Here is a 120,349-nt window from a genome sequence, read left to right as displayed (position 1 = left end):
AGATGTTTATATGTATCAACAGTCTTAATTTTTAAGTTCAGTACTTGTGAGGTTCTACAAAAAAAATTGGGAAAAAAAATCCTCCTTTTAGGGATCTTGTCTGTGTTCTTTGATTTTTACTTTTTTTGTCACCTTTTTTTTTTTGTAAATGTTTCATGACTGACTACATTTGTAAAAAGTTGGACTTTTCATTAAGTTTATTTAACATTCTTCTGCCTTTAATTTATCACCACAACTGCTAGTGAATTTCCATCACTGACAATATGAAATATGGATATGACATCATAACATATTATAAATGTAAAGAGGTTGTTTTATTTATCTGCATGTGGTTTCACATTTGTAAATAAAATGTATTGTTTTTGATGCGCTGAAAAATTGGGATATTTCATTTTCTTATGCAAAATATTAGGTAATTTACAAAGGCTTGCATCCCCTATTTTTCTTTCGGCTGTTTGCTGAAAAACTTTCAATAAACCAGCAGCAGATGATCGCAGCATTCTTGATGGCAAATAGTTGACAAGGGAGTTAGCAATGTAGCTTGGTCCTAGCCCATTAAGGGCTTTGTATATAAGGAGGAGGACCTTGAAATCAATCCTAAATGTTACAGGAAGCCAGTGCAGAGCAGCTAAAGCTGGTCTTATGTGCTCTCTCCTCTTGGTTCTGGTTAATAGGTGAGCTGCAGAGTTTTGAATGAGCTGAAGTCTCTCAGTGTTTTTTTTTTTGGGAGGCCAGTAAAAAAGTGCAGTACAGTAATCAAAGTCGGCTTGAAATAAAAGCATGAATCAGTTTCTCAGCATCGTTTTTATTTATAAATGGTCATACTTTTGCTATGTTCCTAAGGTGGAAAAAATTATGTTTTCATCACCTTTGTTAACATTGGACTTGAAGCTTAGATCAGAATCTAAGATAACACCAAGACTTGTAACCTCAGATTTAATCCAGGGAGTTAATTTCCCCCAGATTATTAAACAGAATCTCCCTTAATGGAAAATTTTCTTTTTTTTCCTGAGGGGGCTAAAAATTTGGCGAGGAACAGATTATTTTGTCACAGAACAAATGCATACTAGAAGCACATAGATTGGGATTACATATCTTTTGAATGTACATGAATGTGTGAAAAAGAGAAGCTTCCTGAGAGAGCTGTTTGCAATGACCCCAGACTGGGACAGAACAGGATTTTTTTCCCACACAACTTTTTGTTGTTTATAGCAAGCACTGAGAGAGAGAGAGAGAGAGAGAGAGAGAGAGAGAGAGAGAAACTGTGTCTTTTAGCCCAAGGAAATGTGTTGAGGAAAAATAGAAACTTTAATTATTTAAGCAAACTGCCTCTATTATAAAGTTAGGCTTTTTGTCCAGAATGATAAAAGCCAGAAAAAGCTGTGGGCTTTCTGATGTTATAGATTGGATGGAAGGTAGAAACAGATGAAGAAAATGGTTGTGTCCCTCATCCTATTGGACATGGAATTGAATTTGTAATATAGTTGAGAACTGTTTTTGAGCAAAACTGGTCTCTACTTTCTTCTAAAGGAAGACAAAAAACATCAAGTACAGTGTCAATTTTAATCGCAAACTTGGTCATATATGACCTATACATTTTTAATATTGCAGTTTTTCAGTATTTCGGGGCAAGTGAGACAACTGTTACATGCTACTGTATTTTTCCATACATTTTCCATCTATGGTTTAGAGTGAGGATGAAGATTTAAACTTCAGCATCTAGAATCTGCTTCCTGCATCTCACTGAAGGTTTGCACAAATGTCAGGTTTCTCCTACTCCATGGGGTTTGCACAAAGCACAAATAAATGATTTTCTGTGTTATATTCAACTGAGCTGTATTCCCAATTCATAAATGAAAGCTTACAATGCAAAATAAGATAACTTAATAATATTTCAATTCAATTTGTCAAGAGAATTTGTCACAAAACAGCTTTACAGAGATCCAAGGCCTAAACCCCCAAGTGGCAAACCTATGACAAAAATCCAACTCAAAGGGGGACCCCTTCTGCCTTTGACCAGCCACCAGGCAGCTCAAATAGCAGAGTGGAAGGGAGGGAAAACTCTGAGGAGGAGAGGATGGTCTCATCTTTGGGACCAGGCTGGACCAGTTGTGGCCAGGCAGGGGAGCAGGTGAGGCATCTGGAGCTGGTCCAAGGGAGCTGGGATGGGCTACTTGTATCTGAAGCTCCAGCAGGTATTCTGGAGTGAAATTAACATTGTTCATTTTCCTGCCTGAAAGTGTCAATGAATGAATGTCTCTTTTGCAGTGAGTCATGCATTACTTACACAGAAACAACTTGGCATATCACACCACTGCCTTGGGAAAAAAGAATGGGGATACATCACATCAGTATTAAATTTGGGGGGCTACTGAATATTTAAATAAAGGTATAAAAGCTTTTTGAAAGTTATTTGAAAAGGACATCCACACACATTAAACAATGCAAACATTTGAAATTGTCCTCTGTTTGTTCACCAGTCAATCAAAATGAGTTTATAGCAATTTCTAGAGGAATTAAATAAGGTCCCTGTCTAGAAGAAATTCCAATAACTCTTGTTTAAAGCATTTATATTTTCAGTTTGTTGTATTTTCTGTGGTGTCTACAGATGTAGAGTACAGTGTGACATAGCCCTCCTCTGGGTGGGGACAGATATACCAAAGCTCTCACCAGCCACCACACAGGAGGAGAAAAACTCTTTGCTCAGACTGGCACTGGAACAGGTATTCCCCAGGCACTCATTTTCCAAGTGCAGGGAGCATTGGCTTTCAAATGCATAATCCTAAAGGGACTTAATTTTGTGATATTGCCCTTGTATTATTAGATCTCTTTTACCATCATACTATTTTGGTGGGAAAAAGGTAGCATTTAAAACCATTTCCAGCAGAATTAAGACAAGCTTTTTTTGCAGAGGTGTATTTTTTGTTGGAAAGTAAGATTGGGCTATGCCAATAGGAATGAAGACCACCTGGGAAAAAAAGGAGAACAATTTTCAGAAATGTTTTTGGCTGGTAGCTCTTGAATGTCCTGGAGCTAAAGCTGCCATGAACTAAAATGCCTGAGCTTACCAAACAAATATATTGTACGAGAAGGGACGAAAGGACTTTTTTGCATAATGACCATGCCCCCCTATTACACTGAGATTTCTACAGTCCCACCCTTATCTGCAGCTTCTCCATTTAACACTCAGATGACCTGCATTAAAAGTCACAGTTCCCGGTTGTTTGGAGAAGGGTCATCCTCAACCTCACACAGAAGGAGGATAATATTGCATGGTATAACAATGACAGTCAGTAGAATGCTTAGGAGCCTGAGGTTTGCACACTACCTTGAAACTGCACATACACACTAACTGTGCCATATAGGTTTGCCACCTTTTCAACAAGCCAAAACTGGACACCCCTATGCAATAACACACTTAATGTCAATGACCCGACCACATGATTTTATTGCTTGTTTTTCTCCCCAGAGAGAACTTTGCAAAAACCGGACAAATGACAATCATAACTGGACACCCGGACATATAGCCTGGAAACCGGAGTGTCCGGGTTAAAACCGGACGGGTGGCAACCTTAGTGCTATTGCATGATGATTGTGCTGGAGATGTGAAGCTAATACTATGCTTTATATCCCATGAACAATGTTGCTGGTTAAAACTGTGGCTAAAGGGAACTCAGAAAGATTTCCACATCCCTTCCATAATGGAGCTGTCTGTGACTTAATGTGGGAGGCTATGGCCTTATCATGTGCATACATTGGTGCAACATTTAGGATACTCAGTCAATACTGTGCCTGACACTAATAGTGATTCCACTGATTCCATCTTAATATTGTGTGTGGGTAAATATAACAAAAATGCATTATAAAAACACTTATATTTTATACAGCATAAACATGCCTAGCCTAGCTCTCTGAACATGAACTGATTAAGCACCACATATAAATGGGAATAAGAAACTGAAAGCAAATCACACAACTTTTTCGTTTTAGCAGTCTCTTGAAAACAGGCCTAAAGCAGAAAATACCAATAAAACAGCAATGCAGGGCGACTCGTCATTGGACAGTTTACAGCCACCGACTAGCAACTGCGATTTCTGGCCAGTCGGACGCAACTAGTGCACGGGTGGACCTTGATTGGTTCATTTTAGGGGTCCTGCACACTATGATTGGTCACTGAACAGTCAGTTCATTGGTTGTTTTCCGTCTTTCCGCCTGCCCTTCGTTCGTTGTCGTATTTCATGTCACCAGGGTCAGCATTCGGCAATTTTCGGAATGTATGATTGGGGAACCACAAGCCCATTGGCCTACAGGCTCACAGACCCTCCGCCCATCTCAAAGGGATTCGCTTTGGATTGGCTGACACAAACTCCTCACGCCTGCAAGCGCGTGCACAGTTTCCGATTCTTATTGCAGTAACTTGGCGTAGATAGTAGCTAAACTGATGAACCAGGACGACATTTGTTCGTAGTTTACGTAAATGACGTTTTATAGTTAGAGTGACAAAGAGTACGAGCAGAGACAGACGGAGAAGGAATAAAAAAAGAAATTCAGAATTTCTGGAGTGGTGTTAGATTGTTGTTTCCTGCGGAAAGAGGTACATAAGGTAGTAAAACGTCTCACCGTCCGACTACAGGGAGCTTATTACTTCCGTGTTTATGGGGACGGACGAGTTGGGACCTCTGTGTAAAATATTTGATTTGAAATCGGGAAATCAGAAAATTTTCATTTGAATCGTTGGTCAGGTTGAGTAAGGGAGCCGCCATGGCTGGTGCTGTCGGAACATTGACTCCCTACCTAAGTAACGTTATATGAAGAATAATTACATTGTTCTAGCTGTATTAGGGAACGGAATTAATATTAGGAACCATATTAGTCTTTTCTTGTTATAGATCATGTATTAGATTGAAACCGATGTAAGACTTAAACATAGCTAACGTTAGCTAAGTAAGTGGTTTTAAAAATAGAACAAACTAGGAAAAGGACATTTTCATGAGACATTTTGCTACAGACGTTCCTCCGTTGAAGGTCTTTGACAAGTGACGAAGAAGAAGAGGAAGAAGATAGCTGGATCTCGAAAAGGATGATTTGAGAGAAAAGACAATATCGGTGCATAGGAGACATAGTAGTTAGCGCTACTTAGCTGTAAAAACAATTTGGGAAGGAACGGGCGGACGGTGGAGTTATTGGTCTGTTTTTTATTCGTTGACACTACTGATTGTAGCTACAATTACAGTCTTTGCCCGAAATACGCAAAACGAGCACCGCGAAGAATAGCCTTAAGCGAGAGACGGAGACGAGGAAAGGATTTGGAACAGGAATATGTCGGGTCGGCCTAGAACCACTTCCTTTGCTGAAAGCTGCAAACCTGTGCCGCAGCCTTCGGCGTTCGGTAGCATGAAAGTCAGCAGTAAGTATCATTTCAGATCATTTTACCGATTGTATGTTGCCCCAAATTAGCGCAACCTTGAATTCTGCCTGACGGCAAAATGCATTCGTCAACGGTCTGCTGAATTCATCATCTTTCACTGAGATATTGCAATCTGAAGTGCCATTTAATTTCATACAGGGATGTTAATGTGGTATATCATGCTTGAAGATGTTTAGCTCGCTGGCTAACTAACACAGGCCCTTCTTGATAGTATAACTAGTAAGCTTGTTTAACTGCTATGCAGCTATAATGCTAGTCATTGCTGCACCGTGTTCAGGAACTGATGCGCCCTAATGGTGACCAAGACGCAGCCAGCCAGGTAGCTCTCTCAAAAACATTTAGCTATCATAGGTAGCTAGTTACCGTACATTGACAAACAGGTAACCTAGCTATCTTAACTGCTGTATTAGCACGTTAGAGAGATACAAGTATTTCTACATTAGAAGACTTGCAACCTCGTGTCATAACTGGTCAACTGAAAGCACGGCCTTTTTTATCCTGTCAGCAGCAATCTTAGCGGGTAAGAGGCAGGCGTTGCCAGGACGGGAGGAGGCCTGTTAATTAACCACTGAAAAATTATTAAACCGACTTTACATAGAGGAAAAAAAACAACGACAGACGCTGTACCATTGTCGATGTTAGATCTAGCTGGCAAATACACTTGACTGTTTAGTTAGTAATAGGAGAAAACGGTTGGTCCAACCGTTAACGACCGAGCCAGCTAGCCTAGCAATGTCACTGGGTGTATGTGTCTTTAAGATAATGATATAGGTAGTTCGGTTAGCTAGCAGCTGACAAACTCGGATGTCAGTATCTAGCTTGCTACAAATGGCATGTGTCTGCTCTTCTTTGGGTTATTCCGATCGAACAGAATAGAATAATCTCGAATCGAAACGTCTTGTGCATAAACGAATGATAGCAAGCTAGCAATGCTGCGACTGGATATGAAGGCTGCCGTTGCTGGCATAACTAATGTTAGCTAGGTAGCTATTTAGCTATCTATCCACTTAGCACCGAGCAACGTATCTCTTACTTCATGTCGAACGGCCCCGCTCAGTACACGTTTCTAACATTGTATTCTATTGGTGGCATTGGAAGCACGCTAGCTAGATAGTCACAGGACTAGCAAGACATGATATATTGCTGGCTAGTCACAGAAGTAGTGAGCTAGCTGCTGAGGACGGAGCTATGGCTCGGCTCTGTGCCTGATTTGCGACGGGAATTAGCCAAGGGCCACAAAGCGGAAGAGCACTCTGCGATGTGCAACAACGAAATGAGTGTCGTTTTTAATATCTCAGAGGCTGCGACTGAGTCATTCCAACACCTGCATAGCTACTGTATGATGTGTAGTCTTGTTTCATGATCACGGGCAGTGCAATATGATTCAGGATTGATTTGCCAGCCCTTCTATCCTAGCGCTTTCTCCGGGGCAGAGTGCGATCGTGTCTACATATTTTAGAAGGAATATCCGCTGTGGGCGTGTACGCTGCTATATTTGGAGACCATTCAGTACTGCGGCTAGTGGGCAATAGCGGCGTTCCCGTCTGCATTGTACACAAATTATGTGAAGTAACGAAACGAGCACATACTTAAAGCAAAAGCCGAGTATAAAGTATATCGAGAAACCACTTTGCAGTATTTGAAAAGACAAGTCTGCCACATGTATAGGCAGCGGGGCAGCATAGAGATGGTGTTTGACACATTGCAGTGAAGTGACCCTCATAGCCTAGTGAGGTGTGTCACTCTGTGGAGCACTGGGACGTAATGGGATGGGGGTCACAGGGGCAGAACAGAGGAAAGTATGGCCTTAACACATTCATTTATTTCAGTCGAGATATTTAACACATGTGGCTGGGTTTGCCTAATTGATCTACACTTGGCTCAGCTCAATAATTTAATAATTAGTGGAGGTGCTTGCTCCTGCACTGCAGCACAATGACTCCATACCCCTGACAGTGTAGCAGTCAGTAAGCTGACTTCCCCACTACACCATCCAGTCATCCAGGCTGGACCATGTGCTGCATGACCAGACAATCCTCATGCTGCATTTTCCCTTTTATTTGATTTTTCTTGCACACTAGAATGAAAGGCCTGGAGAAGAAATACAAGCTTTTTGTAGAGGTGCTGAGGAAGCTGCAATAAGCATTGCACAGGGTCTTTGACAAGAACAGTCACTTTGGGGGGGGGGGGGGGGGGGGGGGCTTGTCTGCAGCCTGGCTTTGTCAACCAGCTGCTTCAAGTGTGATTTACAGAGGTGTGACTTTAATATTAGAACTGTTAAATTCCAATACTTTAGTGTTTTAAGTTTGTTAGTCAGTGAACCACATATGTAGTGTGAGGCATTGGGAGTGTTGATGCTTTGTGCCCATATGTGTGTCCCAGCATGCACTCTTGGATATGAATTTGTGTTAAAGAGTAGGGTCGGGTATTGTTTGAATTTGATCGATTCCGATTCCGATTCTGCTTATGGGTTCCGATCCTTATCAATTCCCCTTTTTGATTCCAAAATGGTAAAAAAAAAAAAACTGAACTGAACATTCACAAAGTAAATAGTATTTAGTAAATAGTAAATACATACAATAAAAACATATGATTCACAGACATGTGCATTAACAAAATCTTAAATAATAGATAAAGATCAATCTAGAGCAGTTAAACTAACTGCTAGTTGTTTTGGAGAGAGTGTTCTGGTGACAAACATGCATTTTTATTTGTCCTATATTTTACTAGTCAAGTACATTACACACTAGGGATGTAACGATACACTCATCTCACAGTTCGTTTTGATTCACGATACAATGTTCATGGTTCGATTCTTCCACGATATTTTTAAGAAAATCAATTGAACTGACACTGGAATGAAAACAATGGATTCATTTTTGATGCAACAATTAACAATTAATTAACAATGCTGAACTATTGTTGTCTTTTTGTACCATTAAAGTGATGACAGCTTGACCCATTTGCGACTAGAAATAGATCAGTGGCAGCGGGTGAGCTGGAAACAGGGGAAGCCCGAACACTACCTTTAAATCTATCATTACTTTCAACCTGTTCCCCTTTATCATCCTTGATTAACAATAAAACAAATAATTCACTGAATAATCAACACCAATGGCATAATTAGAATAAATGAATCCACAAAATGCCACAGATTGTCTGTAGTTTGTGTGCTTGCGAAAGCTACAATGTGAGATTGTTTAATTAACAAGGGTGGCTTTTATTGATTTAAGTTACGGTAAATGCTTACAGCACGTCACAGCTTTTGTGAGGTCTGTGTTCTAAACATTATTGTTCATTGCACTAAACCTAACCAAGAAGTTCTTTCTCAGTAATTTAAATCGATTTAACTAAATCTAGCTCCGTTTGGTAATTTGAATAATGTAACACAATAAAGCTATAATGTGAAAAATTTCAGAGAAAGCTTTGGGATTACTTGCCACTTATTTATTCAAATTGCCATCCTTGCTAATTAAACAATCTCATGCTGTAGTTTTCGTAATAGCACACAAACTACAGACAATCTGCAATGTTTCGTGAGCATAATCATTTTCCCCTGTTTCCAACTCGCCCACCGCCACTGATTTATTTCTAGTCACAAATGCGAGTGAAACACTTGCATTGTCGAGCCGTGGTATTTGGACATATCCACAATATCAACGAAAGAGTGGAAAGCAATATACAGGCAAGCAGAAAAGAGTACGAAGCAGATGTTTGTTTTCTTCCAGTTTCGCACCAGTTGCATGATAGAAACGTCATCAACACGCCCACTCACTCGCTGTGAGTTCTCCGGTCAATGACCTGCTCTATACACACATGGACTCAGTCGGACATTGCATGAACTTTGTACTAGGGAACTGGTGGGGTAAAGTCCGTTTAATGTCCGGTCCTACTGATTTGAACATTTGCGTTCTGACATACAGCTCTTCCAGGTAATGTCTAGATAAGTTCAGGGTTGCAGTGCATGTCTGAAAGGGGCTATTGTTGCAAATGGCAGATGATGGCAGCTGAAGTTTGTTTTTTGCGTAGCATAGAGAAAGTCCAGATCAAACATTTTTTTCTGTTATGCCATTGTTAACATGATAAACAAGCCATCACAATACAGTTTTTTTCAAAGAAACACAAATAACAAGCCCTTAATGTTATTTTTCCCCCAGCCCTTTCTTAGCATTTGCTCCCTCAGAACAACTTGTCAGTTCTGCAAGATAAGGAGCCGGTCTGAAAGGCCATTTAGATGTTTGTCTAAAATACAGGCTGCTTCCCTCAATCACAGCAAGTTTAAATGTTAGTATGAATGACTTCACACTAGGGTTATAGATAGGGGTGTCCAAAAATATCGTTTTTTTCGATTAATTGTTATATGGATCGATCTTTAGGCTAATATGCATTTTTTCTGGTTTTCTAGGTTCATTTTCGAAATGGTTAAACATAGCCAGAGAATTAAATAGACGGGCTCTGACATAGCCTAACTGTCGTATTAAAGGCAATTACTAGTCCCCCCTCATTAGATGTCGCGCTCTGCGACCTTTCAGTGTTCACCATGGCTAACCCTATGGTCACACGGACAACACAGGAGAGAGACAAAGCGACCAGCTGCCAGTCATTTTCAATAAGAGTTGGCGATTTACAGCGACAAGAGACAAGCGCCCTTTGGCTTTGTAACTAGGTGGGGTTAAAATAGACTAGACTCGAAGTCTGTTTTATACAAATACTGAGCGATGCGACATGGCAGCGTGACACACGTTGCTGAAACAAATGATCCAACATTCTGGTTCCAGTCAAACGTGGAGGAGAAGCTTATCGTGGCAGTGTCGGGTTTCCCCATACTCTACAATTTGTCTCTTGATACGTACAGAGATATAAATTAAAAAATGATGCGTGGAGAAGGGTGTCTGAAATCGTGGAGATGCCTGGTATACATATTCATATATATTTGCACTGCAGTCACAGCTTTTTAGCTTTAACTTTAATACAGTGCACAGCCACTACCTAGCTACCTAACTAGCTAGCTAGCTAAACTGAACAGCAACACTTGCTCACAAATGAAGTGTAATTTAGCGCAACTCAAGAGAAAGGTTGTTGTTCATGTTTGTTTGCTAGGTAGCTAGCTAGCTAGTTGTTCATATTAGGCTAGCAAGAAAACGTTGTTCACAATTGCAGCATTGCAACTGGGAGTCAGCTACATTTTGTCAGTCATTGTAGCTACCTTACAAATCAGCTTTCTCTGAGCTAACTAATGCAAATGCATTGCTGCTTCGTGTCATTAATATAGGCAATGATACACATTGGTTTTGTTTTTAAGGAACTATACCCATGTGTTCCTCAAATAAAAACATTTTGGTATACAGCCATGTGTCGCTTAACATCCACGATCTGTGAAATAGGACGTTATGTGATTTGGACGTTGTGCCAACACTATACTTAGCAAACTTATATGGAATAGGCACGGGCTTGGATGCTGCTGCTTACAAGTTGAAGCATACACTGTTATACGGTAAACTTTGTAATTGTAAGTATGCAAAGTTCACATTAAAACAACGATAGAAAGTACAGTACAGTACGTAGGCTACATAAGACATTAGCATAGGCGTTTATTATGACTCAAGACATATGTCTTATATGGTATACTATGTACTGTACCATTATATGCCTGGCAGCACAATCGCTTCATTTCGATGAGACATGAGATACACGTGTTGCGTGCGGGAAGTGTTGCCTTCACTATGTCCGATTACGTCTGCTACATCCTGTTCTGCGATCGGGATTTTTAAACTTTATTATAACCTTATGGGACTATGGACATATATGCGAACGGACATTGTCTGAATGGATGTTAAACGGCGCATGACTGTACAAGCATTTGGCCTTTTCTTTAGTGGTTTTCACAATTTGTTTCCAGTGACGCTGCATTTGTAAATTTGTGTTCCCTTTAGAGCTTTTTAAACATCTCTCCAAATATGGAAAGCGGCTGTAGTATTTCATATCTCATTCCTACCGAATCGATATCGAATTGGAATCGAATCGAATCGGGATCGAATTGAATCGGAGCATCTGTGCCAATACCCAGCCCTAGTTATGAGAGGGGAAAAGGTAATCTCTTTGTCAGCCAGTATCTGCAAGTTCAGCACTGCACAGCTGAAATGCCTCATAAGGAAGAGCAGCATTTCACAGTGTTGATCTGGCAGCCCTAGTCCCCCCCACCCCACCCCCGAAAATGGCGTTGCAGCTGACACGGCACGCTGGTTAGTACAGAAGTCTAATCATGCCCTTGGTTTGGCACTGTGGCTCTACAGGGTGAGGGGGGCACTGCCTCAGATGCAGGCTCTGCCTGATGTCTCAGACGCTGCCTCAGACTGCACAGTGTGAGTGGACAGATTTCAAGTGCCGAAAAGAGATTTCTCCTGCCTTGACATGTCCTTTTGCAGCAGGTGCAGTTCATCTACATGAACTGCAAATTCAAAAAATAACAACAAAAAAACAAAGCAAATCATCATTCTGAATGGAACTTGTGACTTTCATAACAAAGCTGTTTGTTATGTCCTTGTGTTGTAAGTGAAACCTTTTATGGTGTGGCGATGGTAATATTGCCTACTATTGTACTAAGTTACCAGCGTGAAGCCTTCCACATACCCTACATTTAAGGTGGATCATTAGGTCCTGGAAATGAACAATGGAGACAGAAAGCTGAGCTGTGATTCTCTGCTCTGTCTCTGGTGTGAAAGGTCCAGCCTACCCCTCTTCTAAACATATTATGTAGGTTAGTGGTTCCAGTGCAGAGCTGAACAGGTGTTCCAGGAGATGCACCATGTCCTTTTTTTAAACCTTGCCCTATTTGAGGGAATCACCTGCTGACTCAGTACAGTGCCATGGCAACCCGCGAGCATGCACTTGCAGGGGCGTGGTCCATTTGCAGAGGCGTGCCTCTTTACTGATGCTGGTTGCAGACACCATATGGTACCAGTCACAGGTTCGGACCTGCCTGGAAGCCCTCTGGCTGGAGGGGGTCTCCGATTGGGCGTGCTGTGAGGGTAACTGATGGAGTGACTGTGCTGGCCAAGCCAGCCTCTTTTGCAGAAGTGGGGCAAACCAGGCACATCACATCTAAAGCTAATAGCCCCCTCTGCTCCGCATGTAATGCAGACAGCTGCTCTTGTCTGAGCTTGTCGGACAAACAAGTCACTAGTAATTCTGTTTTTTGAGCTCGTTGTAGGGATGGTTTCAGGCCATGTGTTGACCTGAGTTTGCATAACATCCATGGAAGATGCTTGTCTTCAGGTGTTAACTTGTCTGACGCCTGCAGTCACCAGGCTTCCAGTCCATTTGCAGAAGCCAGCGGGAAGGGGGCGATAGGGGGTTTGGTGCTGGAGGCTCATGCAGGACCGTAAAGGGTAAAGGTGGAGGGTAAACCCACCCACAGCCGATGCTGTGACTCACAGTGGCACGTCAAGCTGAACGTGGAGGTAAAGGGAGGGGATATGAGCATTGTCAAGCTATGCGTTATTCAATGAGGACGTCAGACTCACCACTGTCTACCGCTCTCAGGTCATACTGGGTTTTTGCAGTATGCTTGGTTAAAAAAAAATACCATACTGGCCTTTACTGTAGATGTGTAATTCTCTCTGACTGTGTAATTTCTATATTGCAGTCATTAGTATTAAAGCCCGACCGATAAATCGGCTTGCCGATATGAGCTAAATGCAGACAAATTGGTATCTGCGTTTATAACGGCCGATAAATGACAATTAAAAAAGAAATGGAGAGACAGAAGACGGATCCTTCAACCGTGTTATGAGTTGTCGTTGCGTGGTTTGTCCACCAGAGGGCACACTGCAACTCCACTGTTGGCAACACATGTGTTTGGAACGCCACAACTCACAACAATAAGCTGACCCAAGCAGAGTTGTGCAGAGTAGCCCACGGCAGAGTGTTCAGTCATCTGTGTTCATGGTAAATTGATGATTAAATAATAATAAATATCCCCCATTACTTCTCCTCTTAGCCTAAATAAGCCTGACAACGTTCATGTCAGCCATGCCTGGTTTTGCTGCAGTAATGTGAAAGCCGGTACCGTCAGTCAAACATCAAAATTATGCTTAACCTTATGGTAGTTGACAAACTTGATTGTAGGTTTATTTATGAAACAGTGTGGCAATTCTAGCGAGTAAACAAACAACAGTCCTATCATTTCTCCCTCGTCACTTCTAAAAATTCTCTGGTAACATCGCTTACAGCAGCGTATAACGCTGTCCATTGCTAAATTAGGTTACCCACAAAGCTATCTAATGCCATGTTTATCAGTAGAAGACCACTAACGTTAATGAGCACTTATTCTGTCTAAATGAAGCAATGGTAAATGTATCTGAAACTTGCATGTCTGTAGTTACAGTCGGTGCATTGGAAATTATTAACCCTTTCGTGCGTACGGTCACACTGGTGTGATTAGCCGTTTAGCGTGTATGCTAAAACTGGTGCGATTAGAACACTAGATTGGAGAAATTCAAGCTGATTTTAGCTTTGAGGAAACAGCAATTTAACGTTAGCAAATACTAACTGAAAACTATGAGAAGCTTAATAACACTAATGAAAACATAACAAACCATGCGCATACCAACCATAAAAAATGTTATGTGTGAAAGGGTTAAACCAGAGGGGACACTGAACAAGTATCTAACATGGCTTGGTAGCCAAACGAAATTATCTAGCTTCTCTTTCAAACGTGTAGTGTGAAATCCCAAAATCACAAGTCCTCGTTGCAGACAGTCATGTAGTATCAGATGCATTCAACAGCAGCGTTTACTCTTGGTCACTATCAGTTTACTGCTTAGTTTAAGATGGCATGATATTTTTTTAAAACTTTTTTTTTGTATTTTTATACATTTGACTCTTATTTATCAAAACGTTAATATATTTTGTTGTACGTTTGTTCAAAGTACTATTTATGACAATAAAACAAGTTTATTTTAAAACTGCATTATGTCATGTTATCTTGGTGAGGACTCTTAAACAACTACACATAACAAATGTTCGGGAACATCTTTGTTTATGTTATGTTTCCGGAAAAAGAAAAGTATCAGCCGATATATCATTATCGGATCATTATCAGATATTGAAATCGGTATCGGTCTTAAAACTCCTATATCGGTTGGGCTCTAATTAGTATAACGTACAATTCTAATGTAAATGTTGTCAGAAATAGCCCTGTAGACTTAATGGCAGCTATTCAGTGCATTTTCCTTAGGTGTTTGTCTGAATATTAGATGGGAGAATGAAACCATCACTCTTGAAGTCCTGTGCATGAGTCCCTTCTCACCCTGTTAGTGTTGTTTTTTGAGGGTGATTTTGCTTTGGCCACTACTGGAGAGCAGTGCTTCAGCAAGTTTGCCTGTGGCCTTGTCTGTGCACAGGTGCTCCCAGGTCTAGTAAACTACAGGGGTCAGTGCATGGAAGGTCTGAAAAGTGGCTTGTTCAGCTATCTTACATTTTGCTCACATTTAAATTGTGTTTTTGGACATAATCAGTCCAGAAATTGTATACATATATTTCTTTTTATTTTCCTTTTCAAGTTGTGACCTGGCGAAAATGAACCAAAGGTGAAATGTTGACCATAACTAGAGAGAGGATTAGCTTTTACCCTGCTGTAATATTTAGCACCTCATTTGGTGAGAAGTGACTTGCGCTTTCCAGAAAAAATAAGTGGAGTCCCAGCCTCATGTGTGAGAGGCTGCCAGACAGTAGAGGCTGCCCCTTAGCCTCATCATTCCCCTGAGCCTAGAGGGGATAGCAAGGGTGGAGATATCCACCACACAGTAGTGTCCACAATATTGTCCACATTTTTTAAAAGAATAAGACTCTACATTCATCATTTTTTTTCCGTCAGCTAGTAAAGATGTACAGAAATTACATATCTTTACAAAAGTTAAGTAAAAAAAAACAGAAAATAGACAGCTAAAAGCTAGGTCACAGTATAAATGCAAATACATCAGGGTTTATTTACAGCAGATTGCATTGGGTGTTAATAAACATGTAAGACTCACAGGCAGTTGACATTTCAGACTTGGCTAGCTACTGTAGTTTGGTCAGTAAATATACTGTGTATCATGACATTTTGCATTCTATAGTTATTTCTTCTCATGAGAAGGGATTGATGGGCGATAACTTGAGATAACATTAGCAAAGATCTCTGCTAATTATATTCCATCTGAGTGACCATAGTTTTCCAGTGTTGCCTGCCTCTTTTTTTAACTTCCTAGTTGGAAAGTTGTTGGGAATTTGCAGACTGCATTGTGTGATATCTTAATTATTTTCCATTGCCATAAAAAGTGAATCCTGCTTTTCAGGATTTGTTTTGCTGTTATCCCTCTGGAGTCTGAGGCCTGTCAGCCACTTTTGAGGAGACTTGACACGCTTTGACATTTTTATATATTTCACCTATCTAAAAAACATTGATCCCAAAGTGCTACATATGCTTATCTTCAGCGCAAACTCAGCACCAATAATGAGAGCAGTAAGAATGTCATTAATCTATTTTTGTTTAAATCGGCTATAAACATACACTTTTCAAAAACCCATTTTCAGAAGTGCTGAGATATTCTAAAAAAACACATTATAAACATTTCTGGCCAAGACTTTTGCGCTCTGGACTTTGTAAACATAGGTGTTGACTACACATAGGTGATTGAAGCATTCAGAAATTTCATGTGGTTTGACTACTAAAGTGTTAGAACTTAGGAGTGACACTATTTTTTTTTTCAAAGCCAGTAGCCTACACAATGAATATTGATGAGGTAGGTGTTAACTGTCCCCTCCCCACTGTCAAAGGTAATGGCCCATCAGTCTGGAAGGTCATTGTGGCCCTCTCTGCCCCCATACCCATCAGTCTGGAAAGTCAGTGTGAATTGTAAGAAAAAAAGAGCCAATAAAAGCCTTTTTACAGTTTATTGAGTGGATTGTGCAATAAGTAGATTGTCTTTCAGTAGGATTTCTATTGATTTCTTCTCTTCCACTCTGTTTCTGTAAAATAATAAATGAAAAAATGTGAGCAGTTGCCCTTTCATCATATTCAGCTAATTACAGATGAACCCTTTCGCGTGTATGGGCAAACGGTGTGATTTGCCGTTTAGCATGTATGCTAAAACTGGTGCGATTAGAACACTACATTGGAAAAATTCAAGCTAATTTTAGCTTTGAGGAATCAGCGATTTAACGTTACAAAATATAGCAACATAGCAACATAGAATTCGCCATTTACGCATTACAGCAGCCATGAAACATATTGACAAGTACTTAGATTATTTACACCTGACATATGCATTACAACAGCCTACACTAATGACAGTTTGTCACAATAAGGTCAGTATAACCTCCATGAGTCTCATTTAGTTGTCTCCAATCAGGCATGGACTGGCCATCAGGAGGGCCGGTGTTTTTTTTTTTTTTTTTCTTCCCCAACCCCAGTATTATATAGCATATATACAAATATTCAATGGGTCATCTTAGCTGCAGTGACACGGCTGGTCCAATCCGAAATAGCAGGTAGCAGTTACCATCACAACTGAAAGTATCTAGCATTCGGGCAGTTAGTATCTAGCACTCATAAAATATCTAGCACTCATTGCTGAAACATGGATAGTAGGGATGTGCATCTCCATCACTGAGCCTGACGCGATACACATGTTGATGCATTGCCAACAATCCGATACATTAAAGATAGGCTACATATGAAGCAACTACTAATGCGATACGATATGATTCACCCTCATTGCAGTGTGATTCGACACGATTTGATTCAACACAATGCGATTCAACGCGATACGAATCGATGCAAAAGAGTATGATGCTATGCAATTCAATAAGGTACAGACAGTTTGATTTTATTTCTTTGGTTAGTCGTGCTGTACTTTATAGCAGGATGGCATATTTTGCAAATTGCGTGCGTCTTGTCAAATTGTCCATCTCTCTTGAAAAATCTGAAGTGTCACCAAACAATCGATTTGTAGCACTTCGTGGAATGTATAGCTCTTCCTCCTCCATGATAATCTGTAGCCATTTTCACATATGAACTTCGGACAATGTCCGGAGAATCAGGTCCGGACATTGTCCGGCGTTGCCCTTTCACACATGTAGCACACAACAGGAGCTTGTCCATGTCAGACGCGTTCTCACCTACTGGAAGTACTCCGTTTAGTTTAGGCGAGGGGTGGCACCTGGGTAGAGCGTGCAGGAGGCAGGACATGACGCAAAAAGTAGGCTGCAGAAATTGCAGTGGATGTATTCGAAACCGCCTACTGCACACTGTGTACTGCGTACTACACAAGTATCTACTGTATATGTAACATGTGGTATCTTGCGTTGTGTTTTAATTTGATGTTGCGTGGATCAGCGGGTGAGTTTTGAACCGAGGTTCTCACTGCTCGCTGCCAACCCCTTACAGCCAGCGTCATTGCCAGCTGAGCTAAAGGCAAATTGCCGTTAGCCTGTCGGCAACAACGCTACTTAACCAGGTCTTGGGGAGTCGGGGGAGTGACGTAGCCGCTGCAACCTCTCAGCTACCTGCTACCTGCTACCTAAGGCTTTACGCAGGACTCACACGAGCTAATCACTTCAGCTCTGCTACATATACTGCATGCTATTTTTCAGTGTAGTACCCAGTATTCAACCATTAATGATTACATTTGTAGTATGTTACATTGTTGCGTGAAATCAGTGCGAGTTTAGAAACATCCAGATTTCCTCGTGGTATTTTCCAGTTAGACGCCACTTGCATTCTCATGAGTGAAAAGTATTGACGAGTTCACGAAAAGTATTCACGAGTTCGGTGGTACGGGCACATAATGTGGCACAGAGGAGCATAGCTATTGTACTTTTGGGTAGCCTATAAAAATAAAATATCACACATAGCCATTCAAATGGTGCTACCGGTACACATAATTTATAATTAATTATACATTTATTATAACAAGAAGGTAAGTTTTTGTTGTTCGCTATGTAATGTTAGGTCACCAGTTCACCTCTCTCACTATACCTGTCACTATTAGCTACAGCTTAGCTAGCTACTAACCAGATAATAAACTACTAACCAACGTTATTAATCATCGTAAGAGACAAGTTTTGGCAGTATAGCTATAGCTAACTATCTCTTTAACGATCATTGGACTCAAAATAGCATGTATTTGGATGTATCTGCAATGTCAACGAAAGAGTGGAAAGCAATATACAGGCACGCAGAAAAGAGTACGAAGCAGATGTTTGTATTCTTCCGGTTTTTGAGCCAGTCGCATGATAGAAAGAGAGAAACGTCATCAACATACCCACTTGCTTGCCGTGGATTCTCCGGAACATGACCTGCTCTATTCACACATGGACTCAATCCGACATGAGACGTACTTTGTACTAGAGAGCTGGCAGAGTGCAGTCCGTCTCATGTCCAGTCCAACTGATTAGGGCATTTGCATTCTCACATACAGCTCCTCCGGGTAATGGCTAGATAGTGTTTTAAAAATGGTCATCAACTTCGACTATAAATGGTCTGCTTCTTTCAAGTTATTTATTGTTGCATTACAAGAAATAGAATGAATGGCAATAGTGTTCTTTATGTGAATTTAGTTTTCTGTAAATATACTGTGCTTTGTGTGACTACGTAGTGATGTGTGATTGTGTGACTTACCGCTAAATCGCGGTAATTTGTTGCTTTATTACTACGGGAAGAAAAAATCATTACCGTCACAGCCCTATTACATATTAGCCTAACACAAATAATAGCCTACAAATGAAAAGATTGTGTTTTTTTTTTTTTAATTAATGATTCATTGATCGACAAACATGTTGTGTCATTTCGAATTTGGTGTATCAAATTAGGGCCACTTGACAGCAAATTCCCGGCTGCTTTTTGTTGCCAGTCCGCCCCTGGCTCTAATCATTATCACATTCTTATTTTGTATAGCACACAATATTACGCTACAGGAGCCTGATATGATGATGACGCATTAAATAATTTGTCAATGAGAGGGCTACTCTGAACATTAGTGCATTACAAATAACAGAAGGGAGCAAAGACAGAAGGTAAATTGTCAATAGGGCTGGGTATTGGCACAGATGCCTTGATTCAATTCTGATTCAATATCGATTCGATAGGAATGAGATATGAAATACTATATCGCAGCTTTCCATATTTGGAGAGATGTTTAAAAAGCTCGAAAGGCAGCACAAATTTACAAATGCAGAGTCACTGGAAAAAAATTGTGAAAAACCACTAAAGAAAAGGTCAAAGGCTTGTACAGTCATGTGCCGCTTAACGTCCATTTGGACAACGTCCGTTCGCATATACGTCCGTAGTCCCATAAGGTTATAATAAAGTTTAAAAATCGCGATCGCAGAATGGGACGTACCAGACATAACCAGACGTATCGTGGACGTTAAGCGACGCATGGCTGTATACCAAAATGTTTTTATTTGAGGAACACATGGGTATAGTTCCTTAAAAACAAAACCAACGTGTACGTGTACACCAATGTGTAGTCAGCTACAAAACGTAGCTGACTGCCAGTAGCAACTTTGCAATTGTGAACAACGTTTTCTTGCTAGCCTAATATGAACAACTAGCTAACTAGCTACGTAGCAAACGAACATGAACAACTGCGTTTCTCTTGAATTGCCCTAAATTACATTGCATTCATGAGCAAGTGTTGCTGTTCAGTTTAGCTAGGTAGCTAGGTAGTGGCTGTGCACTGTATTAAAGTTAAAGCTAAAAAGCTGTGACTGCAGTGCAAATATATATGAATATGTATACCAGGCATCTCCACGATTTCGGACACCCTTCTCCACGCATCATTTTTTAATTTATATCTCTGTACGTATCAAGAGACAAATTGTAGAGTATGGGGAAACCCGACACTGCCACGATAAGCTTCTCCTCCATGTTTGACTGGAACCAAAATGTTGGATAATTTGTTTCAGCAACGTGTCACTCTGCCTTCACTCCGTAGTCGCCGTGTTGTATCGCTCAGTATTTGCATAAAACAGACCTCGAGTCTAGTCTGTATTAGTCCCACCTAGTTGGCTTTGCAACGGCCACTTGTCTCTTGTCGCTGTAAATCGGCAACTCTCACTGAAAATGACTGGCAGCCGGTCGCTTTGTCTCACTTCTGCGACGTCCGTGTGACCGTAGGGTTAGCCATGTTGAACACAGAGGTTGCATTACAGTAAAAAAATTGATGTTGGTGGGGACAAAGACGATGACTAGTATTTGCCTTTAATACGACAGTTAGTTCTCTACTGAATTATCTGGAGTTCATCCTCATGCATATCATTTAACATTGAGGCCAGTACTCTTAAGTGGGGGCTTGAAATTAAAGTTTTCTGGAGAGAAGTCTGGACAGCCTGGTCAGGTTTGTCTTGTGACAGGTCTGCTAAATCCTAGAGAGAGAGACTAAATCTGAATTGCTTCTCTTAATATTGAGCATTAACAAGGTAATATGTAAGCAGTGACAGTTGTCATGGGCAATAAGCACAATAACATAAATTTACATTTACATTTATTTATTTAGCAGACGCTTTTATCCAAAGCGACTTACAAAAGTGCATACAGTAAGTATAGCGACAGTACGGGGACAGGATGTGTACAGTTCCACAATGAGACAGTTCTCAGCTGAGAGCAAGGTCTGTTTGAGGACACAGTACTATAAGATTTGTACAAATACAGCCTATAGGGGAACTAATAGGATACATAAATAAACTTGCATGTGACCTTCATTTAGTGAGGAACCCACAGCAGACACATGATTTTGTATTTTCTTGATAGACTTAGCTTAGCATCCTTGTATAGCCTACATTTTTCCATATTATCACAGCTGAGAAAGTCTGAGTTTTGCTCAAGGAAATCAGGGCAGTGCCCCTCTGGAGGTTGTGCCTGCAACCTTGGCTGTTTGAATTCAGCTAATGTTTTGATGACATTTTAAGTGCCAACCTTATGCGCAGTGTGATGCTAGTGATGGTGATGAAGATGGTAGTGAAAAGGACAGCTATATGCTGTGTGGTGAAAGAGATTGCAGAAGAGAGGCGTTTAATGGAAATCATACTACCTTCAGTTGTTCCTCCCGGCCAGCTCATCAGACACTCTCTCCTTGAAGAAGTTCTCAGTCTGTAGGGAGAACTGGGAGGAGCTGTGCAGCTCTTTTCCTCTGAAATAGACTTCCTGCAACGTGTGTGTGTGTGTGTGTGTGTGTAATGGAGAGGGAGACAGTGGGGGCTGCTCTACCACGTAATTTTGATGGTATGTAGGTATCTTGGCTATTTGGCAGTGGATCTAAAAGCTCTAGTGGAATTGAATGGTATGACCCAGTCAGCCCCAGAGAGAAGTCGTCTCTGTCCCCACTTGGTCTGTTCTGCCGTGTTAGGCAGTTTCAGTATGATAGTTAGTGCTGTTGGGTTAGGAAGGCGCTGCAATTTGCTGCTTGGTTCCAGTGCCTATGCTGTGTTTTTGTGCACTTCAGACACTATGCACTTCAGACATTGTCCTCCAGACACTGCTGTCAGAGCCCTCTCTGTAATTTTAGTTTGTTACATGTGTCATTTTCTCTGTTAATTCTTTGTGGAAGTGGAAGTGTGTGGGATTGCTTTAGTGCTGTCAATGGGAAATGCAGGGGAAGGGAGGTATGATTATACCACAGGGGAGGGACCAGCAGGAGAAATGAGCAGTTACAGATATGATGGTGGAGGGGTTATTCATGTTGTAGGTACAGTGCCATCCACAGAGATTCGTTCATTTTATTTGTTCAACTTTTATGGACAGTAACACACAAACCGCTTTTAATGTGAAACGCAATCTCACGGGAAGTGATGTTGCAGTTTTATGACCTCTCACCCAACCAAGGACAGCTACAGTAAACAGGAAATGAATAGCAGCAATGCTAGTAAAAACCGAGTGCATTCCTTTGCTATCTCTCTTGCTTCTCGCTCCGTACGTCCGAAGAAGATGGACGTATCCCTCTCGTTCCCCAAAGGCCGCACCACGCAGACGGGACACAGACAGTCTAGCCGATGGCCCTGTCCTGGCTTTGATTCTCCAAGCTAGCGAAGAATTGCTAGTGGAGGTCAATAAAGTAAGAGCCGGGTTTCAGCGGCAGCAATCAGAGCAGCATGAACTCATTACCAGCCGGAGACAAAGGTCTGACTGGATCCACCTCAACATGTTTCCCAGGCAGAAAGAAACCCTCAACCAAACCGACCAAACTAGACCAGCCCTGGTTCCCTGACGACGGAACTGCCAGTGAAGCCAACCACGGAACCAAAAGATTTGGACCTCGTTTCATGAGCTACAGTACTCTGTTAACTCTGGGCATAGGACATTGCATAGCTAAACAACTGTTAGCTACATTTATGAATGTTTGTACATCCGTATATTTCAGAACATCCCAGTAATGTAGCTAGCTATGTTTTGTCTATTCTAGCTGATTTGTCACACACTATTCACCACGCAGCGTTAGTTAATCATCCCATCCAGGTTAACCACCAAACTTCAAGCTCTAGGCATGAGTACATCTCTCTGCAACTGGATCTTGGACTTCCTGACCAATAGACCTCAGCATGTTAAGTCAGACAACACTTGCTCCTCCACCATCACACTGAAAACCGGCGTACCACAGGGCTGTGTGCTAAGCCCGTTCCTCTACTCCCTCTTCACCCATGACTGCAAGCCTGTGTATAGTTCCAACTCCATCATCAAGTTTGCAGATGACACCACGGTGATCGGCCTTATCAGTGACAACGATGAGACAGCCTACAGGGAGGAGGTAAACCACCTGGCAGCATGGTGTGCTGACAATAACCTGCTCCTTAACACAAAAAAGACAAAGGAGCTCATTGTGGACTTCAGGAGGAAGAAAGGAGGCACGATTGACCCCATCCACATTAACGGGATGGCTGTCGAACGTGTCTCTAGCCTCAAGGTCCTGAGGATTCACATTTCAGAGGACCTGTCCTGGACCACCAACACCTCCAGCCTGGTGAAGAAGGCTCACCAGCGCCTCTTCTTCCTGAGGACACTGAAGAAAAACCATCTCTCTTCAGCAATCCGGGTGAACTTTTATCGCTACGCCATCAAGAGCATCTTGACCAGCAGTATCACAGTCTGGTATGGGAACTGCTCGGTTTCAGTCCGCAAGGCTCTGCAGCGGGTGGTGAAGGCTGCCCAACGCATCACAGGGTCTCCGCTTCCAGCCATTGAGGACATACAGAGGATCCGTTGTCTACGTCGAGCGTGAAGCATCATCGAGGACTCCTCCCACCCAGCTCATAAACTGTTTGTCCTCCTGCCTTCTGGGAGGCGCTTCAGGAGCCTCCTGTCCAAGACCAGCAGGTTCAGGAACAGCTTTTTCCCCACAGCTATCTCTTTACTGAATTCTGCTCCCCGCTGACTTCCCTACACTACTATGTACATCTCATTGCCCCTCACATCCTTATCCCCCTGGCCGGGACTGATTGTAATACATTTACCACCTGCACTACTAGAAGGTTATCTGCACTTACAGTAATACCATAACTTGACACAGTTGCTTACTGTAGCTGATACTGCACTATTCCTTGACCCATTCAGAGCTACTGCACATACCATCAGTCTGTTATAATCTGTAATCCAGAGCCATTTAATATATTATACAACTGTTAATATCATAGCATATATTATATACACTGTATATATCACTGTATATATCTATCTGTAAATTTGTCCATAACTACTGACCTCATAATGTACATATCACATTGTATATATCTGTAAAAAAAATGTCCATAGCAGTCATCTTATACTGTACATACATATAACTGTAGATAATATATCCTCTGCACTTGCTGCTTACTGCACTTCTGGTTAGATGCTAACTGCATTTCATTGCCTTGTACTTGTTACATGTGTAATGACAATAAAGTTGAATCTAATCTAATCTAAGTGTAAATGCATACACATTCACTTCACTCATTGTACATAAATGTATTGATTCGTGTATGACTACGATATTTCAATAAATGCATTATTTTTCCAAGGTTGTCTGTTGTAATATTACACGTGGAATGAATATCACCAACCTCTGCTGATCAGAATTCTAAATGCCTTCACCTCTTAGTTGAATTATCAGTGTTATTTCTTTAGTTGGCTAAATAGATAATATTGTGATTTGATTACCTGTTGATGTGGTGATTTCAATTATGACTATTAATTTAGTTATTAATTGATGTTCCATATTAATAGTTTAGTATATTTTATGAGACTGATATCAGTCTCAATTTCGTTTCGTATACTTTATTTTAGCCACTATGGTAGGTGCCATATTCTGTATGGCGCCTCCCTGTGTTTATTTTAATTATCCCCTACATAATTGGTACCTCATGTAAGGATTTTCCTTACACGTAAGTGGTACCCCCCTCTAATCGTAAACACTGCCCTTACATAATTGGTGCCCCGTGTGAGGAAGAGTAACTTCCCCCTACAATGTCCTTGGCACTGCTAGCAGAAAGAGTGGTGGTGTCCCACCCTCTGCTGGTTGCTTGGAACATGATTAGGGGAGCAAATCCAAGAGCCAACAGGATGGGCCACATTCCACTTACTAGAGTCTCAGTGAGCTGGCAGCGTAACTGTACAGTGCAATTCTGCTTGCAATGTGTGGAGTCACTTTAAATCAACCCTTAAAGTTTTACTTTAAGGTTTGACTTTAAATATGATATGCAGCACTTCAGAAGACTAATATATAGGAATGTAACGATACACTCGGCTCACGGTTCGATTCGATTCACGATAAAATGTTTAAGGTTCGATTTTTCCACAATATCTTTAAGAAAATCAATTGAACTGACACTGGAATAAAAACAATGGATTCATTTTTGATGCATTAACAATGCTGAACTATTGTCTTTTTGTACCATTAAAGTGATGACAGCTTGACCCTAGGAGGAATTCTTTGAAAGCTAGACAAAAATAAAGTCTTCAAACATAAAGTAATATTAAATTGAATGGATCTGTCTGTATTACATTAATATGAAATTATGAAAATTGCACCTCATCACACAATGCTCAAATTTAGATACAAGTTAATGAGCTGAGAAACTGACAGTCAGAGAGAGATTTTGCAGTATGGCTCTCATCATGTCAGCCACAGTGGTGGAGTCATCCTGGTTGGGTACCATGCTCTGCTCAATCATGTATTCCAAGGGTACCACAAGTGACAGTGTGGCGCTCTTCATGAGACAGCACAGTGGTAGCTGTTTTTATAGGTTTCAGAAGCTTCACTATGTCCTTGGCATCACTGATGTCAGAGCTATCCAAAGTATCAAGTTGACGAGCATTTTTGCGCACCTCTGTGCTTACCAGGGCAGCAGTTACAACTGCTTGTTGCTCAAGATAGCGTTCCAGCGTGTGACAACGACCATAATTAGCTTATGTTGTGCAATCTCAAGCATCTTTTGTTTTGCAGTGAGCATAGTTGTTGCTGTGGCACTTCGGTGAAAGAAGGCCACAACCCGTCTCATTCGCCCGAGCAAACAACTGAAGCAGGTTATCTTTAATCCCGTCTGGGTAGCTAGATTCAGTGTGTGCGCTAAACACTTATGCTGGGATAGCCCTGCTTTTCTCGCTGCCACCCCTATGTTGCGTGCATTGTCGGTAATGACAGCAATACTGTGATTTCGTCTTGCAAGTTCCCACTCCAAAATGGCCGATTTTAAAACTGCAGCTAAGTTTGTTCCTGTCTGTGTCTCAAAAAGCGGATGAGTCTGAAGGACAAAATTTGCTCTTGCACATGTATGAGGCAACGGGGATGCAAAACTCTCTCCAAGAAAAGTTTGGCGTTTAAGCACTTTCTTTCTCACATCCCTCGAACGGAGTTTGTCGTTGTGGTGGCGTTGTAGATGCTGCATCATATTTGTGGTATTAGAGTAGTGTAGCTGATAGTTTTTCTACAGTGTTTGCATACCGTCTTCGTTTTGTCAGTTTATTTGTTACTATTCTCCTGTTGAATGATCGGAAAGCCAAAATGTTGCCACACTTCTGATTTAAAGGAGGATCTCAGCTCCAGCCACACTCATTACATTTCACGCTGACGCTGCTAGTCTGCTACTGAAACCTCTTTTTGTCTATGATTGAAACATGTAAAACATGAGGCCTCGATTGGAATGCCGGAAGCGTGACGTATGACTTTGTGCATTGCTAACACAAATAATGATACAGGTGACTACTTTCATTGTATATAATTATTTACTAACGTTGATGAATTGTAATGTAGTGTTTGTTATATTTGGTGTTTGTATGTATTTGTATTTCTAAACATTTGAAATAAAATGTATGTTTAGTGATTATAATAATACAAAATTATAATTAGAGCTGATGATCAAAACCGTCCAACTTATACGATGCGTACCATCACATTTTTGCACCGCGATGTATCGTGCTACGATGAATCGTTACATCCCTACTAATATATATTGTGTGTGTTTATGATGCTGCCTGTGTCTCTGTGTACTCTGTTTGCAGAAATTCAAGATTTTCAGAATGGGTGGCTTGATTTCGCTTGATGGCGCTGTACTCTGATTCATAGCTGAGTATGTCTGCTCCTTCCATTCAATTGTGGATCTGTTGTAATCAAAAAAGTATGTGTACGCATTCCAGACATTATGTCCAGCTCCTCCCCAACACTAAAGGCCTTCTTCCTGTGCCCCTTGCGAGATGGCTATATCTTTTGCAGCCCTTGTTGAATGGACTTTAAAGGCTTGAGCCTTTCCTCTCTGCTGTTGGCAGTTTCCTGGGAGGAAATGGTGAAGCCATAGGGGGAGAGTGATTCTCTGAAGGCCTGCTGGCCTGAGGCAGAGATAAGAGGAGGGAGCCATATATATGTGTGTGTGTGTGTGTGTGTGTGTGTGTGTGTGTGTGTATATACAGTGGATATAAAAAGTCTATACACCCTTAATACCCCATAAGATTGCCCATTTTTGAAATGTAAAGACAGAAATAACAACAACATAAATGTCAGACTCTTTCCATCTTTAATGTGACATTCCAACACACAAAAATTCAGAGAAAGAAAGAAGAGTTACGTATTAGGAAAAATAAATTAAAAAAACTACAACACCCTAATTGCATAAGTCTGCACACTCTGCTCAACTAATACGTTGTGGAAGCACCTTTTGCATTTATTACAGCAGCGAGTCTTTGTGAATAAGTCTGTATTAATTTTGCAAATCTAGACTTTGGAATTTTATCCCACTCTTTGCAAAAAAGTTCAAATTCCTTCAAATTGCGAGGGGATCTCCTGTGTACAGCTTTCTTTACATCATTCCACAGGTTTTCGATGGGATTGAGGTCTGGGCTCTGACTGGGCCATTCCAAGAATTTGATTTTCCTTTTCTGAAGCCATGCCTTGGTCGACTTGGATGTGTGCTTTGGGTCATTGTCATGTTGGAATGTGAAATTCCTCTTCATCTTCAGCTTTCTGACAGAGGCCAGCAGGTTTTGTGCCAAAATGTCTTTATATTTGGAGCTATTCATTATCCCATCTGTCTTGACAAGAGTCCCTGACCCAGCTGAAGAGAAGCAGCCCCAAAGCATGATGCTACCACCACCATGCTTCAAAGTCAATACAGTGTTTCTTGGATGATGAGCTTTTTTGGCTTTGTGCCAAACATATCTTTTACAAATTAGGCCAAAAAGTTCAACCTTTGTCTCGTCAGACCATAGCACATTTTCCCACATGGTTTGGGGTGACTGAATGAATCTTTTGGCATGATTTAGGTGGGCTTGGATGTTCCTTTTTGTAAGAAAGGGTTTCCGTCTTGCCACCCTACTCCGTAACCCAGACATGCAGAATATGAAGGATGGTGGTCAGATGCAAGGAGTGACTGGTACATGCCAGAAATTCCTGTAGCTCCTTCAGTGTTGCTGTTGGCCTCTTGGTAGCCTCCCGGATAAGTTTTCTCCTTGTCCTCTCATCAGCTTTGGAGGGTTGTCCTGATCTTTACAATGTCTCTGTGGTGCCACATTTTCTCCACTTATTGATGATGGCTTTGACAGTGCTCCATGGTACATCCAGTGCCTTCAATATTCTTTTATATCCCTCTCCTGTTTGTTACTTTTCAACAACTAGATCTCGCAGTTTCTTTGGCAACTCTTGGCAACCATGGCTCTCTCAGTAGGATGCAACCCCAATCATTGAAGCAAATCCTACAGCAACAGCTGACTTTAATCTGGGTTTAATCAGAATCACTTTCAATGGCAGGTGTATGCTGTTTACCTACAGGCATGATTTTGAATGTGATTGGTTAACTTTGAACACAGCTAGAAACAGATAACAATTCTGTTCAGATACTTCGAAATACTTCCATACAGCTGACATGTTGATGCTTATTGCTGGCACTCATATTAAACATTTAGCGTCATCACGTGCGCATAGTTAATGTGTCACCTTATTGGCCAGGCACATTGGCAGAAATTTTCATATCCAACGATGCTGATAATTCACTTAAGTTTTTATCGGCCAATACCGATGTTGTGCCAATATCATTGTGCATCCCTAAATCAGGGTGTTGTAGTTTTTTTACAATTGTTTTACAACATTTACATTGTTGTTATTTCTGTCTTTACACTTCAAAAGCCTGCAATTTCATAAGGGTGTATGTATGTACACTCAGAGACCACTTTATAAGGTATACTTGAACACCTGCTTGTTGGTGCAAATATCTAATCAGTGACAGTAGTTCAGTTGCTGTTCAGACCAAACATCTTAATGGGTAAGAAATCTGATTTAAGTGACTTTGACCATGCGATGAATGTTGGTGCCAGATGGGGTGGTTTGAGTATCTCAGAAACTGCTGATTTCCTGGGATTTTCATGCACAACGGTCTCTAGAGTGCATAGAGAATGGTGCAAAAAACAAAAAACATCCAGTGAGCAGCAGTTCTGTGGGCGAAAACGTCTTAATGACAGAGGTCAGAAGAGAATGGCCAGACTGGTCCAAGCTGACAGGAAGGCGATAGTAACCCAAATAACCACATCCTACAACAGTGTTAGGCAGAAAAGCATGTATGAACATACAACACCTTGAACATTGAGGTGGATGGGCTACAACAGCAGAAGATCCCTCTGGGTACCACTCCTGTCAGCTAAGAACAGGAAACTGAGGCTACAGTGGGCACAGGATCACCAAAACTGGACAGTAGATGATTGGAAAAACATTGCCTGGTCTGCTGCAACATGCAGAGGTAGGGTCAGAATTTGGCGTAAACAACATGAATCCATGGATCCATCCTGCCTTGTGTCAACAGTTCAGGCTGGAGGTGGTGGTGTAATGGTGTGGGGAACATTTTCTTGGCAAACATCAGGCACCATAATACCAATTGAGCATCGTTTAAATGCCACAGCCCACCTGAGTATTGTTGCTGACCATGTGCATCCCTTTATGACCATGGTCTACCCAACTTCTAATTAGGGATCAGCCGATATGGTTTTTCAAGGCCGATACGATAATGATCATCTGTGATAAAAAAAGGACGATAACCAATATTTCAGGCTGATATTTGAATGCTTTTAATTTTTTTTCCGGTGTGAAAAGAAATAGGCTGTGACAACATGGACTTAATTACAAACCCTCTTTAATTTTTTCATGTGTTTTCAGGCATGAAGTTAAATAAAGAGCAAAAAGATAAAATGAAAATTCTTTCTCAAAGATAAAAATAAAGTGAGAATTGCAATAACTAAAATGACCACATTTGGCATTACAGATTACTGTGAGGGTCACATTTGAGCTGCAGCGTGTGTGCGAGGGTGTGCACGTTTGAATGAGACGGTGTGCGAGAAAGAGGAGCTGCAGGGAGATTCTTGGAGCCCATTTGCTCATAAGTCATTTATGTGAAAAATGGACAGCTCATACAAAAGTAGGGTACTGTGTGGAAGGACTGTGATGAAGTTAGTGAAAATACTCTGAAGTGCAAACGGTGCTGCAATTTTTTATTTTAATAACTCAACCTCCATGATGATGATGATGAGGCCAAATGAAGAAACATCAAAGCGGCAAATGTGTATTTTCAGGTTTGCCACGACATTCCGACATACAGTGCAACCGCGAGCTAAAGTTGAATTTCGTAAACGTTTGCTTAAATGACGACTGTACTTCAGAAGGGCTGTGCTTTAGGGTAAATTTCTTTGAATGTTTTTTTGAAAGAATAAATATACATTACCATTTGTTAAATGTGCAGTGTCAAACTGTTGCAACTTATAGCATAAGTGCACCAATTAGTCATTATTTCTTTTATATTCCAAGCTTGTTTTTAGCTACTTATACTGCTTCAAAAAGGTCCAATAAGCCTAGTGCAATTTGGTTAATGGCATGGTTTGAGCAGAACGACCCTTTTACTGGATACTTACCTTCCGTCCTTGTTTCCAGCAGCAGGTCTGAGAAAACGTTTGATTTTCAAGTTCAGATAACGTCTGTCTCAGCCAGTGAGGGAATTTTATGGAATGTTAGCCATACCAATAGCGGTTTTTCTGAAAGAGGAGATGCGTTGGGATGGTACACACATTACCTCTAGAAGTTTTTTTTTTAAATCAGGATTTTTAGAAAAAAATGTACTGATGACTGATAATCAAAATTTTGCAAATATCGACCCCGATTATCTAATGACCAGATAATTGGTTGACCCTACACCTTAGGAGGTGGCCAGCTGCAGAGGCGGTCACACCAGGACCTCTCCCACTGTCCATCCAAGACATACCACCCTGAGCTAGCTGCAGCGTTCTGGTCTCTGTACTGCTGTACTGCTGAGAACAGGTGTGCTGTTCTCAGTCCCTGTGATAGGACTGACACCGCTGTAGCTGCTGCTCAATGTAGCCTGATCCACTGATCTGTATTTGAAATAGTACTGTAAACTCTGAACATGCTGGTCTGTTCAGGCCACCTAGTCACCATGTCCCACTGAAGCGGTAATCTGTTATCCAGAGCCCTCTGGCTCTTGCCTCCTTCAGCTAAAACAGGCAGTGCTATTTCCAACATGCTTTCCCAAACAGCCATGTAAGTCTGCCTCCATCTACACTCCCTTGTAGATAGACCTGGACAGCCCCCCCCCCCCCCCCCAGTGCTTATTTTCAAAGGGCCCTCTTAAATATTTACACAAGGTCATGCTCCTGAGTGGAGGAGACCAGTAGGATCAAGATCCTTAGCTTGGAGGCCTGTGATTGGACATAGATCTGGAGACCAAGCTAATGTAGGATGTGTCTGATGGCTGCAGGGGGCAATGTGAGAGTGGTGTGGATGTGGCTGGCATCATGTGGTCTCTTTACTTTAGAGAACACTGATTTGTAATGTAACTACCCCTGCTTTCACCACCACTGCTAAATTCACAACTTATTTTGCTGAATACCCAGGAGGGTTTTCAATGAGAAGCAATCCTCCTTATGTGAACTCCTTCAGCACGTCTTATTCATATAGTTTGAGTATTATATGTTAAATTTATATGTGTTACTTGATCATTACCATAGCTGGGAGAGTGTAAGGAGATGGCAAAGGGAGGCCTGAAAGCCTGTTCTTCAGCCGAACAGTGGCCCACATTTCAGATCATTATCTCTCTGAGGGTGGGTCGTCTTCTTTCATCAGGCATTTGGAGAAGGAGAAGAGTGCCCGTGGGTAATATCAGCCTCGATCAGCCGGCTGCTGTGAGTGACCTGCAGAGGGTCAGGGCTATGCTATACACATAGCAGACAGGAACATAGCAGCCCGTATTCCAGCAACAGTGGAGAGATCACAGAGGCAGCAGGCCCAGGGTGCTGGAGGCTCCGGCCATGATCCACACCCTGCCACACCCACCCTAAGTGCGTGCCTCATGTGGCCTGCAGGCTCTGTGGGGCAAGGTGGAGGAGCAGGTAATTGCAGCATGGCCTCTGGGCCGCCTCTGATCAGGATTAATTGCCAAGATGATGAAGCCATGCCCACCTTTCTGCTCAGACGCCACGCTTTTGGGTATAAAGGTTTTCACCAGAGCTAGCTAGGAGTGCCAGCACTCTTGCTTCATGTACTTGTGCCTCAGTAACCGCTTCCTGTTTTTTTCCTTCTGTGATGTGTGTATTTTAGTAGAAAAAAATCAAATGGGAGGCCTTGTTTTCGTGAAGTTTTGGTGGCTTCGTCACAGCCCATTAGCTGAAGCTTTCATCCTGCTGTTTTTAATTCACCATGGATTTAACACTGGAACGAGGATGTCCTTTTAATTTTTTTTTTAATTTTTAAGTCATGCTTTTTTAAAAGGGCCTCATGTTTTGTGTGTTGTTCCTCAGCTGTGGCATCACCATGGGCACACCCCTGGAGACGTCATGTCTACTGTATGGAATGATTGGGATAATGTGTTGCGTCCTCTCTTACATCCATAAATTAAGGTCTTGTAGTGCACCTTACAAGGCACATTGTCTGAACAGCAAGAACAAGGCTGTAGGCATAGAAAAGCAAGGACCACTTCAGTGATCTACAGATTTGAGACGATGCACCATACAAATTTCTTTTTCTCTCCTTTATCAGATTAAATGAGTACATGGCAGTGCTAATGAATTCTTATTAAAAATATAGTGCTTACCAGAGCCACTTGCTGTTCTGCTATGTGTCTAGCTAACAGTGGCATCATGTGGTGGTGCTGTTAGTAAGAAGCACCTCAGATGGCTACGAAAATGCAAACTGCGTTGAAGAGGAGTTAGGGGTGGAATGAGCACAGCAAATAAAAATTCCGCTGAGATGATCTTTTTTTGGCAAACAAATTACATTCTAACTAGTTTTAATTTGTCGCATTCTAATCTGATTTTGCATTGTGTTCTCAGGGCCAAAATGTTTTATCATTTTCTGATTTTGCAAAATTTGATACTGCAGTATTTCATCTCAGTCTCTGCCTAGTGAGATGTGCATCCAGCAAAAAAAAAACTGCTGAGGTATGCGTGCAGCCAAATCTGGTGCAAAAGTCTATAGCTGTTAAAACTGTAACATTTATTAACGTGAGTGACAACAGTTTACATCGTCCCAGTATAGCGCTGCTTCCTCCTTTCTGTCCACTTCCTGTTAGGCTTCTCCCTCAGCGACCACTCCTTTGTGAGGCCCCTTTCTACACACATGCATGACTGCCTCCTCTGCTCTGTATATGGCAGGAAGGTTATGTGAAGCTGCCACTCTTGCATGTGCCAGATCCACACCGGACTGCAGCAGTGATGTGACAGTGTTAATTAAGTCATGCTTCTCAGACCTACCTGCAAACCGTTTTCTTTACTGCGGGAGTTTGTCTCTGTCAGAAAGTAAAATTTGTAAAACCTGTGGTGAACATAGGGAAAAAATGGACCAGCAAGACCAAGAGCACTATATAGGCCTGCTTTGATTGCACTGATTGGAGCTTTTTGAACTAGGAGCCACTGATCTGGATGAGCTTACTGGCACTGTGACATCGTACATCAGTTTCTGTGAGGACATCTGTATCCCCAAAAGGAGTCATATCAGATACAACAACAACCAGCCTTGGTTCACCACTAAACTCAAACAGCTTTGTCAGTCCAAGGAGGAGGCCTACAGGAGTGGGGACAGGACCCTGTATAACCAGGCAAGGAACACACTGACAGGGGAAATCAGGGTGGCCAAAAGGGTCTACTCTGAAAAGCTAAAGAGTAGGTTTTCAGCCAACGACCCAGCATCAGTGTGGAAGGGCCTGCAGGACATCACCAGCTACGTGAAGTCACACCATGGAGAATTGTCAGCTGCCTGAAGAACTAAATGTGTTCTGCTGCCAGTTTGAAGAGACAATGGCCACACCCCTCACCTGCTCCAGTTCACACCTGGCACTAACAACTCTGCCCCCATCAGCTCCCCAGCCTACACTCAGAATCTGTGAAAAGGACATTCGCACACACTTTCAGCAACAAAAAAAATCAGGAAAGCACCAGGCCCAGATGGAGTTTCCTCCTCTGTCTTGAAAGACTGTGCTGACCTTGTCTTCACCAAGATCTTCTACAGGTCACTGGCACTATGTGAAGTTCCCTCCTGCTTCAGACGCGCCCCAATTATACCAATCCCCAAAAAACCCTGTATCATGGGACTTAATGACTACAGGCCGGTAGCACCTCTGTAGTCATGAAGTCCTTTGAGAGGTTGGTGCTGGCCCACCTGAAAGACACCACAGACCCCTGCTGGCCCCCTACAATTTGCCTACTGGATCAACGGGTCTGTATATGATGCAGTCAACATGGGTTTACACTACATTTTCCAACACCTTCACTGCCCACGGATCTATGCAAGGATCTTTTTTGTGGACTTAAGATTGCCGTTCAACATCATCAAACCAGAACTACTGCTCTCCAGACTTTCCCAACTCACTGTGCCTGCCCCAGCTGTCAGTGGATTACCAACTTCCTCACAGACAGAAAGCAATGAGGCTGGGGAAACTCGCATCCACTACCCGGACAATCAGCACTGGTGCCCTACAGGATTACGTGCTGTCCTCACAGCTCTTCTCCCTTTACACAAATGACTGCACCTCCAGGGACCCCCTCGGTCAAGCTCTTGGAGTTCGCGGATGACACAACAGTCATTGGTCTCATCCAAGATGGTGATGAGTCTGCACACGGATGGGAGGTTGAACAGCTGGCCCTCTGGTGCAGAGACAACAACTTAGAGCTGAACATGCTCATGACAGTGGAGATGATGGTGGATGTCAGGAGGAATCCCTCACTCCTGAACCCCCTCACCATACTAGGCAGCACTATCATGGCTGTGAAGACCTTCAGGTTCCTGGGAATTATAATCTCCAAAGACCTAAAGTGGGAAACCAACACCAACTCCAAGGCCCAGTAGAGGATATACTTCCTGTCCCAGCTGAAGTTGTTCAACCTGCCACAGGAATTGCTGGTTCAGTTATACACAACAATCATTAAGTCTGTCCTCACCACCTCTATAACGGCCTAGTTTGGCTCTGCCACCACACAAGACATCATCAGATTACAGCACACCATCAGGACTGCAGAGATCATCAGAGTTAACCTACCCACACTTCGGAGTGCTTATCCTGCTCTCAGATGTCACTGATCAGTGTAAAAGATCTCGGCACCTGCGAGGTGAACCACGCTGTCTGTCTCCAAGGACAGAGGGGTGACCACTGTCCCCTCCAGGGCTCTGACATTAATCTATGTACGGCATAGACCTGCTAGCGGATCGATAGCACCACTCTGTATAGGCCCGCGAAGCAGATCGATAGCACCGCTCTGTATAGGCCCGCTAGCGGATTGATAATGCCGCTTTGTATAGGTCCAATAGTGGATCGATAGTACTGCATAAGACGTCTAGTGGATTGATAGCACCGCTCTGTGTAGGCCTGCTAGCGGATCAGTAGCGCCGCTTTGTATAGGACCGCTAGCGGATTGATAATGCCACTTTGTATAGGCCTGCTAGCGGATCGATAGCACCGCTCAGTGTAGGCCCGCTAACAGATCGATAGTATCACTTTGTATAGGCCCGCTAGCGGATTGATAATGCCACTTTGCATAGGCCCACTAGTGGATCGATAGCGCTGCTCTGTGTAGGCCCGTTAGCGGATCGATAGCACTGCATAGGCCCACTAGTGGATCGATAGCGCAGCTGTGTGTAGGCCTGCTAGCGGATTGATAGCGTTGCATAGGCCCACTAGCAGATCAGTAGTGCTTCTCTGTATAGGCGTGCTAGCGGATTGATAGTGATGCATAGGCCTGCTAGCGAATCGATAGCATGTCTCTGTATAGGCCTGCCAGTGGATTGACAGTGCCATGCCTCATATGCCTGTTAAAAGAATGCAGGTCATAGCTGCTGCAAGTGTTTATGTAACATGCTCAAACTTTGCTCTGCATTTGTGCTCCTCTCGCCTTTCCACTCCGTACCCTCTTGTGCCTGTTCCATGGGACATGGCTTCCACATCCACCATAATCAAGGGTTTTCTGCATCACCATGGCAGCCAAGCTGATACTTTGAGTTAACTGTCAGCACACTGAGTGTAAAGTACACCCCTCCTGAGAGGTTGGACCACAGCCTGAGTGGCCTGGAAGCATTGTGCTTGCTCATCTGAAACACCAGACATTGTCGGTCCCAACCGGCACTTTGTGCCCTCGGGTCAGGTGCATCCCGGCAGAGTCTCTCTAAAAGGTCTCTAAATCAGCATGTTTCTAAATGTGATGAATATGACTGACACCCTTTTGCTCTTTCTGTTCAAAAAAAGAACAGAAAGAGCAAGTTTTCAAAAAACCAATAATTTATTTAAAAAAACACAACAAATAAAAGGAACCAGCTAGAGTACACAGCCAAACCAGTTCAGTCTCCTGGTACTGTAGTCTCACAGCTGTATTTAACAAGCTTGTTTAGACAGGTGAGACTCATTAACTGATTGCTGGCTGCAGACACATACTGGCAACTAACAGTGAAACAATTAACTGGTTAGATGTATTTGACATGAAATGAGCTCAGTTACTGACAAAATGAATTAATCAATCAATTAACAGTTCTGGGGCACAGGTGAAGTTTCTCCCTCACACTAAAAATCATTTCCTTTCATGCCTTTCTCTAAATAACTAAAGGAAACATTGGGGAAAGAGCCAGACACTTCCTTGAGCTCTGAGTGAGCTGGAATCCAGACCTCTGTCAGGGTGAGTTGTTACTAGAGTTGGACCTGAATATTCGACTATTCGGATATACGTTCGTTAGATAGGTATTCGGTTTCAATTTTGGAATTCGGATATTTGGATTTTTTTTTTTTTTTTTTTGCTAAATGTAGGCTATCAGTGAAGGCTAACAGCAAAGTGCATTTTGTCAGCACCTTCTTGTTATACTTTTTAATTGCACTGTTAAAATATGGAGCCCTAGCTAAGTTTGTCACCCTGGGAGGATGCTAGCTGCAGCAATGCCATGCTTCCATCTGCGTCCAGTGGGGCGTGAAACCATTTTTAAATACCACGGCTCCATAAGCAGTGACGGCAGTGAGTGTATAAGATGGGTTAAATGCAGAGAACAAATTTCGTTTTAATGTATGCGAGTACCGAGTACTATATAAATATGAATCTTATAAATACAAATCTCAAATCTTACATTTGTTGTAACTAGTAGCCTATGCTGTTTCTGCGCTTCTGTTTCACAGCGCTTTGTCTGGCGTTGTCTCGGTTTTGGAGCCTGTTGTGAGCATTTATGTAGGTCTATAATTTATCCATGATAAGAAAAATTGTCACAAGCTGTTATTATGTCACAAAAAGTGCACAGATAGGACCTCGTTAAACCAAACCCCTTGGGATTACAAACATGCATAAAAATGTTTTTTAACAAATAACAGTACAAACAAGAATATTGTAGAATAACAGAATCCTTAAAAATTAATGCCTTTAATTAAACTGAAAGACACGTGTTGCAGCACTATGCCGTCCATTTCAGCCAAGAACGGAGAAATGTCTGGCTGAGTCCTTCCCTAGTCATGCTCAGCCCCCCCCCCGATATTTGCTGTTGAGTACTACTGAAGCTACGGAGCCCCAAAAAATGGTATTCCGGACAGCCCTAGTTGTTACAGTGTTATAACATTACAGCGTGAGGAGCTACAGTGTTACAGCGTTCCAGGGTGAGGTGTTACAGTGGAGGTTGGCTTGCCTTTGCCTGTAGGTTTGCTCTGCAAGTTTATTGGTGGCTGGAGAGGAAGGCAGCAGCTGTGTCTGTGCCCAGCAGAGACAACTCTGTCCGAAAGGGCAGACCTGTCCTAGTGACCCCGTCTATGTGTGACATAACCCTGGCCACTCCTCCACCCGCTTTGGGTGACAGTCAGACATCACATTTGTGTAGGTGATGCTTTGGACTACATGACTTATGTTGTTATGTGTTTTTCTGCATGGGTCCTGCTGTGTTTGGGGTTGCATGCCTGAGGCCCTGACTCTGGCAAGCTGGAGCATGTGGAAGGGAGTGAGACATAACAGGAGGCCTGTTAACCTTTAACCTTTAAGACTTAAAAAGGACTTTGTACTTGATTCAGCGTAAAGTTAATCCCGCCAGTAACATCTACCAGTTAGTGGAACAATTGTGCCCCTTGTGCCATGTGCTTCCCGTAATTCACTCTCCACATCGGGGCATGTATTGACCAGCAGAGGCAGAGGCGGAGGTGGGGGGGGGGAGGTGGGAGGCTGAATGGTGATTTTGTGGGAAGCACATGGTCACAGTGTGCAAAGTTCAGCTGTCAGACACAGGACATGGCTCTGTCTGCAAGCGCTTGAGCTGCACCAAGCCCTAACCTTACACCAGCAGTATGGCCTACCTTCATTCTGACATCACTTCCTGTTCATTACTAATTGGCTGGAGCATAGTGGGGGCACCCTCCCACCAGTTACAAAATGGCGAGAGTTTTCTATTAGGTGAGCAATCTGCTTCCACCTACAAAGTATCTAAAAGGGTAAAAAGTGAAATTTTTAATTTTCAACTGACTTTATGGTGCAGGTTAAATGTTTACATTTTCTTTTGCTGGTTTATGGTGACCTTGGGTATGGCATGATTAATGTTGTGAATATATTGTTACACAAGAATGATACTGAGGAACAGACAGTATTGAATAGGGCTGGGTATTGGCACAGATGCCCCGATTCGATTCGATTCGGATTCACAAACTAACGATCTGATTCAGTCCGATTCAGTTCGATTCCGATTCAATAGGAATGAGATATGAAATACTATATAGCAGCTTTCCATATTTGGAAAGATGTTTAAAAACCTCTAAAGGGAACACAAATTTACAAATACAGAGTCACTGGAAATTGTGAAAACCACTAAAGGAAAGGCCAAAGACTTGTATAGTCATGTGCCGCTTAACGTCCATTCGGACAACCGTTCGCATATACGTCCGTAGTCCCATAAGGTTATAATAAAGTTTAAAAATCCCGATTGCAAAACGGGACATAGCAGACATAACCGGATGTAGTGCAGGCAACGCTTCCCGCACGCAACACGTGTATCTCATGTCTCATGGAAATAAAGCGATTGCGCTGCCTCACAAAAAGTTAGGGATATTTGTCTTTCGGGTGAAATTTATGGAAAATGTACAGAGTTCACGCTACAGTGATATTATATCATGAAAGTAGGGCATTTAAGTAGAGGCATGCAATGGTGATTTCCTCATCTCAAACAATTTATCAAAACAAAAGCCCACAACAGTGGTGGGTATACCACAACAAAAAATGTCAATGTCTCAATAACTTGTCATATGCCCTTGAGCATCAATTTCAGCTTGACAACGACGTCTCGTGCTGTTCACAAGTCGACTTATTGTCTGCTGAGGCATGGCATCCCACTCTTCTTGAAGGGCGGCCCTCAGGTCATTGAGGTTCTGGGGTACAGAGTTACGAGCCTCTACACGGCAACTCAGCTGATCCCATAGGTTTTCTATGGGATTCAGGTCTGGAGAAAGAGCAGGCCACTCCATTTGAGGTATCCCAGTCTCCAGCAGCCGTTCCCTAATGATGCGACCTCGATGAGCTGGAGCATTGTCGTCCATGAAGATGAAATTAGGCCTGTGTTGTTCATGTAGGGGCACAATGACTGGATTAATGATGTTATTCAGGTAGTATGGGCTTGTCACTGTACCATTCACAAAGTGTAGGGCAGTTCTGTATTGACTAGACACATTTTAACACCACCTCCACCAAAGGCTTGTCTGGTGACAACAGTGGCTGATGCATAGCGCTCTCCTTGACGTCGCCAACATCGTTGGCGGCCATCATTTCTGCTCAGCGTGATTCGACTTTCATCAGAGAACAGCACTGAGGCCCACTGGTCCCTCGTCCAGCGTAAATCCTCCCTGGCCCATGCAAGACGATCACGCCTGTGCCTGGTGGTGTGGTCAGGTACCCTTGCAGGTTGTCTAGCACGCAGACCACGCTGATGTAAACTGTTTCCAATGGTCTGACGTGACACTTGGGTGCCTCTCACCTCCCTTAAATGTGCCTGGAGTTGAGTGGCATTCATCATCCGGTTCCGCAGGGCACTGTTCACAATGAAGCGGTCATCAGTGTGGGATGTGGCCAAAGGACGTCCACTTCTATGCCTTTCTGTGACTCTTCCAGTCTCTCTGTATCTCTGTTGCAACCTGCTGATGACACTCTGTGACACTCTAAGCTTAGTGGCCTCTTCCCTCTGAGAACATCCTGTTTGAAGCCTCGCAATGGCGCGGTACTGTTGATCAATTGTTAGGTGTCGTCTTGGTCTCATGATGTCAAAATGTGAACTGCATGATGTAGAGGACTGTTTAAATAGCAATTCTAATTGAACCAGGAAATTTATTGGTCGATTCATGGATCGAACACCTGTTGTGAATTTTGCCGTTCAGCTCCTTGTTAGAGAACAGCAAGTTGTGCAAAAATTACTGAAACATTGAACAGTTGGACATGTGCATTCAAAAGTTCTAATTAAGTTCACCTGTAAAGGTTATAGTGCATTTTAGGTTCATCCTGAAATTTCACCCGAAAGCCAAATATCCCTAACTTTTTGTGAGTAGTGTATAATGGTACAGTACATAGTATACCGTATAATACATATGTCTTGATAGTCATAATAAACGGCTATGCTAATGTCTTATGTAGCCTATGTACTGTACTGTACTTTTCTATCATTGTTTTAATGTGAACTTTGCATACTTACAATTAAAAAGTTTACCATATAACGGTGTATGCTTCGACTTGTAAGCAGCAGCATCCAATCTCGTGCCTATTCCGTATAGGTTTGCTAAGTATATAGTATGGTATTGGCACAACGTCCAAATCACATAACGTCCTATTTCACAGAACGTATTGTGGACGTTAAGCGATGCATGGCTGTATACCAAAATGTTTTTATTTGAGGAACACATGGGTATAGTTCCTTAAAAACAAAACCAACGTGTATCATTGCCTACTTATTAATGATACGAAGCAGCAATGCGTTTGCATTAGTTAGCTCAAAGGAAGCTAGTTTGTAAGGTACAACAAACTTAGTTGTAAGCTACAATGACTGACAAAACGTAGCTGACTGCCAGCAGCAATGCTGCAATTGTGAACGTTTTCTTGCTAGCCTAATATGAATAACTAGCTAGCTAGCTACCTAGCTAATGAACATGAACAACTGCGTTTGTCTTGAATTGCGCTAAATTACATTGCATTCGTGAGCAAGTGTTGCTGTTCAGTTTAGCTAGCTAGCTAGGTAGTGGTTAGGCACTGTATTAAAGCTAAAAAGCTGTGACTGCAGTGCACATATACAAATATGTATACCAGTTATCTCCATGATTTCGGCCACCCTTCTCCATGCATCTTTTTTTATTTATATCTCTGTACGTATCAAGAGACAAATTGTAGAGTATGGGGAAACCCGACACTGCCACGATAAGCTTCTCCTCCATGTTTGACTGGAACCAAAATGTTGGATCATTTGTTTCAGCAACGTGTGTCACGCTGCCTTCGCCGTGTTGCATCGCTCAGTATTTGCAGAAGGTCGTTAAAAGTTAAACGAGAGAGCGACATCTAATGGGGGGACTAGTAATTGCCTTCAATCCGACAGTTAGGCTATGTCAGAGCCCGTCTATTTAATTCTCTTGCTATGTTTAACCATTTCGGAAATGAACCTAGAAATCCGGAAAAATGCATATTAGCCTAAAGATCGATCCATAAATTTAACAGATCAATATCGAATCGGACGAATTAAAAAAAACAGTTAATCGAAAAAACGATATTTTCGCACACCCCTAGTATTGAAGATGCTCATCTACTAGAATGTTCCATCTCTCCTATAGATACAGACCAGATACATGGTCTCTCCTGCTGAAGAGCAGTCAGTAGGAGGTGTTTAAGGGCCAGAGAGGGAGGGGCCTGTTTCTGTGGGAGGGGCAGATATAGACAGACTGAGGCTGTGATTATAGCTCTGTGAGAAGGTGAGATCCTGACTTGTTACTTTTTTTTGCCTTTGGTCAGTGACACATGCTGTAAGACATGAAGCTGGTAGCAGGTGACCGTGTGGCTGCATGATGCCAGTAACGGGCATTGTTGGAGCCTTTTGTTGAGGGAATTGCAGCACAAATGACAGCAAACCCTGTTCATTCGATCTCCACCTCTGTCCTGGGTTGCCTGTTGTCTGGGGCTCTGTGCTGTGACCTGGCCGAGAACCAGATCTCACTCTTTGAAGCAGCCAGCTATTTTGCTGCCATTGCAGTAATCAGTTGGAACTTATTGAAAAATTCCAGCCATTTGCTGTGGTCCCCCAGGACCAAAACTGTCCTGGTCCGGGCTAGAAAAGGACAAGAGAAGGTGTGTGTGGGCAGATACAGAGGAAAAGCCACAGGAAGTCACCTTTGTCCCCTCATCCCAGCAGTGTGACTCGCATTAAGGCACTGGGGGGCTGCAGGTTTGACTCCGAACTACACTGATATTAACAAGTGCTGAGTCGTAATTGACTGCAGCAGGTCGTGGGTTCAAACCCTAGACAAGACGCTGCATTGAGCAGAATCCTCTTCAGTGTAAGTCAGCTCATAATCATCTTTGTTTTTTTCTCCTGCTGATGGTGGCTTTTGGGACAGTAATGATATAAGTTTTACGAAATGAACCCCACATCAACATCAAGTTTTCTCTTCTTTTTGATATAACCCCTATCTGTGCCAGTATGATGTTCCATGGGTTTAAGTGCCATATCACCTTTACAAAACCTATCCATTAGCTGCACCCTACTTGGCTAGGATCTAGACAAAGTAAGAAGAGAGACGGAAATTATCAAGTGATACTGATTACATGAAACCACCTATAAAAGTAGTGTCTAGCTTGTGTTTAGTTAATACCTAATATCTAGCACGGTACTTAGAGTAACTTTACTAGCTAGTGGGCTGGCTTTTGAGACATCTTTATTTCCTAGACTATTATAATTAGGGATGCAACGGTACACGGTATTTTGTCGAACCGTTCGGTATGCCCCCTGCAGTTCAATACGCACTCGTGAACTGCGGTAATACGATATGCCTGTCATTTTCCTATAATTTTCAAAACTTGCTTATTGCGTTGCAGACTACATGCACATTGTACATTCAGATCCACAGAACATCTCTGGAGCCTGTCAGAATTTCCCTGGAGCCTATCAGTGCTCTGTATGCAAATATGAGCTGGAGAAGAGAGGGGAAACTAAAAACAAACATTCTCATGTACGGTCACACCGGTGTGATTTGCCGTTTAGCGCGTATGCTAAAACTGGTGCAATTTAGGGATGAAATGGTTGCCGGCGGTTAGTATTACCATATCAAATTTTAATTGCCATTAAAACCGTGGTTGATTACCGCGCTTTGAAAAACTCACATTAAATACTGCCTAGCATCAACCAAAGTTAGCGAGTCTCCCAGACGCAGGTACGCAGGCGCAGCATGCCATGTGGGTTTGTTTTGCGTCAGTGAAAACATGGCGGAAGGCAGTGATAGCACTCCAGAGATTTTTAAATTTTCACACCGTTTCATCTCTAGTGCGATTAGAACACTAGATTGGAAAAATTCGAGCTAATTTTATCTTTGCGGGAACAGCAATTTAGCGTTAAAAAAATATAGCAAATGCTAACTGAAAACAATGAGAAGCTTAATAACGCTAATGAAAACATAACAAACCATGTAACGTAACAGTCGCGCTACATAGCATAAACATAAGTTACTATGCGAAAGGATTAAAAGTTCTATAAATGCATGATGTTTCCAAAGTCAATGAGTAATTGTGTTAAATAATCGTCATCTCAATATTGACCAAAATAATTGTGATTATTATTTTTGCCATAATCAAGCAGCCCTACTAGTCAGTCATGCTGCCATTTTTCTGAATGGAAGGTTTTATTTGTCTGTCGGCTAAATAAAGGGTTCATTGTTTAAAGGGTGATGTGTTTTTATTTTTTTCTTAAATATAAAGATACGGAGACCGTACTGTTACCGTGACCCAAAAACCGCGATACATACCGAACCGTGGGCCCACTGTACCGTTACATCCCTAATTATAATGTTACACAATAGACTTTTTTGTTGGCCTACTACAAGAATTGCTTGCTTCCCAAAAGAATATAAACTTTTCCATCTTCGGTAACTTAACTTGGCTTTGCTTCAACATTTATGTTTGTCAATGATGTTAAAACAATGTAGGTAAATTCCATTTATCCATGTTATCTGTGAATATTGTCAAGACTGGCACAAAAACTGATGGTCAGAATGAGTAAAGCAAGAAGAAATTCCACTGACATGATAGTTCTGGAAAAAAAAATGTTAGTTAGTCCAGCCAGTTTTAATCTACGTCACACGGTAGTTAGATTTCCAGGTATATTCTCAGGGCCACAAAACATGTCAGTCTGTGATTTTGCAAAATTGGAAGTGAGGGTATGTTACCTCATGCCTAGTTTGCACACAGCTGGTTGTTCTCCCTGACTGAGGCTGATGACTCCTCTCCTCCTGCCCCTCTCCCTGTGATTCAGGAGACAAAGATGGCAGCAAGGTGACCACGGTAGTGGCCACGCCGGGCCAGGGCCCCGACCGGCCGCAGGAGGTCAGCTACACGGACACCAAGGTGATCGGGAACGGCTCCTTTGGCGTGGTCTACCAGGCCAAGCTGTGTGACTCTGGGGAACTGGTGGCCATCAAGAAGGTGCTGCAGGACAAGAGGTTCAAGGTGAGCTGGGTGCTTGACAGCCCTGGGGTGCGGGTGAAGAGGTGGCATTGATGACAGTGGCTAGAATGCTTGAAATCACAGAGTCATCTGGCAACGCTCGGAATCTCCGCCCATTTTCACAGCCCTGCAGACTCACCCTCCTGTGGCTGTGAAGCTTGCATCTCATTGGATGAGCTTGAGTTAACTCTCCACTGTTAGTGTAGCTAAGGTTTTTGTCCTTCCTCGTTCTTACTTGCATTCTGTGGTGAAATGTTCATTTGGTGAGCTCAGTGATGTGAACGAGGCCCTGGGGCTAACAGGATTGGATGAGGAGACCCATTCTGCTGAGTGGATGCGCAGCGAGGTGTGAAATGCCGGACAGAGGGGGGGTGTACATAGTGTATTTCCCATAATGCCTTGGTGTGCCACATGGTGGCGTGCTCTTCTCACAGACAGAAAGGAGCCATTCTGCACATCAAGGGACCACCTTGGTGCTTGGCTAATGTAGACCCTGGGCTGCCCATCCGTCTGCCAAGCCACACAAACTCATATCCACACTGTCGTGGATGTGATCTGATCACTGATTGCTTCTACTGTGCGGGGAGATGTCAGAAGTGGACTGTGGATCGTTCCTTAGGTCCTGGGCTTCTGAAAGACAGCACAGAGGTGTCAGAAACGTCTGGATGGGCAAAACTATTATATTCTGTGTCTAACCACCTCATGAACCAATCAAAAGACTTCGCTGTCCACAACAAATTGGCATGATTGGTTCAAATCAGTGAATTACCAACCCCTGATGGTAGCTCCAGCCATTTTTGGTGTCGTGGAGCTTCTTTCTGGTGCCACTACTGTGCCTCACGCCTATGTGGCTGAATGCGTTTATGCGTGCGTGCGTGTGTGTGTGCGAGACCCTGACTCTTGAATTCCCACACTGTCCTTGCTGTGGGTGACGTAGATTTCCACCACCTTTCTGCATTCAATGTGAGCAGTGGGAGGGAGGTAGGTGAGGCTTCTTTTGAATCACTTTTTGCCATGGGGATCATGACCAGAAACGCCCTCCAGGTAGTTCAGGCTCCTTGAATCAAAGCTCTGCCCCTTTGTATGAGTCCTTTTTAAGGCGTGTTCTTTCATGTAACCATAGCCCATGCCTCGTCATTCCTGTCCCCATGTGACAGCACAGGGGCCACAGTAACATTAGCATATTTATGGGGGGTATGTGGTAGCACCCAGCCGTGCTGCACAACTAAGCCCCTTAACCACCCGCCAGCAATAATACTCCCTGACCCAAATGTGGGGGGCGCTGGGCCCCCTCATTAGTGCATGCTTCCCATACAGATGGGTCTTTACCAGAGCTTATAGGCTGTTAAACATTGTATGTCGCCATGGTTATGAGTGCAGTGTTCCATCTAGCACTGCTTCTCATGACTGGGTCAATCACGAGTCCAACACTGCGACCCGTCACAGCTTCCCTGTAATCACAGGTATTGCATCATCAGATCATTCCCTCGAGCATGTGTGGGGGGCGTGGGTCATGGGGGCGTTACACATTTTCAGTGGAACCATTATAAGATGAGACATTCAGTTCTGCGTAAGATTCCCCAATTACAGTTATTGAAATTGGATCTCGCTCTGGCCATTGAAATTTAATTTTCCTGGAATGCTGGGAACACTTTAAATTGGCCTTTTTGTTCTGATAACTAATATGAGCTGGTGTTATTGGCGTTTTAGAACTTGCTGATTCAAGCCTCAGCCAGAAGGCTTTTAACATGAAAATGATTCTTTCTTAGTGAGGGGAGAATATTAATGAGTTGATATGATGTTAGCTTTTTGCTCAGAGTGGTTCATGCTAGTGCAGGTTTTTTTTCCTTGTATCAGAAGCATAAAGGTGTTAAGATGAGCCTCTTTGAGATGTATAACATTTGACTTCATACGTTTTGCACGCTAAGAATAGATCAAAAGGAGCTATAACCCAACTGTCAGTCTGCCACACTGCTCCGTCTCTTGCATGCACGCTTGCATGCGCTCTCTCCCACATTGCGCGTCTCATTACTGCATGTTCCGTTTTGAGCAGGAATGGTTATGAAGGCTCAGAAACCCTGAAACCCCTGGCCTGCTGAGAGTGGTCAGCTGTTTCCGTTCATGAGAAACTCTGCAGTTGGCAGGTCTGGCTGACCAAAGGTCAGAAGATGACTTCTGTGAGTGGTGTGAAGAGGATGGAACCCATGGGGCGTTGGTGTTCACTTGCAAGAGCCTTTTCCCTCTGCATCTCAGACTGCAATACAGCTATACCTGGCACTGGGTCAGTGGGTAGACAGGTCTTTGAGCCCTCTACTCTACAACTGTCTGTGCTGAAGCAGTCCACAAAGCTGCCACAGTCTGGTCGAACTGAGGCTGTCCATAATGAGGCTGCAGTGAGGCTGGTCATATTGAAGCTACAGTGAGGCTGGCTGTGGTGAAGCTGCTGTGAGTCTAGCCTTATTGAAGCTCTCTGGTACTGAGCATGCCAGATTTGACCATCCCCCAGTACTACCTCTGGTTTTGTGGGCATGGATTTCAGAATGTCCATATCCAATCACACACACTTCAAAATGAATTTACAGTATTAATGTATCTTCCCCTGTACACCCACCCCCCCCCCCCCCACACACACACAACCACACACACACACACACACACACACACACACACACACGTGCTGAGTTAGCCGTTTGCAGCACATAAGCCGTTGCTTTTGGCTTGTAGACCTGTGTTTGCTTGTGATTGGTGTTCTGGGGATGTTATGACCATGTGACTATGACCCTCAGCATCTGTGAGCGTGTAATGCTGAGCGCCAGACTGGTTGTGGTTAGGGTTGCGCGATATGACCAAAATTTCATATCTCAATATAGGTGATTTCATATCCCATTAACGATACATATCAGGATATAGCACATTTTCTGTAAATTCAATGAGTAAATAGTTTATATGAAATGACCACATGGAAAGGCCTGTTTCTTATTACATTTTGAATTATATACTCGACAGATAAAAGGTACTTACTCATATTTGATTATTTTTCTCCTTTTATTTAGAACCTTTGTGCAAATTTTCAGTTAACCCTTTTGCATGGAGGTGCGATTAAATTAGATGGATTAGATTGGAAAAATTCTAGCTTTGAGAAAATGATTTAACGTTAAAAAATATATTAAATGCTAACTGAAAACTATGAGAAGTTTAATAACGCTAATGAAACATAACGAACCATGTAGGGTAACGCGCGCTACATAGCATAAAAATAAGTTACGTGCAAAAGGGTTAAGCATGTAACAGAATATAAAATATTAATGTATAAAATATAAAAAGGTAAATAGAAAACATTTTTCAACTATAGTTCTGTGTCACGTTCACTTTCCTGCCTGCATCCGTGCAGTGTGGAAGAACGCAAAGCATCGTCCAAATGACGAAAAATATTGCCGTAAAGTGTGTGATTTGCGACACAACAAAATAAACGATAGAGCATAGTATGAAACAATAGACGTTTTTCTATCGTCACACAATATATATCGTCATATCGTGCAGCCCTAGTTGTGGTTATGTGGTCTGAATGATTTTCCTTGCAGCAAGGCCATGCAGGACAGGATGGCTGTTTTCAGCACCACCACAGCTCTCCTAAAATGCTGAACATGCTCCAACTCCCAGAGAGAGACTGCGTTTGCACATGTTTGTGTGTACCAGTGTGTGCACACATAATCTTGTGTGTTTGTCCACGTGCATGTGCATGTATGTTTGTATTTGATCTGAGCAGTTTTCAGTAGTGCTTGCTTCATTTGTGAGGCTATTCTCTCCAGCATGCTTCTGTAACGAGCGCGTTCCTGAGAGCAGTGAAACCCACCAGCTGTATTTAATATCTCCGTTGTTCCTGTTTGTTCTTTCCTTTGGTAACGGGGGCAGCAACAGAATGCCAGACACACTCTGTACTGAATAGCACCATGTCTAAATGGTCTTTGACCTCATTTTTTCTCCACACAGTGAAAGCCGTGAGACAGACACCTAAGGATGGGAAGCTCCTGAGCTCCCAGAAGCCTTTGGGCTGTCACTTCTCTCACTTTACTGCACATTGCAAGATTTAACTGCAGAATCCTTCAATGTGATCCTTCACCCCCATTTACTGTACTTCACTCTCACGTGCCTGGATGAGCAGAAGCAAGAAATAAAGCCAAAGAACCTTGGTGTTGAATAAAGTGTAGTGAAAATGCCAAGGCATTTATTTGTTTTAATTACTTAACTTTACTGGCGTTTATTGGAGACTCGGCGATAATAAGAGACCTGCGTTTATTTCTCCTAAAGCCCTCAGGTTTCTGCAAGTTATTGGTAGCTGTAATGACCAGGAAAATTCACTATGTTTTTTTTTTCCCCCAAGTAGCCTACTTAACAAACATTATACAGTGATCTTTGGTAGCAACTCAAGCAGTAATCACTAAAAAAGTAAGTTAAACATTGTCATTGCAACCTGTGATGGGAGAGCACAGTCTGTAAGAATAGCAGTATCACTGTGAATTTAGGCTATCATGATCCGAAAGACAGCTTGTTTTGTTCGTTTATGTTTAATCTAATTCTTGAATAGATGAATATGCATGAGGCAAACTGAATTCACTAAAACAACCTCATTTAGCCTAATGTAAAAAAATTGTGTTATTTCGTTTTTTAGACACAAAAAAATAGGACTGCGGTAAGCATTTTAACCCACTGCTCTTTCGTTTTATAGTCACTAAAAATAAATATAATTTTTATATTATTTCACTGAAAGGGTTGCGCAAATCCGCAAACCTGCGTTTATTGGAGACTCAGCTATTATTGGAAGTTTTATGGTACTTGTTTATTGTTAAACGCAGAACACAGAAGGGCAATGAGGCGCAATAAGAATGCAAGGTAGGCTACACGCCTTTTCTCCTTTATGAAAAAAAAAAGGATTAAGCCTAGCCTATAGCCTAAGCTAGATATAAATTGTCAAATGAAACTAAATAAAAAATTATTTTGGCTAAATCTTTTAAGTGCAAATTTAATCTTTTTTTTTTGGCTCAACCGAAATAGTTTCTCATGCGCATGTGTGGTTGTGCGGTTGCTTGCTATCCCCTGCGGTTGGGTTGTCAATAGCGCGGTATTGCGATTTTGCAGTTATCGCGACAGCCGTACTCTTAGCTTACACACTGTAGGACTTTAAGTGGAAAAACATGGGGAAGTGACTGCACTGTTAAATAAGAAATGAAACCTGTTCAGCTGCTCTCCTGATGGCTTGTGTTGTTCTCTCCCTCTCTCTCCCAGAACCGTGAGCTTCAGATCATGAGGAAGCTGGACCACTGCAACATTGTGCGTTTGCGGTATTTCTTTTACTCAAGTGGAGACAAGGTGAGGCCTACCCCCAGCAAAATCTGTCTGTCTCTGTCTGTCTGTCTCACTCGGGCTTTCCATTTTCCATCTGTGAAGGACAGAGTGTCGCTTTGAAACCACATAAAGCCGAGTAATCCATTCCTTATCACAGGAATTTGTGATGATTCCAAATGAATTTTTAAATGTGTTAAATGATGATTGTAATGTAAGGCCTTGCTTTGAGTTTGGTTTGATGCAGGGATTTTCTGCAGCTGTGAAAGCACCTGGCGGAGGCCAAGGTTGAGTCCCAGTCTCGTCTGCTGGCAAGCCCAGCTGGCCTCAGATGTGGCTGGGGAGGATTCCATTCCTACAGCCTCCCAGCCAAACTAGACTTACAGCAGGCCACAGTGTGATCACGGCAACAGTTTGTTGAGGTCACTCTGCCCTTAAGTGTGTGTGTGCGCCTGTGTGTGTATGTATGTGTGTGTGTGTGTGTGTGTGTGTATGTGTATGTGTATGTGTGTGTGCGCACATTTGCATTTGTATGTGTGTGTGTTTGTCTGCGTATTTGCATGCATGTGTATGTTAGGGACTTTTCTCTTGCCGTGGTGTGTGGGCTGATTTCCAGGCTGTGAGGAGCACTTTCATGGAAAGAGGATGTAAGGATATCACTAAGGAGACTTGGACATAGTCATAGCCAGTGCTGAGCCCCTTGGCTAGCCCTTCAGAAAACTCTCTCAGGTCCACAGGGCATTATTTTGTAGCATACCTTCTGTTGGCAGGACCTCCAACTGAAATGAAAGCCACCATGCCATTGTGAGGTGGCTGTGTCCAGGCATGCTGCCACTGTCACTCAGGACACCCTGAGTGGAGTGCCCCCTTTCTGCCCTCTTGACCTCTGCTGGGGAGGTCTGTGGGAGAGGTAACCTACACAAACTTTCCTCACCTTTTCACCTCATTGTCTCTCTTAGGGCACACTGTAGTAGTATTGGCACATTATTCTCAAGTGTGTCTAATATCTTGTTGGAGGAAGTCTCATCTGCTTTCAGATTTAAACCTGCTCTTTCCTCTTCTTGTTCTCTCCACTGTTTCCAAACAGCATTCTGGGATATGCCCCAGCTGGTGACACTCAAACTCCAGTGAGCTTTTCTAGCTGACAGTCACATGGCCTGGTGACACCTATCACTCACGGTGGTTAGTTTTGGCCTGTTGGTGGTGGGCGTGTCATGAGACGTGCATTCCGAGCACAGTGACGCAAAGTAACGCTCTAGTCAGAGGGGGATGATTAATGGCCCTCCTGCTTTTCTGTGAATGCAGCCGTGGTGGCGGAGCGCATCATTCTCATGAGGGCGCCAGGGCCAAGCTCACACAATGCCTCTCTATGTTTAGAAGTGACTCAACCCTTTTGTTTCCATTATTAAAGAGCCTCATGTGTCTGGGATGTGAGTGTGGCTTATTACGGTGTCTGGGATGTGAGTGTGGCTTATTACTGTCTGGGATGTGAGTGTGGCTTATTATAGTGTGTGGGATGTGAGTGTGACTTGTTACTGTGTCTGGGATGTGAGTGTGGCTTGTTACTGTGTCTAGGATCTGCATGTGGCTTGTTGCTGACCTTTGAAGTGCTACTGTTCACACCACCAGGGTAGAGAAGACTGTGAGAGAGTAGAAGAGAGTAGAGGAGCCTATGGGAAAGTAGAGGTCAGTACAGGAGGCTGTGGGAGAGTAGGGGAGGTTATGGGAGAGTAGAGGTGAGTAGAGGAGACTATGGGAGAGTAGAGGTGAGTAGAGGAAGGAGATGGCCGGAGGGAAGGAGTATGCTGCCCTGCTTGTTGTGCTTTGTGGTGCTTTGCAGATGTGCCATATTCACCCATGGTTGGGCAGCTCTGCATAGCTTGGTCACTCCCCTGGATTTGAGGCTTGCCCTGAAGACTTTTTGATTTGGTAACATATTGCACACACACTCCCATGCTCCAAATCCACAGACCTCCAGGCCCCTGTGAAGATCAGTGTTGTGAAAGGAGGATTTTGTCTTTGTTTGGTTACTGACTGGTTGCATTTCTACCTGTAATGGATAACTGGAGTTATTTTCGATTCTTGATCTGGATGTCAAGGTTTCAACAGAAATGATTACATGGATTGTGAAGTAGAAATGATGTCTACTGGAAAGACTTGGAACTGTGAAGTCTTGTGAGTGAGTTCATGAGTGACTGCAAGTAAGTAAATGCCTGTGTAAATGCCAGCGTGAGTGTATGCCTTTGTCACTGATCGTGAGTGTGTGCCTGAGTGAGCAAGTGTGAGTGTGTGCGAGTGTGCACCTAAGTGAGTGAGTGGGAGTCTGTGCCTGAGTGAGCGAGGGAGAGTGCCGCCTGGGTGAGCGAGCATGTGCCTGGGTGAGTGAATGCGAGTGTGTGCCTGAGTGAGCAAGTGCAAGTGTGTGCCTGAGTGAGCAAGTGTGAGTGTGTGCCTGAGTGAGTAAGTGTGAGTGTGAGTTTATGCATGAGTGAGTGCGAGTGTGGGTGTGTGTAAGTGTGTGACTGAGTGAGCGAGTGCAAGTGTGTGCCTGAGTAAGTGTGACTGCGAGTTTATGCATGAGTAAGTGAGTGTGTGTGTGTGTGTGCCTGAGTGAGTATGTGCCTGAGTGAGTGAGGGTGAATGAGTGTGAGTGTGTGTCTGTGTGAGTGTGTGCCTGAGTGAGCGAGTGTGTGTGTGTGCTTGAGTGAGTATGTGCCTGAGTAAGTGAGGGTGAGTGTGTGCCTGAGTGAGCGAGTGCGAGTGTTTGCCTGCCTGGGCGAGTGTGTGTGTGTACTTGAGTGAGCGTGTGTCTGAGTGAGCGAGTGCAAGTGTGCGCCTGAGTAAGTGAGTTCATGTATGAGTGAGCGAGCGCGAGTGTGTGCCTGCCTGTGTGAGTGTGTGCCTGAGTGGGTGAGTGCGAGTGTGTGCCTGAGTGAGTGAGGGCAAGTGTGTGCCTGAGCGAGTGAGTGCGAGTGTGTGCCTGCGTGGGTGAGTGTGTGTGCCTGAGTGATTACGAGTGTGAGTGTGTGTCTGAGTGAGCGAGGGTGAGAGTGAGTTTATGCATGAGGAAGTGTATGTGTGTGCCTGAGTGAGTGTGTGCCTGAGTGAGTGTGTGCCTGAGTGAGTGAGTGTGAATGCGAGTGTGTGCCTGAGTGAGTGAGGGCAAGTGTGTGCCTGAGTGAGCGAGTGTGAGTTTGTGCCTGAGTGAGTGCGAGTGTGAGTGTGTGCCTGAGTGAGCGAGTGTTTGTGTGTGCTTGAGTGAGTGAGTGCGAGTGTGTGTGCGAGTGTGTGCCTGAGTGAGTGTGTGCCTGAGTGAGTAAGTGTGACCGTGAGTTTATGCATGAGTAAGTGAGTGCGACTGTGTGTCTGTGTGAGTGAGAGTGCGAGTGTGTGCCTGGGTGAGCGAGTGAGAGTCCGTGCCTGGGTGAGCGAGGGCGAGTGTGTGCATGGGTGAGTGAGGGATAGTGTGTGCATGAGTGATCAAGGGCGAGCGTATGCCTGCATGAGCGAGTGCAAGTGTAAGTGTGTGCCTGAGTGAGTGTGAGTTTATGTATGAGTGAGTGAGTGTGAGTGTTTGCCTGAGTGAGCGAGGGCAAGTGTGTGCCTGCATGAATGAGTGAGTGGGAGTGTGTGCCTGCGTGTGCATGTGTCTTTGTGTATGTGGGTACAGCTGAGTCCGCGATACGTGTAGTGCGGTTTTTGTTGGGAACTAAGAGAGAAGATGCAGCAGATGTGTAGTGAGCTGTCATTGGTTTCTGCACCACCCCAAAGTAACATGCAGGCATCTGAGGGCTGGGGACATACGAGCTCTGCTTAAGACCAGTGTTATGTGTTAGAAGTGGGATGGGCTGCCACAAGGCCATTGGAGGTGTGCCCAGTGTGTGAGCCGTATGAGGGACCCCCAGGTTAGGTTGACCCCGGTGTGAGGGACCCCAGAGTTGGGTGAAGCACGGTGTGAAGGACCCCAGAGATGGGTGAAGCACGGTGTGAGGGACCTCAGAGATGGGTGAAGCACTGGTGAGTGGGGAACCCTGGGATGGGAGAAATACGGCAGAGGAATGCGTGAGGTACGCCTCGGTGCGTGAAGAGCATGGGCACACTTCCCAAAGGGGAGGGCAGTGTGCTAGAGTGCTGTCACTACAGTTGAGTATGTGCTCTGACTGCCATAACAATGAGCCTGGTTCTTTGGCGTCGCGGTCAACGCTGCAGTTTGGTACCCCGTAGACCCGGGTTCGAGGCCGGGTGGGGTGACTGCTCTCACCCTTCGCTACAGTCATTCTTGGCCGAAGCTGTCTCTGACCTGAGGGGTGTCAGCAACTCTGCATCCACTACTGTGCAGTACACACAGAACGGCACACATACAAATGTATATACTTGCACATTCACACTGAGTGCACACACACTCCCTGTCAGGGCCAAGTGTGTGGCTTGGTTGAAGGACACTGCTGTTGTGTGGCTGCAGTTCACTAGGAGCAGCAGCATGGGCCACATTGTGGGGGTACACTGGGTTTGGTCCCAGAGTCAGTCAGGATTACCATTAAAGCTTGATGCTTTGTGACTTAGGGTGACATTGGTACCTGCAGAGGTTAGGCTTTAATGCAGGGCTGCTGGAGTGGGCAAGAGGATGAGCAACAGAACCCTCTCTGCTGCCCTCTTATGGTGACATATGGAAGCGCAACCAGCTGAACACCTCATCAGGAGGCCAAAGGTAACACCACAGAATAAATGGTTTTCAGAACTGTCTGGCTTTGCCTTTTGGTGTTGCTTAGTATCAACTAATATCTGTGCTTTGGTGCTTAAAAGGTTGCAGGTTCAAATCGTGAGTGGGGAACTGCTCTGGTGCCAGGGAGCAGGGTACTTGGATCCAGACAAAAATGGATCATATGTATAAAAGCAATCTGAATATATCTCCCTGCATAATGTAGCCATACAAGAAATATATTGAGAATGTTTTTTTTTTTTTTTTAGCTCAGTCAATATATTGAAAATATGTAAATATTGCTGTTTTGGTATATTGCAATATATTTCTGCTTTGCATTAATATATTTTACATGTATTTGCAATATATTTTTGGATTGGACAACATTTTTCTAAGTAGAGTACAATATGTTACATTTGCATATAGGTATGTGGATGCAGCATCAGTTTGCTGAAGAAGGAAGATGTAGGTTAGTGATGGTCATGTATGGATTTGTTTGGAAAAGTGACAGACAACAAAATTTGTGCTGAAGAAGCTGGTAAAACGCAGCAGGAAGGTGTGGTTACCTGCATGATGAGGTACACGTACGTACACAGCACCTCGTCCCTCATTCTGTGTCTGTGAGCACTAGATCTGAGTGCTGATGTGGGATTGGTGTCACATGAACAGGATATGAGTTTGGCGTGATTTCCTGTCCTGGCTCCATCCCCTCGGATTGCCCCTCGGAGGTCTGCCTGCACTCTGCAAGAGGCAGCTAATCAGCCGTTGGCACTGCCCATGAGCCAGTCAGCTGGATCTCTAAGGAGCTCAGGAGCCAGTCAGATCCCTGCTGCCCGATCAACTATAATGGATGGATTGCTGTTGCCTGAGTGAGGGCGGGAGAGGGGAGAGGAAGAGGGATGAGGATAGAGGGTGAGTCATCAGCTCCACTCTGCTAAATTTAGGTCTGGAATCATATTGGAAGGCCTTTCTACCCTTTCTTTGTCAATGAAAGCCAGTCAGGCCCTGCTCGACATTGGCTTTGGGTGCTGTGCCAGCACCAGAGCTCAGGGGTCACAGCCACAGTCAGGTGTGTGGACCACCGCTTAGTCAACACTACCTGAGAGAAAGATAAAATTTTCCTTCACAAAACAGGTCCATTTGTTGGAATGTGTTGCTTCCCCCTGCACTGTCTCTGAGGGTGTGTACACCATCAAACACTGATCTGAGTTGAGAGCAGCTGCTGCTGTGTTCAGTCTGTTTCTCATGGAGGGTTTTGTCAGGTTTCAGTGTCTGCATGTCGCTGTCTGCATGCATGTGACAGCTGTGGTAATAACCTGTTGTAAGGAGTTGGGCACAGGGACTTAAAACCGTATTATGCAGTATTCTAACCCTGTTTGTTCATTGTGCTGCTGCTTCTGTGCAGGATTCAAATCTGTGCAGCATGCCTTGATCTTTTCAGTATTCACAGTTCTGCGCAGGATGGCTGGTTCTGTGCAGTAATCCGATAATGATATATCGGCCGATATTCTTTCCCCCCCCCTAGAAACACATAACATAAACAAAGATTTTCCCAAACATTTATTATGTGTGGTTATTTGAGTCCTCACCAAGATAACATGACTTAATGCAGTTTTAAAATAAACTTGTTTTATTGTCATAAATAGTACTTTGAACAAAAGTACAACAAAATATATTAACGTTTTGATAAGAGTCAAATGTATAAAAATACAAAAAAAGTTTTAAAAAAATATTATGCCATCTTAAACTAAGCAGTAAACTGATACAGTGACCTAGAGTAAAAGCTGCTGTTGAATGCATCTAATACTACATGACTGTCTGCAACGAGGACTTGCGACTTTGGGATTTCACACTACACGTTTGAAAGAGAAGCTAGATAACTTTGTTTGGCTACCAAGCTATGTTAGATAGCTACTTGTTCAGCTCACTTTTATTTACGTGTCCTTGGTTTAGCCCTTTCGCACATAACTTATTTTTTATGTTAGGTAGCGCACGTGTTACACATGGTTCGTTATGTTTTCATTAATGTTCTATTGTTTTAGGTCTCGCTCTACCTAAGGCTTAGGTAGAGCGAGACACACAACAGACGGCTCGACATACCCCGACCCCACCCCCCCGTCACTCTGGAACTCTCCTCTTATTCCCCCGGTCAACAGTGAACAATACAAGGGTTCCTACCTATGTAAATGACCTAATACTACAATTAGCGTTATTAAGCTTCTCATAGTTTTCAGTTAGCATTTGTTATATTTTTAGAGATAAATCGCTGTTTATGGGCGGCAGTGTAGCATAGTGGTTAAGGAGCACTAGTTACCGAAAGGTTGCTGGTTCGCTCCCCGCTGGGACGCTGCTGCTGTACCCTTGGGCAAGGTACTTAACCCACAGTTACCTCAGTAAATATCCAGCTGTATAAATGGATAACATTGTAAAGAACTGTAACCTATGTAAGTCGCTTTGGATAAAAGCGTCTGCCAAATGAATAAATGTAAATGTTTCCTCAAAGCTAAAATTATCTAGAATTTCTCCAATCTAGTGTTCTAATCGCACCAGTTTTAGCATACGCGCTAAACGGCTAATCACACCAGTGTGACCGTACGCACGAAAGGTAATAATTTCCAATGCACCGACTCAACAGACATGCGAGTCGCAGATATATTTACCATTGCTTCATTTAGGCAGAATAAGTTAAACGCTATAGTTTAACGGCTCATTAAAGTTAGTGGTCTTCTACTGATAAACATGGCATTAGATAGCTTTGTGGGTAACCTAATTTAGCAATGGACAGCGTTATACGCTGCTGTAAGCGATGTTGCCAGAGAATTTTTAGAAGTGACGAGGGAGAAATGATAGGACTGTTGTTTGTTTACTCGCTAGAACTGCCACACTGTTTCATGAATAAACCTACAATCAAGTTTGTCAACAGCTTAGCCTACACCACTCAACTACCGTAAGGTTAAACGTAATTTTGATGTTTGACTGACGGTACCGGCTTTCACATTACTGCAGCAAAACCAGGCATGGCTGACATGAACGTTGTTAGGCTTATTTAGGCTAAGAGGAGAAGTGATGGGGATATTTATTATTATTTAAGTAATGTATTTCACGTGACAATTATCAATTTACCATGAACACAGACGATCTCCGTAGTGGGCTACTCTGCTCGACTCTGCTTGGGTCAGCTGATTGTTGTGAATTGTGGCGTTCCAAACACGTGTGTTGCCAACAATGGAGTTGCAGTGTGCCATTCATTTCTGGCGAGTTGTACAGCTTTCTTTGAGGCAGTGGAAGTGTTTCAGCTATGGTGACCGTTAGGGCTAGGTATTGGTACAGATGCCCCGATTAGATTTGATTCCGATTCATAAGCTAACGATTTGACTCCGATTCTGATTCAATATCAATTCAGTATGAAATACTATATAGCAGCTTTCCATATTTGGAGAGATGTTTAAAAAGCTCAAAAGGGAACACAAATTAAAAATGCAGGGTCACTAGCTAGCTAGCTACCTAGCAAACGAACATGAACAACTGCGTTTGTCTTGAATTGCGCTAAATTACATTGCATTCGTGAGCAAGTGTTGCTGTTCAGTTTAGCTAGCTAGCTAGGTAGTGGCTGTGCACTGTATTAAAGTTAAAGCTAAAAAGCTGTGACTGCAGTGCACATATATATGAATATGTACACCACACATCTCCATGATTTCGGACACCCTTCTCCACGCATCATTTTTTAATTTATATCTCTGTACGTATCAAGAGACAAATTGTAGCGTAAGGAAACCCGACACTGCCAGGATAAGCTTCTGCTCCATGTTTGACTGGAACCAAAATGTTGGATCATTGTTTCAGCAACGCGTGTCACGCTGCCTTCACTCCCATTGGTAGTTGCCGTGTCGCATCGCATAAAACGGACCTGGAGTCTAGTCTATTTTAGCCCCACCTAGTTGGCTTTGCAACGGTAACTTGTCTCTTGTCGCTGTAAATCGCCAATTCTCATTGAAAATGAATGGCTGCTGGTCGCTCTGTCTCCCTCCTGTGTCGTCCATGTGACCATAGCCATGTTAAACACTGAGAGGTCGCATCACAGTAAAAATAAATAAATAAATAAAATTAATGTAGCAGGGTTTCCTCTATTCGTTCGCAGGTCATTAAAGGTTAGGGGGGGGGGGGGGGGGGGGGGGGGGGGGGCTAGTAATTGCCTTTAATCCTACAGTTAGGATATGTCAGAGCCCGCCTATTTAATTCTGTGGCTGTGTTTAACCATTACAGAAATGAACCTAGAAAACCGGAGAAAATGCATATTATCCTAAAAGATTGATCCATAAATTTTACAGATCGATATGGAATCGGGCGAATTTTAAAAACGATTAATCGGGAAAAAGGATATTTTGCACACCCCTAGTGACAGTGTGCGATGTGAAATCTTGCTACTTTTGTGAGGACAGATTTCTGGGGGTGAACATGGGAGTATGTAAAACTGCTCACACTGAGCTGTGGCGAACACCCCTCCAAAGTACAGCACTCCACAAACAGTACTGGCCTTTGGTGGACTGCATTTCTCTGCAGCCAGATGTCACACACAGGGGTGTATGTGTGTCAGTGTGTGTCATGAGTATTTAATGTAATTTAATTTCATAAATGCCATCCTTGTTAATTAAACAATCTCACGTTGTAGCTTTCGCAAGCACACAAACTACAGACAATCTGCGCTGTTTCGCGAGCATAATCATTTACTCAGTTTACGCGGTTGGTGTCAATTATTCTGTGAATTATTTGTTTTATTGTTAATCAAGGAAGATAAAGACAAATATAACTTTGTTTTCCATTTATTACTTAAAGACCACTTAAAGCAAGGCACTTTTGCCCATGGTCTCAAATGAAAACAACATTCAAGATGTCCAATGTTTAAATAAAATCTTCAATACTCAATTGTTAAATTTAAGTGCAGTATAAGAGCTTGTTCTGCTGTTCTTTGGCTGTGTCCAAAACTGCTCCGTATTCACCATATAGTGCAGATATGTATACATTTTACACTTGAACGTTGGACTTACCTGCCAGCTAGGTAGCTAACGTTAGTTTCAACTAATTTGAACAGATGAACCTGGATGCTAGTTCTTTTATTAAGTTGGCTAGTGATAGCTAGATAGGTAGCGGTATTATGTAGCTGGCAGGGTAGTGTCAGTTGCAACTAGCTAGTCACTTAGCTAGCTAGCTGGCACAGTTAGACACAGAGATGTTCATACACATGTTCGACTAAACTTGCAAACATAAAACTATATCCAGAAAAGTATTAATTTATTGTATCACTGTGAATAGTGAGCAATTGTGGACGCAGCCTTAGTCTTTGCAACGCCTCTACTAAGTAAGGTTCCTGGTTTTTACAATGGCACTTGTATCTTTTCACTTTTCATCTTTTCAATTCTGCATCGAGATTTAGGGAATTATTACTTTAAAAAGTAAAGCGATTTCACACTATTAATAAGCTGCGTTTTAACCGAACGCAAATCGCTTTCCTCGTGCGGGTTTGATCGCTTGCCTGAAAAATGAACAAGCGAATCTCGCGCCACATCACAGCAAACATTTTTGATTACCAACCCTGCTAGCAAGTTGCTGAAGAGAGGGGGGCATGGCTTTTAGCCCTACTTGAAGGTGATTGGCTTTCGCCAGGCGAAATTTTCGCTGCAGTTTAACATGTTTAACTCAGGCGAACCGTTGCCAGCACTCATTTTGAGTCGCTCGCAGTTTCGCCGGGATTAACTCCGCCCATTCGCCTCCTGCCATTGACCTTTCATGCATTCGCGTCGCTCGTAAATTTCGCTTCGCGTTCCGTTAAAACGTAGCTTCATGGTTAAACTTTGCAATTAATCCGCGGTTCACATGCGTGCTCAACTGTAGTGTTGTAACGGATCAACTACGATCCGTTACACCACTACAGGTAACTGAATTCAGCCACTGCCAGCTTTAGCACGCTTCAGCCACTGTCGGCTTTAGTAGCCTACACTTCAGCCACCACTGTCGGTTTTAGTATGCTTCAACCGTTGTACGGTCTTGCCTACAAATGCTGTTGGCAACAGTGACTGTGCTGGGAGTGTTTTAGGTTCTGGTGAGTTGGTTGCTGTCATTCAGTGGATTGCTGTGTGTGGTGTTCATGTGAGACCACAAGTCCAGAGCTGTGTGTATGTGGGGTGCATATGTGTAGAGTGTGCATGCACGTGATTGGGGGGGGGGGGGGGGGGGGGGGGCTTTAGGTGCTCAAGCACCTGCCCCTTTTCCCCTCGATTGCCATGGTGCCCTTTTTGGCAAGGCAGATTTTTTGTTTTGTTTTGCCTGCCCATGGCCCTTATCAAGAAGAATTTTAACAATTAATAATATTAAAACTTTAAGTTAGAATGCCAGTAGCCGTGGGTTTATGTTATCTGTTTGCGCGTCCCCCTCCCTCTTTGAATGAAGGGCCCATTAGCTGATAGAATTGGCTTTTAGAATTGAATTTGAAGTAGCAGCAGTCAGTGACACTGGCAAACAGGACGGCAAGTAATTTCTTGTTCTCCATAACTGCCAGTTTAAATTAAAATCTGAACCGTTATAATCAGTGTTGCGCAAATTCACACTTCACAAGAGCTAGCTCAAAGTTCAGCTCACACAGATTAAAATGAACAAGTTCACGTTCATACTTCACAATTTTGAATTTTGAACAAGTTCACAGTCCCAGTTCATTTCTTACATTTTTTTAAATGAGCTGCTCCAACGACTATTTTATGTGTACGTATACATGCGCAGTGACTGGGCAGCAGGCAGCTGGCTGCGAGCTGTCTATCTGATGAGTCGCACTAATAAAAACGTCTCAAGTATGGAATAACGCCGTCCGTGTTTATTCATCAAGCATTTACTCTAACACACGCAAGAATGATGCACCAATCTGAACGAGCTCAAGTTCACGTTCTTAGGTGCAAACAGAAACGTTCAAGATAACCGTTCACCGGAAAAATGAGCACGTTCAACGAAAGCACTCTTTTAAGGCGTTCATGCACAACACTGGTTATAATATCTGATGTGACACAACAAGTGAGCTTTCTGCGCACTTCATACAGAGACGGCTGCTCCGTGACGTTGAGAGATGGCGTGTTTAATTTGTGTTTCAAAGCAGTCGGGTCATCTCTCCTCTGTTTGCTTGTTGTCACGTTATATTTAATTCAATTCAATTCAATTCATTTTTATTTGTATAGCGCTTTTTACAACACAAGTTGTCACAAAGCAGCTTTACATTGTTCCCAGGCCTGAGACCCCCTGAGAGCAAGCCTAAGGCAACAGTGGCAAGGAAAAACTCCCTATCAGGAAGAAACCTTGAGCAGAACCGGGCTCATGGGGGGGCCCATCTGCTTCTGGCCGGCACTGGGCAGATAGAGTTAGAGACAAGTTATGCAATGTACTTTAGACATTTACGATTGACAGACAATAGTAGTTAACAGTAGAGTGATTATAAGAATGTCTCCTAGGATGTCCGGTTCTTGGAACACAGTTGGCTTTGATGGGCAGGGCAGCGAGGTAGCAGGACTGGAAAACGGATGAGACGCTTGGGCTACAGCTCCGGACAGGAGCCCGGAGCAGGGATAGGAAGCAAACAGAAAACAGTGGTTAGTTGATGATAAGAATGGCAGGGATGTAGAACAGAGAGGCAGGAGAGGAGGGGCCAAGAAAAAGGTGTGCAACAAGGAAAGACCCCGGCAGGCTAACATTATGGCAGCATACCTAGGGGACGGGAGGCAAGGGACCGGCATAGTCATGAGGGCGACCCTAAGACAGTCAACACCAGATCACAGCACAGGGTCCATGAAAGCAATGACCACTTAGTCCACCAGAGACTCTATGATCCACGCCAGCACCAGGCCATGTCCCTCAGCTGAAGGATTTACTATATAGATATGTTTTGAGCCTAGACTTAAAGGTGGAGAGAGAGTCTGTTCCCCGAATCTCAGAGGGTAAACTGTTCCACAGGAGAGGGGCTTGATAGGAAAAGGCTCTACCGCCTACAGTAGTTTTGCCCACTCTTGGAATGGTGAGAAGCCCGGCATTTTGGGAGCGAAGGGCTCTCTGCGGAAGATATGGATGAAGAAGGTTCTTAAGATAGGGGGGGGGCAAGCCCATTTAAAGCCTTAAATGTGAGTAAGAGTATTTTAAAAATGATCTGGTATTTAATAGGTAGCCAATGGAGAGAAGCCAGAACTGGGGTGATGTGCTCAAAGCGTTTAGTTTTAGTTAAGATTTGAGCAGCTGCATTTTGCACCAGCTGACGGGGTTTTAATGAGACGTTTGCACATCCTAACAAGAGGGCATTACAGTAGTCTAATCTGGATGTTACAAAGGCGTGGATTAGTTTTTCAGCGTCGTTAATTGATGCGATTTTCCTGATTTTTCGGTTTTGTCCGGGTTAAGGAGGAGAAAGTTTCGGGCCATCCATCCTTAACATCTGTTAGGCAGGCCTCCATGTTTGAAATATTCAGAGGGACATCGGGTTTGACTGATATGTGTAACTGAGTGTCATCCGTGTAACAGTGGAAATTAATGTCATGTTTACGGATGATATCGCCAAGAGGCAACATGTATAACGAGAAGAGCAGAGGTCCAAGCACAGATCCTTGAGGTATACCATATCTTACTCTGGAACGAGCGGAGGATTCGTTGTTGATGGAGACAAACTGATATCGTTCTGATAGATAAGACCTAAACCAAGATAGGGCCTGTCCACTTATGCCAACCAGGTTTTCCAGGCGGTCAAGGAGGATACAATGATCGATGGTATCAAAGGCTGCACTTAGGTCTAGCAGCACAAGAAGAGAGATACAGCCATTGTCACAGGAGAGTAGAAGGTCGTTGAGCACTTTCAGGAGAGCGGTTTCCGTACTGTGGTGAGATCTAAATCCGGACTGGAAAACTTCCAAAATGTTGTTAGAGTGTAAAAAGGCACAGAGTTGCTTTGATACTGCTTTTTCCAGAATTTTTGAGAGGAATGGAAGGTTTGAGATGGGCCTATAGTTTGACAGGTCATTGGGATCAAGATTAGGCTTTTTCAGAATAGGCTTGATAACTGCTACTTTGAAGGGCTGAGGTACGTGTCCAGACATAAGAGAGGCATTGATAAGATTTAATAGTGGTGTGCCAATTGCAGGCAGTAGCTGTTTTAGGAAGCCAGTTGGTATGGGGTCAAGTTGGCTGGTAGAGTTTTTAGATGAATTGATAAGAGAAGAAAGTCGCTAAATTCAATGGGTATAAAAGAGTCAAAGCGCGAGGCGGGGCCTAATAGACATGCCTACATAATCTGGAACGGGACTGGCCAGGCAGGAACCAGAAGTTGATGAGAATTTTTTGTATTGTGTCTCTTATCTTTAAGATTTTTACTATCAAGAAGTTCATGAAGTCATTGCTACTATAAATTGCTTGGTATGGTAGGGTTAACTGATGCAGGACTCTTGGTTAATCTGGCGATAGTGCTAAACAGGTACCTAGGATTGTCCTTGTTTCTCTCAATAAGAGTAGAGAAATATTTGGATCTGGTAGCTGTGAGGGCATGCTTGTAAGTTAGGAGACTTTCCTTCCATGCCAGGAGAAAAACCTGTAATTTGGTGGAGCGCCATTTTCTTTCGAGTTTTCGTGTAGCTTGTTTGAGAGCACGAGTATGGGCGTTATACCAAGGTGCTAGCTTCTTGTCTGTGATTTTCTTCCTTTTGAGGGGAGCAACGGCATCTAGAGTTTTACGCAAAGTAGAGTCGATTCTGTCCGCGAGTAGATTAATTTCAGTTGAGCTAGGGTTTGAACATAAACTAGAGGAGATTTCGTTGTGCAGGTAGTATGATGTAGGGAGCTCGTCGATAAAGGCATTTGCTGTAAGAGAGCAAAACATGCGCCTGGAAGAAAATCTAGGCTCCGAGTATGTGAAGCACGTTAGTGGTAAATTGAAAGAGATGAGATAGTGGTCGGATAACACAGGATTGTGTGGCATAATTTCCACCTGGTTAATGTCTGCTCCATATGTGAGGACCAAATCAAGAGTATGGTTGCGGTAATGTGTGGGTTTGTCCACAGCTTGATAGAGTCCAATGGATTCGATGATGGACAAAAATGCTGTTCTGAACGGGTCATGTTCATTATCCATATGGACATTAAAGTCGCCTACTATTACAGCTTTTTCTGTATTGACAACCAGGTCAGATAGAAAATTGGCAAATTCCGATAAGAAAACACTGTCAGGGCCAGGTGGCCTGTAAACTATTACAAGGGTAAATAGCTGAAATGCAGTCTTGTCAGGATGTGCAAAGCTAAGTACTAATAGTTCAAATGAATGGAAGTTATAGCCAGGTTTAAGGCTGGCACAGAGTTTGGAGCTGTGTACAGCAGCAACGCCGCCACCTCTACCAGTAGGTCGAGGGACCTGGTGATTACAGTAACTGGGAGGAGTTGATTCGTTGAGAGCAACAAAGTCATTAGGTTTAAGCCATGTTTCAGTCAGACATAAGATATCAAACTGGTGATCAGTAATCAATTTGTTTATTAATAAAGCTTTAGGTTGTAGCAATCTGATATTTATTAACCCAATCTTAAGGACCATTTGTCTACAGGTAGTACTTTCAGGTTTGTCAGACTTAATTTTTAATCAAAATTATCAGCACAAATGCCCCTCTGGATGTTTTTAAGAAGTTTGGGATGGAGGGTCGTGGAACAGACACTGTCTCTATGGGATTTTAAGCGGTGGTTCCAGGGAAAAGCAGACATCTGTGTAGGACAGAAAAGTCTGCTGCCTGGCCTTGGCCCTGATAGTCAAGTTTAGAGGAATTCAGACTATGATCCATGTTTCTAGAGAGGATAGCTGCACCCTCCCTCGAGGGTGGATGCCCATCTCGTTTTAAAAGACCAGGCCTCCCCCAAAACTTGTGCCAATTATCTATAAAACCCATGTTGTTAGAGGGGCACCATTCAGACAACCAACGATTAAGTGACGTTAATCTGCTATAGATCTCGTCACCGCGCCACATGGGGATGGGGCCAGAGAAAATTACTGAATCCGACATTTGTTCGGCAATCCTGCACACCGATTTAAGAATTAACTTTGTTACTTCCGATTGCCTCATGCGAACATCGCATGCGCCGACGTGAATAACAATTTTTGAGTATTTCGCTTTACTTTTACCTTTAGCTTTTAGCAGCCACTTTCAAATTGGCTTCAATGTCGGAAGCTCTGGCTCCAGGAATGCAATTGACTATGGTCGTTGGTGTCTCTACGTTCACGTTTCTAAGAATAGAATCGCCAATAATCAGGGCTCTTTTAACAGGTTTCTCAGCAGGTGTGTTACTGAGGGGGGAGAACCTGTTGGAAACGTGAACCGGGGTTGGTGGTGCACCGGGGGCTTGCGCTTGCGTCTATTTTCCCGAACCGTAACCCACTCGCCTTGCTGCAAAGGCTCTGCCGGGGTTAAACTAGGGGAAAGGCTAATTGACGCACCGGTACTGAAAAGGATTCGATAAACTTTTCACTTGCTTTAATCTAGTATAAAGTGCGGATGCGTGCTTCTAATTCTGCTACCTTCTCCGTCAACCTAGCGTTAAGCTCGCATTTAACACAGGTGAAGTTGGTAGTAATGGCGGAGAAGGAATAACTAAACATGTTGAACACAGAGCAGGGGAGACAGCGAGAGGGAGGAGAGCTAAGGATTGGAGAAACAGAGCTGCGAGAAGCCATCGTACGTAACTAGTGGCTACTTACGTCTGTAGTTTTTGCGAGGGTGTCGAAATCGGTGAGTACTCCGGGTTTGGGTCCTAACCGATCGGCGTCTTGCGTCTGGCGTTCGGGGAACGAGCCATATATTTAGGCCTGTAGTATTATACTTCATCGGAAAACCGTGAAGTAGCATAGTAGCTAGCCAGCAATATAGTGGCTCTGATTCTGAAGGTCACTTTTTAGGCTAGTTAGTTCTCTGTTTTGCTAGTTTGGACAGCATTTTAGTGATAAAATGCATTCCATAACATTGTTGTTGCAATATCTGTCAGTTTTGCATCTATTGAACATCATATGGTGTGCGGCTGTTTTGAGTGGGCAACAAAGATTTTATTTGTTATTAGTATTATTTATTTTGTTGTTTTGTGTCTATTTCATTAATAAACTACAGCTAAAATATATTGTTGTTTTGTATTTGCTTCATTATATATTGCATATACAGTACAGATTCATAACTGAACAGTCTTACACATTCCCAGTCTTACCTAACTTATCTGGGACTGCTCTGTGCACATCAGTGCTCTCTGGAATGCATTCTTGTCTGCTTACAGCCCCAGCAGACACTGATAAGAAACAGCAATGTCCAGGTACACCAGCTGATCATGTCCTGTAACAGCCTGAGAGTAGTCTGCAACTGAGTAATCTTCAAATAATAATTACAATAATGCATTTTGATGAATGCCAAACTCTTCTAAGTTGCAATCATAAAGTATGATGTGGTTTGTTATAAGATTCCATTTTACATTCTCTTTGAATATTGGTTGTTATAGTTCGGCAGGTTACACTGTAGTTGGTGTTGTAACATCTTGATCCATGTGCCCCTTTTTAAATTTGAGCACCTGCCCCTCTAAAGGTCTCTGCACGGCCCTGAGAGAGAGAAAGTGTGTGTGTGTGTGTGTGTGTGTGGCGCGTGTGTGCATTGACCGGTGACCCTGGTTAGCCAGAATGATAGCAGGGTTGTCAGGGTATTGGCAGAATTTCCTTGTTTTTGAATGCGAATTGAATGAAGCAAAAGAGCTCAGTTACTTGTTTGAAACTCTCTCACTCTCTCTCACTCTCTCTGTCATTTTTCTCCCTGCTTATTGCTTTGTTTAACACATAAACACATCTTGTGCATTTTTTTCACCCATATGTGCAAATGGCTTTTGCAGAACTGGTGTGGAAAATGTTGCATTTAAACAAGCAGTGTCTTCTCCATGCACACATTAACCACCTCTCCTCCTTCTCTCTCTGTTGCTGGCAGAAGGATGAGGTGTACCTGAACCTGGTCCTGGACTATGTTCCGGAGACCGTGTACCGAGTCGCCCGACACTACAGCCGAGCCAAGCAGACCCTGCCCATGGTGTATGTGAAGGTATGAAAGGCCCATGCCCTCAGACTGCGTCACAGCACTCGTCTGGGTTGGCCTCGGCTGGGGGTAGCTCAGCAGAGTTGCCCCTGTCCTCCAGTGAACAAGTGCTGGGGGGATTTGGAGGCTTTTGTGTATAGTTGTGTGTGTGTGTGAGGTTAGCCATAGCTACTGAAATGAAGCTATATCCATATTTCATGAGCTGCCCCTGCTTTCATGAGCTGCGGGGCCCCGGGCTCTGCAAACATCCATCTAATCTAGGCGTGGCCCCCCACAGGCTCTCCACCCCCCACTAATGTCCTCTGCCTTACACTGTCGTGTCCAGGAGACACTATGTGTCTGCATAACCAGGTTGAGGTTAAATAGCAGTTTATTGTGACAAACCCAGGAATTGTGGGCAGCAATGTAGCATAGTGGTTAAGGAGCAGGACTCGTAACCGAAAGGTTGCCGGTTCGATCCCCACTGGGTCACTGCTGCTGTACCCTTGGGCAAGGTACTTAACCCACAGTTGCCTCAGTAAATATCCAGCTGTATAAATGGATAACATTGTAAAGAACTGTAACCTATGTAAGTCGCTTTGGATAAAAGCGTCTGCCAAATGAATAAATGTAAATGCAAATTGTAGCAGATTTAAATACCTAGAGAAATTTACAGCTGCATTGTTAAACATCCCCTGGTTGAGTCCAGATGGATTTTTGTGAATGGCAGGGTTGGCTTCCTGGGGAAATGTCTGTGTGTGAGAATGTTTTGTGTTGTTTTCCTTCTGTATACAATGGTGCTGACGCACATGGCAGACCCCCTGAAGGGCTCCAGTAACTTTCTGTGTCAAGGTGAGGAAGGGGGTTGCCATGGTGTCACTGACCTTTGTGTTCCGAAGAGCTCTTTCTGACTTTGTTTTGGAGGAAGTGTCTTCCAAGAAAGAGAACCCCCCCCCCCCCACCTTCTCTGTCTCTTTCATGCCCCTCCCCCTTCGTTGTCTGTCTCTTTCATGCCTCTTCCCCTTTGTTGTCTGTCTCTTTCATGCCCCTTCCCCTTTGGTGTCTGTCTTTTTCATGACCCTCCCCCTTAGGTGTCTGTCTCTTTCATGCCCCTCCCCCTTCGGTGTCTGTCTTTTTCAGACCCCTCCCCCTTCATTGTCTCGCACTGTCTCTTTCATGCTTGTTTTGTCTGTCCGTCCCCCTTATTGCGGTCCAGTTCTCTCTTTTCCTGTATTGGAGAGATTAACCCCTTCATGGCACTCCTCCAGGGGCTGATTTAGTGGTTTTCAGCATGTAGTTGCTATATATACGCTGATGAGCCAAAACATTATGACCACTCACAGGTGAATCGAATAACGTTGGTCATCTCCAAACAAGGGCACATGTCAAGGTCTGGGTAGATTAGATGATAAGCGAACAATCAGTTCTCGTAGTCAATGTGTTGGATGCAGGAGTAAAGACCTGAGCGACTTTGTCAAGGGCCAAATTGTTATGGCCAGACGACTCGGTCAGAGCATCTCTGAAACGGCAAGGCTTGTGGGGTGCTCCTGGTCAGTGGTGGTGAGTACCTACTGACAGTGGTCCGAGGAGGGACAAACCACAAACACAGGGTGTTGGGTGCCCAAGGCTCATCGATGCACGAGGGCAACAAAGGCTCTCCCGTCTGGTGCTAACCGACAGAAGGTCTACTGTGGCACAAGTCACAGAAAATTTTAATGATGGTTACGGGAAGAATACGTCACAACACACAGTGCATTGCGCCCTGCTGTGTATGGGGCTGCGTAGCTGCTAGTCTTGGGCGGCATCTATTTTTTCATACCTTCATACCTTCCCGACATTTCACCGGGGTATAGGTATATGATGGTATTTGTGTAAAAAAAAAAAAAAAAAACGTAAAAGCTGAGCTGCTGGTGATAGAAGTCATTGTAGCATGTATGACATTGTCTAGCTAGCCTACAATGCTGTGTGTCTAATATGCAGTTGGCCTACTTAGAAAAGTCTTGCTGGGGCCTATCTTTTTTTTTACAGCCAAAGTAATAATCATAATAATGTGTGGCGACCCACAGAAACCCGATTGTGACCTCGGTTGTGGCAAAAGGCCTAAAAACATCAAAAATGAATTTTTGGTCATAAATGAGGTGTCATCATAATTTGACAGTTTAAATCCTATACTTTCTGAAAAACATTGATAAATGTGTTGAAAATGCACTGCACTGGATGTGACTCTAGCCCGCTAGCTAGCTAGCTAGCTAGCTGCCGTGTTAATTTGGCTGTTCATCTCATAGTCTTGACAAACAACAAAATGCGTCATTGCTGCATTTCACTGAGCTTGGCAGCCAGCTTGGTAATCATTTTTTTTGGTGAGCTGGCAAGCTAGTCTATCTTAAATACGAATTAGTGGTTACACTTCTAATTCACTAACTTAGCTAGCTAGCCAGCCTCCTGAAGAGTTTACAGATACGTGTAGACAAGAACATATCGGGTGACATGTATGATTATCGCTAGTTTGCTATATTCCTTCACAACTACTTAAGGAAAGTTGTGGAATTTAAAAAAGCACCATTTCCGTTACAGAGGGATCAGGATGTCTGAAGACACTAGTTATCCGCAGTGACACGGAAGAAAGAGCAGCACCTGCTCAAAGACAAACTGAATGGAATTACAGTGAAATGCAACGGCATCTTTAATATGCCATTTTATCAGTTTGGTGTGAGGTGTGAATGGAGGTTTGACGTGTGACCCTCCTTTAGCCACAACTCTCTTTAAGCAAATAGTGCACACAGCTTCGTCCGGAATGGCTGGCTCACCTTTATCATCGGGATGAACCCCAAAACACTCCAAACAGGGGCAGTGGTATTTTTCTTTTTTTTTTTTTTTACTAGTCCTGTAACGTTATCCCCACCACTCGCATTCGCCATCTTTTTCACCAGTAGACTGACCTCTGGTGGCACGTGCTGTGCACTACAATACATCACCTCAATACAGCATCTCCGGATCAGTTTAATAGAAAGAGGAGCATCTGTATTTTTGACAGTATTGAAAATCATACCTTCAGGATTACTAAATATCCCGGTGTACCGTAACACCTTGATACCGCCCAAGCCCAGTACCCGCAGACTGGTCAGAGTGTCCATGATGACCCCTGTCCACCATCGAAAGCGCCTACAATGGGCACGTGAGCGTTGGATCTGGACCTTGGAGCAGTGGAAGAAGGTCGCCTGGTCCGATGAGTCCCGTTTTCTTGTAGATCACATGGATGGCCGTGTACGTGTGCGCCATTTACCTGGGGAACTGATGGCACCAGGATGCACTGTGGGAAGACGACAAGCCGGTGGAGGGAGTGTGATGCTCTGGGCAATGTTCTGCTGGGAAACCCTGGGTCCAGCCATTCATGTGGACGTCAATTTGACACGTGCCACCTACTTAAGCATCGTTGCAGACCAGGTACACCCCTTCATGGCAATGGTATTCCCTGATGGCAGTGGCCTCTTTCAGCAGGATAATGCACCCTGCCACACTGCATACATTGTTCAGGAATGGTTTGAGGTACATGATGAAGTGTTGAAGGTGTTGCCTTGGCCTCCAAATTCTCCAGATCTCAATCCAATTGAGCATCTGTGAGATGTGCTGGACCGACAAGTCTGATCCACGGCAGCTCCACCTCTCAACTTACAGGACGTTAAGGATCTGCTGCTGATGTTTGGTGCCAGATACCACAGAACACCTTCAGGGATCTTGTAGAGTCCATGCCTCGGCGGGTTGGTGCTGTTATGGCGGCACACGGAGGACCAACAGCATATTAGGCAGGTGGTCATAATGTCTTGGCTCATCAGTGTATATTGTCCTGTGTTACAACAATAAAAGGAAGTGATGATCTGAGCCCAGAAACACAGGATTGCATCCACCCTCCTAGTAATGCGCACACACACACACACACACACACACACACACACACACACACACACACACACACACACACACACACACTCACACATTCACACATGCACTGTGGAAGAAATACCTGTAGACCCATTAATTATTGTAGAAAAGGGCCACATGTTTCTGTCTTTGTCTGTGTCTTTGTTTGCGCACCACCCCCACCTCTCACAGGCACTTGTTTACAACTCGTTCAATTTACAGCTTGAAACCTGCCCAAACCAGTCCTGCTGGTCCCCTTATCAGCAGGACCCCCGCAGGTAACCCGAGACACAGGCGCACCGCCAAGGATGGCCCCCAGATCACCATTTGCTCTCTGACCTGTCCCTATCCTTTGGCCACCAATAAGAACCTCAATAGGGCCAAGGATATGGGACAATATAAAGGTGGTGGTGACCTCCCCCACCTCAGTACCAGATCAGTACCCACAGAGTGAAGAACTGGGGAGACCAAGCCCTTGGGGACCGAGCATTGTGTTGTTGTGTGCGTCTGTGCCTAAGAAACCACACACACTAACCACACACTCACAACACACACATCCACACATCCCAAAATCCTCAATAAAATTCTGAACCCGGAACCTGACTGCTGTGTCCTGACCGACACCCCACTGTGACAGCAGCATTAACCTGAACCTAGTTTATGGGAGAAACTGCCCCCTCAGTTTCAATTATTTTTAATCTGATATAGGCTATCCTCCCTTTGTTTTAGGCATACGTGACTAATGTGGCTTCTTCTTAATTCCCTTAAACAGTTAAATATTAATCAAATTTGCCTTCAAGGATGACACCGTGTGCGCTATCTTTCTAGCTTATTTATGGGGCGCTGTTATCTTATTCTTGTGATATTGGGTATCTGATTTTTCCTCTTTTGTCAGGATGTTCCCAACATATGTATCCTGTCACGATTACTCTACTCCCAGTATTTTAATTTTTAAACTCTAGGATAGAATATATATCCAACCTTGTCTATGCTTGAATTGAAGAATGGTAGCACTCTGCACTTCTCTCCATGATATCTTGCAATAAAGCTTGATCCTGACCGAAGTCTCCAGTTGGCTGAGAATTATTCAGCATGCAGATACAGACTCTCACATACTTTCACACATGCACATACGCACTCTCACAGTCTCTTTCTGTCTCTCTCTCGCTCTCTCTCTCTCACACACACACTCACACACACACACATACACACACACACACACACACACACACACCTGATGTGTTCCTGTTCTTTTCAGCTGTACATGTACCAGCTCTTCCGCAGTCTAGCCTATATCCATTCCTTTGGCATCTGTCATCGAGACATAAAACCACAGAATTTGCTTCTGGACCCAGAGACTGCTGTTCTCAAACTTTGCGACTTTGGCAGGTGAGTCCCATCTTATGCCTGCCCTTCCTGTTCAGACCCTGTCTCTCCCTTTTAGACCCCAGCAGAGGGAGAAGGGGATAGGTGCTGAGAAGTGCACTATTTTTGAAAATGTGGCATTTGTTACAGTCTTGGACTTATGGGTGCAAGGGGGAATGTGCTTGCCATGTGAAGCCCTTCCCAGTGTGTGATCAGTGGTCTGTCCTTTGGTAAAGGCAGGACCTGTGCCTTCCTGATAATCAGTTTCTATCATGCCTCACATCCACTTTTGAACATTTGTCGGGTTTCACCTCATTGTCTTACTAAAATTAGTCTCACAAAACAAAGGTAATTACCAACACATACCAACAACAGAGAGAAACCGTTTAAAAAGAACATCCTCCTGTATGTGAATGTTTACAACTACTGGGCCGGTACTTGGTGCTATACCGAGTATAGGAGTTTTCACGCATTTTACAGTGAATGGCAAACTACAACTCAACAAACCTGGAACTTTACAAACTACAACTCCCCAAATGATAAAATTGAACATTTTGGCTACACTGAGAAGAGGAAAGTGTGTTCTGACGGTGAGCTTTCTGTCTGCAGTGCCAAGCAGCTGGTACGCGGTGAGCCCAACGTATCCTACATCTGCTCACGGTACTACAGAGCCCCTGAGCTCATCTTCGGGGCCACAGACTACACCTCCAGTATAGGTAGGTCTACACCCCTCACTCACACTATTCCTTCACTGTTGGTACAGGTATGATATACACATGGGCTACAGAAGGTCTGTAGCAGACACTTAGACTGGGACCTTCCTACAGACTACACCTCCATACCTAGAGGGCCACTCACCTGGTGGGAGAGGGGAAGCCATTTTAGCCATGTCTCTGAGTGACTGTCATGACCGCAGACTGACCCTGTCAGGAAGCACACACACTGCAGCCAAGAACTTTCACTGACCATGTCTCTGTGTGAGTGCGGGCTGTTATATCTTTGTATGTCATTCCCTGCAGTTAGTTGGAGCAGTTTTGATGTAATACGTTAAAATGCTCTGGATTGGCTGAGTGTTTTTTTCCCCTCTTCTGCAGACGTGTGGTCAGCTGGCTGTGTGCTAGCAGAACTGTTGCTAGGGCAACCGATCTTCCCCGGTGACAGTGGCGTGGATCAGCTGGTGGAGATCATCAAAGTAAGGCTGTACAACAACGCAACAACTACAATGTGTCTATGTCTGTTTCTGCTACCCTGTGTGTGTATGCGTATGTGTGCTAACCCCAGCTAATAACATTGTATGTGTCTGCTCACTTCAGTCTGTTGTCATCTGTTCCTCCAATTGTATTTCCTTACTGTCTACACTTCTGCTTAGCATGGTTTTACTCTTGTTTATACAGACATAAGAGAGTGAGTTGCCACATTATGTACTGTTGAGAATGGCAGTACTGGAAAGTGGAGAAAAAGTGACTGTTGCCAGTACAGATATTTCTGTATGTGTGAGAAGATCTTTGAGCCATCCTCACCAAGCCCTGCAGTGTTTCTCTCACTGTGGCAAGTGTGTGAAATGCAGTGTAATCAGTTATGCTACTTAATGCAGTCCTCACACACCACAGAGTGTACCGTGTCTGAATTCCAATGCTAACCATTCCACCCCTCTGCGGCCTTATCCTCCTCTTTCTTCTCCTCTCATCCTCCGCTTACCTCTCTCGCTCCGCCACTCTCCCTGTCCCTCAGGTCCTGGGGACCCCCACAAGGGAACAGATCCGTGAAATGAACCCCAACTACACCGAGTTCAAGTTCCCCCAGATTAAAGCACACCCATGGACTAAGGTGAGTCAACAGGTACAGGAACCGTTTTACTACTACTCTCCTCACATGCCCATCCTCCCATCCCCCCATTCCGACTCTTGCCAAAACGCACTGGTCACCTCACTCCCCGTCAGCCTGCATCTCCATGTGGTGTTGCTGGAAGTGTGACCGACAGTTCCCTGTGTCACTCCCCACCCTGCAACCGGTGACACTTTACTCTGTGGGTGTTACAGTGAATTTCTTCTTCTGCATTACTAAAAATCTAACCAGTCACCTCAATGCTGAATCCTGCTTCCCAGTTTCCAACAACAGTTGGTAAAAAATCTAGACTTGAACCAGAGCAATCAGTGACCCTGTCTGTGTCTTTTCTGTGCCCCTCTAATACAAGCTCAATCTGCTTTGGTGTAGCATGTTCAGACAGACGGTTCTCAGCTGTCAGGAGTGTAGCAGGGCTCCATTTTGTTCCATTCTGGTAACACTGGAAAATGAAGATTTTGCTCCTAAACACTTTTGGGTGTATTTTATGGATTTTGGGCTGCTGATCACAAACATCACAATATTTTCCTATCACATACCGTTTTGTAGATATAACCTATTTTTGTGATTTCCCATCATATTTTAAGTCTACTAGTATATTGCCCACAAAGCCAGCCATTTTGGTCAGTCCAAGCATGCCTGGGCATGTACTCAGTGTAGTTGCTATGCAAATATTGTCTTACGCATGCCTGGGCATGCTTAGTCAGGTTAGATGCTGGCAGACAGGCTATAAAAGCTGCTCACATTTACAGATGCTGTTTGGACGCATGTTGATGCACATATTCTTCAGGCAATAGCATAGTGAGTATACTTAACTATAGGATTTATTGTCTTCAGGAAGATTTAATACAGCAGAAATGTCTCGTTAATGTCGCAACAGTTGCATCTGTGGTGAGCATACGCTTAAGGCTCAAAGACGCACCATGACTGCAATTATTAAGAAAGCCTGTGAGCTCTACTTTGGATGTAAAATTGGTGACCAAGACAAACCCTGGGCTCCTCACATTTGTTGTGCATCTTGTGCAGTCAACCTGAGAGCTTGGCTCAGAGGTAGTCAGAAGTCAATGCCATTTGCAGCCCCAATGATACGGCGAGAACAGAAGGATCACTTGATGGACTGATACTTCTGTCTGACCAATATATCTGGCTTCTCTACTAAAAATAAGAAATCTGTTGAATACCCCAATCTGCCTTCAGCCATGATACCAGTGCCACATGATGATAGTTTGCCAGTACCAAAGCCACCAGAGACATGGAGCCTAGATGAGGCAGATGAAGATGCCACAACGCATGAACCAGATGTCGAAAACGACACTGATCCAATTGTTGAACCCTTTATGCCTGGTTATCCTCTTCTGATAACACAGCCAGAATTAAATGACCTGGTCAGGGACTTAGATTTGTCAAAAGCTAAAGCAGAACTACTTGGTTCAAGATTGCAAGGATGGGGTTTGCTGTCACCAGGTACAAAAATTTCTGTCTTTTGGAACCATCAAGAACATTTGACAAACTTCTTTACTCAGGTTGACAACCTCAGTTTCTGCACTGACATTGATGGATTGTTCATGGCTTTGGGTTGTGCGCATGACCCACAGCAATGGTGTCTTTTTATAGATTTGTCAAAGTTAAGCCTGAAAGCTGTCCTGTTACAGAATGGTAATGTCCACCCTTCAGTACCCATTGGCTATGCAGTACACATGAAAGAAACCTACAATAACATGGAACTGTTGTTGAAACAGTACAACAATTATGACTGGAATATTTGTCGTCTAAAAGTATTGGCACTGCTATTAGGAATGCAGCAAGGATATACAAAGTACCGTTGTTTCCTTTGTGAATGGGATAGCCAGGCTAAAGAGTCACAGTACATTAAAAAGAACTGGCTGCTCTGTTAACATTTTTTTCCAGGCCAGAAAAGTGGGGCACATAAACCACTTGTCGACCCAACAAAGATATGTCTGCCTCCTCTTCATATAAAACTTGGATTGATGAAAAATTTTGTGAACAAAGCAATGAACAAAGAAGGTAATGGATTTCACTATTTGAGACAGATGTTTCCAAGAATAACTAATGCCAAGATTAAGAAGGGCATTTTTGTTGGTCCACAAATCAGACAGGTCATCAACTACAGGGAGTTAGAAGATCTGCTAGTTGGGCCAGAGAAAATAGCATGGTAGGCATTTAAGGATATTGTTGAGAATTTTCTTGCCAACTACAGAGCACCAAACTACATTGAGCTGCTTGACAACATGCTTAAAGCATACAAACCCATGGAGTGCAACATGTCATTGAAAATTTGTTTTCTGCATTCACACTTGGACTTCTTCCCTGCTGATCTTGGTGCAGTCAGTGACGAACATGGTGAAAGGTTTCACCAGGACATTGTGACCATGGAAAAGTGGTATCAGGCCAACTGGAATCCATCAATGTTGGCTGACTATTGTTGATCACTGACGCGAGAGGCACCAGATGCTGAGTACAAGCAAAAATCAGCTGCAAAATATTTTGCTCAGTTGAACTAACACAATGTGTCAGCATCATTATGCAATTAAACATGTTAAAATCAGTAAAAGTTATTTTAATGTTTCTCCAAATTCCTACATGATTTTGTGTTCAGCTTGATATTGTCTATCATAATCTCTAATTTTTTTCAGGATGCAAAAAGTTTGAAAAAATTTGTTGTCCAGTGTGTTGTGTCCATCTGTTTCCTGTGAAAAGATCTCTTGGTCATGTCATCATTTTGCTTGTGGGGGGTGAGCAGCGTTCACACACACTGACATGCAAGGGGCCCCACTCCCCTGCCTGCTGCTGGCAGACTGGGGGAGGGCCCCTCTCTCATCCAGAGGGTTCATTTCTTAGGTGAAGTGCATGTTGGAAGCTGATACCTTGGTGCTGTTACAATGTCTGGACTTCCTCGTGCTGCTTAGCAGCTCTGAAGTGACCACGTGCTATCCCACTTTCATCTCTTGTTGCTGGCTGCTTTAATAACTTAAGCAAGGGGGCATGTGGAATTCCCTCACAGTTCTGCTTTTCCCTCCAGCAGAGATTCACTAAAATATGAACACAACTTTGCTCCTTAGGAGAGCTCTGCAAAGCTGGCTTGGAAGTTTACTGGAATGAGCTGGTGTTGTGACAGACATGGATGAAAACCCTTGATGAGCATATTTAAGCTTCTAGAGAATTTGCGCAGGGTCTGCCACAATCGGGTGCTGCTTTTGTGGTGGTTCATGACCAGTGGGAAACCCACACTGAAGGTGCATTACTGCTATCTGCTGTCAGGCATCTTTTATGGCATTGTAAGTAATGAGAGAGAGAGAGAAACCTGTGCTTGAGTCGGTGTCAGAAATGGTTTTTATGCATGTCTGGAATATATTTGTGCTTGACCCAAATATTTGTGCTTAACCTGTAACTTTAATGGTATACTATCCACATAGAATTGTCTTTAGATATTGCAACTGTAGGGATTACTGTTTCAAGCTGATTATTCCATGATGATGATAGACATGCAGAAGATGACTGCACTAGCAGGTTTCAAGAAGGTATAAAACCTTCTTAGACCACTGCCATGTTGGAGTTGGATGGCAGCTTACGGAGATGAGCTTGTGACAACAGTGGAAAGTCATGAGAAATCAAAATGTGCCTTTCATCGGCTCAGCAATTCTCACCATCCATCGCTTTATTTAATCACCTAGCCATCTATAGCTTTATTCACTCCTCTAGCCATCCATTGCTTTATTCATTCCTCTTTCAGTTGCCATGCCTCCCCTCATCCATCCATTTCCAGTTACTGCATCTCATTGCAGGGTCTTCCAGTTAAAGGAGAAGAGTTGATTTGGAATTAATTTTGGACTAATTCATTTGAGAACACGTGGAGGCAGTCTTTATGGTAGCCATGGAAAAAGGCAAGCCCCACACACATCAGGCCAGGCTGGACCCCCCCTTCACCCCGTTTGTCACAGCGGATGTCCCCTGGAGAGCTCCTGTCAGTAATAGCCAACTAGCTGCCCCAGAGCATCTGAGTGTTGTGATCTCACTAAAGGTGCTCTTTGCGTGTGTGAGTGGGTGCATGCATGGGTCTGTGCTTGTGTTTAAATGTATTTAAATGTATTTGAGTGTGAGAATGTGTGTGTTTGTGTGCGTGCACGTGTGTTGCAGTGTTGCAGTGTTGATGCATAGCTGTGTGGATGGCTTGCAGGTATTCCGGCCGCGTACGCCTCCTGAGGCCATCGCCCTGTGCTCTCGGCTGCTGGAGTACACGCCCACCGCCCGCCTCACCCCACTGGAGGCCTGCGCGCACTCCTTCTTTGATGAGCTGCGGGACCCCAACGTAAAGCTGCCCAATGGACGTGAGAAACCCTCGCTTTTCAACTTTACCACTCAAGGTAAAGACTCCACCGCTTTCTTGTTGCCCCTCCCTCCTATATGTGTACATATAGATGTGTGCGTGTGTGTGTGTGTTGCTGTCAGTCGTCCTTTCCAATTTCAAAAGGATATTTGTTATCTTTTTAATGAATTTTTCCCTTGCTTGGTAGTATTTATTTTAGAAGGAAGTGCATGTCTTCCCTGGCTGTAACATAACATTACATTACATTACATGCATTTAGTGGCCCCTTTTTTCTTCCAGCACAATAGAACAGAAGTATATCCATTCAAGTTAAATGAGTAACACCTGCGTAATCCTTTTTCAATGGACAGGATGTGATTATTCAAGCGATATTTGGTCAGGATTGTTAGCGTTATCGGGTGTTTTTGAGTTTTTGAGGTGTTGTGTGGTTGGTGTGTTTCTGTGGCACCTGTAGACAGGAAGTCCAACTTCTAAATCTCCTGATCTCTCCCTTCCTCCTCAGAGCTTTCCAGTAACCCCTCACTGGCCTCCATCCTCATCCCTGCGCATGCCCGCAACCAGGCTGGAGGCTCCACCCCCACCAACGCCTCTGCCGCTTCAGGTGAAATTGCACTGCCTTCCCCACTGCCCCCCAGTGTCCGCTCCTGCTCCCCGGTCTCCACTGGAAAAGCCTCACTGGTGCCACAGGTGTTCCAGTATGAGGAAATACTTAGCTCCAGCTTTGCCTCCATGCTGTGTCTCAGAGGGTTTCACTGCTTTTTTTTCTTCCCCTCCCTGTTACAGATGCCAACACTGGTGATCGCGGTCAGACAACAAACACAGCTTCAGCTTCTGCCTCCAACTCCACCTGAGCCCTGCTCCCCCCTCCTCTGAGGCCCATCCCACGGAATTAGGGCCGCCCTGCCCTGCTGCTCGCTAGCCACACCCATCTCCCAGGGAGGGGGAGGAAAGAAAGGCAGGGGTAGGAACAACACAAAAGGAACAAACACAATGAAACCAATCAGACTGCCCCCCCCCCCGACTCCCACCCCCTCTTGTTTGTTCATTTAAGTGTTTTTTATTATTCTTTGTGTATTCTTTTGTGTATGATAACTGATCATCTTTTTTTGTGCTTGCAGAGAGAGTAGGGGAACTGGATGGGGGAGCTGTTCAGTGTGTGTAATATATATATATATATATATATATATATATATATATATATATATATATATATATATATGGTTAATAAGACTATTCACGTGTCTCCCTGGACAATCTTTTTATTGCAGCATCACTGTAGCTACAGCTATCTGCCACCAGCCTCCCTCACTCCATAAATACAAAGGGTTAACCTCCCTCCACCCTCTGCCCTGTGTTCTCTCATGTCCACATGTCTGTACGATGTCCCCTGCTTTGTGTCCCCCTGACCCCTGGCCCTGGGTCCTTGACTATGTGCATGACTTGGCTTTGGTCGGGAGCGCCACAAGAGTCAACAAGAATCAAAAAGGCTAAAATTTACATTTGTTGATGATCTGAAAACCTAACACACATTCTGCCTGCTGTAATTCTGCCAGTCTGGATTTGGGTTCTGGGGTGAAGCTGGGAAGCAGGAGTATTTTTTATTACATGTACATGAATATTTTTTCCATGAAGAAACAAGCCTTCCAGAGATGTGTTGTTGAGAAGGAATTCAGTGCTGCCCTGAGGTTTCTTGGAGTTCTTTTTTTTTTTTTTTTATGAATCATCAATTTATTTATTTTATTTTTTTTGTGTGGGAGGTGGGAAGATGTGAACTCTTGAATGAGTAACATGTATCTGCGTCTGTGTACTTGTATTATATATGCATACACAGTTTATCAGTTTATATATGAATTTGCATTATGTAAAATAATTTAAAAAAAAAAAAAAAAAAAAAAAAAAAAAAAAAAATATATATATATATATATATATATATATATATATATATATATATATATATATATATATATATATATATATATGTATATGTAAAATCTTAAATGGTTCAGAATGGTTCCAGAATTACAGGAGGTTCAAAGAGAGTGGTGATATTATTTGTGGTGGTCTCTCCAGTGTTCTCCTCGTTGCTTTCTGTTTCCGCACTGTCTTTGCTGATGACTGGGAACTGTGGAGATCACCTTTAACCCCTTCTTTTTGTCTCTACTTACATGACCTGATTGTATGAGTCTTGGATATGGTGGGGAGAGGCTGAAGGGTGTGGTCAATTATGGATGGCGTAAAATGTAATGGATGTGATTGGCACAACGTGCCGTACTGTGCCCACCCATCTGTTCCAGTTGACTGTTCAGGTGTATTTTTTTCTTTTTTGCTTGTTTTACTGACCTACCCTCCTGTAAAATGGACCAGAGGTCATGCTGTTGGTTTTGAACAAAATACGAGACAGCAAAGCCTCTGTAAAGATGTGTTTAACATGAGCTGTGCTCAGCACGCTCACTCGGGTAGGCACTGTCCAGATGGCAGGGTGTTACAGTCTATCTCACAGGATCAAAGTGAAGTTCCACTATAGCTCCCAGGTATACTTGTTGTGGGAACGCAGGGGATTGTGGGTAAAGCGATGGGGTGCAGCTCCAGTGCAGTGACCCACATGTATGGCATGCGCTGTGCGGGGCGTTGAGCGCCTGATGGCTCAGCAGCTCAGCCCTTTGTTTTCAGGGGAGAGGAGAGAAGGGGGTGCACTTGCTGTGTCCCTCACCACCATTATTTTAAACCACTACTCTGGGAGTCTTACATCGTCCTCTTCACTTGTGCCTGCCAGTCAGCTTGGCCACGGTATTAACCTGTCTCCCTTCAGAATAATCTTCTGACATGTCTTATAATAGGAAGAAAACTGCATGTGCGTGTGTATGTGTTATATATATATATATATATATATATATATATATATCTACTATATGGACAAAAGTATTCAGACGCCTGACCATTACATTGTTATGACATTGTATTCAAATACATATACTTTAATAGGAGTTGGTCCCCCTTTTGCAGCTATAAGAGCTTCCACTCTTCCTGGAAGACTTTCCACAAGATTTTGGAGTGTTTCTGTGGGAATTTGTGCCCATTCATTCTGTAGAGCATTTATGAGGTCAGGCACTGATGTTGGACGAGAAGGCCTGGCTTGCAATCTCCGTACCAGTTCATCCCAAAGGTGCTGAAAAACAGGTGTGGCCAAATACTTTTGTCCATATAGTGTGTGTGTGTGTATAAACACACACACACACACACACACACACCCACCCACCCACCCACCAAATTCTCCTCACCAAATTCTGGCTTGTACTTTTTAGTGTGTTTTTTTTTTCTTTTGTGTATGGTATGTAAATACGCAGACCCAAGAACTGTTAATGAGCAAAAAATAAAACAAAGAAAAAAAAAATTCAGGGCAATGATCGTTTATTAAAATATATAGATGAGCATTTTCCAGCCATATAGTTAAGTTGTAACTGTACAGTAGGTGCCAGCTATATTATTGTAACAATAACTAGTAATGTATAGTGTATCTATAGTTTGGAGTGCCTTTGCAGCCATTAGCTACTGCCCCTGTTTCTTCCCCAGAACCCCCTGCGGAGTGCTGTTGAATCACTGATCCCCCTCAACTTTTCCAAATCCTCTGCAGCAACGTACAAACTTATTTTTTCACCTGATAACCATATTTACTTTATACCTCGTCCTCTCTCCCTTTTTTCTCAATTTTTTATAACTGTCTTGGCCCTAATTGAGGCCATGCTGTTTTTTAAATGTAGCTTCTTTTTTTAGACTGTGTCTGTGTGTCCTGTGGAAAGGGTGTTTCTAAGCGATGGTTTTAGCGGGGGGGGGGGACTTGCGCCTTTCTCGTCCTCTCTCCTCTGCGTGTCCCTTCTGTCCCACTCCCTCTGTCGCAGGCCTGCAGAGGGGAGCGTGCTTGCAGAAATGATTTGTCCTTTATTTTTGGTTCAGAGTTTGAGCGCAAAATGTGTGCGCTGTCCGATTCCTGTCCTGGTACCAAAGTGAATCAGTGTCATCTATTGCTAATCCCATGAATTAAGAGGCAATAAAGATATAATCTGTAGGGTTTCTATTTCTGTCAGCCATCTGTAATTCACATTCAACAGCACTCAGTAGAAGTACCATGTAGCCCCCCCCCTTTTGTGAGATTATATATATATGTGTATGTATGTGTGTGTGTATATATATATATACACACACACACATATACATATATATATATGTATAAAATCAATAAAAAAGCTTGCTTGTAATATTGCAGTCATACATGTGTTGCTATGGTATCACCTGGCCTGTAAAACGAACCATGTGACCACTTCTTGTGACTAAAGTTCAGAGTAAAGAAAAAAAACGTAAAACGCAAAGTTCTGACGATAATTTAAAAATTGAAATACAGAACTGTGGGTTATATACAGAAAATTGCATACACTCGTGGAAAAAATCTGTCTTGATTTAAAGTAAAAAAAAAAAAAAAAAGACAAAAACAACCTGTATAACATTACTACTACTTGAATGCCTCTGTTTGTGACTGAATTTTTTTTCGTTTTACATATAAACTTTTTTTCCTGTGAAAGTATGCTAAATGTTTCCCTCTCCCTGTAAATATGTCCATTCTGTTCCTGTGTGACTTGGTTACCTGGTACTGTAATTTGCATTAAATAAAGAGTAGGATAGCCTGGAAACGAACAAACTCTCATTCCCCCTTGTTTTCTTTCCTTATTGCATATTTATTAACCATTATATGTAATGATCAATTTTTCCCAGTCTACTTGTGTTGACACACCTCTTTCAATGACACATGGTCATCTGGGACGTGGCTGTATGAAACTTCAAATTGCCAAAATTTTCTTAGCATAAGCAGGAAGGGGAAAACAGCATCTTACTTTTTTTCCAGCTGCTGTATCCCATATGGGACCAATGCCCTTTCAGACAATAGCATAAACCGAATTGTCCATTTTTGTGCCGGTGTAATAACTGAGCTGCTTTGGAGAGGAAGGAAACCATAAAACCAAAAGGCTTGGTAAAGCATTTGTGCTGGTGAAGTAAAGAGCCACAATGCGGTGCTGCCTTCACATGTTAGCATTACAGTATTTTACAATTGTTTTGACTCAGTTTTCACCACAGTTTCAATGTGCAGCAACATAACATGCTACTTTCTTAATATATAGCTTTAGGTGAGACAAAATGAATGCAGTGGACCTATGCCACGACCCTGTCTATGTCCTACAATTCCAACTGCATTGGCTTGCTCCATGTAGTTAGAAACTACCATACAGGTTTCCTAACAGCCTATTATGTAGTGGTGAGATCATTACCAATGTTCCATTGCTACTAACCTGGGCAATGTTCTTGGTAGTAGGGATGCATGATTTCAAATACATGCTGAATTGATTTAGTCATCGGCATGTCTAGTAATAAGTATTTTGAACACAAATAACTTCATCACTGAATAAAGGGCTGTTAGAAAACTTGCATGGCTGTTTCTGAGAGCTCTATTAATTTAATGGTACAAATATATAATGTAGAATATCGCAGGGAATGCTTATACATTATTTTGTACATAATTTAACATACACAAAGTAGCTTACAAACCTTTTCCTCATCAAAAATTAGGAGTATACCATTTTGCCTTAACAGTTTTGCACACTGAACATGCACATGGAGTCAAAGCGATGGTAAGGTATTGTTAAACATCAGGAGCCCCTGTGCTGGTGAAGTAAATAGCCACATGGTGGTGCTGTCTCCACATGTTTAATTAAAATATCAGGAGCAGTGTGCAAACAGAGGCAGAGGTCTGGCTGACACTCAATGTTATGGGGCAGCACTGGTTGCTGGAGATTGAAGAGAGTATACCATCTCTGCCATCCTGACGTCTATGTTCATTCAAAAGGTTCTGTCCAATGAAGTTACACAGTGATAGTTCCAGGAAATTGCATAATTTAAAAAGGTTTAACAATGAAATAACAACAGATGCTTTGTTCAATTCTTTATTAGACAGCTTTGTCTTACAAAGATAACTGGATACATGTTTAAAAGCACACCATTAGACATTGTATGACCATTTCATTCCATTCAAACATGAGAAAATAATTGGGGTACCCAGGTCAAAGATCATTGATTGTCAGTAATGGCCTGAGAAATATGGCCCTGAGACTACAGTATAATCTGCCTTTCCTGCTCAGAGTGTCAATAAATAAAGCAGAGGGGGAAGAACAGGGGTCCATTCCTAATGTGGTGAAGTCCAAAGCAGGAGTAGTGAGGAGGCATTTTTTTGTAAACGCCACGGTTTGGTCTGGTAAAGAATCTATCAAGACTGCTTTGGCTTGATTCTGTTGTTCCTGCAATACTTGATACAATCAGGTTCAGCCACTCACATAGCTTTATAGAGAACATACTGAAGGACAGACATAGGAAACACCTCACAATAGAAGGAACAACTTACCAGGATACTTCTGCATCCCTTACTGTTCACTGAATATTCACACTACAAATAGGAAATTCTTGTGTGTGTGTGTGTGTATATATATTTACAGAGACGGTTGAACCAACATAAAGTGTCTTAGTTGGGCCACCATGAACTGCCAGCTTCAATGTGCCTTGGCATAGATTCCGCAAGTCTCTGGAACTCTACTGGAGGGATTGAACACCATTATTCCAAAAGATATTCCCTCATATGGTTTTTGATGATGGTGGTGAAGAGCGCTGTCTAACACCTTGGTCCAAAATCTCCCATAGATGTTAGATCGGGTTGAGATCTGGTGATCTGGTGAAGGTCACAGCATATGATTCACATCATTTTCATACTCATCAAACCATTTAGTGACCCCTAATGCCCTATGGATGGGGGCATTGTTATCCTGGAAGAGACCACTCCCATCAGGATAGAAATGTTTCATCATAGGATAAAGGTGATCACTCAACTTTGTATTGATTTGCAGTGACCCTTCCCTCTAAAGGGACAGGTGGATCCAAACCATGCCAGCAAAATCCCCCCCACAGCATAACAGAGCCACCTGACCCCCTCACTGTAGGGGTCAAGCATTCAAGCCTGTACCATTCTCTTGGTGTACGCCACATATGCACTCGCCTACTTGTCGAGAATATGGTGAAGGATGATTCATCTGACCATATCACTTTTTTCCACATCTCTGTAGACCAGTGCCTATGGTTTTTGCACCACTGAACTCTCAAATGTGCATTCATCTTTGTAATGAGGGGTTCTGCATTTTTATACATGCCACAGAGCATGATTGGATGTTAATTGCTTAATTGTACCATGCAGTACACCTGTGTGGATGCATCTGCATTCATTATGTTTCTACACTCATTTATTCATGGTCCTTTAATTTGTCACCCGTGTGTGTGTGTGTGTGTGTGTGTGTATATATATATATATATATATATATATATATATATATATATATATATATATACGTGCCATTAAAAACACGCACATACTATTATGAGCCTTTTCACTGTGATGTTGGCTGGACCAATGGAATGCCTGTTTTTTGTCCCTCCCTCAATCAGGGTAAGTTGCCATCATTCATGGATGCAGAGATTAACATACATGCTGGAGACAGAGACTGCCATAGCCCCTTTACCGCCAGACGGAGACTGCCACAGCTGCTGAGGCTGAGCTACTCAAGACTTCAAGTCCAGTCCTTCTGTTTTCATGTCTAAATGTTTTCACAGAAAACAGTAGACTGGTTATTAATGTTTCTGAAAAACATGGTAGGGGTTGATTGCACATCTTTACCAACAAATTCCAGCTGCATATAAAAAATCTTTTTGGGTGTTTCAGTAGTTCAGTACAAAGTATTGTTTAAATTCTGTGGCTTGAAAGATTTCTAAATTTGAAGGCTTTAGTCCAGAGAAATTTCATTCTTTGTATAAAGTGCATGTCTTAAGTGGTCAAGTTCTCAACTTGATCATGATGTAATATTATCCTAAGTACTCTAGAATTAAACAGTAGCTCCTGTGCTGTAAGATAATTTTTCACAAGTAAACAATGCACCCCCATGACATCACATCCTGCTCTTCCCAGCTACAAGAACTTGCCCAGAGTCACATAACTGGTCCTTGAAACTGTGTCTTCTATCACTCCTTATGCATGTGTGTATGGGCTTGTGTTGCTGTAGGTAGTTGAAGATGTCTGTCCGTCTGTTGGTAGCTCTGGATTCCCGTTGTTGTTGGTCTGGCTGCTGGGGTCACTCCGTGGGTCTTTGCTGCCAGTCTTTAAGGAGGTCATTCTGACTTCCTCCTGAAGTCCACCTCTCTGACTTGGCTGTGGGTAGGCCATATGATTCTGGTCTTTTACTGTGTGACAGGCCAGTTGCTTGGGGTCTCTCTGGCTTTCTCTGTGTCCACTTCAGCTGAGTCATCACAGATTTTGTTGACGTCACTGTGTGTGTGTGTGGACACCTCAGGGATGTTATTACGTGTTTGTGCCCGAGTGTGTGTGTGCATAAGACGTCATTAGTGATTTTTATTAAAATCCATTTGTATGTTATACATTGTATGTGTGTGTGCATTTGTGCATCTATGTGCTTTTGTGTGTGACAGGTTACTGTGGTTTTGTGCAGCAGCCTGAGGTGTGTGTGTGCATGTGCATGTGCGTGTGCATGTGCAAGCCCTCAGGTGTCCTTCCTGACCACCTCCAGTATGAGTGGGGACACATCAGGCTGGATGTCCTGGATCTGCAACACCTGCTTGGTATATTCCTCGTTCATGGTCCGCATCTCTGTCAGGCAGGCCATGATTTTGGGGTACAGCAGGCTGGAGGGAAGGAGGAAGCAGTGTGATGTTTAGGGCCAACCCCCCAATAAGATGACTTTACTGGGAGTATGAGAGTGACCCCATAATCACAGGCCATCAGAGCCTCAGTAATTTAACTCAACACACACTTTGCTAAGGACAGCAATCTTTATAGGAGACAGACATTTCCAGCAAATGATAGTTCTCTGCTTTGTGTTTATGAAGCCTCGCTCTCAATCACTAGTATTAACTCTGACACTCAGGTGCTGGTGATGGTGTGACTGTGATAAGTGCTGTTATTCTTTTTACTCATATATTTGACAAATTTCTCTTCTCTTCTCCTCTTCTTCACTCTTTTTGGAACTGTACCTGAGCTAGTACTGACCGATAAATCGCATTTTCATCGTCATCGCGATATGAACATGCGCAATAAACACATCGCAAAAGACTGCCTGAAACGCGAGAAATAAGAAAAATCATTTTATTTACATGCGCCATGCATTCACACTCAGCATGCGAACATTTGACCTATCACAGGGCTGCCCAATTTCGCTCCTTTTGTTTTGGCGCGCCATGAGGTATGCGCTCCCGCCGCCACATTCTTCCAGGTAAGATGACGCACCTCTTAAAACTGAAGTTCCACCAATGAGCGGAAAGGGGCAGGGGCGTAGCGAGCGCTGGTTGAATAGGAAATAACATGCACTAAAGAAGCGTGTCTTTGTGACAATCTACAGTCGGCCTTTTCGACAGGGTTACCAGTCTGATTGCAAGTGACCTCACATAAAAAGGTGAAATCGTGTTAAACGCTATTGTTGTGGCAAATTTCTGATTAAGTGTATACCCCATGTGGAAATTGTAAGTATTGCCACTTTCACCCCACCAGAGAAAAGCAGAGCTTGACGTGGTACAATTAAGCTTGTTACTTGGTGGAGATAAATTATTGCCAGCAAACATTATAAGCATTGCCAATAAACGTTAGTTTTTTATTTTAACTGCAGTTATTGATATATTAACTGAAGTTATTGATATATGAGCCATTTACTCTATTAATTAAACAACCTAACACTATAGGCCTTAAATGAATAATAATGTATACTATTATACTTTGTATGCCTGTGAGCAGAAACTAGAAACAAGGGTCAAGAGAGTACAGGAGACTGCGGGAGGGGTATGCAGCTGTGAGATACCTGTATGCCAAGTAAGACCTGTTGTGGGGCTGTTAATGAGAGTTGGACACTGTCCGAGCACTGCTCGGAGGATGGACCCTTAGTGTAAGATAAAAGAGTTGGAGTCTAAAAAAGGGGGGTCGCAAACAGGGATTATTATGGAGTATAGCCAAGGCAGAGCAGGTCAAGAAAGGACAGTTATTTTTTATAGATTAGATATGCGCTGTCTTGGAGATAATAGTGTATAGCCAAGGCGGGGTAATTATTTTTAATTAGACAGGTGTGATCTTGGAAAAATAGTGTACAGAATGTGTGTTATGAGTCTGGGTCTGAGTCTAAGCTCCAGGAGGGGCTAAGGGAATAAGCATAAAAAGGGAGATGCATTTGGGGATGGGGCTGACTGCTTGGGGGGGGCTGCTTGCCGGACTGCTTGCCTGACTGCTTAGGGGACTGCTTGGGGGGACTGCTTGCCTGACTGCTTAGGGGACTGCTTTGGGGGGCTGCTTTGGGGGACTGCTTGGGGTTATGACTGATGACGTTACAGCTCCGCGCGGACCAGCCCGGTTTACTGTATGTGATTTTGAACCATGTACAATAAACCTTTTGCATCAGACTTTGAGAAATATTTTGTATTAATTTTTGGAGATTGTTCATTTTTGCATTTGATGTAGCTTCCTTGCGGCGCATTAGCAGAAAACGGCGGGGAGTGGTGAGGTCACCTCACTATCAAAACCGATTTCCGACAAGGTTCGGAAAAAGCATTAAAGCACCACTCTGCCAAGTGTTTGCTTACAATAAACTGCTAACCGTGGAAACAAACCGTGGCTAATTCTGCGCAGGAACGGGTGTTGAAATTGATGGCTAAAGTGCATGTTTTATTTTGTTAAGTTGACGCGATCTCAGTAAGGAAACCAAACTATTGCCATTTCAGTCACACAAGTCAGTGTGAAATCACTACCAATTAGGCAAAATAATTATGCCAAACCTGGCAGCTCGGGTTAGTGGATTCTGTTGTATTTCCGACCAATAATCTGTTGTTGGTGTTATTAGTTAGCCAACGTTACTATAAAACGAAATTACCAAATCGTTCTGAGTGACCCTGTGAATGAGAAGCTCATTTTCGTTTTGATATTGTGGCTCATAGCTACCATATGGGGGCATTTTGTGATGATGTGTAACATAAACGCTGCTCAACGTAAACTTAATATCCAGTATTGATTTGTTATTCAGTGTTGTCACTATGATGTTTGACTTTATATTTTTGTCAGTTTTTCAAGTTGAAGTCAAATTTCCACTTTTGATTACAAAGGTGGACAATACAGCTGTCTTCAACTTAATTTTCTAAAGCACCTTGAGTTGCATAAACTTTCTGTCATAAAGGTGTCTTTCCTTTTAAATATGTTTATGCTCCCAAAAATAAGCATATGGATGTTTTATGTTTTTGACAATCATCTCTGCAAATTAATAAAATTACTATTAAGCTGATTAAAGAGTAATGTCATAATAATTTTATTATTTTGAAATTTCATTTTAGATTTAGAATGTTAATTTTCTGTAAAATATAATACATTTTAATGTAATGTAATTTCACATCACATCGACATTTATTTTTGGCCCGTGGCCTTCCATCCAGATTAATTTTTGGCCCTTCATAGGAAAGAATTTGGGCACCTCTGGTTTAGAAGAAAATATTTTAAAGGGAGCAAGGGAAATTAAACTTTAATTTCTTATAGTTATAATGTCTTATTTAAATTAATGTTCTGTTTAATTAGTTTGGTATTCATGTGCAATTTGTTCAATAAAAGCATGTTTGAAATAATTTATTTCATTTCTTTATTCAATGGGCATAGGCTATCCAATGTTTGGGGTCTATGTACTTAGCAGTACCTATTTAAGCAGAAAGACATAGCAACTGTATAGCTAATATGCACACTACAATATTTGTTTATTTATCTCAAGTCATATCGTCATCGCAATACTGAACAATGTTATTGCACATTGCAGATTTTCCTCATTTCGTGCAGGCCTAACCTGAGCCTGTCTCTCTGAGTTTATACACCCATGCTGGCAAATGCACTCACAAGCTGATGACTGTTTTTCACACATGTCCCTAAGTGCACCAGAGGAGCGTCTGCTGAGTCGAGGATTGATGCATCTCCCTGACACCATCTGAGTGACTCATAGGCACACCATGTATGACACTGTGCTGTGAGCGGTGTGACGAGAGAGCCCTTATCAATGAGACCCACCCCAGTGACACAAGGGCACTAAAAACTGGCTTTTACTGGCAAACAAGACAGCTCAGAACTAAGCAAGGGAGGGGATGTGACTGAATGGATTAAATGGTTCCAGATTCACCGGTTCTGTTACAGACAGAGGACGGGGCACGCTTACTGTCTCTCAGATGACGTCCTTTTGGTGTCGATATACGTCTTCAGGGTGAGAGCGAGCATCTCTTGGTGTCGGTCGATCTCGCTGTGCTGCGTCACGCCAGGACGGTCTGTGGTGCAAAGAACACACAACTATGGCTCAGCCAAACACAGTCAGGCAAAACTCTTCATCTGTAAGGATGGTGTATAGTAGAAGATGGAAGCTGAGCTCTCTGTGCCAATGATGGCCACCTTCCTCAAGCTAGGCCCCATCAGAGGGTAACCACACACACAAAAAAACAACACTCAAAAGCACATCCCTGGTCCTGTTGTGTGGTCAAAGAACACCAGAGAAAGGAAGGTTCCCACAGGTAGCAGTGGAAATGTACCATCATTTCACTAGGTTATGACTGACCTCTGTGAATCACGGAGACACACACGGAGAAGCAGTGATATTAACAGTGTCACTGGCTGCACACCTGGGGAGAACAGAGAGATGGCCTGCATCAGGACGTATTCAGACTCATGCAGCTGCAGGTTCCTCAGTGTGTAGTGGAACTTCATCAGAGGGTCCAGTAGGTGGCGCTGAAAGCCCGCTACACCAGACAGAATAACGGGGAAGATGATATTAGGACACTGGTAGATGCAAGAAGCATACTAAGTCTGAAATTAAGAGATCAAACTCCCCCAACAAGAAAACCGACATTGGAAATGATTATTTCTTCTAGTTACATGTCTCAAATATTCACAATTACCCTGTAAAGCTATAGTAAGGAGAAGTGAGGAACATAATTGAAACTGATGAGGTGAGATCAATCCCAAAGGCAAATGCTAGTTAAATTAATTGGAATCTATCAGGGGAGCTCAGACACTTAAAATATGCCCTAACTCACACACTATTGCAGTTGTTTATCGGCCAGGTTATCTGAAGAAACAGGAGTTATTACAGTTTTTCTGATTTGCTTAAATACATTTCCTGAAACTCTATCTATATTCTCCATACAGTGTGTGAAAAACCCACAACAGTATCACTGACCTGGCAAAACAACACATTTCATCTGCAAAAGGCCCAAAGACACTTAAATGTTTAGCACAACTTGCAAATGCAAGTAAATCCACTAAACTATACTATCAGTATGATACAGTCAAACCTGAGTGCATGTTCCATATACTGGTGATACTGGTGATCGAGAGTTACTGTAATTATATTCTGTATATGTAAAGTGTTGCTGTCAGTAGTGATGTTGCCACACACGAACCTTTCAGCACAAATTTTTTTTATTGAATTGGCTTCCCAAATTATATTTCTTTTGGTACTGTAAAGTGAAACGAAGGAAAATACATAAACCAAAATAATGTTACTGCATATTGTGAACAACACCCTACATTATACAAAATAAATGCAAAAAGTATTTTAAACTGAAGCAGCATAAAAGAAAACACAAAAAGACCAATTTCACTGTCACATAAAGAGTCACTGGCCATCCGGTCTGTCCTCTTTGTTTGGCCACATATTTTCAACCACATCACATCTGATACTGTCTCTCACAATACAGCATGGAAAGAAGGCCTTGTATACTGCATCCATCCACTGCATCATTCTTCTGTGATTCCTCTATGATTCCTTTGTGATTTTTCTGTGATTTCTCAGGGCTGGCCTCTCAGCCAGCGTTCACTGCATCCATCAATGACATTTGATCTTGAGGGTGGTGGTAATATACCTTCCACCTCCAGGCAGAGAGGAACTCAGCAGTGGGGCTGGGGAAGGGGAAATATAGTGGGAGGAATTGCATTTGTAATGGACAGTGGGGAGCAAACCAGCCTCTGACAGCAGCAGAGTAGTAAAAACTGATATTTTCATAGCATAAATTTGGCCTTATCAACTCTCTTCCCTCATCAGAAGTAAATTTTGTACAGAGCATCCAAAAATGCCAGAAACAAACACCTTCAACAACACTGTGCAGATCCCTGTAATAACACGTGTGTTGTTGTATTGATAGTTGATTGAATCATTTTGCAAGAAAGAATTTGAATAAGGAGCACATGGATAAACAAATATTGGTGTAATAACATTATAAATAAAAACAATATAATCCATTTTGGTTAACAAGACTATTTTTTGTGTCTATTACTATTTTGGAATAAAACTGACATTTTACATTTGCTTTTTTGCAGTCAGAAATTCTATAGTGGTTTGGTTATAGGGCTTTAACTCACTATTTTGAGAATGTATTTAATGCATTTTCACTGCGAAAAATCTGAACATAAGCTACTGAGCAAACCTGACCTTGAAAACACCAAATCTATTTTCTATTTAAAAAGGTTGCCCTTGGATACGCCTTTTTGTTTTTGTCTCCCACGGCAACACATACTCACAGGCTAAAAATGAAACGTCTGAAGGTGTACTGTAACTTAAGATGGTGGCTCATTCTAAAGCCTTCTTCACTTATGTGTATTCAGGCCTCAATGATTTTGGTGGAAATGCTTTTTGACACCCCAACCCTTTAATCCTTTCGTATGTGACTTATTTTATGCTTTGTAGCGCGCATGTTAAGTTACATGGTTCGTTACGTTTTCATTAACATTATTAAGTTTCTCATAGTTTTCACCACCGCATTTACTATACTTTGCAATGCAAAATCACTGTTTCTTCAAAGCTAACGTTAGCTAGAATTTTTCCAATCACAACAGTTTGCGCGAAAGGGATAATCACACCGGTGTGACCGTATGCGCAAAAGGGTTACGAATACAAGAACTACAAGTATTTACAATGACACTTATCTGAATTATCTGTCATTAACTTTGTATCATGGCCGCCGCCGTTAGTATTGCCATGGCAATACTACTTTTTCGCAGACCATATGGCGTTTATTTCATTTAGAAGACCTGAGTAATCTGTAATGAAAACCTAATTTTACGTAGTGAAGAATCTGATTGCATCTGCTGCGATATATGAAAACATTTGACTTTATCAATCAACGTTCCTCCATTTGAGTGCCTGTGCACGACTACCACGGCGGTGCGCGTGCACCGTGTTGTAGTAGGCAGTTGGAACGTTCCTCTCCGCCACCGCCAGACCGCCACGACCAGAGACACAACGGGAAACAGCTCGGAGGAAGAGACGTGTTGACGTGTTGTTAAGTTTAGTGTTGACGTGTTGTTAAGCCGCTTTTTCATAACATTTTTGTTTAAGTAGGTCTAACGTGATGATATCATTAAAACATAAAGTGCATATTTTTCTCGAATGACCATATAATAAAAACATTGCAACTCACCATGTCGCTGAATCAAACCCTGAGTTTGTTTCCATATAGGCCTACAAGATGGTCCCATCTATACAGTGACACCCAAAGTGTGTTCCTTATGTACACTCTACTCCGTAATTTCGTTTTTGTTGCCGTCATTGCGGAAAACCCCGCTTCGCAGAGATATGTTGGAAATGGAAGTTTTCAGTGCTTCTGTGGCTATCTCAGGATATTCAGCCTTGATTTTTAAAAATTATTATTCATGTCAGCTAGCTAACTAGTACAAAGTTTGCGGGCAACACAGCTCACGCAGACCATAGTAAGTGATGAACTCGCGGCGCGCGCGTTACTCAAGTTCAAAATCTGTAAACTTGTGGGCGCGTGACAGATATTAGAGTGGTGAGAAAAGGACCAACAGACTGCACCAAGTTCAACGTAATTACTACACGAATAACCTATAATTGTATATAATTATTATTTTATCATTATTTTAATATTATTAGGCTATTATTTTATTTTACTGATTTAAAAAATAATAATGAATTATTTATCCTTTCCGTGCGGCCCGGTGGTTGGGAACCGTTGATCTAGCTATACTGAGATGTGTACATAAAAACAAGCATATTTGACATCATTATCAGTATTGTACAATAGTTGGTCGTATTTCTGAATGAAGCATTGTTGCATGTGTTCCTCAATTTCTAACGTTAAGGCCGGGGCCACAGCAGTTGCGTCGCGTGTGCGTGACGGCTACGTCACTGAACTGCTGCGGTTCGCATGCGTGTGTTTGTCCACACCGCCAGCGTTGCTGCTGAGGCGCTGCTACTGCCAGCCAGATCTTTCTACATTGAGTTTGTTTGCGAGCCGCAGCAGTTCAGCGACGCACACGCGACCCAACTGGTGTGGCCTCGGCCTTAGCCGTTGATAATGGCCATCAATAATAGAATGTTTGATTTAATTTCATTACAAATTTCATTTATATTTAGACAGAATTTGATTCGCGTGCGTGTGTTTGTCCACACCGCCAGCGTTGCTGCTGAGGCGCTGCTACTGCCGGCCCGATCTTTCTACATTGAGTTAGGCCGATGATGCTAATGAGCTGCTCACCAGGCAGCTAGCTAGTTAAATGTAAATCATTATTGTAAAAAAAGCCTTGGAGGAGTAGCATCTTTTCTTGATTTAGTTGGCATGTGTTTGTTGATTTTTATTTGAATTTCTTCAAATAAAAATAGATGACATGAGAGTATGGTGTTTGTCCTTCTTTGCAGTTTCATCCTCTGAATATGGTTTATATGGTTAGTTCATGGTTTATGGTTTAGCTCCTGTATTGTGTTTGTGCTAATTTCACTTCTTGCAGGGCTTTTAGCGTGTGGGGGCATTATAAATATTTGTTATGCGCCTATTTCTGTTATTGTGGATGTTGCGTTATCCTCATGCCACCCTCGTTGCTCCGCTTGGGCCACCCCAGTCAAAAAAGTCTAGAATCGCCACTGTAGGCAGTGAAAATGATCTGTTGATAGTCATATTGCCATCATACCAGCGACATTGCACCTTTAGTTTCAATGTCCATATCTGTAGAATATGTCACAGACATGAAAAAATATATATTTCTGAAACTCAACACTTCCAGTATCCGTTTCAAATTCTGTCTAAATATAAATGAAATTTATAATGAAATTAAATCAAACATTCTATTATTGATGGCCATTATCAACAGGAAACTCAATGTAGAAAGATCGGGCCGGCAGTAGCAGCGCCGCAGCAGCAACGCTGGCGGTGCGTACAAACACACGCATGCGAGCCGCAGCAGTTCAGCGACGCACACGCGACCCAACTGGTGTGGCCTCGGCCTTAGCCGTTTATAATGTCCATCAATAACAGAATGTTTGATTTAATTTTATTATAAATTTCATTTATATTTAGTTTAGACAGACAAAGGTTAAGAAGTGTGTGCTCAATTGTGAAAAATAATAATAATAATAATAATAATAATATACAGCAATCCCTCTTCACAGGTTTCCAGGGGTGGGCTTATCGAGAAGTATCGCAGGACCTAAATTGACATTATAGGCGCCAAACCAAATGTAAAACTGTATAAGCAGATGTTCTGGGTTCAGTCTCTGTTGAATCAGAAGTGCTATGCGTTTTTCTTGTCACTATATCTTGCTTAAAGTTCGACATTTTTTCCCCTTACAAATGGGAAAGAAGACTCCTCTGTTATTTAATTGAAAAATATTTTGTTAAACAGCATGCTGATCACGAAGAAAATAGACTGCCTAGCACAACTTGTCATTATCTATTTATTTTCGTCTTTTTTATATGTAATATTACTTTACATATTTTTAATTAGGCTACCTCTTTATTCGCATTTCCTAAATAATATTACCGTTGTTAATTCATTTTTTCGTTGGTTTTTAGTGCGAGTTCTAGACAGAAGGAAAGCCATCGCGCTTTATCCTTTGGTCCGAAGGAGAAACCGGCGAAGAATGTGGGTTAGGAGGCAACTTGGAGCTTTTCACCATCTTGCTGCTGAAATGCGTCTTGATAAGGACACACACCTGAAGTATTTCAGAATGAGCGCTGAGCAAATGGATCATCTCCTTTCCTTGACTATATAGTAGCCTACACATGTAGCCTCCACTTTCCCCTTTAATAACATGCAGTAGGCGATTTGAGGAGGACGCTATCCCCTTGTTAGCAAAATGACCAAAATGCATCCCCTTTGTTGACTCGCAGCTGTGTAGCTGCTCTAATCCGTTAACATGGGCGCCGAAATGAGAATCGAGACGTTCCGCGACGGTCACGCACACGCGACGCAACTGGTGTGGCGTTTAGTTTAGTTATTTTTAATTATTATTATTTTTATTTTTATTATGTTATTTTTTAGTTTAATTATTTATGTCTGTTTTTTATCAGATTAAGTTGGCAATGGCTAGTATTTTTCCCCATGCAGGCAGGAAGAGAGCAGGTTGCACGTGCAGTGCATGTTGCATGTGGCAGCATGAAGCATGCAGGTGCACCTTCGAAGACATTATGGTCTTTCTTTAAAAGGTTAGTGAAGGGAGATGTTAGCCATGAGCTATTGAAAAGAATGTGTTCCTCCAGTTTATAAAGTTTTATGGAGTAAATGGTGTATGGTATGCAAGCAGACAGAAGGTGGAGCACAAAGCACAGCAGGGAGCCCAGCCCAGGTTATGGGAGAAGGTGCCAACAGGTTAGTAACCAGATCAATAGCTAGTACTGTAAGTCAAGGTAGTGTCATGAAGTGCTCAGTTCTAATTAATAGTAGCCTTCAACAAAATATAGCACAGCAGTAAGGGCCATTAAGCCCTTCTTGTTCATGCTTCTTGACCATGCTTCTATAGAGTTTTTGGTTCACCAACCGTAGGAAAAAATATCTGTGGGAACTTGTTACATTGCAGTGATATGATCCATAATTACACTGTTAAAATATTTCACATTTAAACATACAATAACCACACAGTACAAACATAGGTAGCTTTATGAGTCCTTTATCTAATGCATACACCATATTGTGCTTGGCGAGAAAGTTTAGCAATACTACTTTTACACTGGTGATGGCACCTATGCTTTGTATTACACTGTCACATCTGGTTCCTTTGACATGGCAGGGGTGCTTGCAGGATTTCATCTTGGGGTACGCAAGCACACACACATCGAGAGAGCTGAGAGAGAAACGCCACTGACTGATTAATGAATAATTAAGTCAGCTAACCAATCAGATTTCCCGACACCAACCTCCTTTACGGATGTTTCTATGGTAGCGGTGACAACAGACCAGACATTGATCACATAGCCTAATTGAAGAGTGTTTAGCCGGTGTGCTGAGAACTAGCTGCAGGTGACTAGCAAGCTAACTTTAGTTTGCAAGCTAGCCAGCTAATTGATAGGCCGACACCTAATTAGCAAGCTAATTTCTGCTTCGATAGAAATTGAAAAAAGCACAATAAATGCCAAATGTTAATAAATGCTCACGCTATTACGATCATACAATCCAAAAATGGTCTATACTTTAATTCTGTCAGACACAATTGTGTCGTCTTTTACATGTAATATTTAGCAGAAAAGCTGGCGCAATAATGCGCCGATCTCCATCAGACACATTATATAGGACGTTAGCTTGGAACTTAATATTACTCATTGTGTAGATTAGCCCCGTAGCTATAATTGTGACAGTAGATTCTGTAAATGTCAGACTTTTTCCATCTGCAATGTGATCTTCCACCAAACAAAAATCCAAAGAAAAAACAAATAGTTAATTATTAATTTTTAAAAAAAACTACAACACCCTGATTGCATAAGTCTGTACACCCTTTCATAATGGGGGCTCTAGCTGTGTTCAAAGTTAACCAATCACATTCAAAATCATGCCTGTAGGTAAATAGCATACACCTGCCATCAATGAAAGTGATTCTGATTGAACCCAGATTAAAGTCAGCTGTTGCTGTAAGATTTGCTTGAATGTATGGAGAGGGATATAAAAGAATATTGAAGGCACTGGATACTGAAACTGCTCACTGGTTAAAGGACTGTATAGGTGAGGTCCGAGTAGGGTGGTGTCGCCCTGGTGTGTCGGTAAGAACACCTCTGGAGTCAGAATGCCGTTTACAAATTTGGTTGGGCAGCACAGTAATGCACAGGGTTTAAACTCAGGCTTAGCCACCATGAATAATATAGATGCAAAGTTGTGGTCTAAAGAAACAAAAAAAATGTATGTGTGTGTGTATATATATATATATATATATATATATATTATAGTATACATTGGTTGTAATAAATAACACATGCTTGCAATGCATACCTATAACCAAACAATGCATTACAATAAATATTCTAACAAACAATACAACCTTGGTGGTAACTATGTGACTATACTGCCATCTACAGGTCAATCACGTCTGTTTCAGTATTCAGGAATAAATAAACAACGCTACCATTCTAGTACACTTAATACCCATCATCGTTTCTAATGGAATCCTCTTACTAATGCTTAGATAATCAATGAAGTAAACAACCGTTAAACAGATTTAACGTTCCGAATGTGCATCATTAACAGTTAACCGAGAAGGCACTTGAATTAGCCAGAAATACACTTGCAGTTGCATCGCTGCCTGGCTAAATGCTAACGAACTAGCGGCTAACCCCAACAAAGTTCCTACGGTATGGAATATGTTCATCCAGCTAATGAAAACAACTTGCAGATCGTCAGTGACACACAATCTTGCACCCTAAGAACAGTAAGGGAAGATTGGCAACCGTATTAGCCACTAGGCTTAGTAAGCAGGCGAACCAGCTGCTAAGACTCCCAACTTCCAAATCGCTGAACGACTTGAGACACACTTATACGCGCATGCGCGCAAGGCAATCTACTACAGTCCTCGGCTTTTCTAACACTGGATGTACCATGGAGCACTGTCAAAACCATCATCAATAAGTGGAGAAAATGTGGCACCACAGAGACATTGCAAAGATCAGGACAACCCTCCAAAGCTGATGAAAGGACAAGTAGAAAACGTATCAGGGAGGCTACCAAGAGGCCAACAGCAACATTGAAGGAGCTACAGAAATTTCTGGCAGGTACCGGTCACTCCTTGCATGTGACCACCATCTCTCATATTCTGCATGTCTGGGTTACGGAGTAGGGTGGCAAAACGGAAACCCTCTCTTACAAAACAGAACATCCAATCCCGTCTAAATTAAGATTCATTCAGTCACCCCAAACCATGTGGGAAAATGTGCTATGGTCTGACGAGACAAAGGTTGAACTTTTTGGCCTAAGCTGCAAAAGATATGTTTGGCACAAAGCCAAAAAAGCTCATCATCCAAGAAACACTGTATCAACTTTGAAGCATGGTGGTGGTAGCATCATGCTTTGGGGCTGCTTCTCTTCAGCTGGGTCAGGGACAGATGGGATAATGAATAGCTCTAAATATCAAGATATTGTGGCACAAAACCTGCTGGCCTCTGTCAGAAAGCTGAAGATGAAGACAAATTTCACATTCCAACATGACAATGACACACATCCAAGTCGACCAAGGAATGGCTTCAGAAAAGGAAAATCAAAGTCTTGGAATGGTCCAGTCAGAGCCCAGACCTCAATCCCATTGAAAACCTGTGGAATGACCTAAAGAGAGCTGTACACAGGAGATCCCCTCACAATTTGAAGGAACTTGAACTTTTTTGCAAAGAAGAGTGGGATAAAATTCCAAAGTCTAGATTTGCAAAATTAATACAGACTTATTCACAAAGACTCGCTGCTGTAATAAATGCAACAGGTGCTTCCACAAAGTATTAGTTGGGCGGGGTGTGCAGACTTATGCAATTAGGGTGTTGTAGTTTTTTTTTATTTATTTTTCCTAATAAGTAACTCTTCTTTCTTTCTCTGGATTTTTGTTTGTTGGAAGGTCACATTAAAAATGTTACTTCTGTCTTTACATTTTAAAAATCTGCAATTTCATAAGGGTGTGTAGACTTTTTATTTCCACTGTAAGTACTTTGACCAAGCGTACAGCACTACCCCACACAGTTGCCCCACTGCTTACCACTACACCACACTGCCAGTCCTTCCCACTAAACCAACCTTTTGCCCATGCAGCACCAACGCAATGACTGTAACTCTCTGGCGGGATGTCTTACCACGCGCTGCATCATCCATGCAGTAGGTCAGTGGGCCACACTCCCAGATGCCTGTCTTCTCATTGAAGAGCATGTTGAAGCGAATCTGGCACACCTCAAAGGTGGCACCCTTCAGTAGTGAGATCTGGTCCTCAATGGACAGCTGCCTAGGACACAGACAGACAGCTTTCAGTCATATCCTTCACCTTCCTAACAACAGTCAAGGAGACAGAGAGACAGTCTATGTAATTCTGTCAAATCAATAACCCCTCCGGGAGTCCCTGCCTTTATACCATAATGGGATAATCCTGGACTCTGCAGCCTGGGTGAAACAATGACACATCTCCAAGACGAAAGAATCAAAACAGCCCCTCTCATCCCCCTAAACAATTCACCTCAAGGAGGCCATCATCTCCCATCTCTCACCATCTCCCTCGCTAACTACCTGAAGGAGGGCAGTATCTTGGCGAAGTCAATGATGTGCTGGATCATATAGGTGGTGAGGTCAGCTATGTGGGGCAATGTGGAAAAGGTCCTCTCCTGTCCACATTGCTCATCTGACTTCTCTCCTTCCTGTGAGCTACAGGAAGAGGAGGAGGAAGGGAGGCTAGTGTCTCTCTGGTCGTAATCACTTCCTGAGCGAGACCAAGGGTGGGTGCTGGACTCGCACGGAGCATTCATGTACTGGTGCATGGGCGCGATGCTGCGATCAATAGGCTGTCAGAAGGAAAAATGAATGAACAGAACATGAAATATACTGTAGAAATCAATGCTGCTCCAGGAACACAGCTCATCATATTTAATGCCAACTATGTCTGCATATTCTCAGTTTTCAAATGAAACGTGTCACAAGGGGTCTCCCTGCCAGAGCACATTTTGAGAGCAGATTCAAATAAGCACCACAGTGAAGCTGGGGCCACTTGAAGGTGACTCCACCAATGCTGTCTTCCTTACGACATGCGGTATGCTATAGAGCTGTGAGACGAAGTGACCCTGCTGACAAACCCACCCCTACCCTGGCTGTAAGAGACCATTTTGTTCTTCTCCTGTGGGCTCCTGGTAATTGTTGGTTGATGATATGGCTAAGTTTAATGTGGGCTGTAGGGCTCAGCCTGCACTCAGGAAAAATGCCTTGCCAACTGGGCCAGGCAGAAGCCCAGTTATTTTATCCTGATTGGCTGCAGGGGGGGCAAATGACACACAAGGCAGGGCCAGGGAGATGTGCAAACCAAAAATTCCCAAGCTACACCCAAACACTAGCCCAATCACTGGCTCCCTCAGCCATCACAAATCCAAGCTCCTCTTTCTGCTCCATTCCATTCCACCCCCCCCCCCCCCCCCAACAGGCTTCAGGCTCTGGCTCCAGCCCCACCCTGTCCCAGGTGTGTCCCATACCCGGAAGCGTTTGAAGCAGGAGAAGGTGACGTCGAAGGTCCTGCGCTGCGCCTCCAGCAGCTCCTGGATGACAGCCTCTTGTTGGGGGGTGAGAAGCACTGGCTCCTGCTGCGTCCTCTTCACCCTGATCAGCCTCCGCCGCTTCTCCACCGCCTCGTCCGACATGATTACTGAGGGACAGGACAGGACCCAGGTCAGCACGGCTCTCCTCACCTCCCCAACACATGTGCTGATGTCTGCTGCTCACCACTGCTTCAGATCTTCCTATGGCAGACACAGCTAAGGCATGACCTGCAGAAACTCTGAAACCCCCACATTTTTAATGTATTCATTTATCAGGGACAGCATGTGATTATAAGCATTTGTGAAATGTCATAAGATGTACTGTAGCCATATATTGTGTTTCATTGAAAGCCTCAGGGCAGATGGACTCTATCCAAAATCACATATTAAGTGTAAAGCATCATTCTAGAAGCTTGATTCATAGCAAGATAGCCATGAATGGCTTAGATCGTTATGATAGCTCCAATGCATGACGTTTTTTTTTCAAGGGTGACAGAAATCTCCTGCACCCACACACCTGGCAGCTCCATCTTGCTTTCTTGTTTCTGCCAGATAAATGTCAATACCAATCCTACTTTTCAAATGTCCTTTGAGTTCATTCATGTTCACCTGTAGCCACATCAGTTAGGCATCATTGGTTTGTTCTGGAACATGTGGTGCTGGTGTGGCGTGATGGGTGACAGTCGTGCACTTACGCTCCTTGAGCATGCCGATTTCCTTGCACTTGTGGAGACGGCAGGCCTGGCACTGCCTCCGGTTGCTCTTGGTGATGATGCAGGCATTCTGGAATGGACAGCTGAACTTTACCGGGCGCTTCATGGCACGTCTACACAGAGATGGATTGAGAGACTGAGAACATCGACTCAAATCTTATGTTCACATTTTCCATCACATTTCAAAACTGTCACTGAAGGATGGAGGTGGGGTCTTCAAAGGCATTGCTATGAAAACCACTTATTGATGACTTTAGATAGTAGGCTCAATGTACCACACAACTAGCCAGCCTATTGGGAATATACACACACTGACATAGTGTGCTCGTATTGCTTGACAGTAAATGACATCCATGCTACTGTATGGAGTTAGCAAGCAGGAACAGTGACACATTTAAAATGAATGGTTTCTTTGTCAGATTTGGGCCTATATTCCATGACTCATTAAGGAGAGTGGGATATTTTTACCTTTTCTATGAGCTTCCAGGATAAAAATATTTTCAAGGATTTTCATGGACAAGGGGAACCATGTACAGTTAAGATGCTGCTTCTACTTTAACCATGGCCCTCCCACCAAAAACTCCTCTCCAACCAAAGAATCCACTGTGAGACAAATTTACCATGGTAGTTATCTCAACTCTTCAAGAAATCTAATAATGATGAAATAATGATGATCTTACCTGGAATCAATACATTACTGTCAAAAATTAAAAAGTAATGTTATGTCAAAAAATATTCCAGTATCATTTGCAAAAATCATAGTGTAAAATGAATGAATAGTTGCCTTAATTGGACTTTGAGAGTAAAATAGGCAGGATCCCCGGGACAATTCCAAGACACTCTTCCAGCTGTAGACAAGTGTTTTTATGACACCGTGTACGCCATGGCCATGTTTGAACAAGTGCCAGTTAGAACCAACAAACAGTAGAACATTGGGCTAATTTACCTTGGGTCAATTAAGATACTTAACCTTCTGCTTTATTCCATCTTAAGAGTATGGCCCTGAGTTAGTCTACAACAGAATAGCTCATCACAGAGGCCTTGAGAGAGGGGTCAATTAACCAGTTTCCATCGTGCCAAACGACAATACTAGCCCATTGCTAGAAGAGTTACATCAAAATTTTTGCAATTTATTTTTAAATATTAAAGTATGTCTAATGTCTAATATTAAGGACAAAGTCTCATTTAATTTTTATGTGTGAAGACATTTTTATGTGTGAGTAATATTAAATTATTAAATTACTGTCATCCTTCCATCAAAGTATATAGTCTCCGAGCAGAACATAGAAGAAGTGGTTGCTATGCAACAGAAAACACTACACAGTAGAGCTAATGGTAGCTTCCTAATGGTGCTTTTTCACAATAATGAAATTCTTTTTCATAATAGTCCTTTTTCCACAATAATGTTAAAATATCGCCCCAGCTGCCAATTTTCAAAGATATTTTGGAATGTTGAATGAGCCACAATGCCTTCTGGAATTGCCTTCTGTTTGAAGGAAACAATATAGGTACCTTAGGAAGCAGCATTTTAAGACACCTCTGAATTTGGACATGACAGGCTCCTGTCGCCTTAAAATATCACTCCAAATTTGGCCTCCCGTAGCTCTGTAGTGAGCTCTTTGATTTGTACCTACTCATGGGTATCACTGTTCATATTACTTAAATATGTTGCTTACCTAGTTAGCTATATAGCTATGTCCCAGAAATAAGCATTTACAAATAACCTTATTTATGGTAAAGTCAATGAGCAGATTAACATGAAGTGGGAGAAAAGAGGCATGTAAAGTTATAGCGACTTAGCTAGCAACTTATTTGCATGCCTTTAGCATACACAGCTGGCTATTTAACAAGTTTCATTTTCTTCTTTGTCCTGTCAACATTTACCTTCCGGTTTTACTCAGTGCTACGGTCCAGTCAAGTTCAGGCTATTTTTAGCTAGCGTTACCTAGAACAAGTTAGGGGTGTAACTTTTCTATGCTTTGCTTATTCATGTAATGATATCATTTATGCTAAGTTAATAGGTTTTTGTGCTATCCCATGATTATACACACACTGGAATGCTGCATTGACCAATCATAGAGGAAGGCCAGATGTCCACCTCCACACTTTCTGGCCTATCCATTAGCATTGCTAATACTAATCCATAAACATACGGTACACCTTAAATTCCCTGGAAAACACAACTTCCATATTTCTACAGTTATGTATTCAGTGAGTAATGACAGCGATTACTATTAGCAAACAGTTGGCCCTGTGAGTTATCGGCATTACCTGTTGATGTGTGTCATTGCAGTTGTTTTATTGAAAACAGCAGAGAAGAAATGGCTGTTGTTGTGTTCACCTGCATTTGTGTTTTGCTCCAGTTTCTGTATACAAAATATATTTAGCAAACATAATATCTACTTCTCAGATCTGACAGGGATGGAAACGAGTAACAAGCCAACGAGTAACATAACAACATGTTCCACCTGGTACAAATCCATCAGTCCTTAACAAAGTGATCATCACTTATTCAGTGCATTAGCAAGCTCTGCTTTTCTCTTTGCCATCAAATGCATGGCTTTAAACATATAGACATATTTGTTGCTATGCATGTTGCTAGGAAAACAATAAGGGCACTCAAATTCATATCAAGCTGTTTTCTTGTGCTCTCCAGAACTAGATCTCCACAAAGCACTGAACAGACAGAGGGACTCCCACGCAGAACCTGGCCTTTTTGCCCGTAATGGGAGTACACTTGGTGGAGAAAGACTGCAATTCCACCATTTGATAATTGCCTGCTTATAATCTGATTCACCATGGTTTCCCTTCCTGTCACCAGATTTTCATTTAATCAATTGCACCTTGCGTGGGGAAGGCTGGCTGGGAGTCAAAGAAAAAACACATCCTAACATTTGTAGTCCACTGTTTCAAATGTCAAGACTCCCTACATTCAGGAACACACAAGGTTTATCCCACTGATTTATACTGATCGATCTTCTTCCCTCTATCACAGAAAGTATTCTCTCTGGGTTGCCAGGTCTGCGATGCCTCACATGAATGACTAATAATTTTCTATTAGTCACCATGGTCAGGTCATCTCTTGCTCTCTTATATCTTTATTACAAACTTTCTCAAAGGAAAGATATCAAAAACCAAACTGAACTTGAATACCAAACTGAACAGATACACCATTGATTAATAATTTAGGATAGTCTGCCTGTTAGCTGTTGTGGTACACTTCCTGTCCTCCAGTGGCAGGTGCCGTTCTAGGCAGTCTGTGCCACACTATTTCTCTCCTCTCCCAGGAGCGCTGGCAGATCCTCTGACTGGGAGATCTTTCATATTCAGCCAGTACCTTATAATTGGATAAAACAGAAATCTATTTCTATATTTTTCTCCCTCTCCCATTTACTGAGAAAGTGCTTGGCTTGTGTCTTGGCTTCCCGGAGTTGATATGCGAGCACAACCTGTCCTCTTTGACTAGCCAGGTTTGCTTCTAGGCTGTGCTCACTGCTACTGCAGGTCTGAAAGTAAGCAGGTGAAGTAGTCAGGTGAAGTATGACCAATATTGAAACGTTCAGGAAAATCTGCTGTGTTAATAATTGTAGAAAATCAATTGAAAATAAAATGTTACTGTGCCAATTCACCATTTAGGTGTACTATTAACTAGTATCACATTGTTAGACTAGCACAAGTGCAACGCAGTTGTGTGCTGTCATTTGCACCTCAACTTCACATATAGTATCCATTATCCATTATTATCCATCCCAAGTGACATGCAATAATCACCAAAAATTAACTGTAAAGAAAGTGATCTCTCATAGATACATATATAATGAACACACTAGTATTGTGTCCATATTGTACTCATTTGTATCTCAACCCATGCCCAAAAGACATCCTATCAAACAAAACACATTGATCATAATCTCTTCAATAAAAACCTCATTGCACTAATGTGGATTAATAAGAAACTATAAATAAAACAAATTAATTATATAGTCAGACAGCAAAAAGTAAAAGAAATAACAAGAAAAACATCAAGCCTTGAATTACACTGTACTGGTTAACGGCCTTACATGCTTCTTGTATACCATGGACATTCTGCTGTTTACCAATCATTTCTTCATTGTTAACTGATTTTTTTAACTGCTGTGAGACCCTAGGTTACATTAGTGTTGTTTATGGTACTGGGCTTTGAACTGTGTGTTTGTGCAAGGGGAGTTGGGGAAGATGGGGGAGATTTGGGGGGGGGGGGGGGGGGGTTACGGGACCCACTCCAGTATGTATTTACATCTAAAGTCCTGTCAATGTCACTTGTACATATCAATCATCTATTGTAGACTTTGTTGTGGTATTTCTTTGTTTAGCTTTTCCACTGTGGACAGCTTTTACACAGTAGGCTTTTAGGACTCTGCAGTACCCATGTTAGCTGTGCTTTTGTGTGTCTCCACAGCTAATTCGTAAGACACATAAATGCCTGTGCTGTGTCCACTGCCTATGTGCACAGTGCTTTCTGTTAGATTATGAGCCAGCTGTCTCTTACCTGAAGAAGCCCTTGCAGCCTTCACAAGTCATGGCATTGAAGTGGTAACCGGTGGCCCGGTCTCCGCACACCTGGCACACCTTGGACTCCTCATCCCTTTCGTCCTCTTCATCTTCCTCCTCCTCCTTGTCTGACGGGTGCCGGCCCCAACCCTCCTGATTACTCATACTGACCTGCAGAGAACATCAGAGCAACAACAGCAATCAATTAGAAATCTCTATTAAATACTGTGCTCATGAAGACAAAAGCATTGGAGAAAAAACAAAAAAAGGATTAAAACATTACAGTATAACAAATTTCTTAGGAGGACCATTCTACTTCCACTAGAAATAATGAAAATGATGCACCTGTGTCAGACAAGCTGAGGAAGTGATCTGTCATAGCAATAACACATCCAAGGACATTGTCATTGTCAGCCCACCAAACGCAGCAGCACTTTACCTGAAACATTCTACTTGCATTTTCCTCTCCACAGAGGATTAAAGGTATGTTTACAATTTATGTTTGTTTAAGCTCCCAATTAAAGGTTTTTCAGCAGACACGCAGATGAGTGGCCATGGGCTTCCTTTTTATCTTCATGCAATCCCACAGCCACTCTAGTGTGTGGCAGTGGTTTTTTCCAGTAACTCAGAAATGGCAGAACCTGTTCTCCTGCTTTCATCACCCACATGTTTAGGTGGATCTGCACGGATCTGCAAGAATGCCTCTCATTTCCTGGAGCCACAGCCTGCCCCATGACTGATGTCACTTTTGTGAGTGATGAGAGAGGCATTGCCTATTCGTACTCTAAAACACAATGTTCTCACAAGCTCTGAGACACACACCGTTGTGCAAAGACAATTTAGGCCACTTAACTCCATTACCTCAGGCCTTTGTTTCACTTGTATCTGACAGGCTTCTGCTGTTGCTGCGTTTGCTGACGGCAGAGGGCGATATTTTACCAAACCCCATGTATGCTATCGAGACAAACAAAACATCAAGCTACTGGTTAATATGTCACCTGCCCTCTGCATTCACCTGACATTCCAGCTCTGTCGAACGGCAAATCTGTAAAGTATGCGGTACACCCAATCACCTGATGGCATCTCAGGTCAGGACATGCATCCCTGGAACGCCTTGGTTCAGTCCAAATCTAAAACCAATAGCATACGTGTGCCCAGATCATGCTTTCCAACACACTTACACATTACATCGCGTAATTTAAGTGCCTTGCCTATTTCAGCTCACTGCTAAGCAAATAAAAGCAATCAGATGGAAACCAAGCAGTTGTAAGACCCATAAAGCATACTTTACATACAGCAGAAACTGAACTTCAGGGACTTACTGACCTAAAGAACACATATCATGCACTGACCTACTAGCACATCATGGTTCAGAGCTACACACAAAATTAGTGATGTGCATTGTGCAGCTACCTGTCTGAGATCCTATGGCTGGCAGCCCAGAGGAGGACACACTGGGTGCTCCTGGACACAAGAAGACTTAATGAATACAGATGAAACTACCACCCAGGGCTCCTCTTCAGGATACAGGGAACACACAGGACATGTGCTGGTACATTGTGATGTCATACAGTATATTAAAAATGAATCATTTTGCATCACCACAGCAACCTAACGTGCTGCTTCATGGTGTGACATATGGCATTTCCACAAACTACATTTTGAGTAGGACATCAATCCCTATTAATTGGCCTGGTCTGCAATTGCCATTTATTCATGTATTCCTTTAGCTTGCTGGCTCTCTGGTTTTCACGATCCTGGTGATATTGGTTAATAAGCTGAGGCACGCTGAACATTTTGAATGTGCTTACACCTGGCACTCGGGAAAGCTGCCGGTATTGACCTGTCTTCAGTTGTGGTTGTGATTAGTGCTGACCGATAAATCCTATTTTCATTGTCATTGTGATATGATCATGCGTGATAAATACATCGCAAAAGACTGCCTGAAACGCGATGAATAAGAAAAATAATTTTATTTACACGCGCCATGCATTCACACTCAACATGCGAACATTTGACCTATCAAAAGACTGACCTACTTGGCCCGCCATGAGCTATGCGCTCCCGCCACCACGTTCTTCCGGGTAAGATGATGCGCCCCTTAAAACTGATGTTCCACCAATGAGCGGGAAGGGGCAGGGGTGTAGCGAGCGCTGGTGAATAGGAAATAAAATGCGCTAAAGAAGAGAGTCTTTGCGATAATCTACAGTTGGCCTTTTCGACAGGGTTGCTAGTCTAATTTGAAGTGACCTCACATAAAAAGGTGAAATCGTGTTAAACGCTATCAAAACCGATTCCCGACAAAGTTCGCTCTAGAAAAAACACTAAAACACCACTCTGCCAAGTGTTTGCTTACAATAAACTGCTAACCGTGGAAACAAGCCGTGGCTATTTCTGCGCAGGAACGGGTGTTGAAATTGATGGCTAAAATTCATGTTTTATTTTGTTTAGTTGACGCGATCTCAGTAAGGAAACCAAACCATTTGCATTTCAGTCAAACAAGTACGTGTGAAATCACTACCAATTAGGCAAAATAATTATGCCAAACCTGGCAGCCCGGGTTAGCGGATTCTGTTGTATTTCCGAACAATAATCTGTTGTTGGTGTTATTAGTTAGCCAACGTTACTATAAAACGAAATTACCAAATCGTTCCGAGTGACCCTGTGAATGAGAAGCTCATTTTCGTTAATGCGTTTTGATATTGTGGCTCATTAGCTACCATATGGGGGCATTTTGTGATGATGTGTAACTTAAACGTTGCTCAATGTAAACTTAATATCCAATATTGATTTGTTATTCAGTGTTGTCACTATGATGTTTAACTTTATATTTTTTTGTCAATTTTTCAAGATGAAGTAAAATTTCCACTCTTGATTACAAAGGTGGACAATACAGCTGTTTTCATCTTAATTTTCTAAAGCACCTTGAGTTGCATGCACTTTCTGTCATAAAGGTGTCTTTCCTTTTAAGTGTTTATGCTCCCAAAAAGAAGCATATGGATGTTTCATGTTTTTGACAATCATCTCTGCAAATTAATAAAATTACTATTAAGCAGATTAAAGAGTAATGTTATAATAATTTTATTTTGAAATTTTATTTTAGATTTAGAATGTTAATTTTCTGTAAAATATAATACATTTTAATGTAATGTAATTTCACATCACATCAACATTTATTTTTGACCCGTGGCCTTCCATCCAGATTAATTTTTGGCCCTTCATAGGAAAAAAATTGGGCACCTCTGGTTTGGATGAAAATATTTTAAAGGGAGCAGGGGAAACTAAACTTTAATTTTCTTATAGTTATAATGTCTTAATGTTCTGTTTAATTGGTTGGGTATTCATGTACAATTTGTTAAAAAAAGCATGTTTGAAATAATTTATTTCATTTCTTCGTTCAGTGGGCATAGGCTATTCAATGTTTGGGGTCTATGTTAGTAGTGTACCTATTAAAGCAGAAAGACATAGGAACTGTATAGCTAATATGCACACTTCAGTATGTGTTTATTTATTGCAAGTCACATCATCATCGCAATATTGAACAGTGTTTTCGCACATCACAGATTTTCCTCATATTGTGCAGGCCTAGTTGTGAGTTGTGATATAACCAATTTCAGAAATATGTTGGCAGGGGCTGGTCCCACTTTTTCAGCGCAACACCTAAATTCAAATCACATCTAATAAATAGCTATGGTTTTATACAATCTGGGTGAAATCTAGACTAAATGGCAAATTAATTTAATTATTAATTTTAATTCAGCTTGGTAAATGTTGAGCTCCTCTTCCCTGTGACAATACAGTAAGTTCAGCAGAACTCTTACAGAACAGCCATATTATGGGCTTACACAGAGTGTGTGGGGCATCTACCCACAAGCCATGCAAACAGCCATGGCCAGCTCCTCATCCTATGACAGGACACATGCATAAGGGCTGCAGAGGGTCAGTAGAGAGAGACCCTGTTCTCCTCTGTTCCTTTCCTCTCTCATTTTGCAAATTTGACTTGCTTGTTTCATAGCACACACTAAGTGGCTTTTATAAATTACTCTTGTTCACCCAAAGTCTAAAGTTCACTTGCACATGGTCCGCAGAAGGAGTTCTTGGCTGCCTATGCCCCCTGGACGGAAGCCAAACCTTGAGTGAAGGAGGAAAAAAAGCTGTTCACTTTCACAAAGCAGCAAACTTACATTGGCCCCTGAGAGCCGCAATGACCTGCTGCTCACCCCACTAGCTTCTTGGCACCACATTCTCCAAACTTTCGTCAGTCAGGGGAAGTGACATCATCATGTTTCCTGTGCATGTACTGTAACTAAAGGATGTACATGTTCACATGTTCAAGATATACCCTCACGGGTCTCACTTTCCACCACTGATGTACAATGTTCAACCAAGGCTGCTCCCCATCAAAAGAGGCCCAAAAAAGTTGACAACCACTTAGCACAAACGAAGGTATACAAGTAAAAAACAGGGAATAAACAGTGGTTCAGACATGACAGCATTGTACATGAAATAAAACCACTCTTCATTAAACACCAGGGAAACCATTCCTATTTAAACTCTGCAATCATTTTAAATAAACTGATAAGTGATGATGAACTCAGCTGGGTATTTCATTTGAAAGCTTGCATATGTACTCTCATGCAAATGTGTGTGCAGTATGTGCATTTGAGCCTGGCCTTTGCTACACAGTATTTGACCCCTCTGCATTCAGGACTGGCAGCTTCCCAGCTGAAATTATAGGTTGTTGAGCTAAAAGTAAACAACAAGATAATTGCTGCAACACCCCCCCCCCCACCATTCCATACAAGTTAATTAGAGGATCTGACTCACAGTCAATCCTTTTAAATAATGTGCACTCCATGACAATCCACAATTATACAATGTGTATTGATCACCCTGATGCACAGAGGGAAAGATAAGTTAATCAGACTGTAATTAGTGTGTCTAGTTTTTAGCAGCTGGAGAACATGAATTCTCTGTTCCTTTGTACACTGCAGTGCTGTTTCCCTTTCCACTGCAGTGCTGTTCATTTCTCTAATTCAGTGCTGTTCCTTGGTCCACTGCAGTGCTGTTCCTCTGTCTATTTGAGTGCTATTCCTCGGTCTACTGCAGTGCATTTCATTTGACTAATGCAGTGCTATTTCTCTGTCCTTTCCCTCCTCTTTCTGTCCCCATAATCACAGAGTGGCCACAGGTACTTTTTAGACTCTCACATACAATGAACAGTGCCCTCATTTTCTCTGGTTACTTTTTCACATAGTGGGTGTACTTCCCCTGTAGCATTTCGTGCTTGCCCTGCTCAGGGTGCATTAACATACAGTCACAGAAAATGGATGGGCCTCTGTCTGAGTTCTTTATAGGAGCACCGAGGGTAGCATGAATCCCCAGCAGTCAGCAGTATTAAGAGACTAGCCCTGTCCTCAAGGGACAAATTTACACACACATTGTGTTGTGAGCAAGCCTGGGCACGGACTGGTTTGCAGTCCGTATAGCTACTCTAGTGGCAGAGCACTTCTAATCAGTGCAAATGCTAATGAATCTCTCACTCCTTGTTTCACACCTTGGTGTTCCATCAGATGGTGGAAGGATAGCAAATGAATACCAAGTGTGAAAGTGCCCTAAATGCAAGTGCACTACAGAGCTATGTGTGGGCAGATGGATCTCACATCCTGTGATTCTCTGCCTACTTTCAATGAACATAGCGATAGGATAATTCTCACAAATAAATGAAACTGTAAATACTTGAATTTCAAGATTGATGGCACAATGCATTTTACATTCCTAAAGAGATTCGTTCAGTGGTAAAACAAGCAAGAGAACTTTGATTTCTGTTGGATTATTCACTCAAGCAAAACCAAACCCACATTCTGACTGTCTAGTTCATCAAATCCAGTAAATATGACCAACTTACTTTTTGGTGTACTTTTAAGTGTTTCACTTAATTTAATATTAAATGAAGTTGCTAATGCAAGTAAGAGAACTGACTCATATATGTATCATTTCAGGCTCTTAAAAATTGTGACTAAGGAGCCAAAGTTGTAACTAGAAGGCAGGTTCGATTCCCAGATAGTGTGGCTGTACTCTTCAGGAAGATAACATAATGTTTTTTAAATGTTAAATTCTATGCAAAACCCCATGGACACATTATGATTCTTGAAAATCTCAAGTGACTGTGCTACCAGGAACCTGGACATTCTGAGTAGCCTCCAGCAGAACCAGCACAGGGTCAGGTCTTTCTTTCCACTTATCAAGCTTTTGCTGTATGTAGAAAGGTTGAATAAACCCTCCTACTCAAACTACAGCTGAATAAATTCTTTGTTTTCTACTGTATCGATATTATTCCATGGCTCTGATTATTATTATTATTATTATTATTATTATTATTATTATCACTCTCATACAAAATAAAGTTCACAATAATACAGGTAGAAACATAAGGACACCACAAAACTAGGTTCAGCTGCAAACAGACATTTTACAAATATAGATATAAACACATACACTGTGCAAATATACCTCAGAGATATAGCACATCAGATCTCTTTAGCAATCACATATTCATCAATCTTCATGTGAGCTCCCAGGATGAAAATTCCACAGTTACATCACAAAGACAGTCTGTGAGTCTCAGACAAAAAGGTAGGTCAACACAGACACTTTGCTTATAATTGAAGTCACACAGGAACTTCAAGTTGAATGGGCTGTAACCAAAGTTCCCATTTTTCGTGGAAGTGCCATTCAACAACCCAGTTGCCTTAAAATTTTGATCATAACCACGTCCAACCAACCATCCAACCCAAACCACCCCCCCCCCCCCCCACCACCCATTTTCATCCATGCAAAGGATTGTGGGCCCATGTTGTCACAATTAAACAGAGACCTCTCTGTTAACAAAGTGCCATGTGTGGCATTTGGACTGAGGGGTTAAGTAATGTGATGATTCACCATCAGGTACACTATGCTTCTATTGCCAATGCCAGCATCACCTCAGAGAAATCATACATTGGCACAAGATCAATAGAAATTAGGACAGCAAAAAAATCCATGTGCTAAAGTGTAATATTATCAGTTATATCGTAAGGTTGAGAGCATTACATTTTCCCATTACACTGTTAAGAGCAGGAAAATATCAAAACTATCAACTTCAGCCTAATGTGCATCATATTGGGCTGCAGGACACATTGCCTTTCATAAATATGTCACTCATCGTACCGGTCAGCCTACTACTGCCTGCAATTACTACTGTTACTATTACCTACTACTGCCTACTATTACTATTGTTACTGTGGCCTACTACTGCCTACTATTACTACTCTTACTATTTACTATGGCCTACTGTTACTATTGTTATTATTACTTACTGCTGCCTACTATCACTTACTGCTGCCTACAATTACTACTGTTACTATTATCTACTACTGCCTCCTATTACTACCCTCACTGTTACCTACAACTGTTAATATTAGTTACTGCTGCCTACTATTATTGCTGTTGTATTATTATACTATATATATACTACTGCTTACTATTAATGTAACCCAGTTTTAGCCACATGGACCTATCATCTGTCCTTACACATTTATGTACCTTTAACTGATGAAGTTTTAAGGGACATTGCTTCCTTCACAAATAACAAAGTTAAGAGGAGCACGGTATGAGTGGTCCCTTCTTCCTCTGCTCAGCCATACTATGACTTGCTTAGGTCATTAATACAGGATGTGTTTATTCTGGCTTTTAATACACTAAAATACCATTCAGCCCCCAAACTCTAACATGATTACAAAACACAGGCTGTAATGACTGTATGGAAAATTCAATAAAGATCCAGACATCCAATTCATAGACTCACTTCTCTTGTGACAGTCATGAGTGTGGTCTTTGTCTCGCATTATTATTATTTATTTATTTTTGGCATGTGATTAATTTGATATACAGAGCACCGATTACCCAAGGCCTAAGGCTGTTTCCATCCCACTCTAAATAATGTGAAAAAGCCTACATTAAAAGCCTACAACTTGAATGAGTGATGAAAATAACCAAATGAGCCTCCAAAGGAAGGAGAACTTTTAATCCAGTGACCAACAGGACACACTACTCGCTACACTCTTTCTCCATAATTAGCAGGTAAGCCTTCCTCAGTGCCTGAGCAGGTGTGCTCACAAGCTGCCGCTGCTGTGGGAACACCCTGACTCTATGATATATCCCTGGAGCTTGGAGCTTAGCACATCTACCATGGAAATGGCACACAGCCATTGAATGCAAAAATCTTGCTCCTGCATTGTTGAGTGCGCATCCACTTCCCATGCACTAGTCTTATTAAGGAATTTCTTTGGTATGGCATTTGGTGTTTGGGCTGGAGATTTTTTAGACAACCTGCGGAGGTAACTGTAAGACACAGCTGTACACATGACATACTGTATATATATATATATATATATATATATGTACTAGCTTTCAACCAGCATGTTCTGCACCCCTCAACTTTCACGTTACCAGAAAAGATTAAGTTGCTAATATGCCTGCAGTATTAGTTCAGGGTATTTTATTGTAATGTGATGTTAAAGGTGGTGTGAGAAACTGAACTGAGGTTAACACTCAACCTTAAAATTAGCTGCAAAGTGGGCTGTCAGTGCTGTTTTGCTGTCTATGCTGTCTCTTTTGTTGGAACTCCGTGTACTTTAGAAAGTGTCTCGAAGCGCACTGAGTCAGTCAGTAGACATCAGCAAGGCATACAAAGAAAGGGCTCTAACGCTTTACTCAATGATCATTATCTTCACCTTTTCACACACGAAAAAAAAAACTCTGCTGGTTTCCATTACGGAGGGACCAGCACAGCCCAATCTGCTGTTGAACTTTGATCAAAAATTACAGTGCGTTTTCCTATGAACATTCCACATGGCGAGAGATTACAAGGATTACCACATTCAACTACAGTGATTACTATAAAAAGAGTCACGAATACTGTTTCAGTCATGCCCGTGCAGGGGTTATTAGCACTGTTCGTAAAAAGCAAACACTTGTTTAACTAGACTATTACGGTCACATTTCAAAAGTTGCAAAAAGGCCCTCATCTTGTACAAAATGGAATAACAATTCAATAGTTTCATCATACTGCTTTGTCGCACCGGATTAATCCTGAGTGTGGTTCACACTTAAGACAAAGATTGTCTGTCGACACACATTTGTCAGTCTTAGTTAATTTCTGTTAAGGAGAATGTAAAATAGTAACCCGATACTCCAGAATATTAAAAAGCACTTGCGTGTATGGATACACTCAAACACTTGAATGTATCGATACAGTGTAATCTAACGCACTGTGCTCCACGCAGCTGGGTACAACACTGGTTTAAATTCTTTATTTTGCGCAAACTGACTTCATTTAACAAGCACTGAAATGGTAAAAATTTGACAGACAAATCGGAAGTACTTACGAGGACATGACAACGCGGTGATCACTGTGTTTTTCCAATAGCTATGTAGGAACTGCATTCCGTGACCGATAACCATTTCAATAGAAAGTGTAGCCTCAGATATGTGTTATACTCAAAGTCCAAATCTCGAAGGCGATTATGGGGTACAAACGAAAACCTGTTTTTCCATCGGGTGAGTGCCAAGAAACTGTTCCTACACTCTTCCTGGTTACCATGCGCAAGTCGCGGCTCCAGGGAAAAAGGTCTGCGTAGAACAGCGTCTCTCTCTCTCTCTCTCTCTCTCTCTCTCTCTCTCTCTCTCTCTCTCTCTCTCTCTCTCTCTCTCACACACACACACACACAGAAATAGTTGCGTTAAGGTGCAACAGAGATGCAGTCATGTGGCCAAAGCCAAAGAGTGTAGCTCAGAATTATTGGTCGAAAGAAACGTGCGTGTGTGCGAATAGTGATACAATATCACAACAGTAGAATACTACTAATTATTTAAGAATAATCTAATGAAGTGATGATGATTAAAGTGAATATTAGACTGATTCTATTAAAATATAAAGGCGTAGAAAGCAATTCAAGGAAATGTAAATAAAGCAATTCATATGTAAAGACGGCATATGTAAACACCACACATGAGTGTACATGTTTGCCTAAATTCCTCACGCAGTGTTCTGTCATTACTCATTAAGCAAGTAGTCTTCTCCAAAACAGCTTAAAGAGTAATAGAGTTTCTAGCGCCACCTACTGGTAACAAATAAGCCACTGCAACAATCAGCAGCATGCAAATCCCCAGCCCCCCACAGAGGGGGCACAGAGCACCAGAGAATTCAGACAGCTAAAATGAAATGGATATGTTATTGATGCAAATAATAAACTATTACATGTTTACTGACACCTGTATGAGTGGAGCAAAGCCACAAACATCCACAGGTTCTTGCAAAAAAAAGGCAATTATATCCCATGATCCTCTGCCTGCCCTGCACAGAAAATAAATATCACACCATCCTTTGTCTGTCCTACAAAGGAGATCAGATGTTTACCTGTCAAAACTTGATATATACAATATTAGAGAAAATTAAGGCAGGTTTTGATTGAACTGGTAGGTTTCCTAATCATAAAAAACTTTGGAAATCCAGCTGAGGACACATCATTGTCACCCTTTTACTTACACCCTCTGGTCACCCTATTACTTACTCAAATATTAAGTATCTGAATATCATTATGCCAAGTAAGATATAAAGCTTAACTTCTTTTATTTGTATTTCCCCTCAGATCTTAGGGTTGTACTTGTAATTACCAATGATATATCCAAGTGCAAAATTCAAGGAGAATAGTATGAATTTTAGGCACATTAAGCATTGTTAAGCTCTCTCATAATGCATAGTGAAGAATAAGGAGTTTGAGGTATTTTTAGATACTTTCTCTGAAAATATATTCAATATCTGACAGTTGGCAGTCAATATCTACTGCACAAGCAAATGTAACATGGTCATTGTTTGAATTTTTAAAGTTCATTAATGAAAAGAACACTTTACATCAGAAACAAACTTTGTGTTACATGCCATTTGCAAACATCAAGTACAGAAATTTCCTATTTAGCTTCAAACAGCTTACACAAGTTTCTGTGTAAAAAACATTGACTGGCATACTCTTTTATCTTATTTACCCTGTTTTGTATATGTAATCAACAAAAAACCAGACACAGTACAGATATCTTTTTGCATATCTTTCCTTACATTTTCAAAGACTGAAAAATGTTGTTCTCACTTCCATGGAGGGGAATGGCTGGATTCATCCAGAAAAGATCATTCACTGAGTACAGAGTTCACCTGTGCACTGACTGGTACCCTTTGTTCTTGGCTTGAGACCAAATGTCCCCCAGCAGCACGCCGGGAATCCTCTCTCCAGGTCTCACAAAACACTGCAACAGCAGAATGGGAATTCCCAGCATAATAATAAATAGATCAGCAACTACTGTTTGTTGGCTGTTTAAACCGGTTTCATATATTACAGATAAAAAAAAATATTGTGGATGGCTAAGATCTCTACAGGCTTGAGACAGGAGAAGCACAGCATGACTTACGATGCAGAAGGAGTCATTAAATTCTTACGGCTTTGTTTTGCGATGGACTCCTGCAGGTAGACTCACATGTCTTTGTGGATGGTATCTTTGCTGAGGGTTCTGAGAGAAGAGGGCCCTGCATGCTAATACTAGCGGCACAGCTGGTTGTTCCATATTAAAGTCCTCTTAGGTGCCTTGGCTATAGGCAACCCAAGATCTGTTTCTTCTTCCACACTCCAGCACACAAGGCCATAGTCTGCAGTGACTGGCTGCAAATGGAGCAGTGACTCGCTGCAGTTGAAGCAGTG

The 120,349-nt window shown here is 42.6% G+C and overlaps 2 protein-coding genes across 4 annotated transcripts; one reads left to right on the top strand and one right to left on the bottom strand.

Moving 5' to 3' along the window:
• Positions 1-4,455: 4,455 nt before the first annotated feature.
• Positions 4,456-80,712, top strand: gsk3ba (glycogen synthase kinase 3 beta, genome duplicate a). 2 transcript variants are annotated; one of them, XM_036544818.1, is made up of 11 exons: positions 4,456-5,407; positions 44,902-45,095; positions 50,376-50,459; positions 68,133-68,243; positions 73,393-73,523; positions 74,109-74,215; positions 74,594-74,691; positions 75,231-75,338; positions 79,537-79,723; positions 80,189-80,287; positions 80,470-80,712. In XM_036544818.1, exons 1-11 carry the CDS (start codon positions 5,320-5,322, stop codon positions 80,535-80,537), a joined length of 1,275 nt encoding a protein of 424 aa, XP_036400711.1. In that variant the 5' UTR covers positions 4,456-5,319; the 3' UTR covers positions 80,538-80,712. The 2 variants fall into 2 exon arrangements, with proteins under 2 accessions (XP_036400711.1, XP_036400712.1); XM_036544819.1 differs by having other exon boundaries at positions 4,459-5,407; positions 75,231-75,326.
• A 6,414-nt stretch (positions 80,713-87,126) lies between these two features.
• nr1i2 (nuclear receptor subfamily 1, group I, member 2) lies at positions 87,127-118,241 on the bottom strand. 2 transcript variants are annotated; one of them, XM_036545212.1, is made up of 9 exons: positions 117,989-118,241; positions 108,559-108,731; positions 104,013-104,143; positions 103,255-103,424; positions 102,305-102,576; positions 101,881-102,026; positions 92,458-92,574; positions 92,004-92,109; positions 87,127-88,464 (listed from the first exon to the last, which is right to left on the bottom strand). In XM_036545212.1, the coding sequence occupies exons 2-9, from the start codon at positions 108,723-108,725 to the stop codon at positions 88,323-88,325; spliced, it is 1,251 nt and encodes a 416-aa protein (XP_036401105.1). In that variant the 5' UTR covers positions 108,726-108,731; positions 117,989-118,241; the 3' UTR covers positions 87,127-88,322. The 2 variants fall into 2 exon arrangements, with proteins under 2 accessions (XP_036401105.1, XP_036401106.1); XM_036545213.1 differs by lacking the exon at positions 92,458-92,574 and adding an exon at positions 92,394-92,457 and having other exon boundaries at positions 88,386-88,464.
• Positions 118,242-120,349: the final 2,108 nt, after the last annotated feature.

This window comes from Megalops cyprinoides, chromosome 14 (assembly GCF_013368585.1).
Source record: "Megalops cyprinoides isolate fMegCyp1 chromosome 14, fMegCyp1.pri, whole genome shotgun sequence".
Taxonomy (NCBI): Eukaryota; Metazoa; Chordata; class Actinopteri; order Elopiformes; family Megalopidae; genus Megalops; species Megalops cyprinoides.
Note: the sequence above shows the minus strand (reverse complement) of the source record. Positions and strands in the feature narration are given on the sequence as shown.

Excerpts from the sequence above, each read along its gene's own strand:
- gsk3ba (XM_036544818.1), top strand. The coding sequence starts at position 5,320 with ATGTCGGGTCGGCCTAGAACCACTTCCTTTGCTGAAAGCTGCAAACCT. Across the intron at positions 5,408-44,901 it reads CGGTAGCATGAAAGTCAGCA|GAGACAAAGATGGCAGCAAG; the intron begins GTAAGTATCATT and ends CCTGTGATTCAG. Across the intron at positions 73,524-74,108 it reads AAACTTTGCGACTTTGGCAG|TGCCAAGCAGCTGGTACGCG; the intron begins GTGAGTCCCATC and ends TTCTGTCTGCAG.
- nr1i2 (XM_036545212.1), bottom strand. The coding sequence starts at position 108,725 with ATGAGTAATCAGGAGGGTTGGGGCCGGCACCCGTCAGACAAGGAGGAG. Across the intron at positions 103,425-104,012 it reads AATCGGCATGCTCAAGGAGC|TAATCATGTCGGACGAGGCG; the intron begins GTAAGTGCACGA and ends CCTGTCCCTCAG. Across the intron at positions 92,110-92,457 it reads CATCTCTCTGTTCTCCCCAG|ACCGTCCTGGCGTGACGCAG; the intron begins GTGTGCAGCCAG and ends TTTGCACCACAG.